The 116366-nt window shown below is 44.9% G+C and overlaps 3 protein-coding genes across 6 annotated transcripts; 1 reads left to right on the top strand and 2 right to left on the bottom strand.

The window, feature by feature from the left end:
• Positions 1 to 4478: 4478 nt before the first annotated feature.
• On the top strand, positions 4479 to 55144 carry LOC149457035 (uncharacterized). Of its 4 annotated transcripts, none has more exons than XM_089684191.1 (12): positions 4482 to 4895; positions 10931 to 10964; positions 15644 to 15681; positions 17894 to 17950; positions 20234 to 20272; positions 31887 to 31920; positions 35566 to 35615; positions 41649 to 41753; positions 49172 to 49205; positions 51132 to 51187; positions 52913 to 53014; positions 54532 to 55144. In XM_089684191.1, the coding sequence occupies exons 1-12, from the start codon at positions 4787 to 4789 to the stop codon at positions 54579 to 54581; spliced, it is 708 nt and encodes a 235-aa protein (XP_089540317.1). In that variant the 5' UTR covers positions 4482 to 4786; the 3' UTR covers positions 54582 to 55144. The 4 variants fall into 4 exon arrangements, with proteins under 4 accessions (XP_089540319.1, XP_089540318.1, XP_089540317.1 ...); XM_089684190.1 differs by having other exon boundaries at positions 4483 to 4895; positions 52910 to 53014; XM_089684193.1 differs by lacking the exon at positions 41649 to 41753 and having other exon boundaries at positions 4479 to 4895.
• A 1241-nt stretch (positions 55145 to 56385) lies between these two features.
• Positions 56386 to 91699, bottom strand: LOC149457034 (uncharacterized). The gene is made up of 9 exons (XM_089684147.1): positions 91582 to 91699; positions 85705 to 86040; positions 83851 to 83913; positions 81927 to 81968; positions 78892 to 79236; positions 74797 to 74870; positions 61642 to 61741; positions 58750 to 59085; positions 56386 to 58035 (listed from the first exon to the last, which is right to left on the bottom strand). Exons 1-9 carry the CDS (start codon positions 91670 to 91672, stop codon positions 56564 to 56566), a joined length of 2859 nt encoding a protein of 952 aa, XP_089540273.1. The 5' UTR covers positions 91673 to 91699; the 3' UTR covers positions 56386 to 56563.
• A 4258-nt stretch (positions 91700 to 95957) lies between these two features.
• LOC149457033 (uncharacterized) lies at positions 95958 to 107075 on the bottom strand. The gene is made up of 3 exons (XM_089684189.1): positions 106922 to 107075; positions 103117 to 103443; positions 95958 to 97668 (listed from the first exon to the last, which is right to left on the bottom strand). The coding sequence occupies exons 1-3, from the start codon at positions 106974 to 106976 to the stop codon at positions 97520 to 97522; spliced, it is 531 nt and encodes a 176-aa protein (XP_089540315.1). The 5' UTR covers positions 106977 to 107075; the 3' UTR covers positions 95958 to 97519.
• Positions 107076 to 116366: the final 9291 nt, after the last annotated feature.

The following is a 116366-nucleotide window of genomic DNA, read 5'->3' as shown; positions in this document are numbered from 1 at the left end:
GTAAAACCCCCACAGGTATCCTACAGACTGCTCTGAAAAATAATGGTGTGGTTGTTTCGAAGAGCACAGTACGATGATACTTGAACAAAAATGAGCTGCATGGTTGAGTTGCCAGAAAGAAGCTTTTACTACACCAATGCCACAAAAAAGTCTGGTTACAATATGACCAACAACAGTTTGACACGCCTCACTGGGCATGGTAAAGGCTTCTTTCTAGCAACTTGACCAGGAATTGAAGTGAAATCTCCCAAATGGAACACAAATGGGGTTATAACCTCTACCTTGGTTCTACTTTAACCTATCAAAATAAATAAGCAAATACATATATATATATATATATATATATATATACACACAATATTGCTGAAAGTATTGGGACACCCCTCCAAATCATTTGATTCAGGTGTTCCAATCCCCTCCATGGACACAGGTGTATACAATCAAACCCCTAGGCATGCAGACTGCTTCTACAAACATTGGTGAAAGAATGGGTCGCTCTCAGGAGCTCAGTGACTCCAAGCGTGGTCCCGTGATAGGTGGCCACCTGGGCAATAAGTCCATCCGTGACATTTCCTGGCTACTAAATATTCCACGCTCAACTGTTAGTGGGATTATAACAAAGTGGAAGCAACTGGGAACAACAGCAACTCAGCCACCAAGTGGTAGGCCACGTCACATGACAGGGCGGGGTCAGCGCATGCTGAAGCGCCCAGTGCGCAGAAGTCGCCAACTGTCTGCAGAGTCAATAGCTAAAGACCTCCAAACTTGGTGTGGCCTTCAGATGAGCCCAACAACAGTGCGTAGAGAGCTTCATGGAATGGGTTTCCATGGCCGAGCAGCTGCATCCAAGCCTTACATCACCAAGTGTAATGCAAAGCGTCGGATGCCGTGGTGTAAAACACGCCGCCACTGGACTCTAGAGCCGTGGAGACATGTTCTCTGGAGTGACCAATCACACTTCTCTGTCTGGCAATCCGATGGACGTGTCTGGGTTTGGCGGTTGCCAGAATGGTACTTGCCTGACTGCATTGTGCTGAATGTAAAGTTTGCTGGAGGAGGGATTATGGTGTGGGGTTGTTTTTCAGGGGTTGGGCTTGGCCCCCTAGTTCCAGTGAAGGGAACTCTTAAGGCGACATTTTGGACAATTTCATGCTCCCAACTTTGTGGGAAGAGTTTGGGGATGGCCCCTTCCTGTTCCAACATGACTGCACACCAGTGCACAAAGCAAGGTCCATAAAGACATGGAGGAGCCAGTTTGGGGTGGAGGAACTTGACTGGCCTGCACAGAGTTCTGACCTCAACCCCATTGAACACCTCTGGGATGAATTAGAGCGGAGACTGCGAGCCAGGCCTCCTCCCCCGACATCAGTGCCTGACCTGACAAATGTGCTTCTGGAAGAATGGTCCAACCTTCCCATAGACACCCTCCTAAACCTTGTGGACGGCCTTCCCAGAAGAGTTGAAGCTGTTATAGTTGCAAAGAGCGGGGCCAACTCAATACTGAACCCTATGGAGTAAGACTGGGGGGGCATTAAAGTTCATGTGCACGGAAAGGCAGGCGGTCCAATACTGCGGGTAATATAGTGTTTATCACACTATTAAAAATGCTGCAGTCTGTTGCTAATAGCGGTTTCATTGCTGCACCTCTGCTTGTAGCTGTATGTCGGGCTCTGTATGTATATCATTGTTCTTCTGCCTGTGTCACCTCCTCTTCCACCACTTTCTGGCCAAGGACTGTAGCATGGAAATGAATGTAAAGTAGAGAGTGTCCTTTCCCAATCTGCTTTCTGTTGAGGTGGATGGAATTGGGTTGGGTGGTGAAATGGGTTTTGCCCTGTAACAGTAGTTCAGCAAAGATGATGACTGCACTGCCTGACCTACAGATAGCTACTAGAGCGTGCACCTAATAAAAAAGATACTTGCTGCAAGTACCTCTAAAGTGACCTTAACCAATATCCTTTCTTCTCCAAAAATAATCCATACACATCCACTACTTAATGTCCCTGTAGTCTATTGTTCAATAATTTCTTACTGTGTGTTTCTTCCTCCTTGTAACGCCCTCCATGAGCTCTTGAACCTCTCCTTTCCCCCTCGGTTATGTTTGTTTGCAATGAGCGGTGCACATTAGGTGCGGTTATGTGCACGGCTGTATGTACACTACAAATTCCATAGTCTTGTTTGTAGCCACCCGCTAACAGGAAGTCAGATCACAGCAGTAAAAAAAAGAAGTCTCAGATCTATAGAAAGGATTTTTTTTTGAGTTTGGAATACACATTGGGGTTGATTTACTAAAAGCAAATAGTCTGTGCACTGCAAGTGCAGTTGCTCTAGATCTGAGGGGAAGCTCTGCTAATTTCTATCATCCAGGGGTGGACTGACAACTCATGGGGCCCCCAGGCAATAGGGGATCATGGGGCCCCTGTGTCCTTACCCATAAAAGCCTATAAAAGGTACCAGGGGCATTTCATGGGGCCCCCTACTGACCCTGGGCCCTCGGGCAGTGCACGAGTGCTCGAATGGTCAGTCCGCCCCTGCTCTTCCATATCATACAACCAGGCTGAGGGCCTCCGTGAAGCTGGTCTGCCCCCAATTACTACGAGAGACGAAACCGCAAGGGAGGGAGCCCAATTAGCGATCCCTTCGGTACTTGAGTATGCCTCACCTTCCCCAGGTACCATGCCTCGTCTGGTTGCTTGGGGTAATTTACTAAAACCGGTGCACACAGAAACTGGAGCAGCTGTGCATAGTGACCAATCAGCTTCCAGGTTTTATTGCCAAAGTCTAGTCGAAGAAGCTGAAGTCAGAATCTGATTGGCTACTATGCACAGCTGCACCAGATGCTGTTTTTTTTTAAATTTCCCACGCATGTGGTTGGGTATTCCTCACCAAGTGAAGCTTCACCTCATTGACTAAGTTCTGGAGCAACTTTAGTTGCGGCTGTCGTCTTGTAGTTCTCAATGAATTACCACGGCGCTGGGATAGTTAATTGATTCTTCCTGTTAGTGTATCTGCCTACCCGTATGGGATGTACGGGAACACAGATACACTGACAGATCTGCAGAAGACCTGCATGTCATCAGCAATCTGCTGATCACTGGTGCAATGTTTTACAGACAAAAATAATAAATGCACCAAAAAATGTGTAATTCCAAGGATAATGACCGGCAACTTGTTCAGAAGTCAATGAGTCAACGAGTTGCCGGCCATTATCCTTGGAATTATCTGTTTGGAGTGGACGTTAGAGCCTGAGAGCTCCAGAAATGCCCGTAGCAGATAAGAAAGAAGGAAAATAGCGCAAGGCATGCATGACTAGGCCCCAAAGTGGTGAAGGGGAACGGAAAGGGTTAAAGTTAGCTCCAGGGGGTTGGGATTTGCTTGTGGGGTTATCTGGTTGGCAGAGGTGGAGTGTAGGTGGGGTCTGCGGCACCTTAGGGTGGGGGGTTCTGTGGAGGGGGCATCAGTGGAGCTGGACGTTAGGAAGGATCAGAGCTTCCCTCCTGCCCTCCCTGTTTTGTTGGGTATCGGGTCCCTCCCGGGAAAAAAAAAAAAAAGGGGTTATGTTGGTTCGTGGGCGGTTGTTGGTCTTTGGAGGCAGTTCTCATCTTGGAAGGTAAAACAATGGTGTGGGACCCATCGTGGTATGGGGTGCCCGGGGGACATTCCCAGTTAACCAAGGTTTAACTGGAAGGTGGTGGTGCTGCACTGCGGACGGTTGGTTGCAGCTGGAGGCCTAGTGTATATGGTTGTCCGCAGGTGCATTTTGGATTGTTTGGGGGTGCCTTCGAAGACCAACAACAATTCTTTGGTTTCCGTTATAAGGAATGCTGATGTATTTAAAATGTGAGTTGTTAATAAAAGGCCATGTTGGCCATTTTACTCCAAAATGGTGTCATGTTTTTTGTAAAGTATAATTGGTTAAGGGGTGGGGAGTGGTATGGATCGGTAATGGTGGTGGTAGGAGTGGACAAGCCTATCTCTGGTGCAATAGTCATGTCCTTACATGATGGATATAGCAGCAGAGCTTGTGTAAACTTGTTTCTCACAAAAAAATGTGCATTCATTATTTTTTGTCAAAAGGTGAACTTATCCTTTAAGTACTCTGCCTGAAACTGTTGCATTTTGGAACATAATATGCAATTTTGTAACTTTCGTAAATTTTTATGGACTTTCAATAAATTTTAAGAGCAGCAATCCCTGATTGAATTCTCTCTCTCTTTCTTTCTCTCTCTCTCTCTCTATATATATATATTATTTTTTTTTAAATATCTAATATACAGCCACAACTTGCAATGCTTTATTTATTCTTCTCACACAGATCAGTGTGACCTATGGAGGAGTCAGCATCCTGTCCTTTGTGGTTTTGGTGGCTGCACATGCAGCGTGGGCCTCACAAGTCGATCTGACTCACCTCTGGGGGAGGAGAGTGAGAGAGACTACAGCGTACGTTTCTTGGTAGCAACCTCTACAGGACCAGTAAGCAGCGTGCAGAGCAGGAAAGTTGGGGGGGGGGGGGATTATGAAAGAAAACCAAAGAAAACTTGGTCTGAGGAAGTTGAAGAACCTGGAGAGGACATCCAGTGGAAAAGTTCTGGAGAGGCCAAAAAAAAAAATTTTGGACACTATTTATGATACCAAAATCACAGTCTCAAAGGTTGAAAAAGTTCTAGAAGTTCTAGGTTAGGTGTCCAGAAGGGGGACAAACACTCAATATAAAGCTGAAGAAGGAGAATTATGTGTTAGAAGACGTGAAGACCACTGAGATGGTTGGACGGAGACAGTGAAGTATATGGCTGTTCATGTTACTGACCTATTGACTGCTTCCCCTGCCTGGATTGCCGGTCTCCTAGGAATTTCTGCAATGGCTTTCTTCCTTGGTTGCGCCAGCTGCCGACAACGTGAGTATATATGACTCGATTCATGGCAAGGTAAATAAATATATAATGAGAAAACTGAAAGTTGGACATCCATGCTGTTTACATTCGTTTCACCCAATAACCAAGCTTCAAACTTATACAAAAACAATGACTAGTAAAGCAAAAACAAAAAAAACAATTACATTTAATCCAAAAGCCTATTCCCAAAGTTTATATGAAAAAATTGAAAGTTGGACACCCATGCTGACCACATTTATCTCACCCAACGTCCTTCAGAACCATTCAGTGTTAGCTCAGGGTTGCTTATACAATCAAGTTTTATGCGTGTGCTAATACAATAAAAACATTTCTTCTTAAATTTGGAGCGTATAAACAGCCAAATTCTATTCCCTTTGTTATTCAATTAAAAAAAGAATAGTTTTGGTTTTAGATATGAGTGCCAGCAAACGTTTTGATCTGTTCTTCGGGGCTTTGGTAGTTTTGGATTGGACAAACCCCAGGATTTGGATCCAGGTAGTCAATACCAATACTAAACTTTTCTGCACCTTTATGTAGTTGTGCATGGAGTGACCTGGTGGCATCCTATTGCGTCTACTAGCCTGGACTGAAGGTCTCCTGAACTCACTTGCCCACCATACTGAGGTTGATTAGTCTCAATTATGGCTCATTAAGTGGTATATCCAGTTCATATACTAAAAAACATTTAACGAGTCTTGGAATGCTTTGACCACCCAAGGAATCTGGTTTTGAAGGGCCATTGTACTTTGTGTGTTGCTCTGCGACAGTATATTAGGCAATATGAAAAATATGGAAACAGGAGACCCATATAAAGAGCTGAAGCTAAGATGGATATTTACTTTAAAGGACCTTCACCCCAAAAAAATATGTGCACCTGGCTCCAGCCCCCCCCCCCCCACTTCCTCAACTGGATATTTCTTTTTGTTATTTTTTTTCCACCTTTCTCAACTAGGTGAAAATGATGTTGCACACGTGTGCACAGATGTGCTGAAAGGCTCTGCCAAGCCTTCAGGACCTGGCAAAGACCTTCAGTGCATCCATGCAGACGTGGGTTTCCCTACAGACGTGTGTGAAGATGGCACAGTCTAGGAGGTCAGGGACCACTGCTTTGCCTGAACAGGCGCGCCAAACTCAGAGCGTGCACAGATGTGCTGCAGTGCTCTGCCAGATCCCAAAGGCTGGGCAGAGCCCTTCAGCATATCTGTGAATGGCTAGATATTAAAAAATGGCAGCACCGGTAGAGGGGGGATGGGGCCATCATAATGGGCACTGAAGTTCCTTCACAATAAAAAAAAAGTTTTCTGCTGAGTTTACAATTCAAACATTTATTCTAACAGAAGTACTGCCTATGTATGGACATCATGTGTTTATGATAAAATGACATAAAAGGAGGATAGGAAGAAGTAATAAACCTAACTACAATATTATCTATCATAATGCTTTTAGACATAGCGCCCTCCCGTGTAAACAGTTGGTAATGTAGTTAGAGGCTTGCTAGAATCTTGGGTGTGAGACAAGGAGTCAAGCTCAGATCAGGCTGGATGACTCAGTAGGTAGGGCCTCTGTTACCTCCTCCTGGTTCTGGAGGTCTATGGAAGCTTCTAGAAGCTAGTGGGTAGAGGGGTGGAGACCCAGATCTGCATGTGCTTGGCAGTGTGGCTCTCTCATAAATATGAGAGAGCCATGCCAACAAGGGAGTCGGGTGGAAGATGGAGTGCCAAGATGTTCTGCATTGTAGCCCGGGAGGGGTCCCCAGAGAAGAGGGGTTCTGCCTCCAGGCTGGAAGAAGGAAAGGCAGCTGACAGAGGGAGTTCCAATGCCTTACTGTCCACTGAGAAAGGATAGCTTTTTAGCCTGCAAGGAAACTAGCCCAGCAGAAAGCCTAAAAGCAGTTTTTTCCAAAGCTACAGGACACAAGGACAGTGTGAGTACCTCTACACCCCTGGAGCCTGCAGGAGAGAGGGCTGCTAGGTCCCATTCCCAGCCAGTTCTCCCTGGGACAGTGCTGCAAGCCTGTACTAGAATCTCTTGCTCTGGAATACTCTTCAAAGACAGCCAGGTGTATTGCCAGATAGAGCGAGCAGTGCATGGCTGGAGTAGCTGGTCTGGTAATCCCCAATCTGTCCCGCCCCTCGGCTCAGTACTTCCATCGTTTCACCTGGCAGCTGAGTTTGTCCACCTGATCCTGCAGCCTTGGGTTCTCGCACTGCAGGTCTGTGATGAACCAGGAGAGGGGCCCCACCAGGCGTAGCTGCCTCGCCACCTCCAGCTGCCTCTTCACCTCGTGCCTGAACTCTTCCATCTCAGCTTGCAGCCTCTGCTCAGTCCCATGTAGCGGACATTCCCTCTCCTCCTACGGTACACTCCTGCAGACTGCCCACACCGATGCCTCCACGACACCTCCACACCGACACCTCCACACCGACACCTCTACACCGACGCCTCTGCAGTGACACCTCCACAGCGACACCTCCACACCGACACCTCCACACCGACACCTCCACACCGACACCTCCACACTAACATATCCACACCGATGCCTCCACACCGACACCTCCACACCGACACCTCCACACCGATATCTCCCCACCGACGCCTCCACAGCAATGCCTCCACACCGACACCTCCACACCAACACCTCCACACTAACATCTCCACACCGATGCCTCCACACTGACACCTCCACACCGACGCCTCCACACCGATGCCTCCACACCGATGCCTCCACAGCGATGCCTCCACACCACCACCTCCACACGACACCTCCACACCGACGCCTCCACATCAACACCTCTACACTGATGCCTCCACACCACAACCTCCAAAAGACACCTCGGTACGGACGCCTCCACACCAACACCTCCTCATCGACGCCTCTACAGCGACGCCTCAACATGAGACACCTCCACACCGACACCTCCACACATCGACACCTCCACACCGATACCTCCACACCAACACCTCTACACCGACGCCTCCTCACTGACACCTCCACAGCGACACCTCCACACTGACACCTCCACACCGACATCTCCACAGCAATGCCTCCACACCACCACCTCCACACGACACCAACACACCGACATCTCCACACCGACGCCTCCACATGAATGCCTCCACAAGGACACCTCCACACCGACATCTCCACACCAACACCTCCACAGCAATGCCTCCACACCACCACCTCCACACGACACCTCCACACCAACGCCTCCACATGAACGCCTCTACACTGATACCACCACACCACTTCCACACGACACCTCCACACCGACGCCTCCACATGAACGCCTCTACACTGATACCTCCACATGACACCTCTGTACCGACGCCTCCACACTGACACCTCCTCATCGACACCTCCACAGCAATGACTCCACGCTGACACCTCCACACCGACATCTCCACACCGATACCTCTACAGCGACCTCTCAACACGAGACACCTCCACACCGACACCTCCACACATCGACACCTCCACTCCGATACCTCCACACCAACACCTCTACACTGACGCCACCGCAGTGACACCTCCACAGCGACACCTCCACACCGACACCTCCACACCGACACTTCCACACTGACGCCTCTACACTGATACCTCCACGTCACCACCTCCACACGACACCTCCGTACCGACGCCTCCACACCGACACCTCCTCATCGACGCCTCCACAGCAATGCCTCCACACTGACATCTCCACATTGACACCTCCACACCGACATCTCCACACCGTTACCTCTACAGTGACGCCTCCACCCAACACCTCCACACATCCATACCTCCACACCCACATCTCCACACCGATGCCTCCATAGCAACGTCTCCACACCAACACCTCCATACGGACGTCTCCACACCGACACCTCCACATTGACACCTCCACACTGATGCCTCCACCCCACACTTCATGCTGGCGGGTGATGACAGGCAGCGATTGGGGCTTTGGGTTGACTTCAGCTGCAGTGAATGGCGGTCACCATTGTCTGCTGTCTGGATATCAGCTCACTTCTGCTGTGTACAGGGGCACCGGTGTGTGCTGGGTAGGAATGGTGGCTCTAAAGGTGACATCCACCCAGGATGAGGAGGTGACATGAGAGGAATGTGGCACTGGCCGTGGTGGTACCCCTAGGTGTGCCCTAGGCTGCTGCCTAGTTTGCCTAGTATTAGCGCCGGCCCTGCATATACCCCTAGACCAGGGGTCTGCAACCTTTAAGACATAAAGAGCCACTTGGACCCGTTTCCGAGAGGGAAAAAAAGACTGGGAGCCGCAAAACCATTGCAACATTTAAAACAAATCCGACACTGCATATATTGCAAAAAGCGCTCTGGTCATGAAGGGGGTTTAAGGGCCCAGTAAGCAAAGGGTTAATCAGGGCCACAGTGTATCGTCATAATCACAATCAAAGCCTTAGGTCAGTGGTGGGCAACTATACACAGGTATACACGGGTAATTATACACAGACATGGCGTTTAAATCCTCTACAACATGTCAGAAATCCTCCTACAGAACCCAGTTCTGACCAAATATTTCTCATTTAATTGTCCAATTAATGAACTCCGCTGCAGTTATTTACCATCACCATACTCCATAGTATTTTACAAAATTCACAGAACCTTTCTTTTCCGTCCCCAATCTAATGTCCCCTCTGTGTATTTTCCTATGTTTAAATCTGCAGCTTCCACCTGAAGCCCTGCCCTTTTCTGACACTTTGTATTTACACGTAAAAATCTGTATTTTTCGCTAGAAAGCTACATAAAACCCCCAAACATTATATACATTTTTTAAGCAGATGCCCTAGGTCAGTGGTGGGCAACCTTTTTTTTCAACTGAGCCAAATCTCGCCAAAACCACGATTGAAATTTATTTTGAGAGCCACATTTTTAAAACTGAAAATACATCCCCCATATAGTAATTCATCCCCCATAGTAATTCATCCCCCATATAGTAATTCATCCCCTATAGTAATTCATCCCCCATATAGTAATTCATCCCCCATATAGTAATTCATCCCCCATAGTAATTCATCCCCCATAGTAATTAATCCCCCATATAGTAATTAATCCCCCATAGTAATTTATCCCCCATATAGTAATTCATCCCCCATATAGTAATTCATCCCCCATAGTAATTCATCCCCCATATGTTAATTCATCGCCCATAGTAATTAATCCCCCATAGTAATTCATCCCCCATATAGTAATTCATCCCCCATAGTAATTCATCCCCCCTATAGTAATTCATCCCCCATATTAATTCATCCCCCATATTAAGTCCCCAAGTCCCCCCTGTGTCAATTCACTTACCTTTCCTCTGCGCGTTCCTCTCGCCGTGTTCCCGCGCCGTTCCGGTGTAGCATGAAAATCTGTCTCCTATGAGGATCTGTCCCCCTCGACGTATCTGCGCATGTGCCAGTTTCAGGCATTAGCAGCCGATCGGCGATCTCCGGCACATGTGCAGATACGTCGAGGGGGACAGATCCTCATAGGAGACAGATTTTCATGCTACACCGGTCTTCAGGGCGGACTGTGAGAGGAGCCTAGCGGGAGCCTAGCTCCGCGGGCCGGATTAAAAGGTCTGCCGGGCCATAGTTTGCCCATTGCTGCCCTATTGCCTGTCACCTGGTGGGCAGTGTGCTCCGGAGCCGCAGCCAAGGTGAAAAAGAGCCGCATGCGGATCTGGAGCCGCGGGTTGCCGACACCCGCCCTAGACCCTATCCAAGTTGTTTACCCTAAATAAAACAACAACGAAAAACAAGCCCATGGACTGGATATTGACTCTGTATGGTGGAAAAATGCATGTTGTCTGGCCATGCAGGAAAAATAGGGGAACCCAAAACCTGTGGCTGTCAAGGGGGTTGAGCTACATAAGCGAAATCAGCATTACCATATAAATGCTTGATGTCATATTAAGGGATACTTTATGGACATTGGGTCAATTTTATGTGGTTGCTTTAATTTGTTTCTAAATGTATGCTTTATATATATAAATCAGCCTTGGTCTGACTGAATGCCTGTATGTTGTTTCCTGTTATAGATAAGTCAGGTGCTGATCGTCGCCCTCCTCCGCCGTAAGTTATCTATAAATGTATACTATTTAGGGGAAGCATTAATATTTGATTTTTTTTTTTCCTTTTAAACTAATCGCATACTTTAAATAATTGCAATGTGTATGTTAAGGTTGTTTTTATGAAACTTTTACATGATTCTGTTCTGTATTTCTGTTCCTGCACTTGCTCAGCGTCCCTGCTGAACAACTGCTGAGAAAGTCATTGCCATAGAGAGATGGTTGTTCATTTTCACTGCAGGATTGGAGCTGATAAGATTGGAGCTGAACCTCGGGAAATATAATGAGGTGCACTTTTCATACAAATACATTTAGGTGGCTTATAGACTTGCGTCATTCTTGGACCACACGCTGCTTTGTGGGCTGGTCCAGGGCCATTAGTGGTACAGTCTGGGGACATAAATGGCCACTAGCAATGTAAATTTCTTGGGAGGCTTTGCTTAACTGATATAATATCATTACCCAGTCCTGGTATAACCCTAATGCAGCATTTCAACTTGTTTTAGTAGCGGCACCCTTTAAAAGTATTTGCGCACGACCCTCCCCCCCCTCCTACCCAGGAATGATATATTTATGAGATGAAATATCTCATTTATATCTCAATGTAAATGAGATATTTACCAGACACTAGAAGAAGGGGAGGATCAGAGAAGACAGGATCAAACAGCCTTTTTTTACACAATGCGGAGGAGTAGCCCCTTAGGTCCCACAGTGAGTATAACAAGCATGCTTTGCTGCATCTACAGACTGATTGTACTGTTGTGGGTTTAGTAACATTTTAATATCTTTATTTTCCAAAAAATTGGAACAAAAAATTGCAACTTCCAAAAAAATCATCATGCCTCTTACTAAATACCTCAGACTGTCTACTTTCCAAGGAGTCAATTGGGAAATATTTATACTGTCCTGGCATTTTAGCAAGAAATTAGATCGGCCGTCAGTACATTGGAACTGATCAATTTTCAAATATATATATACCATAGGCGCTATATGCCACAAAAAAGCCCAGTTCCAATATGCCCGACAATACCCTGACACGCCTCACTGGGCTTTTTTGTGGCATTGGCACCGTAAAGGCTTTTTTCTGTCAACTCGACCATGTAGCTCTTTTTTGTTCAAGTATTTTTGTATTGTTTTAAAAAAAAAAAAACACCTGTGGCCATGGAGGGGATTGGAACACCTGAATCCAATAATTTGGAGGGCTGGCCTAATACATTTGTCAATATAGTATATATATAAATATATATATATGTGTTTATTTTGATATATATATATAATTATTTTTTTTGATAGGTTAAAGTAGAACCAAAGGTAGAGGTTATAACCCCATCTGTGCTTCATTTGGGAGATTTCTCTTCACTTCCGGGTCAAGCTGCTAGAAAGCAGCCTTTACTGTGCCCAGTGAGGCGTGTCAAACTGTGTTCAGGCATATTGTAACAGGACTTTTTTGTGTCATTAATGCAGTAAAGGCTTCTGTGTGGCAACTCGACCATGCAGCTCATTTTTGTTCAAGTATCGTTGTATTGTGCTCTTTGATATAACCACACCATCTTTTTCCAAAGCAGCTTGTATTCCTCCTGAAGTGACCCCTGGGGGGTTTTCTTTGAATCTCGAACAATTCTTCTGGCAGTTGTGGGTGCAATCTTTCTTGGGCTACCTAACCTTGGCTTGATATCAAGAGATCCCCTAATTTTCCACTTCTTAATAAGTGATTGAACAGTACTGACTGGCATATTTAAGGCTTTGGATATCTTTTTATATCCTTTTCCATCTTTATAAAGCTAAATTACCTTGTTACGCAGGTGTTTTGACAGTTCTTTTCTGCTCCCCATGGCTCAGTATCTAGCCTGCTCAGTGCATCCATGTGAGAGCCAACAAACACATTGACTATTTATACACTGACGCTAATTGCAATTTAAAAAACCACAGATGTTGGGAATTAAAACTGAACCACTTGACAAACGGCTATAGCTACAGCGCGGTTGTCCAGTTCTGGTAGGGCGTCATATGACGTCCTCCCAGAACACGCCCCCTTAGCGGTGCGCACCGGGCACTGCCTGTGATCGCTGTGTCCTACAGACACACCTGATCACATGACAAGGTAATAAGCCAATCACACCGGCCTTTTACCACGTGATCAGCTGTGTCCAATGACACAGCAGATTAACTTTTGCCACATTTTGTTAGGTTACAGCCTTATTTCAAAATGGATTCAATTCATTTTTTTCCTCAACATTCTACAAACAATACCCCATAATGACAACGTGAAAGACGTTTGTTTTGAAATCTTTGCAATTTCTTAAAAATAAAAAACAAAAAAAAAACCAACATGTACATAAGTATTCCCAGCCTTTGCCATGACACTCAAAATTGAGCTCTGCTGCATCCTGTTCCCACTGATCATCCTTCAGATGTTTCCACAGTTTGATTGGAGTCCACCTGTGAGAAATTCAGTTGATTGGAGTCTACCTGTGGGACATTCAGTTGATTGTGGAGTCCACCTGTGAGAAATTCAGTTGATTGGACATGATTAGGAAAGGCATAAACCTGTCTATAGAAGGTCCCACAGTTAACAGTGCATATCAAAGCACAAACCAAGCCATGAAGTCCAAGGAATTGTCCATAGACCTCCGAGACAGGATTGTATCAAGGCACAGATCTGGAGAAGGGTACAGAAAAATTTCTGCAGCATTGAAGGTCCCAATGAGCACAGTGGCCTCCATCATCCGTAAATGGAAGAAGTTTGGAACCACCAGGAATCTTCCTAGAGCGGGCAGCCCGGCCAAAATGAGTGACCAAGGGAGAAGGGCTTTAGCCAGGGAGGTAACCAAGCACCCGATGGCCACTCTGAAAGAGCTCCAGTGGAGAGAGGAGAACGTTCCAGAAGAACAGCCATCTCTGCAGCACTCCACCAATCAGGCCTGTGTGGTAGAGTGGCCAGACGGAAGCCAGGGAGGTAACCAAGCACCCGATGGTCACTCTGAAAGAGCTCCAGCGTTTCTCTGTGGAGAGAGGAGAACCTTCCAGAAGAACAACTATCTCTGCAGCAGTCCACCAATCAGGCCTGTATGGTAGAGTGGCCAGACGGAAGCCACTCCTTAGTAAAAGGCAAATGGCAGCCCACCTGGAGTTTGCCAAAAGGCACCTGAGGGACTCTCAGACCATGAGAAACAAAACTCTCTGGTCTGATGAAACAAAGATTGAACTCTTTGGCCTGAGTGCCAAGCGTCATTTCTGGAGGAAAACAGGCACCGCTCACCACCTGGCCAATACCATCCCTGCAGTGAAGCATGGTGGTGGCAGCATCAAGCTGTGGGGATGTTTTTCAGTGGCAGGAACTAGGAGACTAGTCAGGATGGAAGGAAAAATGAATGCAGCAATGTACAGAGACATCCTTGATGAAAACCTGTTCCAGAGCGCTCTGGACCTTAGACTGGGGCGACGGTTCATCTTTCAACAGGACAACGACCCTAAGCACACAACCCACATAACAAAGGAGTGGCTACAGGGCAACGCTGTGAATGTCCTGGAGTGGCCCAGCCAGAGCCCAGACTTGAACCTGATTGAACATCTCTGGAGAGATCTGAAAATGGCTGCGCACCGACGCTCCCCATCCAACCTGATGGAGCTTGAGAGGTCCTGCAAAGAAGAATGGGAGAAAATGCCCAAAAATAGGTGTGCCAAGCTTGTAGCCTCATACTCCAAACGACTTGAGGCTGGAATTGGTGCTAAAGGGGCTTCAACAAAGGATTGAGCAAAGGCTGGGAATACTTATGTACATGGGGGTTTTTTCATTTTTTATTTTTAATAAATTGCAAAGATTTCAAAACAAACTTCTTTCACGTCGTCATTATGGGGTATTGTTTGCCACTCGTCTTGCCACTCTATCCCACAGCCCAGACATATGAAGAATACGGGAGATTGTTGTCACATGGACCACACAGACAGTACTTGCCAGGTATTCCTGCAGCTCCTTTAATGTTGTAGACCTCTTGGCCGCCTCCCAGACCAGTTTTCTTCTCGTATTGTCATCCATTTTGGAGGAACGTCCAGTTCTTGGCAATGTCATTGTTGCGCCATATTTTCTCTACATGATGATTGCCTTCACTGTGTTCCATGGTATATCTAATGCCTTAGAAATTCTTTTGTACCCTTCTTCTGACTGATATCTTTTAACACTGAGACCCTCTTATGCTTTGGAAGCTCTCTGGAGACCATGGCTTTTGCTGTAGGATGCGACTAAGAAAATGTCAGGAAAGGCTGGCTAGAACAGCTGAACTTTATTTGGGGTTAATCAGAGGCACTTTCAGTAATGACAGTTGTGTACTGACTCCTATTTAACATGATTTTGAATGTAATCGCTTCATTCTGAACACAGCTACATCCCCAGTTATAAGAGGGTGTGCACACTTATGCAACCACATTATTTTAGTTTTTTATGTTTACTCCTCCCCCAACCCCCACCCCACCCCCCACCCCCCCAAAAAAAAAGATTCAGTTTCAATTGAGTTGTACAGTTTATAGTTCACATTAAAGGTGGAAAAAGTTCTGAAATTATTTATCTTTGTCTCATTTTTTTTACATGTCATTTTAACAGGGGTGTGTAAACGTCTTATATCCACTGTGTGTGTGTGTGCATTGTTTTTCTTTCTGTTTGGGTAATTTCATGTTTTCTTCCCAAAGGACTCCTGAATCTGAACGAAACCCTCGATACCAAACAGGTAATTTTTTTTTTTATATAGTGGAGAACGTATCATAAATTCTATTATTTTGCTGGAACTCCAACTTTTGGTTCGCTTTAGTCAAATTTCCAAGTAATTTGAAGGGTTCGGTGCTCATTTGTGTCCTGGTTGGGGAGATTTTCCTCTACCTTTCCACTTTTTTTTTTTTTATTTCCCTAAGCTATTATTTTTGTGCCTGATTTGTTTTCATTTCTGTTTTGTTTTTCCTTATTAAATTTATTTATTTAAACTACTATTTATTTAATCCATTTTTAACCCTTAGTCAACTGTAATCAGCCTTACCTAACATTTCTTCTTTCCATAAACTATTATTTTTGTGCCTGATTTTTTTTTTAATTTCTTTTTTTTTTCCCTTATTAAATGTACTTATTTTATTACTATTTATTTAATCCCATATTAACCCTTAGTTAACTGTAATCAGCCTTAACTAACTTTTTTTTTCTTTCCCTATTATTTGTTTGCCTGATTTGTTTTTTTTTTAACTTCTCTTTTTTTTTAACTATTAGTTTTTTTTTTATTCATTTTGATTTTTACATTTTTCAATGTTGCATAGCAAGAAAAATTAATCTGTTTGCAAATTACTTTTAGTGTCCCTTTTTAAACTGGATAAATTATTTTCATTATGTAAGTTTTCATGCATTATGATTTATTTTTATTTAAAAAAGAGTATCACTGGTCAAAACAGAAAAAAAGCTATTATTTTTGTGCCTGATTTGTTTTCATTTCTGTTTTTTTTTCCTTATTAAATTTATTTATTTAAATTACTATTTATTTAATCCATTGTTAACCCTTAGTCAATTGTAATCAGCCTTACCTAACATTTCTTCTTTCCATAAGCTATTATTTTTGTGCCTGATTTTTTTTTTCATTTCTGTTTTTTTTCCCCTTATTAAATGTACTTATTTTATTACTATTTATTTAATCTCATATTAACCCTTAGTTAACTGTAATCATCCTTAACTAACTTTTGTTTCTTTCCCTAAGCTATTATTTTTGTGCCTGATTTGTTTTTTTTAACTTCTCTTTTTTTTTAACCGCTTGTTTTTTTATCTCTTTATTCATTTTGATTTTTAAATTTTTCAATGTTGCATAGCAAGAAAAATTAATCTGTTTGCAAATTACTTTTAGTGTCCCTTTTTAAACTGTATAAATTATTTTCATTATGTAAGCTTTCATGCATTATGATTTATTTTTATTTAACCCCCCTGGCGGTATTCCTGAGTGTAGCTCGGGGTAAAATTTGAGTACCAAAAGCGGTAACCCCCCCGAGCTACACTCAGGCTTACCATGCGGCGTTGCTCAGGGAGTCCCTGCAGCGCTTACCTTGTCTTTCGCTCCCGCGATGTGTCCCCTGCAGCGTCCCCGGCCATCTCCTCCAGCCGATGCCAGCATCCGGCTTCCGTTTTCCGGTCCCTGTGACGTCGGGACGTACGGGCGCCGGAACTGGCGGCAAATTTGAAATTTTTTAAAAATTTAATTTTTTTAAAAATGATTATTATATAGTAAAACATTGCTGTTTCAATGCATTTCACATACATTTTGTCCCGAGTGCTTTGTCCGGCGCCCTGCCTGCATTTTTACTGTTCTTTCTGCCTGGAAACTGAGAAACGTCCATGGCGTCCAAAAAAAGCGTCCCTTTAGGTCAAAAGTGGTTTTAGACCGGCTAGAGAACAGCGATAGTAAATCAGAACCACTTGCAGAATTGAGTGATAATGATTCGTGGGGGAAATTCCTCATCAGACACTGAAAACGATTCTGCGACTTTGCTCAGCGATGTGCGAATTTGCCTCTGTATTTCAAATTTCAGTGTTTTTGGTTTGATTATATTATAGAATTAAATGTATTATTATTATATGATTTTTTTTTATGATTATTAATTAAATTATAATTTATGATTTCGTGTTTCAAGTTTTATCCTCCCCGGGATGTTTACTAGACTCTTGTTCGGACAGATTTCAGTGAGTTATTCCTAGAAATTACAGCCTACAATAAAAAACTACATATTTCCATGCAAAAAAATATACCGCTTTCAGCACCAAAAATCGGAAATAATCAGACTGCCGAGGAGGTTAAAATAGACTATCACTGGTCAAAACAGAAAAAAAAATCTTAACTTTTTTCACACCTAAATAAACCGAATGTTTTTCTATTTTGTTTTTTCCTTACATGAAGCCTTTTTTTCTTCTTTCAGATCTATATCCGCCGACTCCCTCTCCATCCGCTGCTTACAGCTTGCCAAGGACGATAAGTAAGAATGTGTCACCATATAATGCGTAGTTCAAGATAATATTTTTTCAATATAATGTATTATATTATTCTGTATCATTCTTCAATCTCTCCCGTCCTCATCCATCTTGTTTCTTCCGTGAATTCCAGAGGTTTTTTTTTCAATTGCACTCATTATATGCAGTGCAGCGTTGCATGACCGCGCAATTGTCAGTTAAACTAATGCACCGCCGTATCGCAAAAAACGGCCTGGTCAGGAAGGGGGGTAAATCTTCTGGAGGGGGAGGGGTTAGAGAGCAATCTGATATTTTAGGACAATTTGTCCTCTATTTTTGTGCTTTTTGGTATCCTGCACCCCCAGGGACTCTGCAAAGGGCCATGTGGGGGCTTGGTGGGTAGCTGGGGGCTCTGTGAGGGTTACTATTGGGGGGGGGTTAGAAGAAGGCTAATGGGCATAGAGATGGCTGTGGGGCTTTGTAGGGAGTGGAGAGCTCTAGGGCAGGCTTGGGGGCACTATGGGGGGGGGCTGGTGGTTCTTCAGAAGGCTAAAGGGGCACTGTGGATGGCTACAGGTACCATGGATGGTCACTGCAGCAGGCCAATGGGCACAGAGGCGCTTGTAAGGAGAAGGAAACTCTGGGGCAGCCTATGGGGTCTGGAGGTTCTTCAGAAGTCTAAGGTGGCACTGTGGGGGCTGAAGGTATTATGTGGGGACCCAACAGTAAGCTAGTGAGCACAGAGGTACTGAGGAAACTCTGGGGCAGCCTATGGGGTCTGGAGGTTCTTCAGAAGTCTAAGGTGGCACTGTGGGGGCTGAAGGTACTATGTGGGGGCCCAACAGTAAGCTAGTGAGCACAGAGGTACTGAGGAAACTCTGGGGCAGCCTATGGGGTCTGGGGGTTCTTCAGAAGTCTAAGGTGGCACTGTGGGGGCTGAAGGTACTATGTGGGGGCCCAACAGTAAGCTAGTGAGCACAGAGGTACTGAGGAAACTCTGGGGCAGCCTATGGGGTCTGGGGGTTCTTCAGAAGTCTAAGGTGGCACTGTGGGGGCTGAAGGTACTATGTGGGGACCCAACAGTAAGCTAGTGAGCACAGAAGCACTAAGGAAACTCTGGGGCAGCCTATGGGGTCTGGGGGTTCTTCAGAAGGCTAAGGGGCACTGTGGGGTTTGGAGGTTCTATGGGGGGCTCAGCAGCAGGCTAACTGGTACAGTGGGGGGCTGTGGGGCTTTGTAAGGAGTGGAGAGCTCTAAGACAGGCTTGGGAGCACTACGGGAGGGCGTTCTTCAGAAGGCTAAGGGGGATGAGGGTCTCTGCAGGAAGGATCAGTGGTTGGTGAAGGTGGGGTGTTGCCATGGCTAGGGCTAGGCTTGGGAGTACTGTAGGAAACTTGGGGGGTCTTGGGGTCTTCAGAAGGCTAAGGGGGCACTGTGGGGACTCGAGGTTCTATGGGGGGCTCAGCAGCAGGCTAATTGGTACAGCGGGGGGCAGTGGGGATTTGTGAGAAGCGGAGAGCTCTAGGGCAGGCTTGGGAGCACTATGGGGGGCTGGGGGTTCTTCAGAAGCTAAGGGGGGCAAGGAGGAACGGTGGTTGGGGAAGGTTTGGTGTTCTCTATGGCTAGGGGCAGGATTACGGGTACTGTGGGAAACTTGGGGGGGTCTTCAGAAGGCTAAGGGGGCACTGTGGGGACTGGAGGTTCTGTGGGGGGCTCAGCAGCAGGCTAAATGGTACAGTGGGGGGCTGTGGGCATTTGTGAGGAGCGGAGAACTCTAGGGCAGGCTTGGGAGCACTATGGGGGGCTGGGGGCTCTCCAGGAAAGTCACATGACAAGCTGCATAAGTGTGAATGTAGCCTTTGTGTAAACCCCCAAAAGTGGTGCGACTTGTGTGTGACTTTGTACAGCAGAAAGTTGTCCTTGGTCGAAGCCAAAGTCGTGCCAAAGTCGCACTCATCCAATGATGTTGCAATGACAATCGCACAATTTTGAAGTCGCACAGATAGGAATGGTGCCCATTGGATAACATGGGGGGATTTGTCATGCGACTTTGGACCCCAAAGTCGAAAGACAAGTCGCATAAGTGTGAATGGAGCCTTCATGTAAACCCTCAAAAGTCGCGTGAATTGTGTGCGACTATGTACAGCAGAAAGTTATCCTTGGTCTCAAAGTCGCACCAAAGTAGCGCTCATCCAATAATGTCGCAATGACAATCGCTGGATTTTGAAGTCGCACAAGTGTGAATGGAGCCTGGAGAGGATTGGACAGTGTGTGGTCACCTGAAGAATAATTTGATTTTCCTCCTTTAGGAAACATGGACAACGACTACGAAGATGACTTTGAAGAAGGTAGGTTGAAAATTTGCGATGCTGCAACTTAACTCACGCAGGATTGGGCAGGGGTCGGCTCCACCCACAACGTGTGATTGGACACAATTTCTCGGGGTGTCCCCTTTCAGAAGACCACACTATAGGTGTCACTCGCTACACTGTGCTCCCGCGTTGCTTCCGCCGTAATAGGGAATCCTTTTGCGGAGGAGCGAGATATGCGGCTCTCTAGCGGCTGCGGCAGAAGAACCGCATAGACGTTTCCATTTTGGGTGGAGTGCGCATTTAATAACACAGGTGCAAAGGTCAGCGGTGTGCGGGAATTTCCAGGCAGCCAATCAGAAAACAGCTTTGTGACCTGGCTTGCTGGCCTGCGGGATGGCTCTTCCAGAGGGGGGAGGGGCAGGAGGAGACTGATGCAGGCCAGCGGTGACACGTATGAACAGAGACTACAATGGGGTCTCGTATACACAGTGAAGTCGGACCCCACGGGGTGTATTGATTAAAAAAAAATGGCAGAATTATTCGTCCTGTGAAACCGTATGGACATTCATTCTGTGTGAATGGGGTCAAAATCAAACATTATTAGGATATTTCCTCTCCAGGTTGAATGTTATTCATTTATACAGGATGGGGTGAATCAGGAAAATACTGCATTGCGGCCACTAGGTGGAGCTGAAAATAAATTCATAAGGAATGGAGTGAATCAGGAAAATACTGCATTGCGGCCACTAGGTGGAGCTGAAAATAAATTCATTCAAAATGGAGTGAATCGGGAAAATACTGCATTGTGGCCACTAGGTGGAGCTGAAAATAAATACATACAGGATGGGGTGAATCAGGAAAATACTGCATTGCGGCCACTAGGTGGAGCTGAAAATAAATAAATACAGAATGGTGTGAATCAGGAAAATACTGCATTGCGGCCACTAGGTGGAGCTGAAAATAAATTTATTCAGAATGGGGTGAATCAGGAAAATACTGCATTGCGGCCACTAGGTGGAGCTGAAAATAAATTCGTACAGGATGGGATGAATCAGGAAAATACTGCATTGCGGCCACTAGGTGGAGCTGAAAATAAATACATACAGAATGGTGTGAATCAGGAAAATACTGCATTGCGGCCACCAGGTGGAGCTGAAAATAAATTCATACAGAATGGAGTGAATCAGGAAAATACTGCATTCCGGCCACTAGGTGGAGCTGAAAATAAATTCATACAGAATGGAGTGAATCAGGAAAATACTGCATTGCGGCCACTAGGTGGAACTGAAAATAAATTCATTCAGAATGAGGTGAATCAGGAAAATACTGCATTCCGGCCACTAGGTGGAGCTGAAAATAAATTCATTCAGAATGAGGTGAATCAGGAAAATACTGCATTGCAGCCACTAGGTGGAGCTGTAAATAAATATGTATTTACTACGTTTGTCAGCTCCATCTAGTGGCCATAATTTGGTATTTTCCTGATTCACCCCATTCTGTATGAATTTATTTTCAGCTCCACCTAGTGGCCACAAGGGGTTCAATGACATTCAGTTTTGACCCCATTCACACAGAATGCATGTCAAAGAGACTTTTATTTTCTAGTACTGTACAAATAAAGGGAGAGATTTGATTGGTCCAAATTCCTATGGCAACTGTCCAAGTGTATTATATTGCAGCTTACCAGTCCCTAGATGTGGTGGCTGCATTAGTTTTCTTTTTTTTTTTCTTTTCTGATCCCGCCAGTAACACACTTCCTGTTCCTCATTATGCAGAAGAAGTGTTGTCACCCTAGAGCGAAAAGCATATTGGGACTACAAAACGCCTCCCCCTCCACTTATCTCTATGGCAAGGGGGAGGTGTTCTGCCGTCGTTGTGAGAATCAGGAACAGTCAGCAGTCAGGCAGAGAGCAAATGTTTTATCGGCTGGATCAACAAGTATGTTTCTGCACTTCTACAGTGCCTTGAAAAAGTCTTCACACCCCTTGAAATGTGTGACAACCAAAAAACAAAAATGTATTTTATCGGGATTGGATGTGATAGATCGAAACAAAGTGCCACATAATTGTGAAGTGGAAGGAAAATGATAAATGGTTTTCAACATTTGTGACAAATAAATCTGTGAAAAGTGTGTCGGCATTTGTATTCAGCCTCCTTTACTCTGATACCCCTAACTAAAATCTAGTGGAACTGATTGCCTTCAGAAGTCACCTAATTAGTAAATAGAGTCCCCCTGTGTGTCATGTAATCTCAGTATAAATACAGCTGTTCTGTGAAGCCCTCAGAGGTTTGTTAGAGAACATTAGTGAACAAACAGCATCATGAAGGCCAAAGAACACACCAGACAGGTCAGGGATAAAGTTGTGGAGAAGGTTAAAGCAGGGTCAGGTTATAAAAAATATCCCAAGCTCTGACCATCTCACGGAGCACTGTTCAATCCATCATCTGAAAATGGAAAGAGAACGGCACAACTGCCAACCTACCAAGACATGGCCGTCCACCTAAACTGACCGGCTGGGCAAGGAGAGCATTCATCAGAGAAGCAGCAATGAGGCCCATGGGAACTGTGGAGGAGCTGCAGAGATCCACAGCTCAGGGGGGAGAATCTGTCCACAGGACAACTATTAGTCGTCACTCCACAAATCTGGCCTTTATGGAAGAGTGACAAGAAGGAAGCCATTGTTGGAGGAAAGCCATAAGAAGTCCTGTTTGCAGTTTGTGAGAAGCCATGTGGGGGACACAGCAAACATGTGGAAGAAGGGGCTCTGGTCAGATGAGACCAAAATGGAACTTTACGGCCTAAAAGCAAAATTCTATAACTAACACTGCACATCACCCTGAACACACCATCCCCACTGTGAAACATGGTGGTGGCAGCATCATGTGGTGGGGATGCTTTTCTTCAGCAGGGACAGGGGAGCTGGTCAGAGTTGATGGGAAGATGGATGGAGCCAAATACAGGGCAATCTTAGAAGAAAACCTGTTAGAGTCTGCAAAAGACCTGAGACTGGGGCGGAGGTACAAATACAAATACAAATGTCGACACACTTTTCACAGATTTATTGGTCACAAATGTTGAAAAGCATTTCTCGTTTTCCTTCCACTTCACAATTATGTGCCACTTTGTGTCAGTCCATCACATCCAATCCCAAAAAAATACATTGTAACATGACAACATGGGGGACATTTCAGGGGGGGGGGAATACATTGTAACATGACAACATGGGGGACATTTCAGGGGGGGGGGAATACATTGTAACATGACAACATGGGGGACATTTCAGGGGGGGGGGGAATACATTGTAACATGACAACATGGGGGACATTTCAGGGGGGGGGGGAATACATTGTAACATGACAACATGGGGGACATTTGGGGGGGGGATACATTGTAACATGACAACATGGGGGACATTTCGGGGGGGGGAAATACATTGTAACATGACAACATGGGGGACATTTCAGGGGGGGGGGAATACATTGTAACATGACAACATGGGGGACATTTGGGGGGGGGATACATTGTAACATGACAACATGGGGGACATTTCAGGAGAGGGAATACATTGTAACATGGCAATATGGGGGCATTTCAGGGGGGGGATACATTGTAACATGACAACATGGGGGGCATTTCAGGGGGGGGGATACATTGTAACTTGACAACATGGGGGCATTTCAGGGGGGGGATACATTGTAACATGACAACATGGGGGACATTTTAGGGGGGGGATACATTGTAACATGACAACATGGGGGACATTTTAGGGGGGGGGATACATTGTAACATGACAACATGGGGGACATTTCAGGGGGGGGGATACATTGTAACATGACAACATGGGGGACATTTCAGGGGGGGGATGCATTGTAACATGACAACATGGGGGACATTTTAGGGGGGGATACATTGTAACATGACAACATGGGGGGCATTTCAGGTGGGGGGATGCATTGTAACATGACAACATGGGGACATTTCAGGGGGGGGGATACATTGTAACATGACAACATGGGGGCATTTCAGGGGGGGAATACATTGTAACATGACAACATGGGGGACATTTCAGGGGGGAATACATTGTAACATGACAACATGGGGACATTTCAGGGGGGATACATTGTAACATGACAACATGGGGGACATTTCAAGGGGTGTGAAGACTTTTGCAAGGCGCTGTATAATAAACACACTGAGTATTTCTCGGACATAAGGGAACCAATGGAAGCCGTGTGTCGGTTGCTGACACATTAATGGTCACATCTGCATTCGGATTTCATTGTCACAGAGCAGCAGGAATGAAACAACCTGAAGGTAACAGGAAACCAAGCTGACCGCGTTCCTCGGCTCCCCCCCCCCGCTTGGTGCTACATTCTGCACTTCTTCAGGCGGAAATGTAATGAGAACATAGATGGTGCTTTCTGCATCCTGACCTCTTACTGCAAAGTTCTCATGACAGTCAAATCCGAGGCTCACAGCTGCTCTGAGGACTTTCATGTCCATGAGAGCGATTATTACAAGCCATTCATCTGAAATGCAGTAAACTGGCCGATCGAATGTTGGCGAACCAACCGACACAGGGATGGGGGTCCTGTGAGCCCCTTACTAATTGCTTCCTCCCTGTGCAGCATGCGGTCCTCACCCACCCATCACATCCAATTAAAGTTCAGATAACTGGAGGATGGCACAGCTCCCACCTAATGCTGTGCAGGCTCGTCTGCTGACCCTGCCGGGTGAGAAGGGTCCTCCATTCTGGAATGGGTGGGATACGGACAGGCTTGGATTCTTAAACCTTCCTAACTCTTTTGCCCTGAATTGTATTATATTCAGAATCTAGTGAATCAGGAAAATACCACATTATAGCCACTAGGTGGGGCTCATAATCATATGACCATTAGCTCCATCTAGTGGCCATAATGCGGTATTTTCCCTAATCATTCTATTCAGTATGAAGAATAACATTCGATCTGGAGAGAAATGGCCTAATAACATTCGATGAAGTGTTATTCACAGCAATTGAACAGAGAGGGGTCGTTTGAACCCCTTGCTAGATGGTTCCTTCCTGTAGAGCATGTGGTCCTCACCCATCCCTCCCACCCAATTAGAGTTCAGATAACTTTACCCTGGCATGCCCCCCCAAAAACTTCACAACCAGTATGGGCTTATCTGCTGACCCTGCTGGGCATTAGCTCTCATTGAGCAGGACCTCCCAACTCAATTGTCTTGAATTGCAATATATTCTTCATACATAATATAGTGAATCAGGAAAATACCACATTATGGCCACTAGGTGGGGCTCATGATCATAGGAAACAAATACTCACCTACTATGATTGTCAGCTCCATCTAGTGGCCATAATGTGGTATTTTCCCTAATCACTCTATTCAGTATGAAGAATAACATTCGATCTGCAGAGAAATGGCCTAATAACATTCGATGAAGTGTTAGCTCTCATGAGCAGGGCCTCCCAACTCTATTGTCTTGAATTGTATTGTATTCTTCATACATAATCCAGTGAATCAGGAAAATACTGCATTACGGCCACTAGGTGGAGGTGATGATCATAGAAAACAAATAGTCACCTACTATGATCATCAGCTCCATCTAGTGGCCATAGTGCGGTATTTTCCCTCATCGCTCTATTCAGTATGAAGAATAACATTCGATCTGGAGAGAAAATGGCCTAATAACATTCGATGAAGTGTTATTCACAGCAATTGAACAGAGAGGGGTCCTTTGAACCCCTTGCTAGATGGTTCCTTCTTTTGGGCATGTGATCCTCACCCATCCCTCCCACCCAATTAAACTTTACCCTGGCATGGCCCCCACAAAAACTGTGCAGTGCTTCATCAATACAAAATGTGCTCGTCTGCTGACCCTGCTGGGCGTTAGCTCTCATGAGCAGGGCCTCCCAACTCTATTGTCATGAACTGTGTTTCATTCATCATACATAATCTAGTGAATCAGGAAAATACTGCATTACGGCCACTAGTTGGGGCTGATGATCATAGGAAACAAATACTCACCTACTATGATCGTCAGCTCCATCTAGTGGCCATAATGCGGTACTTTCCCTAATCACTCTATTCAGTATGAAGAATAACATTCGATCTGGAGAGAAAGTAGCCTATTAACATTCGATTTTGCACACAGTAATTGAACAGAAAGGGGTCCTTTGAACCTCTTACTAGATGGTTCCTTCCTGTAGAGCATGTGATCCTCACCCATCTCTCCCACCCAATTAAAGTTCAGATAACTTTACCCTGGCATGGCCTCCACAAAAACTTCACAGCATTTCTTCATCAACCCAATATGGGCTTGTCTGCTGACCCTGCTGGGCATTAGCTTTCATGAGCAGGGCCTCCCAACTCTATTGTCATGAAATGCATTGTATTCTTCATACATATTAAAGTGAATCAGGAAAATACTGCATTACGGCCACTAGATGGGGCTGATGATCATATTAAATAAATACCTACTATGATTGTCAGCTCCATCTAGTGGTCATAATGCAGTATTTTCCCTAATCACTGTATTCTGTAGGAAGAATAACATTCGATCTAGAGAGAAAATGGCCTAATAACATTCGATCAGAGGCGACCCTAGGGTTGGTGTCACCCAGTGCGGTAACACTGGGTGACACCTCCTCCGACGATCCCCGCAGAATGGATCGGATCTGCGGATTGAGCATAATGGATCGGACTCCAATCCATTATGTTCAATCCACAGATTTGATCCATCCTGCGGGGATTGTCGGCTTGCTTTACAACTTACCTTTGGGTGGAGCGGGTCCGGTGTCACCCCGTGCGGTAGGTGTCACCCCGTGTGGCATGCACCCCCGCACCTGCCTAGGGATGCCACTGTATTCGATCAAGTGTTATTCACAGCAATTGAAGAAAGAGGGGTCCTTTGAACCTCTTGCTAGATGGTTATTTCCTGTAGAGCATGTGGTCCTCACCCATCCCTCCCACCCAATTAGAGTTCAGATAACTTTACCCTGGCATGGCCTAAACAAAAAATGCGCAGTACTTCATCAATACAAAATGGGCTTGTCTGCTGACCCTGCTGGGCTTTAGCTCTCATGAGCAGGCCTCCCAACTCTATTGTCTTGAATTGTATTGTATTCTTCATACATGTTATAGTGAATCAGGAAAATACCGCATTATGGCCACTAGATGGGGCTGATGATCATAGGAAATAAAAACTCACCTACTATGATTGTCAGCTCCATCTAGTGGCCATTATGCGGTATGTTCCCTAATCGCTCTATTCAGTATGAAGAATAACATTCGATCTGGAGAAAAATTAGCCTAATAACATTCGATTTTGACCACATTTGCACAGAATGAATGTATATTCACTTTCATGGGACAAACAGCTCTGCAATTTTTTTATACATACACCCCGAAGTGTTATCCACAGCAGACAAAGATAGAGAGGGGTCCTTTGAACACCTTACTAGTGGCTTCCTCCTTGTAGATCATGCTGCCCAAACCCATCCATCCCATCCCATCCATCCCATCCTATCCATCCCATCTCATCCCATTCCATCCATCCCATCCCATCCATCCCATCCCATCCCATCCTATCCATCCTATCCATCCCATCTCATCCCATTCCATCCATCCCATCCATCCCATCCCATCCCATCCATCCCATCCGTCCCATCCCATCCATCCCATCACATCCATCCCATCCCATCCATCCCATCCCATCCGTCCCATCCCATCCATCCCATCCATCCCATCCCATCCCATCCTATCCATCCCATCTCATCCCATTCCATCCATCCCATCCCATCCATCCCATCCGTCCCATCCCATCCATCCCATCACATCCATCCCATCCCATCCCATCCCATCCATCCCATCCATCCCATCCATCCCATCCAAGTTCATATAACATTATGATGGCATGGCTCCATAAAGTGCAGTACTTCATCAAGATAGAATGGGCTCATCTACCGACCCTGCCAGGTGAATATATATACAGAATATGGAACTTGCTTCAGTCAAAACTGAATTCCAGGCAAACGGATTAAATTACAGACAAATCTGCTTTACTTGCTAAAGGATTTGTATTTTTGTCTATCCAGTCCTGAGATTTACACAGCTCTGTCACACAACACATACTTGTCTGGCAGGGCAGGAGACCTGTTTTTTCTCTGCTGCAGTTCAGTAACACTGGTCCCTTCCTAAGCCTGTGATTGGACAGTGAAAGGAGAAGCAGCACACTGATGAACACATCACTTTGCTCTCTCCTCCTACCAGCAAGTTTATAATTAGCACATCTATTTGGCTTTTCCCTCTCCCAGTCTGAGCTCTGCTATACAGGGGATTGCAGGAGGCTGATACCAGGCCAAATGTAAGTACTTACCTTCTTATATTAAATGAAAAATCATGATGTACTAATCCCCGTAGAGCTCTCTCATTTGTAACTTTTTTATATCTGCCTGAAGTTCAGATTTAAAGCAACGTTGTCATGTGCGGGGACCACTAATGTCAGGGACAATGTGCGGGGACCACTAATGTCAGGGACAATGTGCGGGGACCACTAATGTCAGGGACAATGTGCGGGGACCACTAATGTCAGGGACAATGTGCGGGGACCACTAATGTCAGGGACAATGTGCGGGGACCACTAATGTCAGGGACAATGTGCGGGGACCACTAATGTCAGGGACAATGTGCGGGGACCACTAATGTCAGGGACAATGTGCGGGGACCACTAATGTCAGGGACAATGTACGGGGACCACTAATGTCAGGGACAATGTACGGGGACCACTAATGTCAGGGACAATGTGCGGGGACCACTAATGTCAGGGACAATGTGCGGGGACCACTAATGTCAGGGACAATGTGCGGGGACCACTAATGTCAGGGACAATGTGCGGGGACCACTAATGTCAGGGACAATGTGCGGGGACCACTTATGTCAGGGACAATGTGCAGGCACCACTAATGTCAGGGACAATGTGCGGGGACCACTAATATCAGGGACAATGTACGGGGACCACTAATGTCAGGGACAATGTGCAGGCACCACTAATGTCAGGGACAATGTGCGGGGACCACTAATGTCAGGGACAATGTGCGGGGACCACTAATGTCAGGGACAACGTGCGGGGACCACTAATGTCAGGGACAATGTGCGGGGACCACTAATGTCAGGGACAATGTGCAGGCACCACTAATGTCAGGGACAACGTGCGGGGACCACTAATGTCAGGGACAATGTGCGGGGACCACTAATGTCAGGGACAATGTGCAGGCACCACTAATGTCAGGGACAATGTGCGGGGACCACTAATGTCAGGGACAACGTGCGGGGACCACTAATGTCAGGGACAATGTGCGGGGACCACTAATGTCAGGGACAACGTGCAGGCACCACTAATGTCAGGGACAATGTGCGGGGACCACTAATGTCAGGGACAATGTGCAGGCACCACTAATGTCAGGGACAATGTGCAGGCACCACTAATGTCAGGGACAATGTGCGGGGACCACTAATGTCAGGGACAACGTGCGGGGACCACTAATGTCAGGGACAATGTGCGGGGACCACTAATGTCAGGGACAATGTGCGGGGACCACTAATGTCAGGGACAATGTGCGGGGACCACTAATGTCAGGGACAATGTACGGGGACCACTAATGTCAGGGACAATGTGCGGGGACCACTAATGTCAGGGACAATGTACGGGGACCACTAATGTCAGGGACAATGTACGGGGACCACTAATGTCAGGGACAATGTGCAGGGACCACTAATGTCAGGGACAATGTACGGGGACCACTAATGTCAGGGACAATGTACGGGGACCACTAATATCAGGGACAATGTACGAGGACCACTAATGTCAGGGACAATGTGCAGGGACCACTAATGTCAGGGACAATGTGCAGGCACCACTAATGTCAGGGACAATGTGCAGGCACCACTAATGTCAGGGACAATGTGCAGGCACCACTAATGTCAGGGACAATGTACGGGGACCACTAATGTCAGGGACAATGTGCAGGCACCTGGTTCTTTGATCTAGTCTCAATACATTGTAACAGTATATTGGATAATGAGTCTGGCAAAGCTGTTTTCAGGCTTTATATACAAAGAGGCCCCTATCTGTGTTCCTGAGGTGTAGAGCAGGACCCGGCTGTTACCAAGAGCTGATCCCAATGATTCCACCTGTCAAGGGTGGGTAAGGGTTGGAAATATTGAGGGGGTAAAGGCTGCACTCATGGAGGGGTAAGGGTTTGAAATATGGAGGAAGTAGGGGCTGGAAATATGGAGGGGGTAAGGGCTGGAAATATGGAGGGGTAAGGGCTGGAAATATGGAGGGGTAAGGGCTGGAAATATGGAGGAGGTAAGGGCTGGAAATATGGAGGGGTAGGGGCTGGAAATATGGAGGGGGTAGGGGCTTGAAATATGGAGGGGTAGGGGCTTGAAATATGGAGGGGGTAGGGGCTGAGAATATGGAGGGGGTAGGGGCTGGAAATATGGAGGGGGTAAGGGCTGGAAATATGGAGGGGTAGGGGCTGGAAATATGGAGGGGTAAGGGCTGGAAATATGGAGGGGGTAGGGGCTGGAAATATGGAGGGGGTAAGGGCTGGAAATATGGAGGGGTAGGGGCTGGAAATATGGAGGGGGTAGGGGCTGGAAATATGGAGGGGTAAGGGCTGGAAATATGGAGGGGTAGGGGCTGGAAATATGGAGGGGGTAAGGGCTGGAAATATGGAGGGGTAAGGGCTGGAAATATGGAGGGGGTAAGGGCTGGAAATATGGAGGGGGTGGGGGCTGGAAATATGGAGGGGTAGGGGCTGGAAATATGGAGGGGTAGGGGCTGGAAATATGGAGGGGTAGGGGCTGGAAATATGGAGGGGGTAGGGGCTGAGAATATGGAGGGGGTAGGGGCTGGAAATATGGAGGGGGTAAGGGCTGAGAATATGGAGGGGTAGGGGCTGGAAATATGGAGGGGGTAAGGGCTGAGAATATGGAGGGGGTAGGGGCTGGAAATATGGAGGGGGTAAGGGCTGGAAATATGGAGGGGTAGGGGCTGGAAATATGGAGGGGGTAAGGGCTGGAAATATGGAGGGGTAAGGGCTGGAAATATGAAGGGGTAGGGGCTGGAAATATGGAGGGGGTGGGGGCTGGAAATATGAAGGGGTAAGGGCTGGAAATATGGAGGGGGTAAGGGCTGGAAATATGGAGGGGTAAGGGCTGGAAATATGGAGGGGGTAAGGGCTGGAAATATGGAGGGGGTGGGGGCTGGAAATATGGAGGGGTAGGGGCTGGAAATATGGAGGGGTAGGGGCTGGAAATATGGAGGGGTAGGGGCTGGAAATATGGAGGGGGTGGGGGCTGGAAATATGGAGGGGGTAGGGGCTGGAAATATGGAGGGGTAAGGGCTGGAAATATGGAGGGGTAGGGGCTGGAAATATGGAGGGGGTGGGGGCTGGAAATATGGAGGGGTAGGGGCTGGAAATATGGAGGGGTAGGGGCTGGAAATATGGAGGGGTAGGGGCTGGAAATATGGAGGGGTAGGGGCTGGAAATATGGAGGGGGCAGTACATATTGCGGTCCATTGTCTGCACATTGTACTCCTGTCTCCTCCCTCCTCTCACTCACACTTTGTCTTTCTCTCAGTACCGCATGAGATTATTAAAGAGCGACTGAACAAGTAAGTGTTACCATCTCTCCTATTGGTAGATGTCAATCCAATCTGGACAATACCTAGTTTGCTAAAGCACTGAGTATCATAGACAATCGCCATGACTTACCATTTCACCTCTTTGGATTCTTCTCTCTAATTCAGTGCTGCTGATCTCCTCCAGTCTCTTTCAACCGCTTCCTGTCTGCATGCATTCCCTCCTGCACTGTCTGCACATCATTGCTCTGAACCAGCTGTCTTCTACTGACAACAGTGGACTGTGCCTGTGCAATGTGTTTCTGCACAGCCACTTGTAGTCTCCACCAGGAGTACCTGTGACAGGGTGACAACTCATGGGCACAATTAGGAGACAGTTGTCACCCCATTGCAGGAATTGTCTGACCACCAGGGATTATTTTACTGCAAGCTGCAGATTTAATTTGACTGAAAACAACTTTTGAAAGTAAGTCAATATTGTATTGATTGGGTTTCCATCTACTTTAAAATATCAAGATGCCCCATTTTGCCAGTACATTATATTCCTGGCCGCAGCTTTGTCTCTTCCTGTGTCACCTCTGTGATTACCAGACCTGAATGGGCACCATCGTACCGTTGCTTTATTGCCCCATAAACAGCTGACACAAGAGCCTTCAAAGCCACAAACGTGGACTGTGTGGTCACCCTCCTCGCTGTGTGGTGGCAGAGGTGTGTGAATAACAAGACTGGCTGAACAGAATCGCATACAATCCACCACCCACTCCGACGGAAATATCCTGGACCTTGTCTTCTCCAACCGCTGCGCTCCCCACAACCTCACTAACACCCCCTTCCCTCTCTCTGACCACAACCTGATCACCTTCTCTATCTCTTCATCCTCCAACGCCTACCCCTCCAAATGTCACACTACTACCAGCCGTAACCTCCGCAACCTTAACCCTGCCCCCCTCCACTCTGCAGCTGATCAACTCCACGACCGCATCCTCCCCCTGTCCTGCCCCGACTTGGCTTTGACCGCCTACAACAATGCGCTGTCAACAGCCCTTGACTCACTAGCGCCTTTAACCACACGCAACATCAGACCCCGACCGCTCCAGCCCTGGCAGACTGATCACACCAAAACCCTCAAACAACACAGTCGTGCCCTGGAGCGACTATGGCGCAAAACCAAATCCCAACAAGCCTTCACCCGATACAAATCTGCCTTCCACACCTACACCTCCTCCCTCCATGCTGCCAAACAGGCCTACTTCTTGACCCTCATCAAGGCCCTCTCCTCCAATCCTCGCCGACTCTTCTCTGCCTTCAACTCTCTACTCTCTCCACCCCCAACTCCACCCAGCACCTCACTCACTGCCCTTGAGATTGCCAATCACTTCAAAAACAAGATTGACACAATTCGCAAGGACATTGCCGCAACTCACACACCCTCTCAACCCGTCCCCTCTCACACAGCTACCCCCTTATCCCCCCTCCCCCTCGACATAACCCGCAGGGACTTCGTCGCTGCTCAAACTCTCTCCCACCCCCTTCACCCTCACTCAGCTACCCCCTCATCACCCCTCTCCCACGGCCCCACCACTGCTCTGACCTCCACTCCCACCCCACCCTACATTCCTCATACTGAAGCTCCCCCCACACTCCGCACCTTTGACCTTACTACCATCGAGGAAGTCTCCAAGATCCTATCTGATGCCCGCCTCACCACCTGCCCCCTCGACCCTATCCCCTCACAATTCCTACGACCTCCCTCCCCCTCCATCCTACGCTCCCTCACCCACATCTTCAATCTCTCCCTCTCCTCAGGCACTTTCCCCTCCCCTCTGAAACATGCACACATCACCCCCATACTTAAAAAGCCCTCCCTGGACCCCAATGACCCGAACAACCTCAGACCCATCTCCCTGCTCCCATTTACATCTAAACTCCTCGAGCGCCTCGTCTACACCCGCCTATGCTCTCACCTCAACGACAACAACCTCCTCGATCCCCTACAGTCCGGCTTCCGTCCCCTACACTCCACCGAAACTGCCTTACTCAAACTCTCCAACGACCTGCTAACCGCCAAAGCTAATGGCCACTATTCAGTGCTCCTACTCCTTGACCTCTCTGCGGCCTTCGACACAGTCGACCACCCCCTCCTCCTCAAAAAACTACACTCCCTCGGCCTCAGAGATTCTGCTCTCTCCTGGCTCTCATCCTACCTGTCACAACGCTCCTTCAGCGTTACCTATAATGCTACCAACCTCCCCCTCACTCCCCCTCTCTGTTGGGGTCACTCAAGGCTCTGTCCTCGGGCCCCTTCTCTTCTCCATCTATACCTCCTCCCTTGGCCAACTCATACACTCTCACGGCTTCAACTACCACCTCTATGCCGACGACACACATATCAGACTGGATGTCGCTCCACTTCCTTGAACTGAACCTCTCCAAAACCGAGTTTCTTGTCTTCCCCCCCCAGCCCGGACACCACCCCCCATTGATTTCTCCATCACATCCAACAACGCTACCATCAAACCCGCCCCGCAGGCCAGAGTACTGGGTGTCATTCTGGACTCCAACCTATCCTTCCAGCCCCAAGTCCAATCTTTAACAAACTCATGCAGACTCCACCTCCGCAACATCGCCAAAATCCGCACGTTCCTAACCCCAGAAACCACTAAACAGCTCATCCACTCCCTCATCATATCACGACTCGACTACTGCAACTCCCTCCTCACTGGCCTGCCTCGCCGCTGGCTATCCCCGCTTCAGTCCATCCTGAATACGGCTGCCAGACTCATTCACCTTTCCAACCGCTCTGTCTCCGCCACCCCCCTCTGCCAATCCCTCCACTGGCTTCCGATTGTGCAACGGATCAAATTCAAAATCCTAACACTGACGTACAAAGCTGTCCACCATACTGCCCTGAACTACATCACTGACCTAATATCCAAGTACCGCCCAGCATGCACACTCCACTCCTCACAAGACCTCCTTCTCTCTAGTTCCCTGGTCTCCTCCTCCCATGCCCGCCTCCAGGACTTCTCCAGGGTGTCACCCATCCTCTGGAACTCCCTGCCCCAACCCATCAGATTATCACCTACTCTCCTCTCCTTTAGGCGCACCCTGAAAACCCATCTCTTCAGGGAAGCCTACCCCACCCCCTGCTAACTTGCCGACCTCCTCCACTCTTCCTACCACTCCATCCCCCAGAGCTATCTCCTCCTGTGCCACCACCCCCTCCCTCCTAGATTGTAAGCTCCAAAGAGCAGGGCCCTCGATCCCCTCATGTTTTGCATTGTATTGGTATTGTTCTGTCACATGTTCTGTCCCCCTTTGTAATGTACAGCGCTGAGCGAACCATTGGCGCTTTATAAATACTGTATAATAATAATAATAATAATAATTTAATTAGCTTTCAAACAGTTCACATACAAGCAGGGGCGGACTGACAACTCATGGGGCCCCCGGGCAATAGGGGGTCATGGGGCCCCTGTGTCCTTGCCCAAACTCAAAAAAGCCTATGGAAAAGGTACCATGGGGCATCTCATGGGGCCCCCTACTGACCCCGGGCTCTCGGGCAGTGCCTGAGTTTCCAAATGGTCAGTCCGCCCCTGCATACAAGTATTGGAAGCGGGCTTGAATTTTAGATACAATGTTGAATCTATGATGACAGTAACTTCATTCTTTTCTCAGAAATACTCCGAATTCTGCACCGTCCCAGAAATGCAGAAATGAAGAAAGAGGTAAACATAAGAATTAAAGATACTTGTAACCAAGATACAGCCAATCAAAATTTATGGCACTAATCTCTGAAATCGTATTGGTTTTCCAAATGCACCAGGACAAGGATGCTTATTTTCAGACATTTGACAGAAATTTTCAGATCCCATTGGCCCCACGCTGAAAATAAATGAAGGATCCTTATCCTGGTGTGTGAATGGGTTGCGTGGAAAGCCTCGTTCCTCGTAGGAGGTCTGTATATTGTAGCTCCTCCCTTTGCTCTCACGTGGAAGACAAATATATTTGAAATATATTTTTAAAATATTCTTCCCAAATATATTGACATATATTTGAAATACTGCATGCAATTTTGGCCGTATTCAATATATTTTAATATATATATATATATGTGTGTGTGTATATATGTATGTGTATATATGTGTGTGTGTGTATATATATATATATGTATGTGTATATAGGTGTGTATATATATATATATATATATATATATGTGTGTGTATATATATATACAGTGGAGATCGAAAGTTTGGGCACCCCAGCTAAAAATTTGTATTAATGTGCATAAAGAAGCCAAGGAAAGATGGAAAAATCTCCAAAAGGCATCAAATTACAGATTAGACATTCTTATAATATGTCAACAAAAGTTAGATTTTATTTCCATCATTTACACTTTCAAAATAACAGAAAACAAAAAAATGGCGTCTGCAAAAGTTTGGGCACCCTGCAGAATTTATAGCATGCACTGCCCCCTTTGCCAAGCTGAGACCTGCCAGTGTCATGGATTGTTCTCAATCATCGTCTGGGAAGACCAGGTGATGTCAATCTCAAAGGTTTTAAATGCCCAGACTCATCTGACCTTGCCCCAACAATCAGCACCATGGGTTCTTCTAAGCAGTTGTCTAGAAATCTGAAACTGAAAATAGTTGACGCTCACAAAGCTGGAGAAGGCTATAAGAAGATAGCAAAGCGTTTTCAGATGTCAATATCCTCTGTTCGGAATGTAATTAAGAAATGGCAGTCATCAGGAACAGTGCACGTTAAAGCACGATCTGGAAGACCAAGAAAAATATCAGACAGAACAGCTCGCAGGATTGTGAGAAAAACAATTCAAAACCCACGTTTGACTGCACGATCCCTCCAGAAAGATCTGGCAGACACTGGAGTTGTGGTACACTATTCCACTATAAAGAGATACTTGTACAAATATGGTCTTCATGGAAGAGTCATCAGAAGAAAACCTCTTCTACGTCCTCACCACAAAAATCATCGTTTGAACTTTGCAAATGAACATATAGACAAGCCTGATGCATTTTGGAAACAAGTTCTGTGGACCAATGAGGTTAAAATTGAACTTTTTGGCCGGAATGAGCAAAGGTACGTTTGGAGAAGAAGGGGCACAAAATTTAATGAAAAGAACCTCTGTCCAACTGTTAAGCATGGGGTTGGATCAATCATGCTTTGGGGTTGTGTTGCAGCCAGTGGCACAGGGAACATCTCACGAGTAGAAGGAAAAATGGATTCAATAAAATTTCAGCAAATTTTGGATGGTAACTTGATGCCATCTGTGAAAAAGCTGAAGTGAAAGAGAGGATGGCTTCTACAAATGGATAATGATCCTAAACACACCTCGAAATCCACGGGGGATTACATCAAGAGGCGTAAACTGAAGGTTTTGCCATGGCCTTCACAATCTCCTGACCTCAACATAATTGAAAATCTATGGACAGACCTTAAAAGAGCCGTGCGTGACAGACAGCCCAGAAATCTCAAAGAACTGGAAGACTTTTGTAAGGAAGAATGGGCAAAGATACCTCAAACAATAATTGAAAGACTCTTGGCTGGCTACAAAAAGCGTTTACAAGCTGTGATACTTGCCAAAGGGGGCAGTACAAGATATTAACTCTGCAGGGGGCCCAAACATTTGCAGATGCCATTTTTTTGTATTCTGTTATTTTGAAAGTGTAAATGATGGAAATAAAATCTAACTTTTGTTGACATATTATAAGAATGTCTAATCTGTAATTTGATGCCTTTTGGAGATTTTTCCATCTTTCCTTGGCTTCTTTATGCACATTAATACAAATTTTTAGCTGGGGTGCCCAAACTTTCGATCCCCACTGTATATATATATATATATATGTATGTGTATATATGTGTGTGTGTATATATATACAGTTGCAAGAAAAAGTATGTGAACCCCTTGGGATTACGTGGAGTTTTGCATGAATTGGGCATAAAATGTGCTCTGAACGTCATCTAAGTCACAACAATAGAAGAACACAGTCTGCTGAACATAATACTACACAAACATTAGATGTTGCCATGGTTTAATTGCACATAACATGTAAACATTCACAGTGCAGGGAGGAAAAAGTATGTGAACCTTTGGACTTAATAACTGGTTGACCCTCCTTTGGCAGCAATAACCTCAACCAAACGTTTCCTGTAGTTGCAGATCAGACCTGCACAACGATCTGGAGTCATTTTGGACCACTCCTCTTCACAAAACTGTTTCAGTGTAGCAATATTCTTGGGATGTCTGGTGTGAATCGCTCTCTTAAGGTCATGCCACAGCATTTCAATCGGGTTGAGGTCAGGACTCTGACTGGGCTACTCCAGAAGGCGTATTCTGTGCTGTTGCAGCCATTGTTTTGTTGAATTACTTGTATGCTTCGGGTCATTGTCCTGTTGCATCACCCATCCTCTGCGGAGCTTCAGTTGGCGGACAGATGGTCGTACGTTTTCCTACAAAATGTCTTGATAAACTCTGGAATTCATTTTCCCATCAATGACAACAATCCGTCCAGGCCCTGAGGCAGCAAAGCAGCCCCAAACCATGATGCTCCCTCCGCCATGTTTTACAGTGGGGATGAGGTTTTGATGTTGGTGTGCTGTGCCTTTTTTTCTCCACACATAGTGTTGTGTGTTCTTCCCAAACAACTCAATCTTGGTTTCATCTGTCCACAGTATATTTTTCCAGTAGTGCTGTGGAACATCCAGGTGCTCTTTTGCAAACTTAAAACGTGCTGCAATATTCTTTTTGGACAGCAATGGCTTCCTCCGTGGTGTCCTCCCATGTACTCCATTCTTGTTTAATGTTTTCCTTATTGTAGATGTGTCAACAAAAATGTTAGCATGTGCCAGAGATTTCTGTAGGTCTTTAGCTGACACTCTGGGATTCTTCTTTACCTCATGCAGCATTCTGCGCTGTGCTCTTGCAGTCATTTTTACAGGACGACCACGCCTAGGGAGAGTAGCAACAGTGCTAAACTTTCTCCATTTGTAGACAGTCTGTCTTACCGTGGACACATGAACATCAAGGCTTTTGGAGATACTTTTGTAACCCTTTCCAGCTTCATGCAAGTCAACAATTCTTGATCGTAGGTCTTCTGAGAGCTCTTTTCTGCGAGGCATGGTTCACATCAGACAGTGCTTCTTGAAACCAGTAAACCCAAAACAGGTGTGTGTTTTTTAAGGGCAGGACAGCTGTCAGCAACACATCCAATATCAACACACACTTTTTGGGGTCAAGGTTGGCTCACTCCTGGCTCCAAATAGCTCTGGGAGAAGTCATTAAGCTAGGGCCTCACATACTTTTTCCTCCCTGCACTGTGAATGTTTACATGTTATGTGCAATTAAACCATGGCAACATCTAATGTTTGTGTACTATTATGTTCAGCAGACTGTGTTCTTCTATTGTTGTGACTTAGATGACGTTCAGAGCACATTTTATGCCCAATTCATGCAAAACTCCACGTAATCCCAAGGGGTTCACATACTTTTTCTTGCAACTGTATATGTGTGTGTGTGTATATATATATATATATATATATATATGTATGTGTGTGTATATATGTATGTGTGTGTATATATGTATGTGTGTGTATATATGTACTGCATGTTGAAATGCGTTTTTAACACAAAATATATGAACAATCTTTTAAAAAATACATATCAAATATACTATATGTCTTTAAAAATACAAATCTACATTTTTGGAATGTATTTACAAATATATGTAAAAATATACCGTATGTTGAAATTACATTTTTATATGTTAAAACAAATCTGAAGAATATATTATAAAAAATATATTTTTAAAAATATATTTTTAAAAATATATATTTTTTAAATATATTCTTCAGTTCTAGAAAGGTCCTTGTCCTCATCAACATAGGGGCCAAAGTGCCTTCCAAGGGGGAAAAGCTTTGTCCACCACCCTTGTAAAGTACCTTCCACTTCTGAGGACATGTGACCTGATATGGTTCAGGAGGGAGTCACACAATTGCTGCTTCCCCTTTCCTAGTAAGCAAAGGCATCATGCCTGGATAAGGGTCATATGGGGACCCCATATGGATTTTTCTCTCTCTCTTTCTTAAAGGGCCAGCACACCATTATTTTTTCTTTCTTAAAGGGCCAGCTCACCATTAAAAAAATAACCTGAAGTAAATATAAACTACAATAAGACTGAAACATGTATCAAGCTATAGATATATCCAAATCCTGTATTGGGAGGTCATACCTAGGCAGTCCAACTCAGTTTGTATTCAGTTCAGGTAGACCCTCACATTACATATTGTTGGCAGAATTGGATGTAGCCTATCTGAGGGTGCAGTAAAAAAAGTCAGGGGGCATAATGTCAAAACTGTGTGTAAGTCACTGACAGTCTGTCACTCAGTGTCACAACCTGGGAAACAGCATTATGTATTAGGCTGTCATTAGATTATGGTGATTAAACAGAACCTGTGCCCCCTTATATCAGATGTCCCCCGGTACATCAGGAGTCCTCATCATTCCCTCTTTACATCATTACTACTAATCAGAGTCCACCTTTACATCAGGTTCCCATCTGAGTGCCCCCTTTCATCAGGTGTCCCCATCAGAGCCCCCCCTTACATCAGGATCCTTATCAGAGTGCCCTCTTGCATCAAGTGTCCCCATACAAATGCCTCTTTACATCAGGATTCTTATCAGAGTGCCCCCTTGCATCAGGTGTCCCCATCAGAGTTTCCCCTTGCATCAGGAGTCCCCATCAGAGTGTCCCCTTGCATCAGGATCCTCATCAGAGTGTCCCCTTGCATCAGGAGTCCCCATCAGAGTGTCCCCTTGCATCAGGAGTCCCCATCAGAGTGTCCCCTTGCATCAGGAGTCCCCATCAGAGTGTCCCCTTGCATCAGGAGTCCCCATCAGAGTGTCCCCTTGCATCAGGAGTCCCCATCAGAGTGTCCCCTTAAATCAGGTGTCCCCATCAAAGCCCCCCTTACATCAGGATCCTTATCAGAGTGCCCTCTTGTATCAAGTGTCCCCATACAAATGCCTCTTTACATCAGGATTCTTATCAGAGTGCCCCCTTGCATCAGATGTCCCCATCAGAGTGTCCCCTTGCATCAGGAGTCCCCATCAGAGTGTCCCCTTGCATCAGGAGTCCCCATCAGAGTGTCCCCTTGCATCAGGATCCTCACCAGAGTGTCCCCTTACATCAAGATCCTCATCAGAGTGCCCTCTTGCATCCGGTGTCCCCTTACAAGTGCCCCCTTACATCAAGATCCTCATCAGAGTGCCCCCTTACATCAATGAACCCATCAGAGTGCCCCCGTACATCAGTGTCCCCATCAGAGTGTCCACTTACATATGATCAGTGTTATGCCCATCAGAGTACCCCCCCCCCTTTACATCAAGTGTCTGAAACAGAGTGCCCCCACTCAAAGTGCTCTTCTGTGCTCACAGAAATATTTTAGCCCAATCTGCCCAATCCTTCTCTCTTCCGAAGATTCGGATCTTCCCCTGTGTTCTGGGCCCAGCTCATGGTTCTCCGATTCCTTCACCCGGCCAGTACAAGCAGAGGAAGAGCCCACCTCCAGAGACTCTGACCACTAGACGGGTTCCACCCTGAGTACAGATCCCTGGCTCCCGTTCCGGGGTGTAGGAAATGCAACTCAGACCAGCACAGAAATGCTCCAGAAGAGGCAAACACCAAGAAAATATTGGATTGTAAAATTTTAGTTTTTTTATGACTACAATCCTCTCATTGCAGTGACAACCATGAGATCCAGCGAGGAAAGTGTGGGGAAGGGGTCACACTCGGAGAGCCGCTGTCACTCGTACGAGAACGTGGTGAATGTAAACAAGTCTCTTGCCTGTAAGTGTCGCCTGTTAAGCTGCACAGCTAGAATGAGGGGCTGATTGGAGGTGAAAGCTTCAACTTGGGGATAGAGGCCAAGTGGTTAGCACTTCCACCTGGCAGCACTAGAGTCAATGGTTCAAATCCCAACCACAGCACCACCTGCCTGGACTCTGCATGTTCTCCCTGTGCCGGCATGGGTTTCCTCCGGGTACTCCGGTTTCCTCCCACACTCCAAAGACATGCTGGGAGGTTAATTGGCTCCTGTCTACATTGGCATGTATGTATGAATGTGAGTCAGCCATATATGCGGTGCGATATACCGCATGTGATTCACACAAGAACCACACTGCATTCCCGTACAGATCACATGTGATTTGTGTGCTGTGCGATCGAAGCCGTACATTCCGTATGGCTGTAATCGCTCCGCACCTGCACCCTTTTTTGGGTCCGGAATAGAATCGGATCGCATGGGTATTCACACCTATGTGATCCAATTCTGCACATCGCACCGCCTGTTGTGGACCGCTTTCTGGGCGTTGTTAACGGGGTGCAGCGGTTTGCGTGAACGGGGTGCGATTCTGATGCGGTGCGAAATTCGCACAGAAAATGCTGCAAATTCCGCACCGCATCAGAGTGAACCCGGGCTGAGGGACCTTAGATTGTACACCCCTTGAGGGTTAGGGACCTTAGATTGTACGCCCCTTGAGGGTTAGGGACCTTAGATTGTACACCCCTTGAGGGTTAGGGACTGATGTGAATGTACAATATATATGTAAAGTGCTGCGTACATTGACAGCGCTATATAAGTACCTGAAATAAATAAATATAACTACAAAAAAAACAATTTAACGAATCTCCTTAATCATTAATATTTGTCATGTGACTTTCATGTCATGTGACTTTCAACACATAAAGTGGCATTACTAGTCACAGCTCATGTATTTCATGGAACCCATTCAAATCTATGTGACTCACCCCCGGGTTCCCATCTATGCGGCCGTGCGGACCGTGTTTTGCACGGGCACGAGAGCCCATTCATTTGAATGGATGCCCGTGCCCTGTGACACACAGGGAAAGAAGTCCGGAGGTTCCCAGTACGGTTGCGTTTTCCAGTGCGGGCGACATGCCATTAGAACTAATGACACCCTCCCGCGGGTCAGCAATTCTCTGTGCGGGTGGTGCGGCTGCACGGATTTTTGTGCGGATCCGCAGCGGCACAACCCGCACAGATGTGAACCTAGGGTTAAAGTCGCAGTGACTTTAAAAAAAAAGTTCCTGCACTACTTGAGTGCCATAGACCGCAATGTAAACTCTCAAAAGTCACATGAAAGTTGCATCTTAGCCACTTGCCCTCCTGAGGATTTCCCCCCCTTCCTGACCAGGCCATTTTTTGTGATACGGCCAGGGGCGGACTGACCATTTGGAAACTCGGGCACTGCCCCAGGCCTGGGGTCAGTAGGGGGCCCCATGAGATGCCCCTGGTACCTTTTTCATAGGCTTTTTTGAGTTTGGGCAAGGACACAGGGGCCCCATGATCAGTTGTCAGAGTTGTCAGTCCGCCCCTGGATACATCGCTGCGTTACTTTAACTGACAATTGCGTGGTCGTGCAACGCTGCACCCAAATTAAGTTTGCGTTCTTTTTTTGGCCACGAATAGATCTTTCTTTTGGTGGTATATGATCGCCTGTGCGTGTTTTTTTTCTATTTTTTGCTCTATAAACAAAAAAAGACCGACAATTTTGAAAAAAAAAAAACGGTATTTTTGACAGTTTGTTATAAAACATGTCCAGTAAAAAAAAATTTTTAAAAAATCAAAGTTCATCATAAATTTCGGCCAAAATGTATTCTGCTCCGTGTCTTTGCTAAAAAAAAAATAACAATACGTGTAAATTAACTGGTTTACATGAAAGTTATAGCGTCTACAAATGGCGGTATATATACTGCAAATTTAAAAAAAAAATTTATTACAAGTAATAGCGGCGATGAGCGACTTATAGCGGCACTGCGGTGGGCATTCTGACACGGGGGGGGGGGACTGACTAACTTTCACTGACATCCCCAGTGACACCAATACAGTTGCTATTAAAAATCACTGACACTGTACTAATGACACTGGGCAGGAAGGGGTTAACATCCGCGGCGATCAAAGGGTTAACTGTGTGTTGTTTTGCTGTGTGTTTTACTAGGGAGACATGCTGCTTTGTGTTGCTCTGCTATGCAGTCACCATGGTGGTAAGGCCTACCCATCCTATGCTTCATGTGGTCAGCATAAGGTTCACTTTGAAATTTAAGTCTAGCCAAAAAATGTTTCTTTTTTAATAATTTAATCAAATTGTTCTTTACTGAATTAAAGGTAGTGTAAAATATTTCTTTTAATTTTCACAGATGAGAATTCATTTTTTATTGTTTTGATTGATTAGTTCCATAATAATTTAAAAATAGTGTGAAATTTTTATTTTAATGTTCTAGTGGCGATAAAATTAATATTTTATTTTTTTCCTTAAATTGTTCTTTAATGATTTAAAGGTAATGTACGGTTCTTTCTTTTAATTTTCCATGGGCAAGAATTTATTTTTTATTACATTTTCATGAATTAGTTCTATTAATAATTTCAAAACAATGTTAGATTTTTCTTTTCATGTTATAGTGGAGAGAAAATATATATTTTTTACTTTCAATAAATTATTCTCTAATAATTTAAAAGTAGTGAAAGAATTTTTTTTAATGTTCTATCTAGTGGCGAGATTATTATTATTGTCTTTTTTATTATTTATTTAAATTGTTCTTTAACGATTTATAACGTAGGTAGTGTAAGGATTTTTCTTTAAATTTTCAAAGATGAGAATTCATTTTTTATTGTTTTGATTGATTAGTTCCATAATAATTTAAAAATAGTGTGACATTTTTTTTTTAATATTCTAGTGGCGATAAAATTAATATTTAAATTTTTTTCCTTAAATTGTTCTTTAATGATTTAAAGGTAGTCTACGGTTCTTTCGGTCCATGCAATCGTAGATAGATAGATAGATAGATAGATAGATGATAGATAGATAGATAGATAGATAGATAGATAGATAGATAATAGATAGATAGATAATAGATAGATAGATAGATAGATAGATAGATAGATAGATAGATAGATAGATAGATAGACGGTTCTTTCTTTTCATTTTCCATGGGCAAGAATTTATTTTTTATTACATTGTCATGAATTAGTTCTGTTAATAATTTCAAAACAATGTTAGATTTTTCTTTTCATGTTTTAATTGAGAGAAAATATATATTTTTTAATTTCATTACATTATTCTCTAATAATTTATAAATAGTGTAAGAATTTTTTTTAAGGTTCTATCTAGTGGCGAGATTATTATTAATTTTATTATTATTTATTTAAATTGTTCTTTAACGATTTATACCATAGGTAATGTAAGGATTTTTCTTTTAATTTTCACAGATGCGAATTCATTTTTTATTGTTTTGATTGATTAGTTCCATGATAATTAAAAAATAGTGTGAAATTTTTCTTTTAATGTTCTAGTGGCGATAAAATTAATATTTAAATTTTTTTCCTTAAATTGTTCTTTAATGATTTAAAGGTAGTCTACGGTTCTTTCAGTCCAAGCAATCGTTGATAGACAGATAGATAGACAGATAAATAGACAGATAGATAGATAGATAGATAGATAGATAGATAGACAGACAGACAGACAGACAGACAGACAGACAGACAGACAGACAGACAGACAGACAGATAGACAGACAGACAGACAGACAGACAGATAGACAGATAGATAGATAGATAGATAGATAGATAGATAGATAGATAGATAGATAGATAGATAGATAGATAGATAGATAGATATGAATAGATAGATATGAATAGATAGATAGATAGATAGATAGATAGATAGATAGATAGATAGATAGATAGATAGATAGACAGACAGACAGACAGACAGACAGACAGACAGACAGACAGACAGACAGACAGAAAGATAGATAGATAGATAGATAGATAGATAGATAGATAGATAGATAGATAGATAGATAGATAGATAGATAGATAGATCTTTCTTTTCATTTTCCATGGGCAAGAATTTATTTTTTATTACATTTTCATGAATTAGTTCTGTTAATAATTGCAAAACAATGTTAGATTTTTCTTTTCATGTTCTAGTGGAGAGAAAATATTTTTTTTTAAATTTCATTAAATTATTCTCTAATAAAGAATTTTAATAGTGTCAGAATTTTTTTTTAATGTTCTATCTAGTGGCGAGATTATTATAAATTTTTATTTATTTAATTAAATTGTTATTTAACGATTTATACTGTAGGTAGTGTAAGGATTTTTCTTTTAATTTTCACAGGTGAGAATGTTATTTTTATTATGTTTTCGTCAATTAGTTCTGTAGTAATATAAAGGTAGTGTACAGTTTTTTTCTTTTAATTTTCTAGGTTGAGAACATTTCTTTAAATTATGTTTTCGTGAAATTGTTTTGTAATTATTGGGAGGTTGTATGAGATTTTTTTTTTTCAAAGTTTTCATGAAATGTAGATGAAATACAGAGGTGATCCCCCATTCCTGCATTAGGTCAGTGAGTTCCTTCCGTTATGTAATGTGCCTGTGAATATCTTGTAATCATTATAGGATTTGCCTGCTTTATCAGCGTATGCTGAGGGTTTACTGTAGAATCAGCGGGCTCGCTCTGTGTCCCGTCATTAAATTAATATGGGATTTTCTCTGCATTCATTTAATTCAGTCAACATACAAAAGAGTTTCCTACATCTTCTTATGTAACCAGCCAAGCTGTCCGGAGCTCTGGGTTGTATATTCTGAAGCTGGAGCCTACATTCCTCCCCCCAATCAGAGTACAGAAATTATGTATTGCAGTGGTCCCCAACTGTGGCCCTCTGCTTGCCTTTATTTGGCCCTTGGGGCACTGTTACTCCCACGCCTATGTGGCACTAGTTTTCCCAGTGACACCAACATTGAGGCACCATTCCTTACTCTGACACCAACCGTGGAGCATAATACCTTCCACTGACACCAACAATGAGGCACCATTCCTTACTCTGACACCAACAATGGGGCACTATTCCTTACTCTGACGCCAACAGTGGAGCATAATTCCTTCCACTGACACCAACAATGAGGCACCATTCCTTACTCTGACGCCAACAGTGGAGCATAATTCCTTCCACTTACACCAACAACGAGGCACCATTCCTTGCTCTGACACCAAAAGTGGAGCATAATTCCTTCCACTGACACCAACAATGAGGCACCATTCCTTACTCTGACACCAACCGTAGAGCATAATTCCTTCCACTGACACCAACAATGAGGCACCATTCCTTACTCTGACACCAACCGTAGAGCATAATTCCTTCCACTGACACCAACAATGAGGCACCATTCCTTACTCTGACACCAACAGTGGAGCATAATTCCTTCCACTGACACCAACAACGAGGCACCATTCCTTCCACTGACGCCAACGATAGGGCAATATTCCTTCTAATGACAACAATGGCACTGTTCCTCCTACTGATACCAACTGTGGGGCACTGTTCTTTCTACTGATGCCAATAATGGAACAGTATTCCTGCCATTGACACCAATGACGGGGCACTGTTCTTCCTACTGACACCAACAATGGGACACCATTCTTGCCATTGACACCAATGATGGGGCACTAATTCTCCCACTGACACCAATGATAGGGCAATATTCTTCCCACTGATACCAACAATGGAGCATTATTCCTTCCAATGGCACTAAGGATGGGGAACTATGACACTGATGCCAAAGATGGGGCACCATTTCTCCCACTGACACAATATTACCATTCCTTCCATTGACACCAACAATGGGGCACTATTCCACTTACTGACACCAATGATAGGGCAATATTCTTCCCACTGATACCAATATTCTTCCTATCGATACCAATGATGGGGCACTATGCCTCCCACTGGCACTAATACCCTGACGCCAATGATGAGGCACTAGTTCTCCCACTGACACCAATATTAAGGCACTATTACTTCCATTGACACCAACAATGGGGCACTATTCCACCCACTGACACCAATGACAGGGCACTATTCCTCCAACTGACACCAAAAATAGTTCCATATTCTTCCTATTGATACCAATGATGGGACACTATTCCTCCCACTGACACCAAGGATGGGGCACTATTCCTCAAACTGACACCAATGATGGGGCACTATTCCTCCCACTGACACAAAGAATGGGGCACTATTCCCCTGACACCAATGATGGGGCACATTTTCTCCCACTGACACCAAAGTTGGGACACTGTTCCTTCCACTGACACCAATAATGGGGCGCTATTCCTCCCGCTGACACCAATGATGAGCGCCATTCCTCCCACTTGCACCAACAATGGAGCACTATTCCATCTCCTATTGACTACAGGTACTATGTAATTTATTTACTGCCACTGACCAGCAATTCTGAGACATTGTCTACTCTCACTGATGCCGGGGCATTTTCTACTCCCACTGACCACAGTCCATTCCCCATAAAGTCTGAAGGACAGTAAACTGGCCCTTTGTTTAGAAAGTGTGGATGCCCCTGGTGTATTGTCTATCCCAATAATCTAGAAACATCAAGCTCTCCAGCATAATCGAGGTTCCCAGTTACACCCACTGTTGTGTTGATCTCCACCTCTTGGTAGTCATGGCCAAGTCATTGGCTACATTTGCATTCTCTGCTATGGACTGTCAACTCCTCTGCCATAGACAGAGATGGGATGGAGATCTGACAGTTGGAAGCAAAGTCCCTTCTGGTCCCTGGTTCCTTCTGGTCACCCTGGTTCCATCTGGTCACCCTGGATCCTTCTGGTCACCCTGGTTCCTTCTGGTCACCCTGGATCCTTCTGGTCACCCTGGTTCCATCTGGTCACCCTAATTCCATCTGGTCACCCTGGTTCCTTCTGGTCACCCTTGCTCCTTCTGGTCACCCTGGTTCTATCTGGTCACCCTGGTTCCTTCTGGTCACCCTTGAACCTTCTTGTCACCCTGGTTCCATCTGGTCACCTTGGATCCTTCTGGTCATCCTGGATCCTTCTGGTCACCCTGGTTCCTTCTGGTCACCCTTGTTCCTTTTGGTCACCCTGGTTCCTTCTGGTCACCCTTGTTCCTTTTGGTCACCCTGGTTCCTTCTGGTCACCTTTGCCTCCTATGGTCTCTGATCCCACCTAAAATCCTTAGGACAAATCTGCAGTGTTGAGGGTACAATTAAATTTAGATTAAGGTAAACCGAGTAGACATTAGGAGTCCAGCACAGATTTCCTGAATAGCATTAACAATTCACCAAAAGATTTGATTGGTTGCCCACATTTTCTCTTTAAGAATGTGACCTCAGTCCTATGTAATAACTGCCTTTTCCTCTCCTCTTCCAGCTGCTCCGTTGATGAAGAAAGACCACACATACCTGTGAGAGAATTTTTATTACTTGTAAGGCAACCTAACCACTTTCTTGAGGCCTCATTCACACAGGCGGTGGTAAAAACAGGCAGCTGATTTGTGTTTTTACCTCCCCCAACCCAAATGGTGCGATGGAGGTCAGATGGTAGTATATAGTATATATTGCTATGAAGGCAAAAAAGATACAGCTAGTCACCATTTGCGACCCAAGCAAGTTCTCGTCTCACTTTTTTTTGTGCGGTATTTCAATAGAAAGTCCTTGCTTGGTTGATTGGCTACTGAATGCCTGGCAACAGCTGCTCTGTCACCTTCTGAAAGGTGATCCACTGTAGATCACTTTTCTGAGGTCTGGTAGAACCAATTGCCATTTTTCATCAGTTCAGCACTAACCTACTTACCGGAGACAGGGAGGAAAGGAGTGAGGGAGTGATAGAACAAATGAAGGAGAGATAGAGGAAGAGTGTCTGAGCAAGAGAGAAGAGAAGAGTAAGGGAGAGACAGGGAGAGGAGGAGGAGGAGAGTTGGAGACGAGAGGCCGAAAGAGACACAAAGGGAGGGTGTGAAAAGCGAGAGAGTGATCGAGAAAGTGAGCGAACAAGGAACAAAGCAAGTGAGCAATCTAACAAAAAGGGGGAGAGGAGGGGAGGAAGGGAGTGATAGAACAAAAGAGGGAGAAAAAGAGCTGGAGGGGAGAGGAGAGAAAGAAAGAAAGGCAGGAAGAGGTAAACAAGCAATCGAACAAAGGTGGAGATAAAAGAAGAGAGGAGAGGAGAGGAAGTAGAGAAGGGAGAGGAGAGAAAGAGAGGAGAGAAGAGAGAAAGGAGGAGAGAGGAAGAAAGAGAGGAGAGGAAGAAGGAGAGGTGAAGGAGAGAAAAGGAATAAAGAGGGGAGAGGAGAGCAGAAGAGGAAAGAGGGGAGAGTACAACAGAAGAAGATAGAGGGGAGAGTAGAGCAAAAGAAGAAAGAGGGGAGAGGAGAGCAGAAGAAGAAAGAGGGGAGAGGAGAGCAGAAGAAGAAAGAGGGGAGAGGAGAGCAGAAGAAAAAAGAGGGGAGAGGAGAGAGAACGAAATAAAGGAGAGAGGAGAGGAAGAAGGAGAGAAGAAGAGGGGAGAGAAGGAAGGAGAGGAGAGCAGAGGAGAGAGAAAGAAAGAGGAGAGGGGAAGAAGGAGAGGGGAGGAGAGGAAGAATGAGAGGGGAGAAGAGGAAGGAGAGGGGAGGAAGGAATGGAAAGGGAGGAAAGAGGGGAAAGGAGAGAATCAGAAGAGAGGAGAGGTGAGAAGAGGAGAGACGATAGAAAGAAGTAGAAAGGAAGAAGGAGAGGAGAAGAGAGGAGAGGAAAAAGTGAGCAATGGAACAAATGAGGGGAGATGAAAGAAGAGAGCTGGAGTGAAAGAGGAGAGAAGGAAAGAAGGGAAGAGAGCAGAGGAAGAAAGAGAGGGGAGGAGAGAGAAAGAGGGGAAGAAGGAGAGGAAAAGAGTGGAGAGAGAAGGAGAGGAGAGCGAGGAAGAAGGAGAGGAAAAGATAGGAGAGAGAAGGAGAGGAAGAAGGAGAGAAGAGAGAAGAGGAAGAAGGAGAGGAACAAGTTAGCAATGGAACAAATGAGGGGAGATGAAAGAAGAGAGCTGGAGTGAAAGAGGAGAGGAGAAAAGGAGAGGAAGGGAGCAAAAAGGAATAAAACTAAAGGTGTAGAGATAAATGAATGGAGATTGAGAGGCAGAGGGAGAGATGGAAGAAGAAGGCTGGAGCAAGAGAGAAGAGGAGAGAAGAGCCAAGGAAAGACAGACAGAAAGCGAAGGATGTATGTAGACTAAAAGTATGGAGAAAGAAAGTTTGATTTGTTACAAAGGAAGGGAAAGGCTGGGACAAGGGAGAGGACAAGAGAAGAGCGGGAATTCTCCATGCACCTGATTGATGTCATTCTGCTTTTTGTTGCAGAGAAGTATTTCCAAGTGATTTGGAGGTGGAGCTTCCTATCGCAGACACAGGGATTGGTAAGTAACAATATTTACCTTCTATATCCTGAAATACAACATTGTAGATTCCATACTTCCCAGATTTCTAGGATAGGAACACTCTTTTCCAAAGTATTTTATATTACAAAGAATGTAACAAGAGGAGCTAGATCACACAAACCCCCCAGTGTGCAGGAACAGAGCTGGGAAGAATAGCAGTCAATGGGTTGATGTCAATTCACCAAATATTCCCACACATTCTGGGTTCTATTTATATCAACTTCAATCTACAAATCTGACAAACATTCTCATAGCCAGAAAGAAACATTTCAGTATTTTGTTTAGTATGATGATTCCTTATGAATGTTAATACCAGCTAATGGCCATAATGTGGTTGTTTTCTGATTGAGGTATTTCAGGATAATACTGTACTATGGCCACTGGATGGTGCATACGATTGTAGGATGCATGTTTATTAGACAAAATACGATGATTTTTTTTGTGAATGTTTGTCATATTCTTACAGCGAAGAATAGACCCCAAAATATCAAGTCCATTTGGTGGAAATTCACCTAAGATTCACCCAGGATTACCTGGAGACATCTGTTTTTCCATAGGAAAGCATCCTTACTACAATATTCACCCTACCTAAGCGTTGATTGTCTTCGGAAAGTTATAAATCTATTTAGCTCTTCCAAATTGAATTATTTAGAAAAATGTTTTATCATTTTTTATTTTACCAACTGAAAAAAAAAAACAGTGTGCCCTGCTTTACATAGCTAACAAACCTGGCACCCCAGGTAGGGGTCTTGTATCCCCCCAGTAAGGAGTTCGGTGTGTAGATGGCTTCCAGCCTCATTTCATGCACTTTTTTTATTTAAAGCTGCTATTCAGATCACAGGAACTTTGACACGTAGGAGCACAAAAACAGGGCAGTAGAGGCCATTTGGAGTGTGTAGCTCCTTGCTCCTCCATAGTTGGCATGTGACAGTAGTTAGGCCCAGCGATTGGCTGTTGGGCCCAGGCATCATCACAAGCGGGCAGGTCACATAATTCCCCATACCTAGAAGAACTGGGTATTCTTGCTGGCTGTGAAGAAGGAAGAAGCTGGTGTGAGGGAGCAATAGAGAGGGAAGTATAAGGGGGTCAGAGGGGGCTTTACATGGGCACTGTCATATGAGCGAGATGACCATTCCAGGTCATATGAGCGAGATGACCATTCCAAGTCATATGAGCGAGATGGCCATTCCAGGTCATATGAGCGATATGGCCGTTCCAGGTCATATGAGCGAGATGGCCATTCCAAGTCATATGAGCGAGATGGCCATTCCAGGTCTTATGAGCGAGATGGCCATTCCAGGTATTATGAGCGAGATGGCCATTCCAGGTCATATGAGCGAGATGGCCATTCCAGGTCATATGAGCGAGATGGCCATTCCAGGTCATATGAGCGAGATGGCCATTCCAGGTCATATGAGCGAGATGGCCATTCCAGGTCATATGAGCGAGATGGCCATTCCAGGTATTATGAGCGAGATGGCCATTCCAGGTCATATGAGCAAGATGGCCATTCCAGGTATTATGAGCGAGATGGCCATTCCAGGTCATATGAGCGAGATGGCCATTCCAGGTATTATGAGCGAGATGGCCATTCCAGCTATTATGAGCGAGATGGCCATTCCAGGGCTCACACCAGCCCCTTCCTCTCACAAGCTTACCTGTGTGCACCTTCAATTTATAACTATTTTCCTCCATTTCCAGCAGGCATGAGATCCAGCGTGGAAAGCGAAGGGAAGGTGTCGATTCTTTCACAGAGCTCCCGTCACTCGTATGAGAACGTGGCCAATGCCAACGGCTCTCCTTCCTGTAAGTATAAATCCCATCATCCCCTGTACACTTTTCTGAAATTTGAAATCAGGCACTAGAAGAGCCCACCTTGTCTAGTGTATTCATTTCAGTCCCTGCCCTCAAGGAGCTTGCACTCTATGGTCCCTCACACAGATACTAAGGCCAGCTTAGACAGGAGCCGCTTAACCTATCAGCATGCCTTTGGAGTGTGGGAGGTAATGCATGCAAGCACAAGGAGAATATACAAGCTCCATGCAGATTACGCAAGCACCGCAGTGCTGCAAGAGTGCAGACCACAAACACAATTAAAGAATAGGGATCCAAAAAGTGTATTGAAATGCTGGAAGACTCTGGATGGGACTGGGTGTCACTGTAAGGGTATGAAGGTCATGGAGGGGGTTAGAAGACTCTACTGCTGACTTGGTGGTGCTATAAGAAAGGAGGTTTCTGGGGGAGCCTGAGGAGCACTGTGGGAGGTTAGGGGTACTGTGGAGGGCTCGAGGCACTGCAGCAGGCTGGGAGTGCTGTGGAAAGCTGAGCAGTATTGTGAAGGCTGAAGACTTGCGGGGAGTCCAAGGGCACTGTGGGTCACCATGGGAGGTTGGGGGCTCACTGTGGGAGCTGGGAGACACTGTGAAGGCTGAGCGTTCTTAAGGGGCCTTGGGCACTGTGGACCATTACGGGAGGTTGGGTAGCACTATGGGAGCTGAGAGGCACTGTGGAGTCTGAGGGCTTTCAAGGGGCCTGAGTGCACTGTGGGCCACTGTGGGAGTTTTGAGGTACTATGGGACATGAGGGGCACTATGCAGGCTGAGGGCTCACAGAGGACCTGGGGAACTGGAGCCAGTATGGGAGCTTTGGGGGCACTATGGTGGCTGTGTTGAAGCTGAGCACTCTCAGGGAATGTGGGAGCACTGTGGGCCACTATGGGACATTGGAGGGCACAATGGGAGCTGAGAGACACTGTGGAGACTGAGGGTTCTCAAGGGTGCCTGGGAAACTGTGGACAATTATGGGAGGTTAGGTGGCACTATGGGAGCTGGGAGGCACTGTGGAGTCTGAGGGCTCTCAAGGGGCCTGAGGGCACTGTGAGTCACTGTGGGAGTTTTGTGGTACTATGGGACATGGGGGGCACTATGCAGGCTGAGGGCTCACAGAGGGCCTGGGGAACTGGAGCTAGTATGGGAGCTTTGGGGGCACTATGGCCTGGCAGTGAGAACCATTGGTCTATACCATCAGGACTTCAGTTCTGGAGCCATTCACAACCAAACCAAACGGTAGCTCTGAAAGTCTCATATTTCATACCCAACAGATGAAGCATGTTGAAAGTACACGGAGAACATGGAATTAGTCAGGAAATGTGTGTGATGAGTTTTTGCTTGAAGTTTCTAATTAAAAATAATTATTTATACATATATATTATATACTATATATATATAAAACTAGTACAAAGTGGAGGTGCGTAAAGCAACCAATCAAAATTCAGCTAGTCTGGAATTTTCATGGAAAAGTACACGTCTATCTTTGTCTTTCAGCGGGGGTGTCAGACCTGGAGGAGGACTATGTAAACCTACAGCAACAGTGAAGAGATCGCCCTTCTGCCTACCGCCAACTCTGCAGAATCAAAGAAGACTCACCTTCAACTGTACATATATTGGTGGCACCGTCCTAAATTTCAGACTGTCGAAAGGGGTGGGGCTTACTTACATTTGGGTGGAGCTTAGGGTGTGGGTGTTTGTCTTTTCTTTTTTGCGACTTTTTATTTCTAGAGCTTGAGAAATGAAGATGAATTTTCTTTCTTGCTTACTTTTATTTTAGCGTTTGCTAATTCAGTCTAACAGTTAATATTTGTGAACCGTTTACCTGATGAAGGTTTTCTGTTCAGGCAGCCAGGAGAGTGTCACCACTATTCACTACCGCAGCTTTGCGGCTTCCTGTGTCAGCTGCTGCTCATTGAACAGTGAAAGAGCATCATCATGCTGCACAGAGCCATTGTCCAATGAGCAAGCAGGTGACACAGGGAGCTATAAAGGTGTAACAGGAAATAGCGGGGTCACCTTCCTGAGGACAGTGGATCACCCCCACCCCCCAGTGTTTCTGTTGGTTGTATATTTGTGGTATTAATAAAGGATTGTTTGCCCCATTTAACATCCAGTGAGTCTCCTTTTCCTGATATATGACATCTATCGCTTTCCTCAGTTCAAAGTGAGCTGCTGCTTTAAGCTGGGCACACACTATGCAATCTGATCATACAACCTCTGTACAATGCCCTTTAGATTTACCAAAACGATGTCATATGAGGCCACACTTACACAATCCATTTAAATTGTATTCATATAGGCAGCTCCCTTGCACTATATACCTGTGTGCAGGGCTAAGTGATGCTGGACGTCCTCCAGCCAGGAAATGCGGTGGAGTCTATCTGACTTGCTGTGGCTTCTAATGCACATGGTGAGAAACTCACAGTGTGCGGTGAAATCAGAAGAAGTAATTTCAGTCCAGGAGAGGAGCCGGTACAACTGTGCAAGACTGAAGGGAAGGCCGGAGATCAGATTTAAAGTGAATGGTTGCACATTGTAAATACAAGGAAGAGGAGAACTCATTATGTTTTATTAAAGAGAGCTGCCCTGAAGCTCCTCTTCTTGGATCCCCTGCCGCGCTCCTGGCTCCTCCTCTTCTTTGGGGACACTTCCTATGGGGGCACTCATGCAAGCACGCTCATGAGCAGCGCTGCCTGCGTCTACAGACACATACAGCGTGGCTTGGTCCCGCCCCCTGCTCCCTCGTCACTGGCTTTGATTGACAGCAGCGGGAGCTAATAGCAAAGCCATTAAAACACCACCTAATAACAATTTTGGATACCACAGTTTGTCGTTGTCGTGCAGTTTTTAACCTCTCCTTTCATAATGACAGGGTCTCTTTATTAGACCTTTGGGGGTTTATTTACTAAAGCTGGAGAGTCCAAAATCAGACTCCCTTCTGCATAGAAACCAATCAGCTTCCAGGTTTCATTGCCAAAGCTTCATTGAACAAGCTGAGGTTAGAAGCTGATTGGTTTCTATGCAGAAGGGAGTCTGATTTTGGACTCTCCAGCTTTAGTAAATAAACCCCTTGATGTCTCCCCAGATCACCACTGAAGCTAATAAAGCACAGGTTGTGCTCCATTAGTTGCTTCCTTGGCCACAGCAGTGCTGAACTCGGTAGCAGTGTAGTACATGTCATTCGTGTTTATGCACCACAGGAGAGATCAGCAAATGGTTGTTCACCGATCTCCCCCCATGATAAGACAGCCTCTGAAATCACTTCCACCTGAAAGCCCACAGTGGGCTTAATAAATGTAAATACTACAGGAACTGAGAGTATTAAATATCCCATTCTTCCAGCTGCCGTATTTTTTTATATTTTTTTTATTAAAAGCAAGAGGCAATTTTTCGGATACCATGCTGGACTGGAGAGTTAATGACACTTAAATGATGCAACATTCACATTTACTTGGGTAAAAAAATGATGTGGCTGCGGTTCATATTACATTTCCCAGAACCATTTGAGAAGCGCTGGGGGAATAATCTAACCTGGAAGATAAAAGTAGATGAAGAAGATGAGGCACGATGAAGTCACCAGCACTGCACCCACCATCCCGACCTTTAGGGTTCGGAATTTGTAATTAACAATGATTGCTGAAGCATTTGGGTTTTCACGATCCAGAGAGCTCGTAGTGAAGTGACGACTGGAGTCTGTATCTGTGTGGGAGACCAGAGTGGAAGGAGGTCTGGGGTCTGCAGGATTCTGGGAGGTTGGAGTGAAGTCAAGGCTGGAGTCCATATCTTTGTCGGAGACCTGGGTGGAAGGAGGTCTGGGATCTGCAGGATTCTGGGAGGTTGGAGTGAAGTCAAGGCTGGAGTCTATATCTTTGTCGGAGACCAGAGTGGAAGGAGGTCTGGGATCTGCAGGATTCTGGGAGGTTGGAGTGAAGTCAAGGCTGGAGTCTATATCTTTGTTGGAGACCAGAGTGGAAGGAGGTCTGAGGTCTGCAGGATTCTGGGAGGTTGCAGTAAAGTCAAGGCTGGAGTCTATATCTTTGTCGGAGACCTGGGTGGCAGGAGGTCTGAGGTCTGCAGGATTCTGGGAGGTTGGAGTGAAGTCAAGGCTGGAGTCTATATCTTTGTCGGAGACCTGAGTGGAAGGAGGTCTGGGGTCTGCAGGATTCTGGGAGGTTGCAGTGAAGTCAAGGCTGGAGTCTATATCTTTGTCGGAGACCAGAGTGGAAGGACGTCTGGGGTCTGCAGGATTCTGGGAGGTTGCAATGAAGTCAAGGCTGGAGTCTATATCTTTGTCGGAGACCAGAGTGGAAGGAGGTCTGAGGTCTGCAGGATTCTGGGAGGTTGCAGTGAAGTCAAGGCTGGAGTCTATATCTTTGTCGGAGACCTGGGTGGCAGGAGGTCTGGGGTCTGCAGGATTCTGGGAGGTTGGAGTGAAGTCAAGGCTGGAGTCTATATCTTTGTCGGAGACCTGAGTGGAAGGAGGTCTGAGGTCTGCAGGATTCTGGGAGGTTGCAGTGAAGTCAAGGCTGGAGTCTATATCTTTGTCGGAGACCTGGGTGGCAGGAGGTCTGGGGTCTGCAGGATTCTGGGAGGTTGCAGTGAAGTCAAGGCTGGAGTCTATATCTTTGTTGGAGACCAGAGTGGAAGGAGGTCTGGGGTCTGCAGGATTCTGGGAGGTTGCAGTGAAGTCAAGGCTGGAGTCTATATCTTTGTCGGAGACCTGAGTGGAAGGACGTCTGGGGTCTGCAGGATTCTGGGAGGTTGCAGTGAAGTCAAGGCTGGAGTCTATATCTTTGTCGGAGACCAGAGTGGAAGGAGGTCTGGGGTCTGCAGGATTCTGGGAGGTTGGAGTGAAATCAAGGCTGGAGTCTATATCTTTGTCGGAGACCAGAGTGGAAGGACGTCTGGGGTCTGCAGGATTCTGGGAGGTTGCAGTGAAGTCAAGGCTGGAGTCTATACCATTCCGAGAGTCTGGAGTAGTGTGAAGGCCTGCAGGATCTACATACAGAAAGAGTTCACAAAGAAGAGTTGTATATGAATACATTCAGTAACCTCCCAGATATAGGGATAAAGGTGCAAAAATAACTGTTGGAACTCTGATATTCTGCTATTTATCATTATTTGCGAGGATAAAGGGAATTATCTCTGAATTGGAAAAGTGTGGGACCCCAGGCAAACCGCTAAATAAACAGATGATAGGCAGCTGTCATCAAGGACCCACCAAAGAACTAGTATGTCCAGGGCCGGGACAAGGGGTGGGCAGGAGGGACGGCTTCCCTGGGCGCAATGGTTTACTATAGGGCGCCTTCCTTCTGTTACCAGGCTGGTTAGTGAAAGTGACAGTGACTTTGATTTGCTGGGCGTAGGATCCCCTCAGCTTGCACATCATGAACGGGGGAGGGGGTGCAGTTTGTCATCTTTGCCCTGGGCGTTGGATGACCTTGTCCCGGCACTGGGTATGTCTGTCCATCCAGTCCCGTCATTTACTCAGCACAGCCTTGTCTGGCTGGACAGGGGATCTTATTTTTCTCTGCAGCGGTTAGGTCACACTAACTGGCCTGGCCCATTCCCCAACCTATGACTGGACAGTAAAAGGAGAAGCAGCGGATGGATGAGCTCCTCTCTCTTGCCACTCTTCTCTCCTCCTATTGTTAGTTCATGAGCATAGCTGCACAACTGATTGGCTCCTCATGCTGCTTCCCCCTCACTTACCTCTGACAACAACGATTGTAGTTACATGTTTCTCCTGTGATCGATATTTGATGACACAAGTGTATGTCCCACCGTCTTCCCACCGGATGTGCACCAGATGTAGGTCAGCCTTTCCAATAGAGAGTGTCCCTTGCACCGATTCATCCTCCATACTGAAGACCCATTTCTTCTCGCCATCCTTGGACCAAGATATGGCCATCTCAGTCAGTTCCATTGAATCATCTGTGCTGAAATTGCACGGCAGGGTAACATTGTCTCCAAGCATGGCATTGACCAGATCCAAGCCTGAAGTATGTAGGAAATGACTGCTGTTGCTGGCTTGTCTGCTTTCAGGCACTGGGGTCAGCAGGGGAGAAAAAAACCCAGAAGATGATGAGATTTATTATGTAATAGTCACATATGTGATCAAAAAAAGGCACAAAAATTGAATCTGCTTACTGTATATTTTTCACTGTAATAAATACGAAGACCAGGGGATGACTGACCGTTTGGAAACTCGGGCACTGCCCAAGGGCCCAGGGTCAGTAGGGGGCCCCATGAGATGCCCCTGGTACCTTTTTCATAGGCTTTTATGAGTTTGGGCAAGGAGACAGGGGACCCATGATTCCCTATTGCCCGGGGGCCCCATGAGTTGTCAGTCCGGCCCTGACGAGGACCCTGGCCTGAACACCAGGATCATTAAAAAAAAAAGGGTGATCACTATAAATGACTTACATGGCTTCAATTTATAGGAAATTTACTTGAGCTTTCACTTGAGCTCCGGAAAATTTTGCCCCCTGCATGACCAGGCCATTTTTTAGCTATTCAGCACTGCGCTAATTTATCTGGTAATTGCGCAGTCATGCAATGCTGTACCTAAGTGATATTTATATTATATTTTTCCACAAAAATAGAGCTTTCTTTTGTCGGTATTTGATCACTGCGGGGTTTTTGATTATTTATTATATAAATGAAAAAAGACCAAAATATTTTGAAAAAAGAATATTTTTTACTTTCCGCTATACAACATCCAACAAAAAATTTAAAAAATCTAATTTATTCATAAAATTGAGGCCAAAATGTATACTGCTACATGTCTTTAGAAAACAAAACAATCCCAAAAAGTGTATGTTGATTGGTTTGCATGAAAGTTACAGCGTCTAAAAACTATGGTATATACTGCAATTTGTTTTTATTTATTTTTTATTCTAGTAATGGCAACGAGCAGGGACTTTTGGTGGGACTGTCATAGGGCGGAGGGAAATCTGACACTACCTGACACTTTGTGGGAACGGACTAACTGCCACTGACACTGATACAGTGATCAGTGCTAATAATGTCACTGTCACTGTACTAATGACACTGGCTGGGAAGGGGTTAACATTTGGGGCAATCAAAGGGTTAACTGTGTGCCTAACAATGTTTATCGTGTGTACTGTGTTCTATTTTACTAAGCAATGTACCATTTTTTACTCCCTGCTTTGCTGGGGAAAAAAAATGGCACATTGCTGCTGTCTGTGAAGAGCTCTGTGCTGTTTACCAATACAGAGCTCTCTCCTGTCATTCACTCAGCCAATCAGTGGGTCCCAGCTATGAATTATTGGCCAGGAAATATATTTGAAATATATTTTAAAAATATTCTTCCTAAATATATTGACATATACTTGAAATGCTACAATTTTGGCTGTATTCAATATATTTCAAAATATATTTCAGTTTTTATATATATATATATATATATATATACTGCATGTTGAAATGCATTTTTATAACAAACTATATGAAAAATATTTTTAAAAATACATTTCAAGTATACTGTATGTCTTTAGAAATACAAATCTACATTTTTGGAATGCATTTACAAATATTTGTAAAAATATATGTTAAAATTACTTTTTTATATGTTAAAAAAATCTGAAGAATATATCTAAAAAATATATATTTATAAAAATATTTTTCATATATTTTGTAATATATAAAAAATGCATTTCAACACCAACATGCAGTATATATACAGTATATATATATATATATTATTATTATTATTATTATTATACAGCACCAACAGCTTGCTCAGCGCTTTATATATGTATATATAAATATATATATATATATATGTATATATATATATATATATGTGTATATATATATATATATATGTATATATATATATATATATATATATATATATATTTATATACTGCATGTTGAAATGCGTTTTTTTATATATTACTAAATATCTGAAAACTATTTGTAAATGCATTCCAAAAATGTAGATTTGTATTTTTAAAGACATACAGGATATTTGAAATGTATTTTTAAAAATATCTTTCATATATTTTGTAATAAAAATGCATTTCTACGTGCAGTATATATATATATATTTATGGAAATATATTTTGAAATCTATTGAATATGGCCAACATTGTAGCAATTCAAATATATTTGTCTTCCATGTGGGCTTTGCGATAAGTGTACGTCATTTATGAACTCCCTGAAGCCTGGATGGAAAAGTCCTAGGGCATTGCTAAGAAAGGCCCAGCTATTATTGCTCAACTTCACCATCACAGGAGGAGCACTTTCTCTGATTCAAACCCTTCACATGCTCTTTCTCTCCCCTGATTCAGTAACCCTGAGCTCAGTGTTTGAGAGTTCACTCCTGTGACGGTGGAGGTGAGCAGTAATAGCTAGGAGTATCTTAGCAACATCCTAGCAACATCCTGGAAGTTTTTCGGCCAGGCTTCATGAGATACGTAAATGGCCTTCACCTATAGCAAGGACTTGGTCATGACCCCGGTGAAGCAGTTTTGTAGGTAAACATCATCTCACACATGCAGTTCGCTAATGGAAAAGCTACATGAATATTTGGTGTTCTCAGTGAAATGTGAAGTAGGCAGCAATAATCTGACTTACCGACAAACAGCAGCAGCAAGTTGGGAATGATAAAGGGTTTCAGCATGATCAAAGTGTGCGGGCGGTCCTCCACCTCATCTGATGTCTGTAGACGTTGGACCTACACGTTATAATACTCCCTTATCACTAGGAGCACATGCTGGCTGAGGGCGGTATGCGTTAACGGGCCATACAATACTTTTAGGGCGTCCTCAGATGAAGACCATGTAGAGATGTCTGATGGACTCCAGCTGTCTGAAAGGCCATGGAGTTGCAGTGCAAGGATCTACCTTGTGGGTGGGTGGGTGGGTGGGTGCAGAGTCCAAGTTCGGCAATACACAAGAAGCCCAGTGGGAAGGCAACCTGACTGTGGGGGGCACTCACAAGATGTAACAGGGATGAGTAGTAGCAGAAGGTCTCAGGTGTGCCCTCAGCATCTGTCTCAAGGGGCAGAATACGGCCTGGCCGGTCTGTACCCAGGTGGGGAGGCTTCCAGGAGGAATGGTGTACAGATGAAGGGGTTGAACCTAAACAGGAAAGGGTGGGACAAATTTAGATGGGGGGGCGTGATTTTTGTCTTGCTTAGGGCAGCACAAAACCAAAATACACCACTGCTCTGACCTATGTCCCCAAACTATGCTCTCCCTTTTTCTTCACTTGCTCACTTAACGGTGATCACAGATGGATCTCCAAAAGAGTGAAACCCAAAGTTTTTTTTTTCCCTTGTATGAAACCCTACGTTAACTGCACCAGTTTCAAGGGGGCACTTGGATTTGGAACGGGGACCCCTCGAACTGCAGTCAAATGTTCTACCACTGAGCTATGCTCCCTGGCTGCTTCACTATTTGATGATTTTTTTTTTTTTTGCTTAAAATTCAAAACAGATTTCCCCAAAATTTCTTCAAACTCTACATTAACTTTATTTTTCTAAAGGGAGCACCAGGATTTGGACCAGGGACCTCTTGATCTGCATACAAATGCTCTACTTCTGAGACGCCTCCCCTGATCGTTGTTTCTATTGATTTTTTTTTTTTTCTTGTACCCACATTCAGGGAATCTCCCCTCCATCCCTCGTACCTCTCTGTCATATCTAGAGCAATGCCTCCTAATTCTATTAAACTGGCTGTTCCATCATGCCCAGGAGCTGTCAGCACCCAGGAGAGAACTTCTAGAAGCTGGTCTCTGGTAAACTTGTGTTTGGATCCTATGATCAGTCACTGAACCCGTCAGAGAAATATCCAGGAAATCAGTACTCAGAGCTCGTTCAGTTCCAGGGAACCTCAAATTAGTTCTCATCAGAGGCGGACTGACAACTCATGGGGCCCCTGGGCAATAGGAGGTCATGGGGCCCCTGTGTCCTTGCCCAAACTCAAAAAAGCCTATGAAAAAGGTACCACGGGCATCTCATGGGGCCCCCTACTGACCGCGGGCCCTTGGGCAGTGCCCGAGTTTCCAAATGGTCAGTCCACCCCTGGTTCTCATTTAAATATCCCCAAAACTCATTGAAGAACCTCAAACTACACTAAAGATGAGACCACCAATGTATTAGAAGAAGCACCTGATCCCATCTCCAGAGACCTGGTGCTCCTGCCACCAAACCATGAAAAGGTTGGCCTATGTGGGTGCCATCCCGCAGAGCTGCCACGTCTCTGCAGATAAAACACCATCATACAAGAAGTAATTACTAATTTTTCAATGCACTTTTTTCCGCAAGAAAAAAGTCTTATGGAGAAAATATGGAGCGGCCGGCCCGGAATTCCCACCGCCGCCGTGTCAGAATACCGGGCCGGCTGCTCGGCACTTCTCTGCAGCAGAACCTTACCTGTTCCTCGGTCCAGAGCTGTCCTCACCATCTTCTCTTCCTGGCGCCGGCATCTATAGTGTGGGCACAGCTTGCGGCTTCACATCCAGGTGCCCACTGAGCATGCGCAGGAAGTGCCGCGCTTTGTGAATGGTCCGGCAGTCTTCTGGAACCTGTCATGTGTCCCAGAAGATGGGGAAGGAGGACAACTCTGTGGAAGTAGGAGTGGGTACCTGTCAAATTCAGGTACCCGCCCCCCCCCCCCCCCAGAGGTCCACAGTCTCTGGTCATCTCCTGTACTGTGTCCATAGTCTCTGGTCATCTCCTGTTCTATGTCCGCAGTCTCTGGTCATCTCCTGTACTGTGTCCGCAGTCTCTGGTCATCTCCTGTACTGTGTCCGCAGTCTCTGGTCATCTCCTGTACTGTGTCCGCAGTCTCTGGTCATCTCCTGTACTGTGTCTGCAGTCTCTGGTCATCTCCTGTATTATGTCCGCAGTCTCTGGTAATCTCCTGTACTATGTCCGCAGTCTCTGGTCATCTCCTGTTCAATGTCCGCAGTCTCTGGTCATCTCCTGTACTGTGTCCGCAGTCTCTGCTCATCCCCTGTACTGTGTCTGCAGTCTCTGGTCATCTCCTGTACTGTGTCCATAGTCTCTGGTCATCTCCTGTTCTATGTCCGCAGTCTCTGATCATCTCCTGTACTGTGTCCTCAGTCTCTGGTCATCTCCTGTACTGTGTCCGCAGTCTCTGATCATCTCCTGTACTGTGTCCTCAGTCTCTGGTCATCTCCTGTTCTATGTCCGCAGTCTCTGATCATCTCCTGTACTGTGTCCGCAGTCTCTGGTCATCTCCTGTACTGTGTCCGCAGTCTCTGGTCATCTCCTGTACTGTGTCCGCAGTCTCTGGTCATCTCCTGTACTGTGTCTGCAGTCTCTGGTCATCTCCTGTATTATGTCCGCAGTCTCTGGTAATCTCCTGTACTATGTCCGCAGTCTCTGGTCATCTCCTGTTCAATGTCCGCAGTCTCTGGTCATCTCCTGTACTGTGTCCGCAGTCTCTGGTCATCTCCTGTACTGTGTCCGCAGTCTCTGCTCATCCCCTGTACTGTGTCTGCAGTCTCTGGTCATCTCCTGTACTGTGTCCGCAGTCTCTGGTCATCTCCTGTACTGTGTCCGCAGTCTCTGCTCATCCCCTGTACTGTGTCCGCAGTCTCTGGTCATCTCCTGTACTGTGTCCGCAGTCTCTGGTCATCTCCTGTACTGTGTCTGCAGTCTCTGGTCATCTCCTGTACTGTGTCTGCAGTCTCTGGTCATCTCCTGTACTGTCTGCAGTCTCTGGTCATCTCCTGTACTGTGTCTGCAGTCTCTGGTCATCTCCTGTACTATGTCTGCAGTCTCTGGTCATCTCCTGTATTATGTCTGCAGTCTCTGGTCATCTCCTGTACTATGTCTGCAGTCTCTGGTCATCTCCTGTACTATGTCTGCAGTCTCTGGTCATCTCCTGTATTATGTCCGCAATCCCTGGTCATCTCCTGTACTATGTCCGCAGTCTCCGGTCATCTCCTGTACTATGTCTGCAGTCTCTGGTCATCTCCTGTATTATGTCCGCAGTCTCTGGTCATCTCCTGTACTGTGTCCGCAGTCTCTGGTCATCTCCTGTACTATGTCCGCAGTCTCCAGTCATCTCCTGTACTGTGTCCGCAGTCTCTGGTCATCACCTGTACTATGTCTGCAGTCTCTGGTCATCTCCTGTACTGTGTCCGCAGTCTCTGGTCATCTCCTGTACTGTGTCCGCAGTCTCTGGTCATCTCCTGCACTGTGTCCGCAGTCTCTGGTCATCACCTGTACTGTGTCTGCAGTCTCTGGTCATCTCCTGTACTGTGTCTGCAGTCTCTGGTCATCTCCTGTACTGTCTGCAGTCTCTGGTCATCTCCTGTACTGTGTCTGCAGTCTCTGGTCATCTCCTGTACTATGTCTGCAGTCTCTGGTCATCTCCTGTATTATGTCTGCAGTCTCTGGTCATCTCCTGTACTATGTCTGCAGTCTCTGGTCATCTCCTGTACTATGTCTGCAGTCTCCAGTCATCTCCTGTACTGTGTCCGCAGTCTCTGGTCATCACCTGTACTATGTCTGCAGTCTCTGGTCATCTCCTGTACTGTGTCCGCAGTCTCTGGTCATCTCCTGCACTGTGTCTGCAGTCTCTGGTCATCTCCTGCACTGTGTCCGCAGTCTCTGGTCATCTCCTGTACTATGTCCGCAGTCTCTGGTCATCTCCTGTACTGTGTCCGCAGTCTCTGGTCATCTCCTGTACTGTCTGCAGTCTCTGGTCATCTCCTGTACTGTGTCCGCAGTCTCTGATCATCTCCTGTACTGTGTCCGCAGTCTCTGATCATCTCCTGTACTATGTCCGCAGTCTCTGGTCATCTCCTGTACTGTGTCCGCAGTCTCTGGTCATCTCCTGTACTGTGTCCGCAGTCTCTGGTCATCTCTGGTACTATGTCTGCAATACATTGGTTCAGAATATTTTTTTTTCATGTTCTCTTCCTCTAAAACAGTGGTTCTCATACTGGGGGTCGCGACCCCTTTGGGGGTCGAACGACACTTTCCCAGGGGTCGCCTAAGACCATCGGAAAACACATATTTCCGATGGCCTTAGGAACCGAGACACCGCTCCTTGATCCGTCTGCAGGTGTGGGCGGGATGACATGCCGTCCCTGTCATCTGGACACACCCCCGGGATCAATCCTTCCTCGTCGGTGATTGGCCGCCGGAACTGTAGCTCAAGAGAGGCACACAGGCGGCCAATCACCGGCGAGGAGGTGGAGCTTGGAAAGGAGGAGCCGAGCGGCACCGCGAAGCACGAGCGAGTGAAGAGGAGGAAAGCGGCCGGAGAAGGAAGCCATCTGACCGGTAAGTGTTTGTACCATGGGAGAGGGAGGGAGCGAGCCAGCCCAGGCTGGAGCAGGGGTCAGCAAGGTAAGTATCATTGGTGTCAGTGGGAGGAATAGTGCCCAATCATTGGTGTCACTATTACCAATGATGGGGCACTATTCCTCCCACTGACACCAATGATGGGGCACTATTCCCCCCCCTGACACCAATGATGGGGCACTATTCCTCCCAGTGATACCAATGATGGGGCACTATTCCTCCCACTGATACCAACGATGGGGCACTATTCCTCCCACTGATACCAACGATGGGGCACTATTCCTCCCACTGACACCAATGTTGGGGCACTATTGCTCCCCCTGATACCAATGATGGGGCACTATTCCTCCCACTGACACCAACGATGGGGCACTATTCCTCCCACTGACACCAACGATGGGGCACTATTCCTCCCACTGACACCAACGATGGGGCACTATTCCTCCCACTGACACCAACGATGTGGCACTATTCCTCCCACTGACACCAACGATGGGGCACTATACTTCCCTCTGATACCAACGATGGGGCACTATTCCTCCCACTGACACCAATGTTGGGGCACTATTGCTCCCCCTGATGCCAACGATGGGGCACTATTCCTCCCACTGACACCAATGATGGGGGCACTATTCCTCCCACTGATACCAATGATGGGGCACTATTCCTCCCACTGACACCAATGATGGGGCACTATTCCTCCCACTGACACCAATAATGGGGCCGTATTCCCCCCACTGACACCAATGATGGGGCACTATTCCTCCCACTGACACCAGTGATGGGGCACTATTCCTTCCACTGACACCAATGATGGGGCACTTTTCCTCCCACTGACACCAGTGATGGGACACTATTCCTCCCACTGACACCAGTGATGGGGCACTATTCCTCCCACTGACACCAATGATGGGGCACTATTCCCCCCACTGACACCAATGATGGGGCACTATTCCCCCCACTGACACCAATGATGGGGCACTATTCCCCCCACTGACACCTATGATGGGACACTATTCCTCCCATTGACACCAACGATGGGGCACTATTCCTCCCCCCACTGACACCAACGATGGGGCACTATTCCTCCCCCCACTGACACCAACGATGGGGCACTATTCCTCCCACTGACACCAATGATGGGGCACTATTCCTCCCACTGACACCAATGATGGGGCACTATTCCTCCCACTGACACCAATGATGGGGCACTATTCCCCCCACTGACACCTATGATGGGGCACTATTCCTACCACTGGCACCAATGATGGGGCACTATTCCTACCACTGACACCAATGATGGGGCACTATTCCTCCCATTGACATCAGTGATGGGACACTATTCCTCCCACTGACACCAATGACGTGGCACTATTCCTCCCACTGACACCAATGATGGGGCACTATTCCCCCCACTGACACCAATGATGGGGCACTATTCCCCCCACTGACACCAATGATGGGGCACTATTCCCCCCACTGACACCAATGATGGGGCACTATTCCCCCCACTGACACCAATGATGGGGCACTATTCCCCCCACTGACACCTATGATGGGGCACTATTCCTCCCATTGACACCAACGATGGGGCACTATTCCTCCCCCCACTGACACCAACGATGGGGCACTATTCCTCCCCCCACTGACACCAACGATGGGGCACTATTCCTCCCACTGACACCAATAATGGGGCACTATTCCTCCCACTGACACCAATGATGGGGCACTATTCCCCCCACTGACACCTATGATGGGGCACTATTCCCACCACTGGCACCAATGATGGGGCACTATTCCTACCACTGATACCAATGATGGGGCACTATTCCTCCCATTGACATCAGTGATGGGACACTATTCCTCCCACTGACACCAATGACGTGGCACTATTCCTCCCACTGACACCAATGATGGGGCACTATTCCTCCCACTGACACCAATGATGGGGCACTATTCCCCCCACTGACACCTATGATGGGGCACTATTCCTACCACTGACACCAATGATGGGGCACTATTCCTACCACTGACACCAATGATGGGGCACTATTCCTCCCATTGACATCAGTGATGGGGCACTATTCCTCCCACTGACACCAATGATGAGGCACTATTCCTCCCACTGACACCAATGACGTGGCACTATTCCTCCCACTGACACAAATGACGTGGCACTATTCCTCCCACTGACACCAATGATGAGGCACTATTCCTCCCACTGACACCAATGACGTGGCACTATTCCTCCCACTGACACCAATGACGTGGCACTATTCCTCCCACTGACACCAATGACGTGGCACTATTCCTCCCACTGACACCAGTGACGTGGCACTACTCCTCCCACTGCAAAATTACAGTTATGAAGTAGCAATGAAAATAATTTTATGGTTGGGGGTCACCACAACATGAGGAACTGTATTAAGGGGTCGCGGCATTAGAAAGGTTGAGAACCACTGCTCTAAAACCTAGGTGCGTCTTATGGAGCAAAAAATACGGTATGTATCCAAATGTACTGACTCTCCCAGAGCTTGATCATTTAGGTGTACCTGAAGGCAGCATGATTTCTAAGTATGGCCCTAACAATGAGCACCCCTAAAACTGTTTTGCCCCAGGACTGATGACCAACATCTTTGGACTGTCATTTTTTTTCTTAACCCATCCAACCGATGAAAACTCCCCTTTTTTAAGTTATTCAATAGAACGAATCAATTAATCAAATATAATCAATTACTCAATAAAATAAACACCTTTTTATCACAAAGCAACATTTTATTACATTCATCATTTTTAACATTTTTTTAAATGACTTATTTACTTTTCAGTCTTCACCATCCACTTCGCTTGATGAATATCCAAAACATAAGACAACATATGACACATAAACACTTTTTTAACGTCCATATGCACACTTTTCCAAATTTTTTCTTTTCTATATTTTTACCATCCAATAAAAGCCATATTTCTGCTCCTATAGGGCTTCATGCGCACTCAGTTCTTCTGAACACCTTTCTCCTGGATGGAGAAAAGCACCCTGAGAAGCATGCCTAAAGCCACGTTTTTTCAAACGTGTTAAAGTGGGTTGAGCATTTTTTCTGCCCAAATGCTGCTTTCTGGAATGCAATTTTGTTGCGTTCAGATTTCTGCCCCTAAATGCCTGTAAAAGCCTATGCGTCCAAGGATGCAAAGGCTGGCAAAAAAAAAAAAGAGGAGCCACCTAGCGGTGATTAGAGACCTTAATAAGCAATGTGAAATGGAAGGAATGACAGCAATACAAAATTGATAATGATGAATATTTTGGCCACACCTGGAGAAAATGAATTGAGAATCATTGATGCAATATTTAAAAGATTAAGAGCTAGTCTACACTTGTTGTTGAGGGATGGGGGGGGTGGTAAAAAATCATCCCCCCTACTAAGCAAAAAGGAGCTGGCGAGGAGCATTAAAAGCCTGCGCCGCTGTGCCGCAACTGTGTGCATTGAATACAGTTGCAGGGAGGATGCGGCACAGCGGCGCAGCAGCGCAGGCTTTTAATGTTCCTCGCCAGCGACCAAATGCCCTCGGAAAAACAGTTCAACACAGAATGCGACACTAGTGTAAACGAGCCTGGACTAACAAAATGTTTTTATTGGAAATAGACCCAGAATTACTGCAATTGTCCTTATTGCTCAGTCTACAGGTTTATGTATTTAAATATATATTTGTTTTTTATTTTTATAAAACTGCAGTAATATACTGTATATTTAGGGTCTTAATAATGACATTTGCATACTCTATATGCTGTTTTAATACTTAAGCTGATGCCCTACAAATGGTGTTCTTTAAAACCTCAATCAAGAATAATTGAATACTAAAATGAAAAACTCGCATACAGTTGCAAGAGAAAGTATGTGAACCCCTTGGGATTACGTGGAGTTTTGCATGAATTGGGCATAAAATGTGCTCTGAACGTCATCTAAGTCACAACAATAGAAGAACACAGTCTGCTGAACATAATACCACACAAACATTAGATGTTGCCATGGTTTAATTGCACATAACATGTAAACATTCACAGTGCAGGGAGGAAAAAGTATGTGAACCTTTGGACTTAATAACTGGTTGACCCTCCTTTGGCAGCAATAACCTCAACCAAACGTTTCCTGTAGTTGCAGATCAGACCTGCACAACGATCTGGAGTAATTTTGGACCACTCCTCTTCACAAAACTGTTTCAGTGTAGCAATATTCTTGGGATGTCTGGTGTGAATCACTCTCTTAAGGTCATGCCACAGCATTTCAATCGGGTTGAGGTCAGGACTCTGACTGGGCCACTCCAGAAAGCATATTCTGTGCTGTTGCAGCCATTGTTTTGTTGAATTACTTGTATGCTTTGGGTCATTGTCCTGTTGCATCACCCATCCTCTGCGGAGCTTCAGTTGGTGGACAGATGGTCGTACGTTTTCCTGCAAAATGTCTTGATAAACTCTGGAATTCTTTTTCCCATCAGTGACAACAATCCGTCCAGGCCCTGAGGCAGCAAAGCAGCCCCAAACCATGATGCTCCCTCCGCCATGTTTCACAGTGGGGATGAGGTTTGGATGTTGGTGTGCTGGGCCTTTTTTTCTCCACACATAGTGTTGTGTGTTCTTCCCAAACAACTCAATCTTGGTTTCATCTGTCCACAGTATATTTTGCCAGTAGTGCTGTGGAACATCCAGGTGCTCTTTTGCAAACTTCAAACGTGCTGCAATATTCTTTTTGGACAGCAATGGCTTCCTCCGTGGTGTCCTCCCATGTACTCCATTCTTGTTTAATGTTTTCCTTATTGTAGATGTGTCAACAAAAATGTTAGCATGTGCCAGAGATTTCTGTAGGCCTTTAGCTGACACTCTGGGATTCTTCTTTACCTCATGCAGCATTCTGCGCTGTGCTCTTGCAGCCATTTTTACAGGACGACCACGCCTAGGGAGAGTAGCAACAGTGCTAAACTTTCTCCATTTGTAGACAGTCGGTCTTACCGTGGACACATGAACATCAAGGCTTTTGGAGATACTTTTGTAACCCTTTCCAGCTTCATGCAAGTCAACAATTCTTGATCGTAGGTCTTCTGAGAGCTCTTTCCTGCGAGGCATGGTTCACATCAGACAGTGCTTCTTGAAATCAGTAAACCTAAAACAGGCGTGTGTTTTTTAAGGGCAGGACAGCTGTCAGCAACACATCCAATATCATCACACTGATTGGAGTCAAGGTTGGCTCACTCCTGGCTCCAATTAGCTCTGGGAGAAGTCATTAAGCTAGGGCCTCACATACTTTTTCTTCCCTGCACTGTGAATGTTTACATGTTATGTGCAATTAAACCATGGCAACATCTAATGTTTGTGTGGTATTATGTTCAGCAGACTGTGTTCTTCTATTGTTGTGACTTAGATGACGTTCAGAGCACATTTTATGCCCAATTCATGCAAAACTCCACGTAATCCCAAGGGGTTCACATACTTTTTCTTGCAACTGTACATCCAGTATGAATGGGCCTGCTGTGCAGCTGTAGAAAAGATTGTTATTTTAGAATTTGTGGCATTTTATGGCAAACGTTAAGACCAGCAAGGATTGGCATGGTTGGTGGATGATTTTTTTTTCACTTTTTTTATTTTTTTTTCCTATTGTGACAAACTCCAGTGAATGCAATAAAAAATAATACAATTTTAAAATAAAAAACGTACATGCGTTCACTATGTAAGAATGGGCCTGCCATGTAGCTTTAGCAAAGCTTGTTATTTTTAGAATTTGTGGCGTTTCATGGCATACTTTTAAGACCAGCAAGGATTGGCATGGTTGGTGGATGATTTATTATTTTTATTTTTATTTTGTTTTTTTTTATTTTGTTATTTTTTTCCCTATTGTGACAAACTCCAGTGAATGCAATAAAAAATAATACAATTCTAAAATAAAAAACGTACATGCGTTCACTATGTAAGAATGGGCCTGCCATGTAGCTTTGGCAAAACTTGTTATTTCAGAATTTGTGGCATTTTGTGGCAAACGTTTGAGACCAGCAAGGATTAGCATGGTTGGTGGATGATTTTTTTTTCAATTTTTTTATTTTGTTTTTTGTTTTTTTCTTATTGTAACAAACTCCAGTGGATGCAATAAAATATAATCAAATTCCAAAAACAAAAACGTACGCGCATTCACTATGTAAGAATGGGCCTGCCGTGTAGCTTTAGCAAAGCTTGTTATTTGTAGAATTTGTGGCGTTTCATGGCATACTTTTAAGACCAGCATGGATTTGCATGGTTGGGGGATGATTTCTTTTTTTCAATTTTTTATTTATTTATATATTTATTTTTTGTTCTTATTGTGACAGACTCCACTAAATGCAATAAAAAATAATTCAATGTTAAAATATAAAACGTACTTGCATTCACTATGTAAGAATGGGCCTGCAATGTAGCTTTAGCAAAACTTGTTATTTCAGAATTTGTGGCATTTTGTGGCAAACGTTTGAGACCAGCAAGCATCTGCATGGTTGGTGGATGATTTTTTTTTCAATCTTTTTATTTTGTTTTTTTTTTTTATTGAGACAGACTCCAGTGAATGCAATAAAAAATAATTAAATTCTAAAATAAAAAACGCACATTCAATCACTATGTAAGAATCGGCCTGCTGTGTAGCTTTAGCAAAGCTTGTTATTTTTAGAATTTGTGGCGTTTCATGTAATACTTTTAAGACCAGCAAGGATTTGTGTGATTGGTAGGTTACCTTTTATTTGTGAATTTTGTTTTTTTTTATTAATTGTGAAAGATCCCAGTAATGCAATAAAACAAATAATTACATTCTAAAATCAAAAACGTACATACATCCAGTAAGCAAGAATGGACCTGCCATGTAGCCATAGTCAAAACAATGTGATTTGATCTAAACCAGGGGTGTCAAACTGGGGGCCCTCCAGATGTTGCGAAACTACAAGTCCCATCATGCCTCTGCCATTCAGAGTCATGCTTGTAACTGTCAATCTTGCAATGCCTCATGGGACTTGTAGTTTGTCAACAGCTGGCGGCCCTCCAGCTGTTGCAAAACTACAAGTTCCATCATGCCTCTGCCGTTCAGAGTCATGCTTGTAACTGTCAGTCTTGCAATGCCTCATGGGACTTGTACTTTGGCAACAGCTGGAGGGCCGCCAGTTTGTAACTGTCAATCTTGCAATGCCTCATGGGACTTGTACTTTGGCAACAGCTGGAGGGCTGCCAGTTTGTAACTGTCAGTCTTGCAATGCCTCATGGGACCTGTACTTTGGCAACAGCTAGAGGGCCGCCAGTTTGTAACTGTCAGTCTTGAAATGCCTCATGGGACTTGTAGTTTGGCAACAGCTGGAGGGCCGCCAGTTTGCAACTGTCAGTCTTGCAATGCCTCATGGGACTTGTAGTTTGGCAACAGCTGGAGGGCCGCCAGTTTGCAACTGTCAGTCTTGCAATGCCTCATGGGACTTGTAGTTTGGCAACAGCTGGAGGGCCGCCAGTTTGCAACTGTCAGTCTTGCAATGCCTCATGAGACTTGTAGTTTGGCAACAGCTGGAGGGCCACCAGTTTGCAACTGTCAGTCTTGCAATGCCTCATGGGACTTGTACTCTGGCAACAGCTAGAGGGCCGCCAGTTTGTAACTGTCAATCTTGCAATGCCTCATGGGACTTGTAGTTTGGCAACAGCTGGAGGGCCGCCAGTTTGCAACTGTCAGTCTTGCAATGCCTTATGGGACTTGTACTTTGGCAACAGCTGGGGGGCCGCCAGTTTGCAACTGTCAGTCTTGCAATGCCTCATGGGACTTGTACTTTGGCAGCAGCTGGAGGGCCGCCAGTTTACAACTGCCAGTCTTGCAATGCCTCATGGGACTTGTAGTTTGGCAACAGCTGGAGGACCACCAGTTTGACACCCCTGATCTAAACGATCAAACTGGCAAACACGCCTTCTGATCAAGTTAGACTCAATTTCAATTGCAATTGATCAAGACTAGTCGATTGGCCAAGGTGGAATATTACTGATCATTTTGCATCAATTGGAAGCACAGTGAAAACACTGAAATCAAGAGGGAGGGCAAAAATAAGATGTTTTTTCACTTAAACTCTCACTTTTTTCACTTTACTTTCATTTATAAACTGTGAGATCTAATGTGACTTTGTTTATAAACAAAGCCATGTCATGCAGCAATGGGGCCTGCCACCTAGAGGCAGTCAGAACTGTGCGCTCCTGACTGTAAAGAGGAACAAAATTAATTTCACTGGCCACCATGAATGAAAATGCTGGTGATGAATACAGGCCATGGGTCCAGCATGCTACAGGTCGAAATAATGGGAATGTAGACTCATATATTACAACTCTGCTCTGTTCCCAAAACATGCATAATCAGCCGCACAGCACTGTGGGTAAAATAAAATTAGAGGTAAATACAAAAGTAGAAGAACAAAACCAGGCAGTTTGCAGCGACTGTCACTCCGACAACCAGCCCGACTTTTTCTTTCCAGTATTTATCAAGGTCATCATCTGTACAGAGATATAATGAGAACATGAGTTATGTATGAACTGGTCTGGGGAGTCCCTGCTTTTTTGAAGTTCTAATCTAAATCATATCACGCTGATTCCAAAAAAAAAGGCTCCAAGTAAGATGTGTTCATTCATTTGTGGGTGTTCATTCATTTGTGGGTGTTCATTCATTTATGAAACTGATTTTTATTTGGCCCACAATGATATGTGAACTATACAATGCAACCCTCGTATTGAAAAGTTTGGAAACCCCTGGTAAAAATGACATGTTACAATCACCAGCCACTTTATTAGGTACACCTTGCTAGTATTGGGTTGGACCCCCCTTTTCCTTCAGAACTGCCTTAAGGCCTCATGTGCACATGAACTCACCTAGTCGTTAAACTCTCCTGAAGGCAGAAAAACTCTTAACGCGGCAAAAACGTGTTTAGCTGCTTTTACCCGCGTTTAGCACCGTTTAGCAGCGTTTAGCACTTGGCCGTTTATTCATTTGATTGGCCATAGTATTTTCCATTGACATGGATAAACACACAAGCGCTAGCGTTTAGCTGCGTTTAGCTGCGTTTAGCGTTTTATGGCCAAAGTGTTCCTCTCCTGAAGGCGATTGTTCTGCGTTCAGAAGAGGAACGTTTAACTGTCCCTAAACTCTTCTGCTCCAAACTCTGTACAAATCATTAGTAAGACCTCATCTGGAATATGCAGTTCAGTTTAGGGCTCCAATTCACAAAAAGAACATTGGGGAACTGGAGAAAGTACAGAGAAGGGCAACCAAACCAATACGAGGCATGGAGGAGATCAGCTATGAGGATAGATTAGAGAACTGAATTTATTCTCTCTGAAGAAGAGGAGATTAAGGGGGGATATGATCTCCATGTATAATACATAAGTGGGATATGATCTCCATGTATAATACATAAGGGGGGATATGATCTCCATGTATAATACATAAGGGGGGATATGATCTCCATGTATAATACATAAGGGGGGATATGATCTCCATGTATAATACATAAGGGGGGGATATGATCTCCATGTATAATACATAAGGGGGATATGATCTCCATGTATAATACATAAGGGGGGGATATGATCTCCATGTATAATACATAAGGGGGGATATGATCTCCATGTATAATACACAAGGGGGGATATGATCTCCATGTATAATACATAAGGGGGGATATGATCTCCATGTATAATACATAAGGGGGGATATGATCTCCATGTATAATACATAAGGGGGGATATGATCTCCATGTATAATACATAAGGGGGGGATATGATCTCCATGTATAATACATAAGGGGGATATGATCTCCATGTATAATACATAAGGGGGGGATATGATCTCCATGTATAATACATAAGGGGGGATATGATCTCCATGTATAATACACAAGGGGGGATATGATCTCCATGTATAATACATAAGGGGGGGATATGATCTCCATGTATAATACATAAGGGGGGATATGATCTCCATGTATAATACATAAGGGGGGGATATGATCTCCATGTATAATACATAAGGGGGGGATATGATCTCCATGTATAATACATAAGGGGGGATATGATCTCCATGTATAATACATAAGGGGGATATGATCTCCATGTATAATACATAAGGGGGGATATGATCTCCATGTATAATACATAAGGGGGGATATGATCTCCATGTATAATACATAAGGGGGGATATGATCTCCATGTATAATACATAAGGGGGGATATGATCTCCATGTATAATACATAAGGGGGGATATGATCTCCATGTATAATACATAAGGGGGGATATGATCTCCATGTATAATACATAAGGGGGGATATGATCTCCATGTATAATACATAAGGGGGGATATGATCTCCATGTATAATATATAAGGGGGGATATGATCTCCATGTATAATACATAAGGGGGGATATGATCTCCATGTATAATACATAAGGGGGGATATGATCTCCATGTATAATACATAAGGGGGGGGATATGATCTCCATGTATAATACATAAGGGGGATATGATCTCCATGTATAATACATAAGGGGGGGGATATGATCTCCATGTATAATACATAAGGGGGGGATATGATCTCCATGTATAATACATAAGGGGGGATATGATCTCCATGTATAAATACATCAGTGGTTCATATAGTGAACTCGGTGTAGAGTTATTCCCCCTGAGGTCATCACAGAGGACAAGGGGGCGCTCTTTAGGAAAAGAGATTTAAACTCCAAACACTGAAAGGTTTCTTCACAGTAAGAGCTGTGAGAATGTGGAATAGACTCCCTTAAGAGTTGGTTGTGGCCAGCTCAGTGGATTGCTGTAGGAAAGTCCTGGATCCTTTCTTGGATACACAGAATATAACTGGAAATAACATTTATAGGTGACGTTGATCCAGGGAATATCCGATTGCCTCTCGGGGGATCAGGAAGGAATTTTTTCCCCAGCAGGAGCAAATTGTTTCATGCTTGCTGGGTTTTTTCACCTTCCTCTAGATCAGTGGTCAGCAAGCCGCGGCTCGTGAGCCACATGCGGCTCTTTACACGCTTTCATGCGGCTCTTCTGTGTGCCGGGCGCCTGCTCCCCTCCCTCCTCTCGGGCGGCCGCACCAAAAGTCAGGACTCTGCAGCTAGCCCGGCAATGGGCAAACTACGGCCCGCGGGCCGTATACGGCCCGGCGGACATTTTAATCCGGCCCGCGGAGCGTGGCAAACATTAGCTGTCAGGATGTAGGCGGGGCAGCGTGACGAACTCCTCTCCTCTCACAGTCTGCCCTGAAGACTGGAACGGCGCGGGAACACGGCGAGAGGAACCCGCGGAGCAAAGGTAAGTGACTTGACACAATATGGGGAATGAATTACTATATGGGGGATGAATTACTATATAGGGGATGAATTACTATATGGGGGATGAATTACTATGGGGGATGAATTACTATATGGGGGATGAATTACTATATGGGGGATGAATTACTATATGGGGGATGAATTACTATGGGGGATGAATTACTATATGGGGGATGAATTACTATATGGGGGATGAATTACTATATGGGGGATGAATTACTATAGGGGGGATGAATTACTATATGGGGGATGAATTACTATGGGGGATGAATTACTATGGGGGATGAATTACTATATGGGGGATGAATTACTATATAGGGGATGAATTACTATATGGGGGATGAATTACTATGGGGGATGAATTACTATATGGGGGATGAATTACTATATGGGGGATGAATTACTATATGGGGGATGAATTACTATAGGGGGGATGAATTACTATATGGGGGATGAATTACTATAGGGGGGATGAATTACTATATGGGGGATGAATTACTATGGGGGATGAATTACTATGGGGGATGAATTACTATATGGGGGATGTATTTTCAGTTTTAAAAATGTGGCTCTCAAAATAAATTTCAATCGTGGTTTTGGCGAGATTTGGCTCAGTTGAAAAAAAAGGTTGCCCACCACTGCTCTAGATCAACTGTGGGTGCAGGATTATAACTTTTTTTTTTTTTATAATTGAACTGGATGGACTTTTGCCTTTTTTTCAGCCATCCCTGTGTTGAGTTCCCGGGTCTGTACACCCACTGTGCCCATTATGAGGGGTTCTCACCATCCCTGTGCTGAGTTCCCGGGTCTGTACACCTGCTGTGCCCATTATGAGGGGTTCTCACCATCCCTGTGCTGAGTTCCTGGGTCTGTACACTCGCTGTGCCCAATATGAGGGGCTCTCACCATCCCTGTGCTTAGTTTCCGGGTTTGTACACCCGCTGTACCTATTGTGAGGGGTCCCACCATCCCTGCTGGAAATTTTATTTTACTTATATTGTTGAGAATGTAACAGGAGGTGCTGAAGCACACAACATTTGAAAGTGTCTGAAAACTGAACCGGGAACCATGGAAGAGACATCTCTCCCCTGGACTCTATGACAGAGTGACCTGTGGATGACTCTACTCAGCTTTAGACAAACTGACCTTCATAACAGGAGATATCACCTACCTTTCACAATAACAATGGTGTACATGTGACCCTCCAATGAGCGGTATCTGATGTTACAAGTGTAGTTCCCGCTGTCTGTCTTCTGGATGGAAGTCAAATTCAAGGTTGCTTTTCCTCTAGAAAGTTCATCCAGCTTGGTTTGATCCTCCTCGGTGTCCTTGTTGAAGATCCATTTGGTGACACCGTCCTTGGACCAACGTATGTCCAACATGGTCAGCTCCATGGAGGGATCCGTCTGGAAGGTACACATCAGGCTAATGGTTTCTCCAGTTTTAGCGATCTTTAAATTTTCATTATCACCAATAATTAGAAATGGTGCAGGGCTTGACGAAGTGCTTTGCTGGGCTGTTGAGGTATCAGAGTGATCAGATCATCAGCATTATTGTAATACATACAGTATATGGTCAAAACATAGTTGTCATAAAGGAGTCCTCTGTTCCATCTGTTATCTTTCACATTTTTAGTATATCGTAAAATTGTACAAGAGTCAAGACTGAACAAAACGTTTTCTGAAATTACTACCAGCAGATAGGTTTATTACATGGTTAAAGTACAGTAGATCCAAGGCCAAAGCTTTCTTTTTGCAGAAGTCAGCTGGCAAACCCGTGGTGACCTTGTTATCAGTGCGTTGGAATGTTTTGAAAACAGGGGTTCTGGAAGGGTCCCTTTGTACCCCTTGTCTTTGGAGAGATGTTCTGAGGGAACATATTGGGCCTGCTGTGTACCTAGTTTGAGACCTCAGGGATGGAGCACAGATCTAAAGGGTATCGCCAGGTCATAGATCTTCTGCTAGAGTCATCACTGGGATGGAGTTACACTCGAACCTCTTGTTTTGGATCGGATGCACCAGAAGAAGTTCTATGTGATGATTCTGGGTGCTGATACCCCCAGAGACTGCTAGCCAAGGAGCTGTAGAAGCCCCATGTGAGTTTTGGTTTTTTCACCTCCATCGTGCACCTGTCCTACTACTAGGTTTAAGTAAAGCCCTGAAAACTGCTTTCAACTATACTGTAGACCTACTTCACTCAAGGCCAAGTAAGGGTGATCTATCCTGGAAATAAAAGGAAAGATGGGCGCCAAATTAAGTGCAGTATTAAAAGGTCATTTTATTGAGCAAGGTAACTGAGGTAACTCACTAGATAACCATGAAGTAAAGGGCATGTATCTCAGGATGGACGTCGTCCTTCAAAGGTCATGGAGGCTGGTGGAGAGGGTAGAATACCATCTAGGAGCCAAGGATGCTGTGGGGGCCTGATCTCCCAGTTCCGCCAGTGGTGGCGTCCAGCAGCTGTGATAGAAACCAGGCTAGAACACAAATGGTGGCCAGGCAGACGTGACGTCACCACGTGAGCGTAATGCCGCAAGAGGGGGCGGTAACACATTTAGAAGCGTCAGCTTCTTCGTCAGACCTCTCTCCTTTTCTTCTCCATGCACAATGTTCAGTTTTACTCCAGGGGTGCTGCCTTCCGATATTGCTGATTACACTATACTCCTCATTGGAAAACTGTATAATACGGACTACTCCTCTACGATTTTGGACTTTTAGTTCTTCCTTCCTCTCCAACGCCAATTTTTTTAATTTTTGCTGCATCCTGGGAATAAGGAGTGTCCTGTGGGTAGGTCTTCTTGTAACCCCAAGACCCCTACAGGGAGAGGCAACGCTAGAGACTTAAGACCCCCCCCCCTTTTATAGCCAGGCAATTATTTGCTATACAGTGCTGTGCTACTTTAACTGACCAGGGGCGGACTGACTATTTGGGAACTCTAGCACTGCCCGAGGGCCCAAGGTCAGTAGGGGACCCCATGAGATGCCTCTGGTACCTTTCATAGGCTTTTTTGGGTGTGGTTTGAGTGTGGGAGAGGACACAGGGGCCCCATGATCCCCTGTTGCCCGGGGGGCCCCATGAGTTATCAGTCTGTAACTGACAATGCTGTACACAAATTAAATTGATATCATTTTTGCACACAACTTGAGCTTTCTTTTGGTGGTATTTGATCACCAAAGGGTTTTTTATTTTTTGCGCTAGCTGCCCCAGCTGACAGTAAAAAAAACAGTCCTCCTCTTCGTCGGTGATCGTCGGAAATTACCAGTCAGGCCCCGGTGATTGACAGCCGCATCCAAGAATGGCGGCGTGGGTAGGGTGGGCGTGCCCCCTTACCCGGAAATGCAAAATCACGAATATATGCGTGATTTTGCACACCCGTGCCACCCTGTACCAGTATTTCTGCTATAGGACAGCGGGAAAGTGGTTGAATAGACTTTGTCAGCTGGTACTTATTTATAGGGAAAGTCGATCCAGGGCAGGGGCAGGCTGACCATTTGGAAACTCGGGCACTGCCCGGGGTCAGTAGGGGGCCCCATGAAATGCCCCTGGTACCTTTTTCATAGGCTTTTTTGAGTTTGGGCAAGGACACAGGGGCCCCATAATCCCCTATTGCCCGGGGGCCCCATGAGTTGTCAGTCCGCCCCTGATTCAGGGAATATCCGATTGTCTCTCAGGGGATCAGGAATTACTTTTTTCCCCTGCAGGAGCAAATTGGATCATGCTTTGCTGGGTTTTTGCCTTCCTCTGGATCAATTGTGGGTGTAGGATTGTAACTTTTTTTTTTTCTATGGTTGAACTGGATGGACTTTTGTCTTTTTTTCAGCCAGACTAACTATGTAACAATATGTATGAAGTATAGGTACTTGGAGATGTCTTTGCATCCCTGTAGCAGCTCTCAGGATCATGTCAGACTTTGCCAACTCTCTCCTACCCCCTACCCCACCCACATTCCTATTGGCACATCAGGAATAAGGACAGCTGTACTGGCCCAATGGGAATGTGCGTAAAAAGAGAGTGGGTGATATGAAGACTTTGCAAGTTCAGAATGAACAGGTATGCCTGGGCCTAAGGGCACCGAGGAAAAACCACAAACTTTTTATGCCCGGTAACAGCTCTGTTTTTTTTTTTAAGTTTCCGCCACTTTAAATGCCTTTCTAGCAGAATGGGTATTGTTGTCATTCAGCAAGTAATTGCTTTTACTGTTCTTACCAGACTTCTTCGATGACCGTTTCATCAGCTTAATCTTCTGCGCTGTACAAGACAAAAGAAAAGCCGTGGTATTAAAAACGACCAAACTCCTTCACACACTTCCACATTCCACCGGCACTAAAGTCTTCTGCAAGATGGAATCTCAGCAATGAACCAACTTGATCCCCTATTATTCAGCAGGATTTCTGGCTACCAGGTGTCTTTCATACAGGTAACAAGCTGAGATTAGAAGCAGTCTCTTAAAGGGAGTGCTGCTAATCTCATTTTGTTACCTGTATAAAAGACACCTGTCCACAGGAGCAATCAAACCATCAGATTCCAAACTCTCCACCATGGCAAAGACCAAAGAGCTGTCCAAGGATGTCAGGGACAAGATTGTAGACCTACACAACCATGTCTGCCTAGGCAAAGTCACTAACTGCAGCTCTGGGAAGGCTTTACAATGATAAGGTGAAGCTTTCCTTGATAATGATAGTGTTGGCACATGTTGTGACAGATCAGGAATTTACTCATGCAGACTTGTAGAGTTGTTGAGCACTCCATTGTAATGATTTACAGAAAATTATTCAGTTGCATATTAGTGGCTGTTTTGTTAAGACTGTTTTAAATTCTGCTGTATATTTGTTGAAAACAAAAAAATTCCACTGTATGCATTGACATACCTCCACAGACAGTATGGTTTTCTGCTGACTTGGCACTATCCACAGACAGCTTAACTGTCAGGGCTCCAGGTATGACCAGAGGTATGTGAACTGACGCAGGGAAACGCAGGCTTCAGATATGTTATAAACAATATAATTTATTAATACTAACAATACAAAACGCAGTGCAATACTAAAACATAAACACAGTGCAAACGAACCAAACCAAACCACCCACAGATAACAATACATACAATGCAAGCGTAGTCAGGCAGGCCGGGTCAATAACAATCGGGCAGGTAGGAACAGGAGGAGCAGGCAGAGAGTAGTCAGGTCACGAGTCGGGTACAGCAACTAACGGGCAGGTAGGTACAGGGGGTCAGGCAGAGAATGGTCGGGGTCACAAGCCAGGGATCAAACAGGAGAAGACAGCAGAGGTCAGGATCAGGCAGGGTAGGCAACGAGTAAGTCAGGCAGGAACAGGAACGCAGGTAACAAGATACAGGGGCCCATGGAAAAACACACACCAAGGCCCAGACTGCAGGTCTGGCCATCCCTTAAATACACCTCCGTAATCAGCTTCAGATGTTTGGCTGGCTGCAGGGTTGAGTCTCTGATTGCTGAGAGCACCCGCTGGCCAGCCCTGGTACTGCAGCCCACAAGGCAGGTGAGTCCCACCATTATTGGCAAGTCCATTCCTGACATTAACTCTTCAGTAAGTTAAATTCAGCCCAATTTTACTTCAGCTTACTGCAGTACAGAGGATACCACCTACCATCATTATAGTGGGTGGCCCATATGGCTTCTGACCTCTAGGGACTGGCAAGCCAAGCTGGCATCTTTAGAAGGCCCCATTCAGTGGGTTTTGGGGGTCTTGTTCATCAGGGTTGCCTTATATTTCCCATCACTTTCTATGGAAGTGACAAAGGTCACCAGAAAAATAGTGACGGCAGCAAGAACTTGGCAAAGGTTGACATTCTTTTCCAATCTATCCAAAACTGGGGGGTAATGGTTAAAGAGTTTTTAGGACAGTCTTCTTAAAACTTTTGCCCGATCCTGAGAGGAGACACCATCTATCATCTACCATGATCGTATTGGGTGGTCCATATGTCTGCCAATGGGATTAGTGAGCCATGCTGGCATCATTAGAGTTCAACATTCTTTATTCAATCAAATTCTTCCCCAATGATATCGAACATAGTTCCCACCACACACTGCTTGTAGGAAAGGGTTTCAGAAGTAAAAGAAAAGTAAGTGATCGATCAATGGAATATAAGTCTTACCATTCCTATCATTGTTCTCATCAACCTTCTTGGGTGACAGATCAATCAACTGGATCCTGTTTTCTGTGAAAGAGAAGAACAAGTCTAAGGGTTATCCTCCATCTCATCAAATAAAGTGAATCAGTATTAGGAGTTGACTGTGTAATGATCTACTAAAGTATAACTAAAGGCAAACTTTTTTTTTTTAAAGATTTGGATAGAGTGGAGATGGATTAGAACCCCTATTAGGATTGTATTGCTATCTGTGCACCCTAATTCTTCTGATGTGAAGGGGGCCTCTGATATGATGTGGGACTGTATGTTGATGGTGGACCTGGTGGATGTTGAATCTCCTGGTAGATGTTGAACCTCTGGTATCAAGGTGGGACTCATGTATGTTGATGGTATACCTGGTGGATATTGAACCTCTGGTATGATGGTGGGACTCATATATGTTGATGATGGACCTGGTGGATGTTGAACCTCTGGTATGATGGTGGGACTCATGTATGTTGATGGTGGACCTGGTGGATGTTGAACATCATGGTGGATGTTGAACCTCTGGTATGATGGTGGGACTCATAAATGTCGATTGTGGACCTGGTGGATGTTGAACCTCTGGTATGATGGTGGGACTCATGTATGTTGATGGTGGATCTGGTGGATGTTGAACCTCACGATGGATGTTAAACCTTTGGTATGATGGTAAGACTCATGTATGTTGATGGTGGACCTGGTGGATGTTGAACCTCATGGTGGATGTTGAACCTCTGGTATGATGGTGGGACTCATGTATGTTGATTGTGGACCTGGTGGATGTTGAACATCATGGTGGATGTTGAACCTCTGGTATGATGGTGGGACTCATGTATGTTGATGGTGGACCTGGTGGATGTTGAACCTCATGGTGGATGTTGAACCTCATGGTGGATGTTGAACCTCTGGTATGATGGTGGGACTCATAAATGTTGATGATGGACCTGGTGGATGTTGAACCTCTGGTATGATGGTGGGACTTATGTATGTTGATGGTGGATCTGGTGGATGTTGAACCTCATGATGGATGTTGAACCTTTGGTATGATGGTGGGACTCATGTATGTTGATGGTGGATGTTGAACTTCATAGTGGATGTTGAACCTCTGGTATGATGGTGGGACTTATGTATGTTGATGGTGGACCTGGTGGATGTTGAACCTCATGGTGGATGTTGAACCTCTGGTATGATGGTGGGACTCTTGTATGTTGATGGTGGACCTGGTGGATGTTGAACCTCATGGTGGATGTTGAACCTCTGGTATGATGGTGGGACTTATGTATGTTGATGGTGGACCTGGTGGATGTTGAACATCATGGTGGATGTTGAACCTCTGGTATGATGGTGGGACTCATGGTCATGGTCTCTGATGTACAGGGGCAATGCTGATGAGATGGAGGGTACTCATGTATAGAGAGGCCTCTGAAGTATAGGGGGAATCTAAAATGATGGGGGGCATGCTGACATGATGTTGGGACTCATATATAGGAGTTATCTGATGAATAGGGTTAACGCTGATGTGATGGGGGGCTCTGACATGACATGGGGACCTATGATGTGATGGGGGAACTTCTAATAAGAAGGGGGCTTCTGATGTGAAATTTATTTAATCCAGGTAGTTGTGTGCATCTACCTAGGGACAGGCTTTCCATTGACAACATTTACGTTTTTACATCTTAGACTGGGGTGCCCCAGGATTTTGCATAGTTTTAGGGGCACCACAACTGAAAATAGTTGAGAAACACTGTTCCAAAATGATAACCAAGAGTCTTTTTAATCTATTTTTCAGAATTCTTTGTCTTCTCATTCTATTAAAATGATTTATTGGTCCATCCTTACTTGTTACTTGAAGGGCGTACTGGATGGTCTGTTCCGACCTGTCGTATTGGATCTTGCAGGTGTAGTTTCCGGTGTCATTGATGGTGATATTAATAAGGATCAGAGAGAAGTTACCCTCATTAAACTTCTCCTGAGGCATCAACGCCCGGGGTTCATAGGAGGTCACATTATTATCTCTGTACTCCACCAGGAGGTGCCCGTTGTGCTCCCAGCTCAAAGACAACTGATCCATGTTGAACGGTTCCTGGTTCACCACAATGATGGAGGTCATAACCACGTGTGTGGGCAGGCGAGGAGAGATGGAGGCAGCATCTGAGATCGACTGCAAGGCCAAGACTGCAAAAGGAAAGAAAAGAAAGTGAATGGGTGCTGTTGTCCTATTTTGGGGTTTAAAGGCCAACTACCGGCTAATTTTTCATTGGAGGGGAAGGTCTGGCTTTAATACCTTCAACCTGGAGCTAGCCCTTGCAGTACCCTTTTTTCTCCACAAGTCCTCTGGGTTGACATCACACGTCACTCAACTCAAAAGACTAATGCAAGCCATAGACGGGTCGAAAATCGGCCGTTTTTTTTTAAAAAAAAAAGAAAAATCGGTCATTCGATCGGCCGACGTTACCATTAACAGTAAAAAAATCGGCCAATTTTCGTCCCGTCTGCCGCTGGCATTTAACCCCATAATTACTTCTGTCCCTTGCAGAGAGCTCCGCTATTATATTTTATATGAAAAGTCTTGTGGTTGCAACAATGTAACAATTTGTATCCATTTCGGATACAGATGTTTTTATTCGGATACAGATGGATACATTTGTTGCAACCGCAATACTTTTTCATAAAAAATATAATAGCGGACTGGAATTCTTCTTCTCTATCTTCTTCTTTTTCTTCTTTTCTGCTTCTTTTTCTTCTTCTTCTTCTGTTTCTTCTTCTTTTTCTTCTTCTTTTTCTACTTCTTCTCTTTCCTCTTCTTTTACTTCTTTTTTTACTTCTTTTTCTTCTTCTTTTTTCTTCCTCTTCTTCTTCTTTTTCTTCTTTTGCTTCTTTTTTCTTCTTCCTCTTCTTCTTCCTCTTCTTCTTTTTCTTCTTTTGCTTCTTTTTTCTTCTTCCTCTTCTTCTTCCTCTTCTTCTTCTTCTTCTTTTTCTTCTTTTTACTTCTTCTACTTCTCTTATTTTCTTCTTTTCTGCTTCTTCTTCTTCTTTTTCTTCTTTTTCTTCATCTTCTTCTTATTATTATTTTTCTTTTCTTCTTATTATTATTATTCTTCTTTTTCTTCTTCTTATTTTTCTTTTCTTCTTATTTTTTCTCTTCTTGCAGGTCACGGCTCATGTGCAGATTTTTTATCGGTAAAACGATCAGCCGATTTGCCCATCATTGCTGGGAAAATCGGCCGATCGTCAAAATTGGGCATGAATTTTCCAACATGAACGATAAAAAAAATGTGCCAAACCCCGAAAAACGGCTGACCAATTAACCCACTAACTGTGCGAAAATCGGCCGATTTTCGACCCGTCTATGGCCCCCATAAGGAAGGACTGTGCAGGGCTTCATCGGCTCCAACCCCTGAGCATGGCAATCTGCACTCACAGGAGACAAGGCAGACCTCTGCAGAAAGACCACTCTGCAGCTTGCTGGCAGGGCACAGGCTTTTCTACTCAGGCTGAAGCCTTTTAACATTAGATTAGCAACAGTCACATAAAGTGCTGGGACGAGGTCTTCCAGCTCCCAGGACAAAGATGCCAAACTGCCCCCCCCCCCTTCCCCCATTCTGTCCCCATTCATGATTTGCAAGCTTAGGGGATCCTACACCCAGCAGTCCCTCACTTGTCAAAATCACTGCCGCTGTCACTACTCCTACCAGCCTTGTCACAGAAGGAGGGCGCCCCCCATCCCTACAGTAAATCATTGTGCCCAGGGCAGCCGCCCCTCCTGCCCACCCCTTGTCCCGGCCCTGGTCACATATCGCATTATACATTTAGGGTCAATGTGCTTCCTCATGTAACATAGGTGTGTGTTCATAAAGAAAAAAAAGTGCAGAGCTGTTCATCCTGTGAAACTGCATGCTCATTTGTTCTGTGCAAATGGGGGCAAAAAACGAATATTACTCGGCTATTTCCTCTGCAGATCGAATGTTATTCATTCATAAGGATAAAGTGAATCCGTTAAATGGCACATTATGGTCACTAGATGGAGCTGATGATCATAGTAAATAAGTATTTATTTCCTATATAGAGCTCCATCTAGTGACCATAATGTGGTATTTTCCCAATTCACTCCTACGAATGAATAACATTTGACCTGAAGAGAGAAAAGCCTTGTAACATTTTTTTTTTGCCCCTTTGGCACAGAATTAATGTACATGTAGTTTCACTGTGCACATTTATAATAAATACACCCCATAGTGTTGCCGGGCAGACTGACAAGTGGTTGGGAACATTACAATTAAATGTATGTAAAGCCCCCAATTTTTTTTTTAGTCTTGAATAGAGTGGAGAGGGATTAGACCCCCTGTTAGAATTGTTGCTGTCTGTGTCCCCGTTAGCAAGATTCCCCCTCTCTATTTGTCCTGGTTACTGTTACCATTGAAAGTAAAAGAAAATCCCAAATTTTGGGTTCTCACTAGAACAGGAAAAAAGGGGCAATCTTCCAATGGGGACACTCATTCCAGGGCTTCCTTCACTTTGGAGGGATTTCCTCTCGCTTTCTGTTTTGGCCATGGGACAGGAAGTGAAGGGAAATCTCCCCCAATAGGACACAGAAAGCAAATAAACTGACCGGGGTTATAACCTTCCCTTACTCTATCCAAAATGAAAAAAAAAGAAAAAAAACATTTTGCTTTTAGTTCTACTTTAGACCCCCTTTTATGTTACTTTTTGATGGCTCTTCTTTTCCAGAAACGCACAGCAGTCCATTGAGCATGATCTCCTATGGGACAGGTTCACATCTCCGCGTTTTCACCCGCTGCTTTTTTTTTGGAAAGGGTCAGGGACTTTTTAAATGCAAAACTTTGTGTTTTTGGTTCTATAGACTTCGATAGAGATGCTGCAGGTAACGCATGTAAAAAAAAACGCATGTAGTGCGTTTTTTGATGCGTTTTGCATTTTAATCTGCCCAGCAACAAGTAAAAAAAAACGCAAAGTGCATCAAAAACATGTCAAAAACGCATGTACAAAAAAACGCAAAACGCACTGCAGAATTGGATCAAACGTAAACTGCATAGGTGTGAACCGAGCCTCAGCGAGTTTTTTTTTCACTTCCTGTTTTGGAAATGCAACCGGAAGTGAGAGCAAATCTCCCCAATGTGTCACCACAATAGGTGTCTCCATTGGAAGCGGGGCAGACTGACCGTTTGGAAACTCGGGCACTGCCCAAGGGCCCGGGGTCAGTAGGGAGCCCCATGAGATGCCCCTGGTACCTTTTTCATAGGCTTTTTTGATTTTGGCAAGGACACAGGGGCCCCATGATCCCCTATTGACAGGGGGCCCCATGAGTTGTCAGTCCGCCCCTGGTTGGAAGATTTCCTCCTTCATCTCTTGCTCTCATTGGGTCTCAGGGGGTCAGGAAGGAATTTTTTCCCTGCAGGAGCAAATTGGATCAGGCATTTTTTTGCCTTCCTCTGGATCAACTCTGAGTGTAGGATTAGAACTTTTTTTTTTTTTTTTATGGTTGAACTGGATGGACTTTTGTCTTTTTTCAGCCAGACTAACTATGTAACTATGTAACTATGTAACTATGACAGTTCTAAAATGTAACAGTTACTTTTTGTCCCGGTAACAATGGTCATCAGGATAAGATGACGAGTCATCAGGATTGGATGGCGAATCACAGGCTGGGATTAATGCCCACATAAGCAATCCAATGGAATCTTCTCGGCATTAGGTGTGTGGTCACAATGCAACGACTGATTGGTGTGTACATACATAATGGTCACACATTTATACATTGTATGTCACTATCACACCGATACATTGTATCTCACTATCACACCTATACATTGTATGTCACTATCACACCTATACATTGTATGTCACTATCACACCGATACATTGTATGTCACTATCACACCGATACATTGTATGTCACTATCACACCTATACATTGTATGTCACTATCACACCGATACATTGTATGTCACTATCACACCGATACATTGTATCTCACTATCACACCGATACATTGTATGTCACTATCACACCTATACATTGTATCTCACTATCATACCTATACATTGTATGTCACTATCACACCGATACATTGTATCTCACTATCACACCGATACATTGTATGTCACTATCACACCTATACATTGTATCTCACTATCACACCGATACATTGTATGTCACTATCACACCTATACATTGTATCTCACTATCACACCGATACATTGTATGTCACTATCACACCGATACATTGTATCTCACTATCACACCGATATATTGTATCTCACTATCACACCGATACATTGTATCTCACTGTCACACCGATACATTGTATCTCACTATCACACCGATACATTGTATCTCACTATCACACCGAATACATTGTATCTCACTATCACACCGATACATTGTATCTCACTATCACACCGATACATTGTATCTCACTATCACACCGATACATTGTATCTCACTATCACACCGATATATTGTATCTCACTATCACACCGATACATTGTATCTCACTATCACACCGATATATTGTATCTCACTATCACACTGATACATTGTATCTCACTATCACACCCATATATTGTATCTCACTATCACACCGATACATTGTATCTCACTATCACACCGAATACATTGTATCTCACTATCGCACCGATACATTGTATCTCATTATCACCCTGAATACATTGTATGTCACTATCACACCGAATACATTGTATCTCACTATCACACCGATACATTGTATGTCACTATCACACCGATACATTGTATCTCACTATCACACCGAATACATTGTATCTCACTATCGCACCGATACATTGTATCTCATTATCACCCTGAATACATTGTATGTCACTATCACACCGAATACATTGTATCTCACTATCACACCGATACATTGTATGTCACTATCACACTGATACATTGTATCTCACTATCGCACCGATACATTGTATCTCATTATCACCCTGAATACATTGTATGTCACTATCACACCGATACATTGTATCTCACTATCACACCGATATATTGTATCTCACTATCACACTGATACATTGTATCTCACTATCACACCGATACATTGTATCTCACTATCACACCGAATACATTGTATCTCACTATCACACCAATACATTGTATCTCACTATCACACCGATACATTGTATCTCACTATCACACCGATACATTGTATCTCACTATCACACCGATACATTGTATCTCACTATCACACCGAATACATTGAAGCTGAAGGGGTGCAGAATCTCCCCCAACAAATGGTCGTTATAATGACCCAATACTGAGAGATGGAGGAGACTGGAGTGTGGGAGGATCTCGGGGCTTGCAATGTGTATGGGGGGAGGTGCCATCCGGTTGGCCGGTGTTTATCGGTGAAGGAGAATCATGAACACAACGTGTCCGGGCCCTTCGGCCTCAATACAAGTATGGAGATAAGTATGCGCATGCTTGTTCCGGGTTAGTGACTCCAAGCATTGCAGCCAATCAGCCGTTTTCAGAGGGAGGTAACAATGGTGGCCCCTGCATTCCTGAAACGTTCATATAATATCCAGCAGCCATATCTAGGGGCCACAGGGGTCTATGTGTCTATGGGGGCCATGCATGGCTGTCAGTCTGCTGGAGTCGATTCTCCATGTTGTGTTCAAGGAGTTTCAATGGAACTCCAGCCAAAAAGGTGAACAGATATTGTGTACTTACAGGTGATGCAGAGGGGTAGAAGGGTCATAGTGGGTCCTAGCCACCCCGCAGTCCTCAGTGGCCGGTCCTGAGCTCTCCGTCCCTTGTCCATAGTACACACACAGGCGTCGGGCGGGCAGGACGGTCTCAGCACTGAGCTCTTATCTTGCCCACACACTGGCAGTCTTCTCCTAGATAAGGGCTGAGCTGTCATAACTGCGATCGCCCTTCAGGGGCACTTTCTCCATCACTATCACCCAGACCCATCTACCACTGAATGATGATCTCACGTGTGTCAGCCACTTCTATAAAATGTTATTTGGAACAAAAGAAGTATCCGACCCAACGAAAAAAATCCTGTTTTATGGACTTCCATGAACTGAAAATCCTATCTTGTCCTCAAATCGATCTGAAAGTGTAATATATGTAAAGTGCAGGGTACATTGACGACATGTAACCAGGGGCGGACTGACCATTTGGAAACTCTGGCACTGCCCGAGGGCCCGGGGTCAGTAGGGGGCCCCATGAGATGCCCCTGGTACCTTTTTCATAGGCTTTTTTGAGTTTGGGCAAGGACACAGGGGCCCCATGATCCCCTATTGCCCGGGGGCCCCATGAGTTGTCAGTCTGCCCCTGCTCGCATTGCAGCTGTGATCAGGGCTGTGGATAAAGGGGGTACCACCTGTCCTCCTGTATGGGGCCCAGGCCTGGGTGATTTGGCTCTGGGTAGGGAGGGTGATTGGCACGGGGGGGTAATTACTGGAACCGATCCCATATATGGCTTTCTCTGCAGCAGCTGAAAGCCGGCTTCTTCTCCTCTCCTTTTTTTGGGTTCGCACTAGAATCGGATCGCATGAGTATGCGCACCTATGCGATCCGATTCTGCACCTCGCACCGCGTTTTGCGGACTGATTTTGGGGTGTTGTTAACTTAACATAGACACCCGCAGCGGTTCGCATGAATGGGGTGCAATTCTGATGCGGTGCGGAATTGGCATAGAAAACACTGTAAATTCCTCACCGCATCAGTGTGAACCCGGGCTGATGCTGAACTCCGGGCACAAAAACGTTCATTTAATTATCCACTTGCCCTCCAGAGGACCCCCCCCTTCCTGGCCAGGCCATTTTTTGCGGTACGGTGCTGCGTTATTTTAACTGGCAATTGCGCAGTCATGCAACGCTGCACATAAATTAAATTTACATCCCTACAAATAGAGCTTTCTTTCGGCAGTATTTATTTTTTGCATTATAAACAAAAAAAAAACAATTTAAAAAAAAACAATATTTTTGACTTTTTGCTATTAAACACGTCCAGTAAAAAAATTTTAAAACTCGAATTTCGTCATAACATTAGTCCAAAATGTATTCTGCTCCATGTGTTTGCTGAAAAAAAATCCCAATACTTGTAAATTAATTGGTTTACGTGAAAGTTATAGCATCTACAATGGCGGTATATATACTGGAATTAAAAAAAACAACATTTTTTTACTAGTAATGGCGGCAATCAGCGATTTATAGCGGGACTACGGCGGGCATTCTGACACTGGGGAGGGGAACTGACTTGGTGTCACTGACATCCCCAGTGACAACAATACAGTGATCAATGCTAATAAAAAGCACTGACACTTTACTAATGGCACTGGGCAGGAAGGGATTAACATCAGGGGCGATCAAAGGGTTAACTGTGTGCTGGGTGAGTGCTGCACTGCAAGCACACTGCTTTGTATGGCTGTGCTACGCATACAAAGCAGTGTGCTGGAGCTGACAGTGGAGAGATCTGTTTTGTTTACACACAGGTCTCTCCCCTGTCAGTGATACTCGGCGATCGCTGGGTGCTGGCGGGGAATCACAGGCTGGGACCCGGTGTTCAACAGCCGAAGCTGCGAATGGCGGCACGGGTAGGCCCCCTACCCGGAAATTCAAAGTCACTTATATATACGTGATTTTGTGCCACCCTGTAGCAATATTTCTACTATAGGGTGGCACAGAAGCAGCTATATTCCTCAGCCCACTTTGTGTGCACCAAATAGTTACATAGTCTGGCTGAAAAAAGTCCATCCAGTTCAACCATTAAAAAAAAAAAAGTTATAATCCTACAGGCAGCACAGTGGCAAAATGGTTAGCATTTCCACCTGGCAGTACTCGGGTCATTGGTTCAAATCTCAAAGAGTGCACCACCTGCCTGGAGTTTGCATGTTCTCCCTGTGCCTGCGTGGGTTTCCTCTGGTTTCCTCCCACACTCCAAAGACATGTTAGGAGGTGAATTGGCTCCTGTCTAAATTGTCCTAGTATGTGTATGTATGAATGTGAGTTAGGGAGACAAATAAAACAAGATCATCCTGATATACGGCATGATAAAGGAACTTTTACATTCTGCCTTGTAAGTCAATATACACTATATTGCTAGAAGTATTGGGCCCGCCCCCCAAATCATGTGATTCAGGTGTTCCAATCCCCTCCATGGACACAGGTGTATACAATCAAGCCCCTAGGCATGCAGACTGCTTCTACAAACATTGGTGAAAGAATGGGTCGCTCTCAGGAGCTCAGTGGCTCCAAGCGTGGTCCCGTGATAGGTGGCCACCTGTGCAATAAGTCCATCCGTGACATTTCCTGGCTACTAAATATTCCACGCTCAACTGTTAGAGGGATTATAACAAAGTGGAAGCCACTGGGAACAACAGCCACTCAGCCACCAAGTGGGAGGCCACGTCACATGACAGGGCGGGGTCAGCGCATGCTGAAGCACACAGTGCGCAGAAGATGCCAACTGTCTGCAGAGTCAATAGCTAAAGACCTCCAAACTTGGTGTGGCCTTCAGATGAGCCCAACAACAGTGCGTAGAGAGCTTCATGGAATGGGTTTCCATGGCCGAGCAGCTGCACCCAAGCCTTGCATCACCAAGTGCAATGCAAATCATCGGATGCCATGGTGTAAAGCACGCCGCCACTGGACTCTAGAGCAGTGGAGACATGTTCTCTGGAGTGACCAATCACACTTCTTTGTCTGGCAATCCGATGGACGTGTCTGGGTTTGGCAGTTGCCAGGAGAATGGTATTTGCCTGACTGCATTGTGCCAAGTGTAAGGGTTGGTGGAGGGGGGATTATGGTGTGGGGTTGTTTTTCAGGGGTTGGGCTTGGCCCCCTAGTTCCAGTGAAGGGAACTCTTAAGGCGTCAGCATACCAAGACATTTTGGACAATTTCATGCTCCCAACTTTGTGGGAAGAGTTTGGGGATGGCCCCTACCTGTTCCAACATGACTACCCACCAGTGCACAAAGCAAGGTCCATAAAGACATGGAGGAGCCAGTTTGGGGTGGAGGAACTTGACTGTCCTGCACAGAGTTCTGACCTCAACCCTATAGAACACCTTTGGGATGAATTAGAGCAGAGACTGTGAGCCAGGCCTCCTCCCCCGACATCAGTGCCTGACCTGACAAATGTGCTTCTGGAAGAATGGTCCAACCTTCCCATAGACACCCTCCTAAACCTTGTGGACGGCCTTCCCAGAAGAGTTGAAACTGTTATAGCTGCAAAGGGCGGGGCCAACTCAATATTGAACCCTACGGACTAAGACTGGGGGGCCATTAAAGGTCATGTGTGTGGAAAGGCAGGAGGCCCAATACTTTCGGCAATATAGTGTACATCTGTTCAGTACAGCGTGGGATATGGCTGGAATCATCCTGAATATCAATGCAAGCCCACCAAAGGGCAGTCGTCTTCTCAATGAGGAATGTCACATTTGATTCTCTGCGTATTTAACTGATCTGATGGGAGTGAATGCTGAAGAGCACCCCCCCCCCCCTCCTTCCATTCACAAAACACACAGCAAAAAAAAATGAAATGTCCGATTGAATATTGCTAGCTGAATCTGTCCTCATTGCACTTCCCGTAAGGCCCTGGAGAGGAGGACTCACACAGGGAGGGGGAGGGGGTGCAAGATTGGAAGCCAGTTATTTTCTTCTTCAGTCTCCTGGAACATGCTGACAGTAGCAGAAAGCAGAGTGATGACTTCATCAGGAAGCATACTTACCGACTTTGGAAACCGTTGACCTAGCCTGCCTTAGGCCCACCCAGTGACCAGGTGGTCCTGGCCAGGCTTCACCCTCTTACCAGAGCATTCCTACTCAAACCCCACCTCTATAATGCAGGAAACGCCCACCCAGCCACCAATCACCATAATGAATGCCTATTAGTTACTGTGCATGCAACGTGTGGGTGACACTGTGATCCTGGAACATCCCCCGGGACACATCATCACTGAGACTGAGGACAGCTACCGCCATGGAGTATGCTGCTCCTTCACTGTCCAACCAGCTGGGGGCAGACTGGTGACCAAACTGATTTGTAAACCCCCCCCCCCCCACACTCTCCTAAATGATAAACAAGACATTCACCTTTTCACTCGATAAAAGATTTTATTAGAAGGAAATTATTATTCTGCACAACAAACCCAAAAATACAAGCCAAGATTTTACCGCCCACCATGGCGTATCATTTTCTTATCGCACACAATCACCTACAGAATGGGAGCAATGTCTTCTATGACTTCCAAAAAGTGGCCCCCTGCAACCTCTAGGATAAGGGACCCCAATCTTATGATCATGATCATGTGAGGTGGGAGGGCACCACATGCAGATTGGGTGGAGGAGAATTGAGTTGGGAGGAAGAATTTGGGGGGCAGAAGGGGTAAGAATGGTTCTAAGAGGGGAAATTTTGGAAGGTGTGCTAGGTGGGATGATTTGGTGGGGATTTGTGTTGGGAGAGGATGTATGCTAGGAGAAGGGATTTGGGGGGGGTTGTACTAGAAAAGGTGATATGGTACAGGGGGGATTTTTTGTGGGGGGATTTGTGCTAGGATGGGGAATTGGGGGAGGGGAAATTTTACTGGGAGGATTTGAAGTGGGGGGTTGCGCTTGCAGAGGTAATTTGAAGATGTGTACTAGGAGGGTATTTTTTTCTTACTGGGGGGGAGGGGGGGTTGTCTTGGGGACATATGGGGAGGGAGATGATTTGAGCTGGAGGGATGGGGCAAAGATGTTTGCTGTGAAGGGGGACAGATTTGTATTTGGAGGAGGGGAAATTTATGCTTAGGGGGTAAGCATGCAGACCCATATGGAAGAAAAATATTAATTAAATATATTTTAAAAATATTCTTCCTAAATATATTGCCATATATGTGAAATACTACAATGTTGGTCATATTTAATATATTTCAATAAATATATATATATTCTGCATGTTGAAATGTATTTTTATTTTTTTATTACAAAATATATGAAAAATATTTTTAAAAATACATTTCAAATATACTGTATGTCTTTAAAAATACAAATCTACATTTTTGGAATGAATTTACAAATATATGTAAACATGACTTTTTTATATGTTAAAAAAAATCTGAAGAATATATTTAAAAAAATATGTTTTTAAAAAAATTGTAGTATTTCAAATATATGGCAATATATTTGGGAAGAATATTTTTAAAATATATTTCAAATATATTTTTCTTCCATGTGGGGATTAGTGCTTTTATTTTGGGGGGGGGGATTTTTGCTGACACATAGTGCTCATACATCTTGGGGGGGAGGGCAAAATTTGGCGTGTTCACCCCGGGGTGCTATTTTCCCCAGGAATGGTTATAACCTCTTCCTTTTCTATCCAAAACTAAATTTTAAAAAAGTTTTGGGTGGACATACACTTTAAACCTTCTTATCCCTCGGCTTCTATGTGCCATTTCACTTTTCATTCCAAGTTTTAAAAAAAAAAAATTATTGAAAGAGAATCGAAAAGGGCAAAAAAATGGAACGTGGAGTTTCATCTGCAAGGTCAGCAATGGTGGAGCATGTTGGAGGGATCCAAACAACTGTGAAAACAAAGCCTCATTGCAAGTGGCCAGCAGAGATAATACACTTATCATAAAGGAAATGCAAAACTATTCATGACTTCATGGCAAGCTTTTATTTTGGGCACTTCTTCAGCTCATCCAACTTGGCGTCGACCTTCTCAGACCACTTAATGATGATGTCCAACTTTTTGTCAAGGATGGATTCACAAGTGGTCAGCGTGCTCAGCGTATTGTCCTCCTCCTCCTTTGGCTTGGTGGAATCTGTGGATATGAGAGATATAAAGGATAGGTCAGAAGGATTTTACTGCAGACTTACAAAATGTTATCATTCGGTCCGTTCAATCCCATTCAAGACCTCTGGAAGAGGACCAAACTGGGATACCAATGTCTGTTATACAAGTCCAGTTCTCTAACAATGTAACGTAGGGTTTCAAGAGTTTAAAGTGAAAAGTATGATTATGGAGCCACAAATAAAGACAAATAAATCATATAAAGGGCAACTTAGTGGCAAAGTGGTTAGTCCTTCTGCCTAGCAGCACTAGGATCATCGGTTCGAATCTCAACCACGGCACCACCTACCTGGAGTTTGCATGTTCTTGTTCCTCTGTGTGTTTCCTCCAGGTACTCCGGTTTTCTCCCACACTCCAAAGACATGCTAGTAGGCAATTGGCCCCTGTCTAAATTGTCCCTAGTATGTGTATGTATGAATGTGAGTTAGGGACCTTAGATTGTAAGCTCCTTGAGTGCAGGGACTGATGTGAATGTACAATATATATGTAAAGTACTGCTGTTGGTGGAGCTTTTTAAGTACTTGAAATTATTAATAACTATAGTTTGTATCACATGCTTTGCTATAAAATTCTGATGACCTCCACTTGGGATCTCACCCATTGGTTCTTTGATTCTGAAATGGTGACGATGCAGAAACATGGTGCTTGTTATGCAGTATCAGATGCCACCAAACATCGTAGTCAGGACCACTGGGAAGGTCCATTGCTAGACTCTGAAACCCAGGGAATGGGTCCTATACTAAGTGTTACTTTTGGAAGTCATTTTTGCCATTATTCCAAGTTTAGGAAAAACATTTGAGTCTTCAGTTAGCCTTGGTTGTGAGGTTGTTCGTTGTAAACCCCTTCTTGCATCTCCTCTAGTAACGTTCAACTCACTATTCTTTAGAACAGGGGTCTACAACCTTTCTAAACAAAGGGCCAGTTTATTGTCCTTCAGACTCTATGGAAGTCCAGCCGATCGGGAGTGGAAGGTTTTCTAGCAACAGTGGGAGCAAACATCACCCTATTTGCTATTAGGGGGAGGAATAGTGCCCCATCATTGGTGTCAGTGGGAGGAATAGTGCCCCATCATTGGTATCAGTGGGAGGAATAGTGCCTCATCATTGGTATCAGTGGGAGGAATAGTGCCCCATCATTGGTGTCAGTGGGAGGAATAGTGGCCTATTGTTGGTATCAGTGGGAGGAATAGTGCCCCATCATTGGTATCAGTGGAGGAATAGTGCCTCATCATTGGTATCAGTGGGAGGAATAGTGCCCCATCGATGGTGTCAGTGGGAGGAATAGCGCCCCATCATTGGTGTCAGTGGGAGGAATAGTGCCCCATCATTGGTATCAGTGGGAGGAATAGTGCCCCATCATTGGTATCAGTGGGAGGAATAGTGCCCCATCATTGGTATCAGTGGGAGGAATAGTGCCTCATCGTTGGTATCAGTGGGAGGAATAGTGCCCCATCATTGGTGTCAGTGGGAGGAATAGTGGCCTATTGTTGGTATCAGTGGGAGGAATAGTGCCCCATCATTGGTATCAGTGGGAGGAATAGTGCTCCATCATTGGTGTCAGTGGGAGGAATAGTGGCCTATTGTTGGTATCAGTGGGAGGAATAGTGCCCCATCATTGGTGTCAGTGGGAGGAATAGTGCCCCATCATTGGTATCAGTGGGAGGAATAGTGCCCCATCATTGGTATCAGTGGGAGGAATAGTGCCCCATCATTAGTATCATTGGGAAAGTAGTGTCTCATATCAGAGGGAGGTATAGTGCCCCAAGGGCTAAAGGCAAGCAAAGGGCCACATCCAGTCATTGCTTTAGAATAATGTCACATAGTTGATAAAGTGCATTAGAGATTCTGGTATTATTTTGTTGGATTACTGATCATCACTGTTGCCCTCAAAAATAGTTTTCTTTAAGACCCACTAGTTGGTTATATTTATGGGTGGCTGTTCTTATTGGAGGAACAATTTACTGAACTCAAAGAAAGAGAGGAAAGGTTGAATGCTACCTAAGGGATGGATTTCTGCAAAGAGAAAGGAAATGGGAGATTTATGGGAGGACATTCAAGGTCAAGATTTATTACCTCACCCACTTTTCATCATGGTGTGCTACAAGCCCCAGAAGAAATGACCATGGGTGCCCTGAAAAATACTTTTAAGGCCCACTAATTGGGTATATTGATGGGTGGCTTCACTCACTGGAGTTCCTCACAATGTTGCATTTTTAAGGATTTGAAATAAAAGATATAGTGGAAGCTGTGGAGTTTCCAGGTACTTTTAGATGTTTCTATGAGTGCCTTGCTTCTCTGGCCAGGGAGCACTGCTAGCAAATGGCCAGAGCTCAGCTCTAACAGAGTGCAATAGGAAAGAGGAAAGGAACCTAAAGAGGGAATTCAGCAATGAGATGGGAGAAACAAGGGAAGACATACAAGGTCAAGCTTCAACAGCCTCACCCAATGTTCAGCATGGTATGCTGCAAGCTTCAGAACAAATGGTCATGGGTGCTCATCAAGCTAGTTTGGTATGTTGAAGAGCAGCTTCACCCTTGGAGGTCTGGCTTACCCACATTTGCATGGAACAATCACTCCTATTTAAATTGGGGACCAAATTACACACTGAGTCACCTTCAGCTCCAGATAACACAGGGGGCACATGACACAGAGGAATTCCTCCATTGTATCCATGGGTAACCTGAGGCTTTTAGAACCCTAGTATTGTCCTTATCTCTAGGGATTATAGACCATTGAGAACTCATTTCTCCGAGATGTCTAGAGAGCTGGACATTGAAGGTTCTCCTTCTCTAGCCACAATTCTTCCCTGAGCCTCCAACAATTATGAGTATTGTCAAAAGGGGTAGTTCAGATACTTGCTTACATGTCAAACATCCATGGTGTAAGCAACTATGTGATCCCTCCTCTCCATTGGTAGGTTTAGAGCCACTATGAACCAAAGTAGGGTCACATTTAGTGGTGATTAAGGCCAGGTCACACCAGAATTCACAACGCATTCCTGTGTGATTCACATGCAGTTCAGTGCAGTGCGATTTGAGCCCATTTGAGGGCTGAAATCTCACAGGACCGCACCAAAAGTAGTGCACTACATTTGGCAATGCACTGCAATGTGGATCGCATGGTACTTCTGTACAATTGCAGACAAATGCATTGTGTTCCGACCTGCGTTCAGGGGTGTCATTGGCATTGACACCTGTTGCAGATCACAACTGCATTGCGTTTTGAACACACCACGTTCTGGAGTGAATGAGGCCCTCTGGAAGATTTATTTAGAATATGCCAAAGAAAAATTCAGTTTCGATCGATAGTGTAGGGAAGGGTGAGGACCACTGTCAGTTTTTTTCTTTTTTTGCTCTCTCCTGTCGCTGAAATGCAAAGAAAGTGATAGGAAGGCTGAGGACAATTACCCATTTTGGACAGTTATTACCAGATCAAATGTTTTTACTGGAAGACTTATCCTAGCCTCTTGTTCTGGTGACAACTCTAAAATTTGGAGTTTCCCCTCATTTTATGTCTCAATTACAAGTGACAACAGAACATAGAGAAGGGGGGAATTTACCTAGTGAGGACACAGACAGACAAAAAAAGCAAAACATCACAAGGCTTTTACCACTACCCCACCCTGTCCAAAAAGTTTGGGATATACACACGTTTTAAACTTCCAGGTGTTGCTCCTATTATGGAACTGTGTACTCAGGAGCTAGAGTTATGCTTTAGGTTCCACTGATTAAAGTCTTCCACGTACCTCAAACTTTGGAGAATTTGGACAGCTAGAGTGTTAAAAATCTAGTGTCTGCATTATACAGGCTAGTGACTATGTGTACTGTATCTCTAAAAAAGGTCCTTCATCTTTGTTTCTAATATCATGTAGGCAAAACAAGAAGGGTCTGGGGGGAAAGAAGATCTAAATTTAGGAACCATTCCAGAGCAAAACCATCTCTATGCTTACAAGAGCATAGAACTTTGGGAAAGAGAGACCATGACGATTTAGCATTTTTATCCACCACACTCAGTAGTCCTCTAAGTGCGGCCCGTGGGCTGGGTGTGGTTCTTTGCCTGTCCTTGGGCACTATTCTATCTGCTGATAAGAGGTCCTATTCCTCCCAAGGATACCAGCGAAGAGGATTATCTCCTTCCACGGACACCAACAGTGTGGTACAATTCCTCCCAATGACCCCAATGATGCAACACTTTTCCTCTTACTAATGCCATAGTAGCGCACTATTCCCTCCTAGATTGTAAGCTCGAAAGAGCAGGGCCCTCGATCCCCTCATGTTTTGCATTGTATTGGTATTGTTCTGTCACATGTTCTGTCCCCCTTTGTAATGTACAGCGCTGAGCGAACTATTGGCGCTTTATAAATACTGTATAATAATAATAATTCCTCCCACTGACATCAACAACGGGGCACTATTCCTCCCATTGACACCAATGATAGGCCACTATTCCTCCCACTGATACCAATGATGGGCCACTATTCCTCCCACTGATACCAATGATGGGGCACTATTCCTCCCACTGATACCAATGATGGGGCACTATTCCTCCCACTGATACCAATGATGGGGCACTATTCCTCCCACTGACACCAATGATGGGGCACTATTCCTCCCACTGATACAAATGATGGGGCACTATTCCTCCCACGGATATCAATGATGGGGCACTATTCCTCCCACTGACACCAATGATGGGGCACTATTCCTCCCACTGATACCAATGATAGGCCACTATTCCTCCCACTGACACCAATGATGGGGCACTATTCCTCCCACTGATACCAATGATGGGGCACTATTCCTCCCACTGACACCAATGATGGGGCACTATTCCTCCCACTGACACCAATGATGGGGCACTATTCCTCCCACTGACACCAATGATGGGACACTATTCCTCCCACTGATACCAATGATGGGACACTATTCCTCCCACTGATACCAATGATGGGGCACTATTCCTCCCACTGATACCAATGATAGGCCACTATTCCTCCCCCTGATACCAATGATGGGGCACTATTCCTCCTGCTAATACCAATGATGGTGCACTATTCCTCCTGATGACACCAATGATGGGACACTATTCCTCCCATTGACATCAACAACGGGGCACTATTTCTTCCACTATTAACAATAATAGAGCACTATAGGTCATTTTATTTTTACCCTCCGCTGACACTAGGGCGTTTTCTGCTCCCACTGGCCATAGTGCGGCTGCCATGAAGTCTGAAGGACAGTAAATTGGCCCTTTGTTTATAACGTTTGGGGACCCCCTGACCTAAATGTTAGTGATATAATATTTCCGTTGCAGAAACAAACTAACATTGATATTGGTGAATCAGAAAGGATGCAAATAGAGTGTATAGATGCTTTGTACAACCATCCCTCCTACCCAGGATAAGTCTGATGTCCACTTACCTGACAGGACAATTTGTTTCAAGTTAGTGTCTGAGTTATAGTAGACATGACAGCGATAGTTGCCAGCATCGTCTGGGGTGAAGGACTCAATGGTCAAGGTGGCATCTCCTTTCCCTATGGCATCCAGGGACATTGAGAATCCCGGTTTATTGATGGTGATTGTATCGTCAAACTCGGCCACTTGCTTCCCACGGGTGAACCACTGCACCATGAAATTCTTCAGAACCAGAGGCTGTGCGAAGTTCTGCAGAACACATTTCAGTTGGACTTTGTCTCCAGGTTTGGCTGATAAAGTGGGATGTTCCACAAGGACATCAAGCTTGGCCCCTGGGGAAAGATAGAGAGTTGCTGATCTCAAGATGTCAAGACACAACTTGTGTTTCCGGAGGAGTTAGAGGAACTCTTAAAGGCAAAGCATAACAATTCAATACATATAAGCCACAGAAACAGATGTATCTACGCTACGTTTTTAGGATCAGCTGGTATTGGCAATGGTAAACCATGAACAGGAGAGGAACACCCAGGAACAGTCCAAGAAGGCTTGTCCTGCACCTTTGCTGGTAGAATTCATAACTCCTAACTTTCAGAACTGAGAAGAATGGACACCTTAAAGTACAAGGTATGTAGGTAAAGGACACGCCCCTGTAACATTGCCAATTATGTAGACCATGGAGAATAAATTCACAATAAAATCTTTGCTCAACCCCACAAACACATTTTTTTTTCAGTATTGTTTTTACTTTATACTACCTTTTAAGGTTAGAAGAAGGTTTGGTGCAATAATAGGACATTTTTTGTAGCTAAATGCATTTTTATAGTTGTCTAGCAAAAGAGGGACAACCGAGGAGAAAAAAGGGATTTGGAGGGATTTGGCTCCAAAAGAGGGACCGTCCCTTCAAATGATAGCCAGCTGGGAGCTATGGTACTTAGTAACATACACAAGACTTGTTCTTTAAAATTGGAGATGTTCTGTAGCTTCTTCAAGCCACTGCTTTGATTCTAGTGAGCAGAGCTTTTTTTTCAGCAGGCAATCGGGAAAACGTAGTTCTGGAACCTCTAGCACTGAATGTTTGAAATGGCAAGGGGTGCGCCGGAGAGTCTATTGATGCTGGCTGTTGGGGGATCCAGGGGCAGACTGACAACTCATGGGACCCCGGGCAATAGGGGATCATGGGGCCACAGTGTCCTTGCCCAAACTCAAAAAAGCCTATGAAAAGGGTACCAGGGGTTTTTCATGGGGCCCCCTACTGACCCCGGGCAAGTTTCCAAATGGTCAGTCCGCCCCTGGGGGGGATCCATTATCCCTGGAGGGGATCTATTTTTGCATGGGAGTCTATTGTTGCTGGGAAGGTTTATTGTTGTTGGTGGGGAATCTATTATAGCTGTGGGGGGGGGAAAATTGTTGCTGGGAGGGAACGACCTCTGAGGTCTTTTGATGCTGGCTGCTAGGAGATCTGTTGTTTCTGCTGGGGGTCTGTTGTTGCTTAGGTACTCTTTTGTTGCAGGAGATTCATTGTTCCTGGGGGGAAGGGGGGTCGTCAATTGTTGCTGGGAGGGATCTACTGCTTAGGGGGAGTTCTGCTGATGCTGGCTGCTGGGAGATCTGTTGTTGCTTCTGGGAGATCTATTGCTGCTTGGGTGGACTTTTGTTGCAGGGGTCCATTGTTGATGGGGCGGTCTATTGTTGTATGGGAGTCTTTTGTTGCTGGGGTGGGTCAAATTTTGCTGTCTACATGGGGTCTATTTTACTGCTTTTCCTATTATTATTAACAAATTACATGCAAATTACTAAGCATTGCACAGTATATACTTGGCTCTTTTTTCTCTAAAAAGGGGCAGTACTGGGAGGTGGGTAGAGGTTGGAACCAAGTGACGGTGCTCGGAGGTGGGTCGGGGGCGAAGACAGGGGTGGTTCAGAAAGGTGGAAGCCCTGCTAATGAGTGCCAAGAAGATACTCCAACATCTATGTCCACACAGGTAGCCCAAACACCTCAGTCCAGTAACCATGGGATGTGTCCTGTTTCCCTGGCATTCTTCAATATTTCCCAATATCATGGTTATTGGATTAAGGCGCGTGTGCTACCTGTGTGGATACAAATGTTGGGTTATCTTCCTGACACAAATTAGAACTGAAGAATTTGCTTCAACATTACAGAACAAGTCCCGCTGAAGGTGTCTAGCTACAATTAGATATTAGATACACCGTGACCAGGAACAATGAGAACCTTCATTGATGTCTTGCACTTTTATTAAGCCTGAGTACTTTTATTAAGACTGAGATTGAGTCCTGCAGTCACTTTAGAAACCGTTGTTTTCATATTCCGGGTCATAAGCCTGCGCAATATCCCTTTTGTCTCTTGCCTGCTTGCTTCTCAGGAAATGTTTCCCTTATCATTTCTTTAATAGTCTGTGGTTAATTCTCTGTATCTGTCCTTATTCTGTATGTATGGACTCTGCACAGTCCCATTTCTCTTGTCCTGGATGCCGGGTGTCATTCTCGATATCTGTCCTTATTCTGAATGTATGGACTCTGCACAGTCCCACTTCTCTTGTACTGGATGCCGGGTGTAATTCTCGATATCTGTCCTTATTCTGAATGTATGGACTCTGCACAGTCCCACTTCTCTTGTCCTGGATGCCGGGTGTCATTCTCGGTATCTGTCCTTATTCTATATGTATGGACTACGCACAGTCCCACTTCTCCTGTCCTGGATGCCGGGTGTCATTCTCGGTATCTGTCCTTATTCTGTATGAATGGATTCTGCACAGTCCCACTTCTCTTGTCCTGGATGCCGGGTGTCATTCTCGATATCTGTCCTTATTCTGAATGTATGGACTCTGCACAGTCCCACTTCTCTTGTACTGGATGCCGGGTGTAATTCTCGATATCTGTCCTTATTCTGAATGTATGGACTCTGCACAGTCCCACTTTTCTTGTCCTGGATGCCGGGTGTCATTCTCGATATCTGTCCTTATTCTGAATGTATGGACTCTGCACAGTCCCACTTCTCTTGTCCTGGATGCCGGGTGTCATTCTTGGTATCTGTCCTTATTCTATATGTATGGACTACGCACAGTCCCACTTCTCCTGTCCTGGATGCCGGGTGTCATTCTCGGTATCTGTCCTTATTCTGTATGTATGGACTACGCACAGTCCTACTTCTCTTGTCCTGGATGCCGGGTGTCATTCTCGGTATCTGTCCTTATTCTGAATGTATGGACTCTGCACAGTCCCACTTCTCTTGTCCTGGATGCCGGGTGTCATTCTCGATATCTGTCCTTATTCTGAATGTATGGACTCTGCACAGTCCCACTTCTCTTGTCCTGGATGCCGGGTGTCATTCTCGGTATCTGTCCTTATTCTGAATGTATGGACTCTGCACAGTCCCACTTCTCTTGTCCTGGTGTAATTCTTAGTATCTGCACACTACCTCTTCTCTCATTTTGTATACTAGCCAATGGTAACCTATTACAAATCATCTTTCATTAACCCAAACCACAATCCTGAAGTCTTAGCAGTTGCCACTGGCTCCTGATTTCTATATATCCCTCCAGATCTTTGCACTCATTTAAATATATACATTTTAAATTAAAATATAAAATCTGAATTTTAAAAAGATTACAATTAAATATAATTACAATTTAAATTTAAAGTTTAAAATGAAAATAAAACAATGAGCTTAAAATTCCAACTAAACATAAAAGTTAAAATAAAGCGATAACCTGATACTGTGTGCGGAATAGACTGCGCTACTGACTTGTCAGCACCACAGTCTCCTGATCACTTGTTGGGATTGGGACTTACATGCAGCCTGGAAGGCCAGGAGTGTGGCTAGAAGGATGAAGACCCTGGAATCCATGCCTCCTCTCTCTCGGATCGTCTCTCTGAGTCCTGTGTGCTGTGACCCCCCTCTCTATAATAACAGAGGGCGTACCCCGCAGAGCCCTTATCAGCCTCCATATTGAGTCTGTTATGAGCGGTTGAGCCGAGATAGATCTACGTTATCGATGTTTGCCATGTGTTCTGTCATCTGTAAACAAGGGACACGGCGTTCTGGTACAGGGGGGTCATTAAAGGTTTCACTTCGGATATGTATGCGTTTTTCTAAAGGCCCATTCACACCATTGTATTTTATGTGCGCAGGATCAAAGTACGCTAAAAGCGCATGAAAACCGGTTACCAGGGGCGGACTGACCATTTGGAAACTCGGGCACTGCCCGAGGGCCCGGGGTCAGTAGGGGGCCCCATAAGATGCCCCTGGTACCTTTTTCATAGGCTTTTTTGAGTTTGGGCAAGGACACAGGGGCCCCATGATCCCCTATTGCCCGGGGGCCCCATGAGTTGTCAGTCCGCCCCTGCTGGTTACATTATTATCTATGAAGACCTTCACGTCCGTGCGTTGCTTTTGTGAATCTTGCTTTCTGTGTCTTTTGTGGTTTTGGTAAAAATGTGTGTTACATTATAGTCAGTTGTCAGCACTGTAGCTAAGTGGTTAGCACTTCCGCCATGCAGAACTAAAATCGCTACCTGCGCTGCTAGCATGTTCTTCCTGTGCTTGTGTGGGTTTCCTCTCACTGAGCCATTCATATCAGTCACCAGAGGAGCTTACAATCTAATTTCCCCACCACAGTCATTCACTATTATTAATATATTTATTTATATAGCTCTGACATATACCGCAGTGCTGTACAGGGAACATAGAGAAATTATTATCAGTCACCAGAGGAGCTTACACTCTAATGTCCCCTCATAGTCATACACTATTACTAGTATACATTTATATAGCTCTGACATGCAGTATACCACAGGGAACACAGTGCCAGTCACATCAGTCACCAGAGGAGCTTACACTCTAATGCCCCCCCCCCTCTCAGTCACACAATATTATTATTATACATTTATATAGCTCTGACATATACCGCAGTGCTGTACAGAGAACACTGAGACAGTCACATCAGTCACCAGAGGAGCTTACTCTCTAATGTCCCCCCACAGTCACACATTATTACTATTATACATTTATATAGCTCTGACATACAGTATACCGCAGGGAAAACCGTGCCGGTCACATCAGTTACCAAAAGAGCTTACACTCTAATGTTCCCCCCCTCTCAGTCACACACTATTATTATTATTATTATACATTTATATAGCTCTGACATATTCCATAGTGCTGTACAGAGAACACTGAGACAGTCACATCAGTCACCAAAGGAGCTTACACTCTAATGTCCCCTCCCCCACAGTCACACACTATTATTATTATACATTTATATAGCTCTGACATATATTCCATAGTGCTGTACAGAGATCACTGAGCCCTCCCCCACAGTCACATCAGTCTCTGTACAGAGGAGCTTACACTCTAATGTCCCCCCACAGTCACACACTATTACTATTATACATTTATATAGCTCTGACATGCAGTATACCACAGGGAACACAGTGCCAGTCACACCAGTCACCAAAGGAGCTTACACTCTAATGCCCCCCCCTCTCAGTCACACACTATTATTATACATTTATGTAGCTCTGACATATTCCATAGTGCTGTACAGAGAACACTGAGCCAGTCACATCAGTCACCAGAGGAGCTTACACTCTAATGTCCTGCCACAGTCACACAATATTATTATACATTTATTTATATAGCTCTGACATATACCGCAGCGCTGTACAGGGAACATATGAGAAATTATTCTCAGTCACCAGAGGAGTTTACACTCTAATGTCCCCTCATAGTCATACACTATTACTAGTATACATTTATATAGCTCTGACATACAGTATACCACAGGGAAAACCGTGCCAGTCACATCAGTCACCAGAGGAGCTTACACTCTAATGCCCCCCCCCTGCAGTCACACACTATTATTATTATTATACATTTTGAAGGGACAGCAAATTTCCATGTTATACAAGCGGTACACTGACTACGTCACATTGTAGCAAAGTGTCATTTCTTCAGTGTTGTCACATGAAAAGAGAGAATCAAATATTTACAAAAATGTGAGGGGGGGGGGGACTCACTTCTGGGAGATACTGTATATATATGTATACATTGTATACAGTCCAGGGGAGGGGTGGGCTCACTTCTGGGAGATACTGTACATATATATACATTGTATACAGTCCAGGGGAGGGGTGGACTCATTTCTGGGAGATACTGGATATATATATATATATTGTATACAGTCCGGGGAGGGGGGGGACTCACTTCTGGGAGATACTATATATATATATATATACATTGTATACAGTCCGGGGAGGGGGGGGGACTCACTTCTGGGAGATACTGTATTTATATATATATATATATTGTATACAGTCCAGGGGAGGGGTGGGCTCACTTCTGGGAGATACTGGATATATATATATACATCTTCTAGATTGTAAGCTCCAAGGAGCAGGGCCCTCGATCCCCTCATGTTTTGCATTGTATTGGTATTGTTCTGTCACATGTTCTGTCCCCCTTTGTAATGTACAGCGCTGAGCGAACTATCGGCGCTTTATAAATACTGTATAATAATAATAATTGTATACAGTCCGGGGGAGGGGGGACTCACTTCTGGGAGACACTGTATATATATATATATATATATATATATATACACATTGTATACAGTCCAGGGGAGGGGTGGGCACACTTCTGGGAGATATATATATACATTGTATACAGTCCGGGGGAGGGGGGGGACTCACTTCTGGGAGATACTGTATATATATATATACATTGTATACAGTCCGGGGGAGGGGGGACTCACTTCTGGGAGATACTGTACATATATATATATATATACATTGTATACAGTCCGGGGGAGGGGGGACTCACTTCTGGGAGATACTGTACATATATATATATATATACATTGTATACAGTCCGGGGGAGGGGGGACTCACTTCTGGGAGATACTGGATATATATATACATTGTATACAGTTCGGGGGAGGGGGGACTCACTTCTGGGAGATACTGTATATATATATACATTGTATACAGTCCGGGGGAGGGGGGACTCACTTCTGGGAGATACTGTATATATATATACATTGTATACAGTTCGGGGGAGGGGGGACTCACTTCTGGGAGATACTGTATATATATATATATACATTGTATACAGTCTGGGGGAGGGGGGTCTCACTTCTGGGAGATGCTGTATATATATATACATTGTATACAGTCCGGGGGAGGGGGGACTCACTTCTGGGAGATGCTGTATATATATATACATTGTATACAGTCCGGGGGAGGGGGGTCTCACTTCTGGGAGATGCTGTATATATATATACATTGTATACAGTCCGGGGGAGGGGGGACTCACTTCTGGAAGATACCGTATACCGATCTGCACACGTGAGCCCGGGGACCGGTGGGATCCCAGCCCGCATCTCATCATCGTGCTGTCATTGTGCTCCAGGCGTTCCTCGCCTCTTCTCATGATTCCCCGGACTAAAGGTCCGGACATACTAACCTATTTTCCTGATCGGGGTTTAGAATGAAATTACAGAACCTTGTAGAGAGGAAGGTTTAATCCCCACAACATTAATATCTACCGTCTGAACAGTCAGATGTCCCCAACCGGCTTCCTGCGTGGCAAAGATCTATAAACCACAGACGTGCCGTACTATTACTCGCCAAAATGTGGTCGCAACTAAATGGACTTTGTAGGCACTTAAACATCATCATTTTGTAAAATCTTCATTCTCTTTACTGACAAATCACATAGTTACAACAAAAAACAATGATTCCTAACATATGATACTTAATAGTTACCACAAATGACAACAAGAAATTGCACCTCAGTAATTGAATCATTGGAAATCCTGCCGCTCCTAAATGACCATATAACCTGATTGGTGCTGAAGTGGATCACCGATGGTTAGATGACCTTGTAGCTGACCCTGCTAACTGATGGATTGCTTTCACAAGCAGCAGGAGCCCACATGGAAGAGAAATATATTTCCAAAAAATTATACATGTGACATATATTTACAATATTTTGGCCTACGCTAATATATTTTAACATGTATTCGAAAAAATTTAAATTTAAATACATTTCCTAAAGGCATATATTTAAAAATATATTTTTTAAAATATTTTCTTCAGATTTTTTTTAACATATAAAGTCATTTTAACATATATTTTTACATATATTTGTAAACGCATTCCAAAAATGTAGATTAAATCCATTTTCAAAGACATATATTAGAAAATGTATTTTTAAAAATATTTTTCATATATTTTTTAATACATAAAAAATGCATTTCAACATACAGTATATATATTTATATATATATATATATATATATATAAATATAAAAAATACATAAATAAATATATATATATATATACATATATTGAAATATATTTTTGAAATATATTGAATACGGCCAAAATTGTAGTATTTCAAATATATTTCAATATATTTGGGAAGAATATTTGTAAAATATATTTAAAATATATTTTTCTTCCAAGTGGGAGGGGCCCTTTTGACACTTTCTGCTGCCTTCCCAGGCTCTCCTATCTCACCGGGAAACCTGGGACTGCAGCCAGCAGTTCCACTGGCTGACCATAGAGCTGCTCAGGGATCGAAATATCCCTGATCATCTCTATGGTCTAAGAAACGAGAATTTTGTCACTTCCGATTTCACTGGATACCAACAAACCACTACTGGTTTGAAAACAGCATCGAATCATACCGATCTTGGTATGATCTGAAGCTTTTATGGGCAGGGGAGAGATCTGGGGTCAAAAAGATCCCAGATCTCACAGTAAAGAGTACCTGTCACTGCCTATTGCTATCACAAGACATTTTTACATTCCTTGTGATAACAATAAAAGTGCTATAAAAAAAAGATTAATGGGACCGTGGAAAAAAGTGGAAACATTTTTTAAAGCACCCCCGTCCCCCCATGCTCTCACGCAAAGCCAAATGCATGTGTTGGTCCCGTGTTGGTACATAAACAGCAATCTCACCACACATGTGAAGTATCACCTTGAATGCCAGATCAAGAGCAATAACTCTAGCAACAGAACTTCTGTGTATATCTAAGGTGGCAACCTGAAAAGGCTTTTAAAGCGTTGCCTATGGATAATAAAATGTACATAGTTTGTCTCTGTGTGACATGTTTGGTATCTATTTACTCAGCAAAACATCACCTTTATATTATAACAAACAATTGGTTATTGTGTCGTGTTTTTGTGCATTAAAATTCATCAAAGTGTATTAAGAAGAAGAAAAAAAAATGCTGCACAAATACCGTGTGACAGAAACATTGCACCACCCACCGTTTTATTCTCTAGGGCAGTGGTCGGCAAGCCACGGCTCGCAAGCCACATGCGGCTCTTTACACATATTAATGCGGTTCTTCTGTGTGCCGGGCGCCCGCTCCCCTCCCTCCTCTCGGGCGGCCGCCCCCCTCCCTCCTCTCGGGCAGCCGCCCCAAAAGTCAGGGGCAATGGGCAAACTACGGCCCAGCGGACCTTTTAATCCGGCCCGCGGAGCGTGGCAAACATTGGCTGTCAGGATGTAGGCGGGGCAGCGTGACGAACTCCTCTCCTCTCACAGTCCGCCCTGAAGACCGGAACGGTGCGGGAACACGGCGAGAGGAACGCGCGGAGCAAAGGTAAGTGAATTGACACAATATGGGGAATGAATTACTATAGGGGGGATGAATTACTATATGGGGGATGAATTACTATATGGGGGATGAATTACTATGGGGGATGAGTTACTATATGGGGGATGAATTACTATGGGGGATGAATTACTATGGGGGATGAATTACTATATGGGGGATGAATTACTATGGGGGATGAATTACTATATGGGGGATGAATTACTATATAGGGGATGAATTACTATATGGGGGATGAATTACTATATGGGGGATGAATTACTATGGGGGATGAATTACTATATGGGGGATGAATTACTATATGGGGGATGAATTACTATGGGGGATGAATTACTATATGGGGGATGAATTACTATGGGGGATGAATTACTATATGGGGGATGAATTACTATGGGGGATGAATTACTATGGGGGATGAATTACTATATGGGGGATGAATTACTATGGGGGATGAATTACTATATGGGGGATGAATTACTATATGGGGGATGAATTACTATATGGGGGATGATTTACTATGGGGGATGAATTACTATATGGGGGATGAATTACTATATGGGGGATGAATTACTATGGGGGATGAATTACTATATGGGGGATGAATTACTATGGGGGATGAATTATTATATGGGGGATGAATTATTATTATTATTATTACCACGAGTTTATATAGCGCCAAAGGGTTTGCTCAGCGCTGTACAATAGGGGGGACAATACATGGCACAGTACAACAACAACAAACAACGTACGAGGGGTAAGAGGGCCCTACTCTTATGAACTTACAATCTAGGAGGGAGGGGGTAAAGGTACAGTAGGAAGTGGCTGAGGGGGATGAAGTGGTGGGAGGAATGAGGGAGGATGGCCGTTAAGTGAGGGTGGGGTAGGCTTCCCTGAAGAGATGGGTTTTGAGGGAGCGCCTGAATGTGAATAGGGAAGGCGACAGTCTGATGGATTGGGGCAGTGAGTTCCAGAGGATGGGGGAGGACCTGGAGAAGTCCTGCAGTCGTGCATGGGAGGAGGAGACCAGGGAGCAGGATAGAAGGAGGTCCTGTGAGGAGCGAAGGGTACGGGTAGGGTGGTACTTGGTGATCAGGTTGGTGAGGTAGTCAGGGGCAGTGTTGTGAACGGCTTTGTAGGTCAGGGTTAGGAGTTTAAATTTGATGCGTTGGGCAATCGGGAGCCAGTGGAGGGAGAGGCAGAGGGGGGTGGCAGAGGTGGAGCGGGTGGTGAGGTGGATGAGTCTGGCAGCTGAGTTCAGGATGGTCTGGAGCGGGGAGAGCCTGCACTTGGGTAGGCCGGTGAGGAGGGAGTTGCAGTAGTCAAGGCGTGAGATGATGAGGGAGTGTACTAGAAGTTTGGTGGTGTCTGGAATGAGGAAGGAGCGTATCTTGGCAATGTTGCGAAGATGGAGCCTGCATGTGTTTGTGAGTGATTTGACATGAGGTTGGAGGGAGAGGTTCGCGTCAAGAATGACGCCAAGGACTTTGGCTTGCGGGGCGGGAGTGATAGTGGAGTTGTTGGTGATGATGGATAGGATGGGGGGGGGGGAATTACTATGGGGGATGAATTACTATATGGGGGATGAATTACTATGGGGGATGAATTACTATATGGGGGATGAATTACTATATGGGGGATGAATTACTATGGGGGATGAATTACTATGGGGGATGAATTAGTATATGGGGGATGAATTACTATGGGGGATGAATTACTATATGGGGGATGAATTACTATGGGGGATGAATTACTATATGGGGGATGAATTACTATGGGGGATGAATTACTATATGGGGGATGAATTACTATGGGGGATGAATTACTATGGGGGATGAATTACTATATGGGGGATGAATTACTATGGGGGATGAATTACTATGGGGGATGAATTACTATGGGGGATGAATTACTATATGGGGGATGTATTTTCAGTTTTAAAAATGTGGCTCTCAAAATAAATTTCAATCGTGGTTTTGGCGAGATTTGGCTCAGTTGAAAAAAAAGGTTGCCCACCACTGCTCTAGGGCATGTGCTTAAAAAATGTATATAATGTTTGGGGGTTTTATGTAGCTTTCTAGGGAAAAATACAGATTTTTACGTGTAAATACAAAGTGTCAGAAAAGGGCAGGGCTTCAGGTGGAAGCTGCAGATTTAAACATAGGAAAATATACAGAGGGGACATTAGATTGGGGACGGAAAAGAAAGGTTCTGTGAATTTTGTAAGATACTATGGAGTATGGTGATGGTAAATAACTGCAGCGGAGTTCATTAATTGGACAATTAAATGAGAAATATTTGGTCAGAACTGGGTTCTGTAGGAGGATTTCTGACATGTTGTAGAGGATTTAAACGCCATGTCTGTGTATAATTACACTCTGTAATTATGGATGTAGACCACTGGCCTTTTAGCCCTGAGATTTTACTTTCTCCTTCCTTCCTGCCTGTGTGCCGCGGCGTTAAATCACAGATCAGATCGGATCAGAGACTTAATCTGGGGTAATCCGGATCTCTCTTCAATCAATTACTTGTGTCCTGTAGGGGTGTTAGTGGTGGCAGCTGGAGGAGGGGGGGGGGAATCTTCCATGTCTCATCCCTCTCCTCTCTGGGTAATGAGACACTTCATGTCACGTGCAGGGGCGGACTGACCATTTGGGAACTCAGGCACTGCTCGAGGGCCCGGGGTCAGTAGGGGGCCCCATGAGATGCCCCTGGCACCTGTCATAGGCTTTTTTGGGTGTGGTTTGAGTGTGGGCGAGGACACAGGGGCCCCATGATCCCCTATTGCCCGGGGGCCCCATGAATTGTCAGTCCACCCCTGATCACGTGCCAAATTTCTGACAATGATGTTGAATGTTCTGTCTGGGAAATTTTCTATATTTGTTAAATTGACAATGTGGCTGAAAGTTCTGATCCTTGAATAGAACGTATTGCCTAATAACAGACAGAGCGGGGTCAGCGCAGAAGAGTTGAAGCTGTTATAGCTGCAAAGGGCGGGGCCAACTCAATATTGAACCCTACAGACTAAGACTGGGGGGCCATTAAAGTTCATGTGCGTGGAAAGGCCGGTGGCCCAAGTAATTGGCAATATAGTGTAAGCTACTAATGGCATATTCCTATATTGCTAGCATGACTCATCTGTCCATGGGCATGCATGTGTGTGGGACTGCAGCCTCCTATCATAGGACTCATCTGCCAATGGGAATGCTTGTGTGTGGGACTGCAGCCTCCTATCATAGGACTCATCTGCCAATGGGAATGCTTGTGTGTGGGACTGCAGCCTCCTATCGTATGGCTCATCTGCCCATGGCTACGCTTGTGAGTGGGACTGTAGCCTTCTATATTAGGACTCAGCTGCCTATGGGTATGCTTCTAATTGGAACTGCAGTCTACTATCATAGGACTCATCTGTCCATGGCAATGCTTCTGTGTGGGACTGCATCTCCTATCATAGGACTTGGCTGCCTATGGGTATGCCTCTGATTGGGACTTCAGTCTCCTGTCATAGCACTCAGTTGCCCATGGTATGTTTGTGCATGAGATTATAGCCTCCTATAAAAGGACTCAGCTGCCCATGGCAATGCCTCTTAGTGGGACTGCAGTCTCTTATC

Source organism: Staurois parvus, unplaced genomic scaffold (assembly GCF_062004578.1).
Source record: "Staurois parvus isolate SC_StPar_1 unplaced genomic scaffold, SC_StPar_1.0 ptg000338l, whole genome shotgun sequence".
NCBI classification, from domain to species: Eukaryota; Metazoa; Chordata; class Amphibia; order Anura; family Ranidae; genus Staurois; species Staurois parvus.
The sequence above is the reverse complement of the archived record's forward strand: the minus strand, read 5'-3'. Positions and strand labels throughout refer to the sequence as shown.

What these genes read in the sequence shown, in the direction of transcription:
- LOC149457033 (XM_089684189.1), bottom strand. Translation starts at nt 106,976, where the DNA reads ATGGATTCCAGGGTCTTCATCCTTCTAGCCACACTCCTGGCCTTCCAG. An exon ending in CCTGGCCTTCCAGGCTGCAT is followed by an intron (nt 103,444 to 106,921) that starts GTAAGTCCCAAT and finishes ATCTTTCCCCAG; the next exon opens with GGGCCAAGCTTGATGTCCTT. An exon ending in GAAACAAATTGTCCTGTCAG is followed by an intron (nt 97,669 to 103,116) that starts GTAAGTGGACAT and finishes TCATATCCACAG; the next exon opens with ATTCCACCAAGCCAAAGGAG.
- LOC149457034 (XM_089684147.1), bottom strand. Translation starts at nt 91,672, where the DNA reads ATGGACAAGGGACGGAGAGCTCAGGACCGGCCACTGAGGACTGCGGGG. An exon ending in TCTACCCCTCTGCATCACCT is followed by an intron (nt 86,041 to 91,581) that starts GTAAGTACACAA and finishes TTCCTTTTGCAG; the next exon opens with TCTTGGCCTTGCAGTCGATC. An exon ending in GTACGCCCTTCAAGTAACAA is followed by an intron (nt 83,914 to 85,704) that starts GTAAGGATGGAC and finishes TCTCTTTCACAG; the next exon opens with AAAACAGGATCCAGTTGATT.
- LOC149457035 (XM_089684190.1), top strand. Translation starts at nt 4,787, where the DNA reads ATGGCTGTTCATGTTACTGACCTATTGACTGCTTCCCCTGCCTGGATT. An exon ending in AAACCCTCGATACCAAACAG is followed by an intron (nt 15,682 to 17,893) that starts GTAATTTTTTTT and finishes TTCTTCTTTCAG; the next exon opens with ATCTATATCCGCCGACTCCC. An exon ending in ATGCAGAAATGAAGAAAGAG is followed by an intron (nt 35,616 to 41,648) that starts GTAAACATAAGA and finishes CTCTCATTGCAG; the next exon opens with TGACAACCATGAGATCCAGC.